Genomic DNA, 144,179 nt, shown 5'->3' on the forward strand with positions numbered 1-144,179 from the left:
AAACAGTTAAGGAAAAACTAATACGTCCACTTTCTTTTCATTAAAAATCTTCATTTTCTCACACAACTTCTTTTACATTAAATCAGACCTTGATTTGCAGTACTACTGTACCAGGATAAGTTTATAAGAGTATACTTTTCTTCCAAGATTATCACAAGTCAGGGTGCATGGGCAGTTTGACAACATTATTGCTACAAACGCATGAATGACTTATAAACATGACATACCTAGTAACTTATCACCCTGCCCTTGTCCTCGGCATTCTGGAGATACAGCGATGGCAGCAACTTCCCCACATTTATCTTCAAAGAATGGATATAAAGCAGAACAAGCAATAATCTGACCTTCTCTTTCCACAACAATGAAAGACTCAATTGCTGCAAGTAACTATATCCATAAAACAAGCAAAGATGTGCACATTAATCACAGATCAAAGGGTAGGAGGCCAAAGGAGCTCCATGTAAATCTGTAGTGAGAATGCCTGAGAAAAGAAAGAGCTAGAGCAATCAAAATTAATGCAGATAACAGACCTCTTCATCAGTCCGTCGGATTAAAGTGCCAGACTCCTCTAAAGGTCGGAGTATCTGTCTTATTCCAGCAAGGTCGGCCTCCCTAGCCATTCGGGTTCCCTCATACACGTCACTGCAAAGAGAAGATTTGATCATATTGAAAAAGATGTCCATGACTACATTTCACACTAGTTCATCTTAAGTTTCAGCAAAAAAAAAAAAAAAAAAAAAAAAATGAAAGGAGAGGGGTCAAAGAGGTGTGGATGACCTAGAGATAATGTCCAAACTTGAAGTGTCAAAATACCTGGCACTCACAGTGACCTAAATAAATGAGGCCTAGAGTTCTTTCCACCATCACAGTTAGGTTTCAGGCCCTTAGGATTTTGGGGAACAACTCAATAGGCTCAATTTCTTCGGAAAATAGCCAATGACTAAATAAAACGAACAAAACAAAAAGGTATTTTAATTCAAGAATCTGAATGTTAATAACCAAGAGAAGCTCTACTACATATCTCCTGTTACAAATTAGTATGCAAAGCTTTTCCCAAAAAGCATCAAAACCATGAGCAACTGTGTATTCTCCATGTATAATAGAAATGCGAGTCGATTGCCTTTTGTGATCCTCAATCATACTACTACTACACGTCTACACTTTTAATTATGCTTGCATTGCTTCTATATATTTTTCATCACATACTTAAATACAATAATAATTTAAAAAAAAAAAAATCAAAAATTATTCAGATATCAAAACCAAAAAGATAGATGTTGTCCTTTGATCCCAAAAATACATCTTATCATGATCTTAAGAAAAAATGTCACAGCAGACACCTGACATAGTTCTTTAGGTATGCTAACCTAAACAGGCAAACAACTATTTTCAACAAACAAAGGACGATATAGGAAAAAGCCTTTCTCAACAAAAAGAATGCAGCCCCAGAATAATTTAATTGACAACTAGTACAGCATTCAATGACGTTTATCAAACTCCCCCTCCCCACCCCCAAAATTAGAAAAAGAAAGATCCCTATTCCCTAACAAAGCAAAAAAAAACACTCACACTTCTCATATATGCACCTAACAAAAAGACAGCATATACCTTGCTACCATTGTCCCCACACCATCTCTCTGAAACAATTCTAACAAAAGGACTCCACCAATCGTCCCATCCAATAGATGAACTCTTTGGACACCACCCTGTAAGGAAAATGAGGAAGGGCAAGAAAAATACATATTATGATTGCCATGTGATGCACAGAACATACACAAATAAAGAAATCAATTGAAAGCTTCATAACTAAGACAATTACCACTTTCATTGGATATGTTAGAAAGTCAACCAAAGCCAAAAACAAAAATTAGAACAGGCATGATGTGCTGTCAGTCTATCACAGAAACCTCAGCATACAAGAGAAACACATGAACTCATATTAAACAGCGAATTAATGTATGCACCAAACTTTAAACAATACTCCACCACTTTTTTCTAGTCAGGTGGTTGGGGGCAGGGGAATCGGCATCTCGAAGTTACATACTACTCCATCTCCATCCCACTGAGATTGCTCCCATTTTCATAAATGGATGTGCCATTGAGTTTGCCACACTTTCTGTAAATGCCTAAATGGGTGTCCCATTAAGTTTGCTCCATACCATTTATGGAATGTTTTCCCTACTATTGCAATGTGAAACCACAAAAGGGCAAAAAAGAAAAAAGAACCTGCATGCGACCCAATTGAACCAACTCTTATGTGTGTGTGTGTGTGTTTGAGAGAGAGAGAGAGAAAGAGAGATGGGGCAATCTAAGTGGATGGATGGGGTATATTATTTAATGCAAAACCATGTCTGTGTAGTGTATCAATGAAACCATACTCCTAATAAATTTCTGAAACCATTAAACTGTACCTCTCATACTATATTGCCCTATAGTATGCAAAAGTCAACCACATATTAATTGTGTTCAATATTATAAAACTAACAAGTAACAACAAATGCCACGAAGTTGATTAATAAGAGCCTATTTCTCTAGATATTTAGATATTGTGTCTCTTCGGCTAGTCTTCAGCTCTTTCGATATTGAGGATACGCCAATAACAAAGTTCATCCTACTTATAATATTTGATTAGTTGTTAAGAGTAAATTGAGTATTGACTCTCCAACTTGTCAATATGGAGGATGCACTAATGACAGTCCACTATTCTTTCTGGAATTCGTTATACAATATACCTAAGCTTGACATGAGAATAATAATGAATCAACCAGACCTAACAAGTAACCACCAGAAAAATTCTTTCCAGAACCAAAATATCAACATACAAAAAAATTAACAAGAGAAAAAAAAAAAAAAAAAAGGATTAGAAGTGGCGCTGTGGCGTGGGTTAGCCTCGCTTAAAAATTAAAAAAAGTTAATGGAACCAGAAGAAATTTGCCCAATATTAACAGAACTTACTTTGCATACAAAAGCTGCAGCAGCCAATTCTGAAAGGTAACCATTAAGCCTACTTAGCCTCTCTTGACCACCAATAGCAAAACCCTGCTCGCCAAACCATAACCCATTTCCATTGTCAAAACCAAGACCATTTTGAAATGTTGCATTTCCATTTACATTCAACAGAGATGGGATGGTATCAGTGAGCTGATACTGCTCCTGAGTTTTGAGATCTTCCTGACTAACAGCTTCCACATAATTAGCAGCAACCTCACTTTGTTTAGCTCGTTGACGAATAAGCTTGTCTGCATCATGAAGGCTGAGGTAGCGGATAAGATGTCCAAAGTCATCCAAAATAGGCCCATCAATCACACAAATAAGTTTCTCGGCATTGAGAGCCAGGGCACAAGCAGTTGCGACCTCATATGTACTGTAAGAAAAGGAAAGGAAAATTAAACATCAATGATCAATTACTTGGTTACAACCCAAAAATACACAGAAACCAAAGTTCATCAACATACTTGCAATTTAGTACTTCTCCAGAGCTGGAATAACCCAAATTACTCAGTTGCACTATGCACCCTGCATCAAGCCTCTCACGAATACGAGCAACATCTACTTTCTTGACTTCTCCAGTTGCCTCATAATCAATACCCTTCACAACTCCTCTTCTCTGCAATAAGTTAACAAATTAAAATAAAATAATTGTGAAACTACTAAAACTTCAGTATTACAATATGCAACCACAACTTAAAATGTAATAATTTTAAGGCACGTTCGATAAGTAGTAATATATGATGGAGATGGTTATAAGTTTCATATAACATTACAAAGAAAGTCCCACAGCCAATGTTACCATTCAATACCAGATTACCAACTCTAAGGGGTGGAGTAGCATTACCATAGACACTGTCAAGGAACCTTCCTTTCAATATGATACAAACTTAAGCATGTCATGTCATTCTAAAATGAGAAAATACAAATTTATCTTCATAATAAACAAAAAAACGTTTATCTAGTGGCAATCTGTAAATAATTCAACAACGTTTTATAAAATTGTGCATTGCATGTATAAGTCAATATCTTACCTTAGCTGCCAAAAAGTTTCCACTTGCAACACTTACACCAACATCATGCCATCGGCTATTTTCCCCATGTCTGCGTATATTACATAAAGATGGTCCAGCAGCAAGTTTTGCTTCTATCATTATACGTATTCTTCCAGCTGCTTCCATAGCTGCTTCAAGGGAATCAGAATCTGTGATTCTATATGGCCCAACATACCGAGCCTTGCTTCCTACAAAAATACATTATAAGGATACCTTACAACCTGACACAATATAATATCTGAGAAAATGATAAGACACAGATAACACATTCAAAACATCCCATAAATAACAGATCAGCAATCATGACAACAGCTTCAAAATCATGCTTGATGCATGCAGTGAATATTGGTCCACAGTCATCTAACTTTCAATCCAGATTAATATTCACCACAGGACTGGTGAGATCACTATTTGCTTTCTAGTGAAAGGCAAAGAATCCGGAGAAGTTATCTGAGGTTTTAAAGTACTACAATGACATTTTGTTTCAAGCCTTGATAGACAGTAGGTAAATAACTACAGCTGAACATAAGTCGTTCTACACTTCTACCCTCCTCATAAAAACAATTGTTGGCAATAAATTAGTATATTATTAACCTAAACTAACAGTATATTCTCAAAATCAACACATATAATTAGTGCACAACAAGCAAAAATAAAGGGTAATATCAATAGCTTTTTTCACACAATTTGTGATAATTGAGAGGTACATCTTTTGGATTATGCAAAGGTAGTGTAGCACATGTATTTTGCAATGAAGTACATAATATTTTAACACAATGGAAATAAAAACTCAATAATACCTTAATAAAAGAAATTTCAATCATATGTTTTTCCTCCCATAAATATGAAGCAAATGTATGAAATGCTACTTCTGAGTATACACATGAGAAACTCATTAATTTTCACTAACCTCTCTCTGCTAAAAGCTTATCAATGTGCACATGGGTACCAGGAACAATCACAAATTTGATCCCTAATCCATGGAGTAACGAAATGTCCTGCAACAAAAGTACAAGTTTTATTAGCACCAAATGAACTAATCAAGTGAATAAGGCAAATCTCTCTTAGCACATGCACATACACATACACATACACATACACATACACATACGCATATGACACACATAGAAATGGAAATTTTAGCCCAAAATCTATAATAAAAGAAGCAATTCAGGAGTATTTCCAACTAATTAGTATGAAACGTTGATGAATTAATCAGTATGAAACATTAAAATATAACTTAGGTAAAAATGAATGTTTCGCTCTTAAATTTAAAGGCAAAAGCTAACAAACGGCTCGGGACGTTAGATAAAAAAACTAAAATAGAAATATTAACTCGAAATAAACATTATTTACACCAAACAACGCGTAATTTTGGCATTCATTCCCAAATTAATACCATGTTAGGAAGTATTTTAAAGGGACCATATAGATACAGAAATTATTAAACTCAGCAACAATTTCCTAAAATAGTAGTAATAAAATTGAAATAAGCAAAACAACAACAAAATCAAATGTAGAAAAAATTAGTAACAGCAAAATGAGTATATAATGAAATAAGGAAATATATAAGACATGCCTTTAAGAGGGGGTCTAAGAAATGACTAGCAACAATCTCACCGGAGATGATAATGACAAAAGTACCATCTCTATGAGCCCTAAAATACGGCCAAGCTTCTCGAAACCACCGTACAAATTGTACTTCCTTCATCATTGACGCCGACAACGACAAAAACCCATCTCTTTCTCTCTCCTCCTCTTCTTCTCCCCACTCTGTGTCATTGGACACTTTGCACTTCACTACTTTCTCGCCGCCATTGATAGATGCTGTGGAAAGAAGCTTAATCGTGTCGAATACGGAACCATTGTCGGAGTTGAAGGTCAAACGTCTCTTCTTAGTTAGGGTGGTGTAGTTTGGTGGTATTAATTTAGGATTGATTTTAGGGAAGAATATAAAGTTAGGGTTTATGTGAGAATTCGCCATTTTAATTGCAGAGTTTTAATGGTGGATTATCGTATATAGACGGAGAAGAAGAAAGGAACAAAAACAAGGAACGTGTTAAGCGCTGCTAAAAATGCCTAAACCTGGTTTTTTTTTTTTTGTTTTACCAACGGCGCCGCTTCTTTCGTAATTGTCGTTTTATTTGAAATTGTTGTTTAGGGAAAGATAAGTGGTTGAGCCGTGGGCAAACTGGGATGATATGTATAACGGGTGTAGACGTGTAGTATATAGCAGTCAATGTTAAAATGAGTCTAGCTGACTCAACAAGTTTTTATTTTTCTACGACACCTTTCATTGTTATTTCTATTTTTAAAAGACACATTAGCTTAAGTAGGAGACCCGATTCATCCCTGTACATGAAAAACGAGTTAGACAGGTGATAGGGCAGAGATGGGGATAAAATTATACTTGTCATGAGTGATGGGTGGGAGTGTATTTTAGGTTGTACTCTCCCGTACCCTACCCACCCCACTCATACCCACATTCAATATCTTATTAAAAAAAATATTACGCTTCTAAGGAATTCGTGACATGAGAGTTAAGAATTTTCAATGTGGTGTGATTATATAAGAGAAGAGAATATACTACCAATCCGAAAAGCATTCTAAAAATGTGAGCATATGAAAAAGTGTATGTTTTCTTCAGATTATTTTCAATTCAATAAGTTAAGTTCAGTTCATTTTTTAATTTCCTTTTCTCATAAAATATTGTTAAATTTCGAAATAATATGTAATGGGTCTGGGCAACCCGAACAAGGAGGAGGAGAGTTTGGTCCACAAACAAGGCTTTGGAGCTTCCATACTTAAACCAATTGGCAATAGTTAGAGTAACTCCTCTACCTTATAAAGTGGAACCGCCTCTCCTCTTTCTCCAATGTGGGACACTCACAAGTGGGATACAATGGGTTTCAACAAATATTCAGTTCAATTAAGTTCAGTTCGGCTCCAATAAATTCAGTTTAGTTTAGTTTAGTTTAGTTTAGTCATTTCAGTTCAATCAATCAGAACAAACCCTAAATCTATCATACAAGCTAGATTACAACCTGCGAATTTTCAAAGTTGCACCAGTGTGTCTATTTTGAATGTACTAATGATAATATTTCATCCTATTCGTTATGACATGGTCCATAAATTCACTCTCGTGAAAACTAGTACAAATCTAGATGAATAAACATGATTTCATATAATTATATTTTCTTTACGTATAAATCAAATTTTAAATCAAGAAGATTATAATAAGAATAAAACAATTAAGTACTAAAGATGTTCAGAGAGAAATGCATAAATAGTTTTAAAGTCCAAATAGTACAATTAAAAACTGGACAAATTATAACCACAATAATAACAAAGCATAAACTAAAGGGAAGACAAAGAGAGAAACCTGGAGGATAGAGTGGAGGAGATTTGGGGAACTAACAATGAAGGCAGAGACGACAACAACAAAGGTAGAACCCCTATGTACTTCCAAGTATGGCCAAGCTTCCCTCATCATCTTCACAAACCGCTTATTCTGCCCACCTTCCTCATTAATAACTCCTTTCTCTGAACTCATATTAGTTAAATGGGGTTGATGATGATTGATAGTATTGCTCCTGCTAGTAATTTTGAGAAGAGCATTACCACAGCAACAACAACAACGACGCCGGCCTGGTGAGGGGAAGCCCATTTTAAGTAGTGTAGGCATGATTGAAGTGTTCTTCTCCACCTTCAACTTAACTACTCCTGCTGAAGCTTTTACCTGGTTCTTAATCATAGTTGTTGTTACACTTAAATTATGGTGAGAGTTTTGAGTGATAAAAAGACTTGGTAACATTTGTGAATTTGTAGTGTTTGAGGTTATGTAAGGGGAGGAAAATTATAGAATGTTGGAGTTTTAGGAGGGGGGTAAGGGATTTTGGCTAGGGGATGAAAGTCTTAAGTCAATCTCTTAAGAAAAAGTCGATTTTTATTTAAAGAAAATAACGTCTAAAAATAGGGTAATTATTTAAGAATAGAAGAAGTAATAGGTTGATATCCTAGTGGATAAATATACAACCAAGTTATTTTGTGTTTATTAAATTTATCTAAGAAATTAATTACAGGTTTACAACTTTGCGAGAGGAATGAATGGGAATGGGTGGTGTATATCTCTGACTTGACATAAAACGTGAAAGTGCTGAAAATGCGTCTTCTAAATAAACAACTTAAATGTCTAAAGTTACTCAAGGGAGAGTGATGTGTATGATGAAGGTTCGAGTGAGTGACGATGACATAGATATTTGTCAAAAACATACGATGGTCCCATGCCATGCATATGCAGCGACACGACGCTGTTGCTATTTGGTTGCTACCGTAATTCAGATAACTATGCTTTCCTTTGCTGACTCCAACTTAGCACTTGATTGCTGACTCAAATCATGCTTCACCCAGAATCCAAACAGACTTAATAAAGTATGGTTTTTTTTTTTTACAACTCATTCAAGCTGTCACCCGTAAAATAACCTTGTAAACACCCATTTATGCATTTGAAATTTGAAAGAGGTCAAATATTTAAGTTGGAAAAAATCTTAAATAGTCACAACATAACATGTCATTGTCTTAATTACTTGTATGATAATATAAAAGTTTTATAAACAAATGACTCATCATAATTATATGAGATACACTTTTACTTTGACTAGCTTAAATGATTTATAACTAAACAAAAATATAGTCATATAAAATCTTATTAAATTCATATCAATTTATACTATTTTACATCATGTTTATAATTTTTACATATCAGTGTTGAAGATATCAAGGATTCAAATAATGCAAAAAAAAGAGGAAGTACTCATGACCTAGTAAAATGTTGTATTCAATTACCCTACACCAATAGCAAACAAAAAAGAGAGAAAGAAACGTATGGAGTTAAAGGATTTGTCATGTCCTCGTTTGTTTGATCGATTATGTGATTAAAAGTGATATAAATCCAAATTAATAAAAAAATATGTTCAGAAAATAGGAGTATATTTCACTTTCCAGACAAGTTTTTAAGGTTATGTTTGGATAACAAAAAATGGAAGGAAAGGAAGGGACGGGAAAGGGAGGGAGACAAACTTCCTTGTTTGGATAATACGTTGGGGGAAGGGGAGGGGGAGGGAGGGATCCATTTTCCCTCCTTTACTAAATACCATCTGATGTGTCCATTTTATATCGTATTTTACTCCCGTCCCTTGGTCATAATTAGTAGTATTTTTGGCTCTTTAGAGACACTTCTATTACTAATATGTGTTTTTTAGTGTTTTCGTAGTTTTGGTTGAGTTTTGCAGGGAATTGCACCTTTGGAGCATTTTCCCGGGATTTTTATGAAGCAACTACGAGCATTGGAGGAGCACGACCGTCGTTGAAGCCCAAGGCCGGCTAGAGCCATCGAGCCAGTGATTAAGGGCTCGGTATTTGGAATACCGAGGTTTGGACCGAGTATTCAAGACCCGAAGAGGAGATCCGGATTGGGCCGAGGAGTCGAGCCCAATCGGAAGTCCAAAGCCTCGAGGAGCCACAAGGGCCCGATCGGGCAAGCTTAGCTCGATCGGGCAAGATGCGCAGCAAGCCAAGGATGTGTGGCCCAAGGCGCGCCCGATCGTGCGAGGCTTAGCATGATCGGGCGGTGCTGCTGAGAAGAGTGTGCTAGCAAAAAGGCGGGCCCGATCGGGCGGCCCTTCGCCCGATCGGGCGCGTGTTTTTCCTAGGGTCTGATTAGTTTAGTTTTAATTCGTGTTTTAGGAAAGGTTTAAATACAATTTGTACGGAACCGTTGGAATTAAAATTGGATACAACATCCCGTGTCAACTACGGTTTGTTGGTCTTACCATTTTTGGTAGGCATGAACCCGCCAATGTCAGGCGGGATGAGCTTGAATTACTAGGGTCATACATGGTCCCTAGGAGTGAAAAGCTCAATATAGTCCACAAAATGGCCACCCACTTCCAACGGGTGGCCAATGCGGCCGAGGCGGGTAGGTCTAGGGTACCCATTTACTTTGGTGGCCTAGTTACACATATAGCGGTCAAACACCTTAGCTTTGTCCCTAACGATGATGGTAAGGTAGCCGGCCCAACTCTTATGGACCTACCCTATCTAGGTAGCCTTAACTGGGTTAATGTCATAGGAGGGGATACTTGGTGGGTGATTCAACAGGAATCGGGTAGGAGGGTGTAGACACCCATTTGTGTCTCCCCAAAACCAAACCCGTTGATGAGTACCTTTCGCGTCGAATCATAATCGAATGAAACGAAAGTGTGGAAAGGTCTGGTGTTGCGGAAAGTTTTAATTCTTTTCTCTTCTCTCTGTTTTTGAAAACTTTATTTTAAGAAAACAGCCAATCCAGTTTGGTTGGTCCATGATATGGGTCCAATAGTGGTGTAGTTGGATGGGGCTTGCAAAGACCTTTCCAACAATATATTATAAGCCCAATTCCGATGAATATTGAGGAAGTTATGGTCAATTTACTAAACTGGGCCCGGTTTGAGTTTTAAGTACGACCCAATGATCTAGGGAAGGGCCTAATATGATTTATCATTCCTATTGTAATTAGGAATGGTTTTAGTCTTCTAGAACATTCTAGAAGGTTTTATCATTCTTAATTCAATTAGGGTTCTTTAGAGTTTTAATTAGATCAAATAGCATTTTCAACTGAAATTATATTATTTTATCTTCCAGTACGGGAAATTTATCAGATTTTCGAAAACGTGTTGAAATCTAATTTGGCGTCCAACCCCAGGCCTTGGCGCCTGGAATCAGGATTGGCGCCAGACGCCAGCCATTAGCGCCTGGCGCTAGCCACTGGTCCTGGCGCCAATGAGCCAGGGCAGGCGCCAAGGTGATTTTGTGGTCTTCAGACTCTGTTTTGATAAATTATCTTTTTTGGCTGATTTTCTCTATAAATATCGTATTTAAAACTCCGTTTTCATGACCAATTACCATTCATTAATTCAACTATTATCATCATCTACATCTATCAATTACCAATAATCAACTCTCTTCATTCACAAAATTATTCATCAATTATTCATCAACTCTCTTCATTCATCATCTACATCATTCATTCATTCTTTCTTTAATATTTTACTTTTTAATACAAAATTCCGCATTCACAAGATCTTGATACACCTAGCCATATTCGAAGTTGCCTTCGCCCTAGACGTGAAAGGTTTTAATTTCTGAGGGTTTGGTCCCAAATCTCTATTTAAATTATTTAATTTAACTGTTTTGATTATTATTTTCCTTGAAGTTACTAGCGCGTGTATTTTGTTATTAGAAAGAGGTACGAGGCATCCAAGTAAGTACTTTAATTAATTTATGATGTAGATATCATGCTTAGATTGTTATTTTGATTCCTAGTATCATGTCTAGGGTATCTTTAATATTAAGTATGATTAAAAGTATGATGCTTCCTATATTCTCCCTAATATTTATGATTATTATGATTATGATTGATATTATTATTAATGATGTTGATTATTTATTATGTTGCTTGATATATATTATGCATATTATTGCTTGATCACCTTTTATTGCATGTTTAAAGGGAATTGGTACTTGCAACCACGCTTAATAAGATAATTAATAATCTTGTTAGGTTAATTGTGATTATAATTCAAGTGATCGCCGATAATAGTTTACTTGTGCATTAAATTCAACCAACATAGATTAAACAGGTTTAGGGTTAATCTTATTGATTGTATGTTAGTCAGAAAGCGCACATAAATACGATCAGACAAGGAGAAAACCTCTACCTGGGAATCGATAGCAAACGCTTTCATTGATAGGTACAAGTGCAATATCCAAGTTGAAACCGATCATAGACAACTCGAGATGCTAAGACAAAAAGAACATGAAGGCTTTACTTCTTTCTTTAATAAGTGGAGGGAAACTTCCGCTAAGATGATTGAAGTCCCCACCGAAAAGGAGTCTGTGAGGATGTTATCGACTCCATGCCAAAGGACTCATTACTCCCATTGGACCTATTCAAGATCCTGCACCTGAAAAGAGATTGCCTAGTTGGAATCCAGACGAACACTGCAAGTATCATCAAGGTAGGGGTCATACTACCGAGAGCTGTTGGAAGCTAAAGGAGGATATTCAACATTTGATTGATAATAACAAGCTTCTCATGCCTCCAGTTAACAAGAAGACTGGGTAATGATGAAGCAAATGACACAAGACAAGAGGCGAGCTGCAACGACAAGATTTCGTGACCTCTTTTTCTATTTCTTCTTCATTTTTTCCTTTCCCCAATAAGTCTAGCATAGGCACCTTTTCTTTTCTTGTAGATTAATAGGATTTTTTCCTTTTTCCCTTTTTAATAAAATGAGCATTTATTTCCTTGCATATGATCATTGCATTAATATTGCGTTTCAAAAAAAAAAAATTGTCAAATTAAGCACAAGGTATACCAATGATTTGAGGCACCCCTTGTAGCCACATCATATTTCCTTTCGCCCTTTAATTATACAATCCTTTCTTCATAAACCACTTTGAGCCTCGTCTAACGATAGACCCTTGTTTTTTCAACCTACATCTACCTAACCTTGGGATGGGATGGTGTTCAACTTATGCAATTCTAAAGAAAGCTTGAGTAATTCAAAAAAAAGCAAAAATAAGCAAAAACAAAAATAAATAAAAGTGTACAAAAGGGAAAGTGTTCCAATGTCTTTGATATGAAAATATCTTCGATAAGAACACATCTTAGATTGTGTCTCTTATCGAGTGCTCGGTACCGTGCCTGAGAAACATGAATGCCAAGTGAGTGATAGACCGCATGATCGAGATTGCTCACACTTATTAAAATAAAATAAATGCTAAAGCAAAAGAAAGAGCTAAAAAAAAAAAGGAGTAGAAAACCTCAAGCATGAAAATACAAAGATTCAAAAGCAAGGTTGCACACCTTGGGGGCTTATCTAGGGTCTTGAGCCTTTATCCCCTTCTTCTATAACCTTTAGCCTAACCACGTTACAACCCTTAAAAAGACCTTTTTGAGGTATACACACTTGTGCGAGGTTTGGCTAGAGCTACGTTCGGCCTGATTCCTAACAGATACGTAGGCAACCTCACATCGAGGTGCGGCCGTAATAAACATGCATTCATATTCACATTCACACACTTACACCATGATCATATCAAGGGATCTCCAATGCTCATCCCTATTCACTTAGAGCTAGACTTGGGGGCTTGATCCCTACATCATTAGCTTACCTAGCCTAAGAGTCACCACCATTTTGACTCTTTTCAATAATATCTTTTCACACACTTAGCTCTTGCGGCCTAGCTTTAGTGTCACTATCACACACTGCACAGATACATGACCAAATACTTCCCCTAGGAACCCTTTGTCATGAAATCTTAACACAATATTGAAGCATGCCTTGTCATATCATATCAACATCACTCATAATCATCATTGCATCACGAAGCATGAAATTCTTAGCCTCCGTGCCTAAGTTACCCAAATACTTTCATCATTGAGTCAACCATTGAGATAGCCTAGGATGAATTAATCCTTGCATCTTGAGAGATAGTATTAAATGACATTTGACTAAGCTCATTCAACATGCATCTTCAAACTTTCGATTCTTTTTCGCGTCTTTCCTTTTCAGGAAAAAGTCGGTACCCTCCATAAAAATGACGGAAATTTTTTCATTTTCCATTTTCGAGTCGCACAAGTCATGTACACACTGAGTCATGTCGTTTCATATCACTTTGATTTGAGTCTAACACATATGTCAAACACTTTGAGTTGAGTCAACCTCGAGTCAATCACAGCGAGTCAAGTTTTTTCCTTGAGTCGTGTCGAGTCGATGAGTCAAGCAACGTTAAGCCTTAGGTCAACCCTAAGATGATTAAAGAGATTGGCAAAGTTCTATAGTCAAAATAAATACAGGTGCAACAGAACAGGGAAGACCCTATCGCAGCGTTCGCGATGAACAGAGCAAGAAATAAAACGGAAAATTAAATTTAAAGAAGAATCCGTGCTGGCGCCAGTCCCTAGGCATTGGCGTCACTTTTTGTGCTTGGCGCCAGACGCCAATTCCAGCGCCTGGCGCTAATGCCATATTTTTGGCGCTGATCGATTTTCAGCGACGCCAATGCAGCCAGCCACCTTCTAGGGTTGTGCTAGCCTTCTGCAATATATTTTGGGTTCCTTGGTAGCCAGTTAGCCCCTCTGAGCAATTTGACATGATTAGGTAATCGGTTTGATTACATGAAGTGATCGACTTGATGAAAAGATCGTCTCACTTAGCTTAAAGCGCCTAAGCATTGGCTCACTAGCAAAAAGCACCGACATACAGGTTCAAGAGCATAGGGCACCGACATACAGGTTCAAGATCATAGGGCACCGACATACAGGTTTAAGAGCAAAGGGCGCCGACATACAGGTTCAAGAGCAAAGAGCGCCGACATACAGGCATAGCACAAGCAAAGTTCAGGCGAACTTTTAAGGATCGACAGGCATGGATCTTCGGTATTTTCCTTTGGGAAATTATCGCATCAAATGAGGATGACTTCAAGTAAAGTTATTTTCGACGACGTTTGCTAAGATTGTGGAGGTTGTCACCAAAGATTTGAGAAGATAGCACGAGATGGGCGATCTTCGACGGCGTACGCTAAGATTGTGGAAGTTGTCACCAAAGATTTGAGAAGATAGCACGATATGGGCGATCTTCGACGACATTCGCTAAGATTGTGGAGGTTGTCACCAATGATTTGAGAAGATAGCACGAGATGGGCGGTCTTCGACGGCATTCGCTAAGATTGTGGAGGTTGTCACCCGAGATTTGAAGAGATAGCACGAGATGGGCAGTCTTCGACGACTTTTGCTATGATTGGGAAGGTTGTCACTATGATTCAAGAAAAGGCTCAAGATGTAGCAACATTGATCGACGGCGTTCCCTAGATTGTGGAAGATCGTCAAAACAAGCAGCAAGATGGCGTTCCCTAGATTGTGGAGGGTCGTCACAAAAACTAAGGAGTGTTTCAAGAGAAATGATCTTTGATGGTATTCCCTTGGATGTGGAATATTATCAATGCGAATGAGGATTGTTTCAAGAGAAATAATCTTCGATGATGTTCCCTAGGATGTGGAATATTATCATTGCGGAGGAGGATAGTTTCAGGCGAAGCAATCTTCTAATTTGGAAGCAGTTACAAGGCGTAGCGGTTTTCAAGCGGGATGGCATTCTCTAGCTTGCAGGAGGTCATCAAAGCAATCGGTTACTTTCAGAGACGTGTGCTCGACGGTGCAAGATATGCGTTTCTTAACTCTTCTATCTGTTTAACTAATGCTAGTTTTGCAGGTATCGGCGTTATAAGATTGATTTAGGATCGCAGAACGTTCTGAATCATTCTCCGTCCCTATCGATACTTTGACTTTTGTTTTCGAAACTTGCGTTTCTCCAAACTCAGTCAAAGTGGGGGCTTCTGTAGACACCCATTTGTGTCTCCCCAAAACCAAACCCAGTGATGAGTGTCTTTCACGTCGAATCATAATCGAATGAAACGAAAGTGTGGAAAGGTCTAGTGTTGCGGAAAGTTTTATTTCTTTTCTCTTCTCTTCTCTCTGTTTTTGAAAACTTTATTTTAAGGAAAACAGCCGATCCAGTTTAATTGGTCCATGATATGGGTCCAATAGTGGTGTAGTTGGATGGGGCTTGCAAAGACCTTTCCAACGATATATTATAAGCCCAATTCCGATGAGTATTGAGGAATTTATGGCCAATTTACTAAACTGGGCCCGGTTTGAGTTTTAAGTACGACCCAATGATCTAGGGGAGGGCCTAATATGATTTATCATTCCTAATGTAATTAGGAATGGTTTTGGTCTTCTAGAACATTCTAGAAGGTTTTATCATTCTTAATTCAATTAGGATTCTTTAGAGTTCTAATTAGATCAAATAGCATTTTCGACTGAAATAATATTATTTTATCTTCCAGTACGGTAAAATTATCAGAATTTCGAAAACTCGTTAAAAGCCAGTTTGGCGTCCAACCCCAGGCCTTGGCGCCAGACGCCAGCCATTGGCGCCTAGCGCTAGCCACTGGTCCTGGCGCCAATGAGCCAGGGCTGGCGCCAAGGTGGTTTTGCGATCTTCAGGCTCTGTTTTGATAAATTATCTTTTTTGGATGATTTTCTCTATAAATATCGTATCAAAAACTCCGTTTTCGTCATCAATTATCATTCATCATCTACCAACATTCACCAATTCTCCTTATTCTTAAGTCTTCATCATTCACCAATTATCATTCATCCAATTCTCTTCACTCATCATCTTTCTTTCATCAATTCTCAATAACATTAATCTTTTAGCATTCTTTCTTTCTTGCTTTTTCATACAAAATTCCGCATTCATAAGATCTTGATACACCTAGCCATATTCGAAGTTGTCTTCGCCCTAACGTGAAAGGTTTTAATTTCTGAGGGTTTGGTCCCAAATCTCTATTTCAATTATTTAATTTAATTGCTTTGATTATTATTTTCCTTGAAGTTACTAACGTGTGTATTTTGTAATTAGAAAGAGGTACGAAGCATCCAAGTAAGTACTTTATTGATTAATTGATTTTATGATGTAGACATCATGTTTATATTATTATGATTCCTAGTATCATGTCTAGGGTGTTTCTAATATTAAGCATGATTAATAATATGATGCTTCCTATGTTCTTTCTAACATTTATGATTATGATTGATGATGATTATTTATCATGTTGCTTGATATGCATATTATTATATATTGTTATTGCTTGATCACCTTTTATGCAGGTTAAAGGGAATTGGTATTTGCAATCACGCTTAATAAGATAATTAATAATCTTGTTAGGTTAATTGTGATTATAATTCAAGTGATCGCCAATAATAGTTTATTTGTGCATTAAATTCAACCAACATAGATTAAACAGGTTTAGGGTTAAATCTTTTGATTGTATGTTAGTCAGAAAGCGCACATGAATACGAGCAGAATAAAGTAGAGGCCTATTATTAGGGCAGGTTCAATCTCTTTTAGGTTGGATTTGTACCTTCATCCCCGAACCCTTATTTAGTTCATGACCTTATGGAGTTGACGATCTCTTGGATCGTTAAGGGCTGTAACCTTCACCTCGTGATGGTTTACAAGTTCCTTAAAAACTTGTTGGCGACTCTTTTGCTCTATCTTCTTCCTTTTTGGACGCCACCGTACTTTAGTGTATGATCACAGTGGGGTTCAAGCTAGTGGGATTTTGAAGGCTTGAAACTATTCCCTACAGTACCCCCTTACGCTTAATGGTCAGTTTATAAAAGAAGGAGAGGACTATCCATGCCATGAATTTCCCGAACCATTTGTTGTAAATGGCATACGACAACCAGGATTCGAGATTTTCTTGGATTGCTACTTCACTGAAGAAATCCCAACTCCCGTCCATAAGGAAAAAGCACCTCCATGCTTTGACTTTAACGTCATGGGATTACTGTTTGGGCGAGAAAAGAATGATCCAGTTTATGAGGAAGATAACTCCTCACTCATTCAAACGGTCCTACAAAGCGAAAACTTCGACCCTTCAAAGCTAATTACTCCGGCCGAAGGATCACTGCAAGGGTGGCACAAGACTATCAAGGTGACCACTCCGAGTGGGAGGAAGATATCAATCACGACAAGACAAGGGCCAATGTTTGAAGAATCGTCAGAGTCAGAGTCTGAGTCTGAGTCAGAGTCTTTCCCCATAGAATCTTCTAAGTCTTTAGCTATAACGCCTCCCCTTCCTATTTCTTCTCCTAGGATAGTTAGTGATCCAGTCACTGAGGACATATCACTCTTTGATGTAATGATCTCAGAGTATAATAATATCGCTCTTTCTCCTTACTTCTCGTGTTCTTCCCTAACCCAAGATGACGAACATTGCTTAGCTAACGATGAAAAAGATAAAGAATTTATTAAAGCAATGGAAACACTTGAAAAGAAAACGCCAGTAATTGAAGAGACTGAAACAGTTGACATCTTAAATGATTCAACTCATAAAAGAGAAGTTAAAATCGGACTAACATTGAATAAACAAGAAAGAACCGATTTAATTAACTTGCTTAAAGAATTTATCGATGTATTTGCTTGGTCATATGAAGATATGCCCGACATTAACAGAGAAATAGCTCAACACACTATACCATTAATTCCAGGAATGAAACCTGTAAAACAAAAGTTGCGTCGAATGAAACCCAACGTAGCACTTAAAATAAAAGAAGAAGTTCAAAAACAATTAACTGCAGGTTTCATCAAGGTATCCAAATACCCCGAATGGGTCGCCAACGTCGTCCCAGTTCCAAAGAAAGACGGAAGGGTAAGGATGTGTGTCGACTATCGAGATCTAAATAAGGCAAGTCCAAAGGACGACTTCCCTTTGCCACACATCAATATTCTGGTAGACAACACAGCAAATCACGCGCTTCTCTCATTTATGGACGGATACGCATGGTACAATCAGATTCTCATGGCGGAAGAAGACATGGAGAAGACAACTTTTATCACACCATGGGGCACTTACTGTTACACGATAATTCCATTTGGGTTGAAAAACGCCGGTGCTACCTACCAACGTGCATCAACTGCCTTGCTCCATGATATGATGCACAAAGAAGTTGAAGTATATGTCGACGACATGATTGTGAAATCAAAGGACCGTCCAGGCCATCAAGTAGCCTTAAGGAAATTTTTCGAAAGGCTAAGAAAATACAATATGAGGTTGAGTCCATCAAAATGTGCTTTTGGAGTCACCTCAGGCAAGCTCTTGGGGTACGTCATAAGCTCTAGAGGAATAGAGATAGATCCAACCAAGATTAAAGCAATCATGTCAATGCCACCGCCCAAGACTGAGAAACAGATTCGAGGATTCATTGGTCGGTTGCAATACATAAGTAGGTTCATATCAAAACTAACAACGATATGCGAACCAATCTTCAAGAAGCTCAAGAAGAATGTACCAGTAATATGGGATGACGAATGTAAAGAAGCCTTTGACCGGATCAAAGCCTATCTCGCAAATCCTCCCGTATTAGCGCCAGCACTTCCCGGAATACCTCTTAGGTTATATCTGACGGTTACCAAAGAGACAATGGGAGCCATGCTAGCACAAGAGGTAGAAAACAAAGAGAATGCAATCTATTACTTAAGTAAGAAGATGCTCGAATACGAAACACGCTATACACCACTCGAGAAATTGTGCCTCGCTTTGGTGTGGGCCACGACTAAGTTGAGACATTACATGTTGGTGCATACCGTTTTCGTAGTATCTCGATTGGATCCACTCAAATACTTGTTCGAGAAATCAACACTCAATGGACGTATTTCAAGATGGATAGTCAACTTAGCCCAGTTCGATGTGCGGTTTATGCCACAAAAAGCTATTAAAGGATCTGTGGTGTCAGACTTTCTGGCAGATTTTCCAATTGAAGACTCACCAATACAGGACAATGAATTTCCAGATGAAGATTTGATGGTCACCGAAGATGATACTTGGACCTTGTATTTCGACGGAGCCTCAAACCAAAAGGGATGTGGTGTCGGAGTGCTATTAGTATCACCTAAAGAAGAACATGTCCCAATCTCAATAAAGCTTGATTTCGATGTTACCAACAATGCTGCTGAATATGAAGCATGTGTGGTAGGCCTTGAAACAGCTCTGGCATTGGGAGTAAAGAAGTTAAGGATATTCGGAGATTCCTCTCTAATCATCAATCAAATATCTAAAAGGTGGAAGGTAAGGAGCGAAAGCCTAGCCCCTTACCAAACTGATCTGGAAACTCTTACCGATCAGTTAGAGAAGGTGGAATACACATATCTACCTAGAGAAGAAAATCAATTTGCTGATGCCTTGGCAATATTAGCCTCAATGGTTAGGATTCCCACGGATATCGAGCAAATGCCTCTAACTATCGAAAAAAGGCACAAACCGGCATAAATACATGCTATAGAAGACGACGACCTAGTCCAAGACGAAGATAAAGAACAAGAAGAAGAACCATGGTACACAGACATTCTCAACTATGTCACCAGTGGAGAATACCCTCCTTATGCTGACAAAAGAGCAAAACGAGCCTTGAGACTTTTGGCTTCTCAATATGTACTCATAGACAACGAGCTACATAAAAGGGTACCTAAAGGTCGAGCCCTCCTATGTGTAGGGAAGGTGGATGCACAAAGAATAATGAGAATGGTCCACGAAGGAATCTGTGGAACTCATATAAATGGCAAAATGTTAGTCCTGAAAATAATGCGACAAGGGTATTATTGGACTACCATGAATAGGGACTGCCATCAATATGTGAAAAGATGCCCTAAGTGTCAAATTTACGCCAATTTACAGCACGTTCCTCCATCTTTGCTCTACACCTACACATCACCATGGCCATTCTCTACATGGGGAATTGACATAATTGGCAAGATCGCTCCTACAGGGACAGGAGGCCATGAATTTGTTCTAGTAGCAATTGATTACTTTACGAAGTGGGTTGAAGCACAATCATATGCTAAACTCACCGCAAAACATGTAGCACTTTTTATCGAGAGAAATATCATTTGTCGATATGGAGTCCCACATGAAATGATAAGTGACAATGGAACTCACTTTCAAGCCGAATGTGAAGAATTGTTACATAAATATGGTGTCTAACATCATCATTCGTCCCCTTATAGACCTCAAGCAAACGGAGCAGTCGAGGCAGCTAATAAGAATTTAAAGACTATCATCGAGAAGATGACAGAAAATTATAAGGATTGGCCTGACAAACTTCACTTTGCATTGTGGGGTTATCGCACGTCAATCCGTACGTCAACAGGAAATACACCATTTTCTTTGGTATATGGAATGGATGTCGTACAACCTGTCGAACTAGAAATACCATCTCTACGTATTGCGCTAGAGAGTAAACTCGATGAAGTCGAATGGACTAGGGCACGATATGAAGAATTGATCCTACTCGACGAAAAACGACTAGAAGCTCTACATCACACTCAGTGCTATCAAACTCGTATGACTAGACATTTTAATAAGAAGGTCAAGACAAGAAATATCAAATTAGGAGATTTGGTATTAAAAGCGTTAAGGAAAAATGTTTTAGATCCAAGGGGAAAGTTTAGACCTAATTGGTCTGGCCCCTACATTGTCAAAACAATCCTGTCAGGTGGTGCAGCAAAATTAACTGACATGGATGGCAATGAATTCTCAAACATGACCAATCTTGACCAACTTAAAAAATACTACCCATAATTACTTGAGTAGGACACTTAAGAGAGCTACGTTCGGCCTGATTCCTTAGGAAAGGATACGTAGGCAACCCATTACGGGTGCGGCCACTTCATTTTTCGACATCTCCGCGTTTCAGAATCAACAAAAAGTCAACAAAAGTCGGAAAAGCAACTGGCGTCACAGAACAGAGTCTGGTGCCAGCCAAAAACCATTAGCGCCAGACGATGGAATTGGCGCCTGGCGCCAGACCTCAATAGCTGGCGCCAATCTGCAATTACGGACGCCAATTCAGTCATAAAATCTGGGCGAATTTCGGTGTTTTTCGGGAAATTTTCGACTTCCGTACTTGAAAAATTTCCGAAAATTAATTTTTTCGGTTTTTCATTGCTTCAATAAAATAAATTTAAAGTAACAATTTAATTGAAAGCTGAAATTTCGTTAATGAAATAAAATTTCATTGTTAATGGAATTTAAATAAGGCTGAAATAAATTAACTTTAAATAAAAATTAAGAATCTAATAAATCTAAAGCTAAGCAATGTTCTAGTCTTTCTTCTCCTTCTTTGCTCTTTTCCAATTCTTTTCCGCCTCCTCCTCTTCATCCATTACTTTAGCTAGTAGGCATCCTTTAGAGGACCTACATTCAATTTTAGAATAGATTGTTTCTCCTTCAGCTAGCACCCTATGCTTCTTTTCCACCCAAGCCTTCTTGTCTGTAGCTTTCCTTTTCCCCTTGTCTTTAGTAGTATTCTTCTTCTTAGGCATTGTAGGTGTCTTGAACTCAATTCTTGCACCTAAGCATTCCTTGGCCGGCGTCACCCTGTCACCAAGACGATTCTTCACATCGGTTCTACCCTGATCAATTGAAGACTTTTTCAGCAACCACTTCTTTACATCATTAGGTAAAGAAGGGGGAACCTTTTGGGTAATCACTTCCCATAAAGGTCTAGCGCTCCAGTAAGTGTCAAATTTATCTACTTCTTGAGATATGGGATACTCATAGGGAGGACGAAGATCCCCGGAAGGAATATTTTGAAGCAAGCCATATTGTCTCTTTACTCTGCAGGGGTAATAATATGTCATGCGAGACAAGCTTGGAAGACGGCAGAAAGGTTGCTTGTTAACACCAACCATCCTTTTTATTTTCCACCATGGGATGACCCACTTGATAGCGAAATCACGTGATTCAAAGACTTTCTTCCACCCATGGCGCCCAATTTTAGGGATGCGTTTCTTTTCTTCTCACAAAGCAAGTGGGCGTATAACTTTCAATGTCGTCCGGAGGGCTAATTAATCCTAGCCTCTCCATTAGACACATCTGTAAAAAATTCCAATGCAAATAAATTAATATTACAATACAAAAATATATATTTTTGGATTTCTGTAATCAAAAATATTATTTTTCTACCTGTAATAAAATTGGAGAACCGCGAAGAGTTGCTTTTGGGTCCCTTTTCAACTCATCTAGACCAATCATAGTCTCTCCAACTATCAATGGCATTGGATTTCTCCCTGATTCAATTTGTTCTAGCACAGTGGTTATAATAGATTGACCCTCGTTAATTTTACCACTACTAAGACAATATTGATTAAGCATGCAGAATAAAAACGCCCTTCTTCTATATATGTGAAAAGATTCAGAAAGCGGTTTATCAAAATAATAGCGTGCGAATTCTTTTAAGTTCACTACATTGCCATCTACTATTTTTGATAAATCCCTTTCCTTCAAGTTAAAGAAGCGCTTAAAATCCTTATAGTAATATGCATCTACTCTAGGGATTACTACCAAGTCTATTGCATGGAAGTCTAAAATAGCACCAATTTCCTCTTGCAAAGGGCTAATTTCATCATACCCTATTCTAAAACAATGTGTATCAATGTTCCAATATTCTAAAGCGGTATGTATAAAATTTATGTCTAGATCTACCCCTTTAACACCATAAATTCCCCCCAAGTGAAATAAATCCAATTCTTTTCTTTCTCTAGCATTAAGAGATCGACACCATTCATGAGAATATTGGGTGAAGGTTTTAGTGGCTAAAGACATGATTATTATTTTTTCTAAAGAGAAGAATAATTTTTTCGCTGGAATTATGTGAAGAATCGGCTGAGCAGGGGGCTATTTATGCACAAATTGCGAGGAATTTCAATCTGATTGGAATACGAAGTCAGCGTCAATTGGCGTCACACCGAAAATTGGCGTCACCCATCTGTTTTTGGCGCCACACGCTAGAAATAGCGCCTGGCGCCACGCGCCACAGGCTGGCGCCAAGTCAGCAGGACAGCCGCGCGTGCTCACTTGCGTTTTGATATTAAATTGGAGTCGGTTAATGACTTTATGGCCCCGTTTTAATTTCTTCTAAATATCTTTCTATCCTTTTCTTAATTAATTAAATATAGAAATTATTTTTAGTTAATTTTTATTTCCTTTTTTGGATTTTATATTAAAATTCAAAAATCAGCCTTTCTCTCCGTTTTATTTTTTCCTTTTTATTTTTCCTTTTGGGGGAGAGAGTCGGATAATACCCTCCATCAATAATAAAAATGACGGAATTTTTGCGCAAAATTGTTATCACATTTGCACACACTAACATACACTAACATAATAATAGATAATAATGAATTCACAATAACATAAAGTACAAAGTGTCTAAATAACAAGTCAAAGGCAAAGTTCTATAAAAAGTCAAAATAAAATGCATATACAGAAATAAACTACGGCGCCGGAGGACGTAGGCCCATCATGCCATAAAACTGCGCCGTCCGAGGAGTCACCATCTCCGCCAACTCCGGCCTCAGCACCAGTTCCAGTCTCCGTAGGAGGAGGGAAACTCAAAATAGGACCACTCCAGCCAAGGCCAACCTGAGGCTGAGATCGCGGAGGCTGCTGCGATGACGAGCCAACCTCGTATATCCCACCACCTCTGAAAGCCGAGGTAGCCTCTCTTACCGGTGCAGCAGGAGCACCCTCAGAAGAAGACCCTGAGCCCTCAGCAACGTTGGCTCGAGCAGCCTCGGAACGACCACCTCTACCTCCAGACGAAGTGCGACGACGTCTCGAGCTAGACCTCGCCGGCTCTCTCCACCCCTCAGGCCTCGTACGGGTGTGAGAAGCAATCGTCAGACCCTGCAAAAAGAATTAAATCAGAAACAAGGTAAAAACTGAAGCATAGTGCAGAAATAATAAGTAAAGAAGAGTTACCTCTCGGACAGTGTCGTCTCGACGACAGGTAGCCGCATTCCTCATCCGAACAAGTTGGCTCCGGAAGGCATCTATGCATCGTGCCATAGCCGAAACCACCTCGCGTGAGAATTGTCAAGGAAAGTTAAGTCAGTAAAAATGCATGATAACTGAATACAAGATTCTGAATTAGAACTAGGCTTACCCTAGTTTGGTGACGAGGAATCGACCTCTCCACGAAGCGCTCGCCCTCAGGAGACGGAGAAATCATCTCCTCGATCGGCCCGTACATCCCCTGGTAGTGGATGGACATACGGGGTGGCACAAACTCAGTGGGACCATCCTGATGAAGAAACAAAAAGAAATCAGCAAGGTATTACTTGGGGACTACTCAGCGAAAAACAAAAAGTTAAGGATCTTACCCTCACATCCTCGGCCGGTACAGGGGCTGGAGCCAACAAAGGAAGTAGCTCCTCAGCATAACTCAGCCCAAGGATTACATGGGACCGCCAGAGGGAACAAGACTCCTCAGCCATGCTCGACAACTCTCTCTCGTCGAACATATGACGTGGTGGAGGAGCAGGAACGACAAAAGCATCGGAAGAGTGTTGTCTAGCAACTCTCTCTCCTAAGTATACAACCGCTCCATAGGTCCCCAGAAAGTAGCGACGCTTAGCAGAGTACTGTACAACTAATCCAGGGACTGTCCAACCACCTCATGGTCGGTATACTACCTAAGGTCCCTATAAGAATACCGATCAGGTAAGAACATGTCTAAAACGTCACAGAAGCGCAAGATAAACACTAAAAGTCGTACCGAGATGATCCGACTCCGGACACGTGCAGTAGACAGGTCCGCATGGTGGCCGCCCCAGGAGGCGCTCACCGGATACCCCCTCGGCGATGGTCTCGCCGGCGCAATGGAAGGAAAATACTCATAGAACCAGATCTACAAAAAAGCTAAAGCATGAGTAAATGCTAACTAACATATAGGGCTAAACTTTATAGGGAATAATGTTTACCTCTACGACTTTCCAGAAAGCAGACAGAGCAACGTTCGTCCTAAAAGGACCGATGGCGACACGAGTCCCTCAGTGCGCGAACGAAGTCGGTATAGGCCAAGCTGGCCCAATCATAAGTCCTGATCCGCTGGAGATCGCGAACAGCAGGGAGGTAGTAAAGCAATGCCCTACTACCCCTGTCAGGGGAGAGTGTCCCTGACAACAACATCAGCACAAAGATGCGCACCCGCTGCTCTCGGGTGGTCGCATCGTCATCAAGAGCCGCTTCCAGCGTCAAGCGGCGAATCCCTCTAGCACTGAACTGAGTCGTCTCGACCTCGGCTCGGGCCCGAACAACAATCGGCCCCAACAGCTCCTCGTCCTCTGGAGAAAAGACGTCGATACCGCCGTCGAATGGCAACGGCATAGAAGAGAACTCCAATCTTGTGATGAGACTGAAGTCTGTAGGAGTAACCATCATCTCACCCCAAGGAAAATGAAAAGTGTTGGTGGTGTCCCAGAAGAACTCCACCAGAGCGCGTACTACGTGGTGACCCCCGCTGGAGGCAACCATAGCCTCGGAGGTCTCGAACAGGGCAACCAGTCCGCAAGACTCCCATAGGAGTCTCGTTTCTCGATCTCTGGCGATGTGTATCCTATACAAATCGCCTAGACCATCACAGCCAGAGCCGTGATGCTGTGTCCTCCCAGGCTCGGTTCCCCGTCTTACCCTCTTGGAAATGTGGTGGACAGGGGCAAAGAACAAGGTCTGCTCATCCCACTATGGGAACTGACCAAGCGAAGTGGACGGTGTAGTGTCGTCCTCCACGGGCTCATGCTCCCGTCTAGTGTTTCGGGACCGTGAACCTGAGCCTCGTTGTCTAGCCATGCTACATTGTGCATAATCATCATAAATTAAGGTTCTATAGTATCTAAAGGTTTGCCTAGCCGCATGATACTATGTTCGCAAAAACAAAATACGTAGTACTAAAACAGAGCACAAATTCAAATTGAGCATGACATCATTTTTTCAAGCAATCAAACAATTTCTTGCAACACTATAGTGATTATTGTGACAAATTGAACAAGAATTGCTAGCAAAAACAACAAGAACGGGCCACATTGTTCTTCACGACCTTAGGAGGTCCAACAATGGCAGATTGCTTATTTCTTCGCCAAATTGAGTCAAACAAGTCTCAAATTACTCCCAAGGCAATATACAAACATAAACAAGCAATTTCGTGGCATAAAACTTGATAAACAAAGCAAATTGAGCATTATAAGTTTCGAATTTTCATGAAATTCGTGAATGAACATGCCAATAATTCATAAAAACCGGTGTGAGTTGGAGGAAAACTTAGATAGATCCGGAATATGGATGAGAAGAGCTTTGATTTGCAACAAATTTGAGCGAATTCGGTTGAGAAATGAGTGAGCAACGATTAATTGAAGTTTTCGGACTTCTCTCGGGCTGTTTCGCGAATTCGGTTAAGAAATGAGTGAGCAACCAGGATTGGCGCCAGACGCCAGCCAGTAGCGCCTGGCGCTAGCCACTGGTCATGGCGCCAATGAGCCAGGGCAGGCGCCAAGGTGATTTTGTGGTCTTCAGACTCTGTTTTGATAAATTATCTTTTTTGGCTGATTTTCTCTATAAATATCGTATTTAAAACTCCGTTTTCATGACCAATTACCATTCATTAATTCAACTATCATCATCATCTACATCTATCAATTACCAATAATCAACTCTCTTCATTCACAAAATTATTCATCAATTATTCATCAACTCTCTTCATTCATCATCTACATCATTCATTCATTCTTTCTTTAATACTTTACTTTTTAATACAAAATTCCGCATTCACAAGATCTTGATACACCTAGCCATATTCGAAGTTGCCTTCGCCCTAGACGTGAAAGGTTTTAATTTCTGAGGGTTTGGTCCCAAATCTCTATTTAAATTATTTAATTTAACTGTTTTGATTATTATTTTCCTTGAAGTTACTAGCGCGTGTATTTTGTTATTAGAAAGAGGTACGAGGCATCCAAGTAAGTACTTTAATTGATTTATGATGTAGATATCATGCTTAGATTGTTATTTTGATTCCTAGTATCATGTCTAGGGTATCTTTAATATTAAGTATGATTAAAAGTATGATGCTTCCTATATTCTCCCTAATATTTATGATTATTATGATCATGATTGATATTATTATTAATGATGTTGATTATTTATTATGTTGCTTGATATATATTATGCATATTATTGCTTGATCACCTTTTATTGCATGTTTAAAGGGAATTGGTACTTGCAACCACGCTTAATAAGATAATTAATAATCTTGTTAGGTTAATTGTGATTATAATTCAAGTGATCGCCGATAATAGTTTACTTGTGCATTAAATTCAACCAACATAGATTAAACAGGTTTAGGGTTAATCCTATTGATTGTATGTTAGTCAGAAAGCGCACATAAATACGATCAGAATAAAGTAGAGGCCTATTATTATGGCAGGTTCAATCTCTTTTAGGTTGGATTTGTACCATCATCCCCGGACCCTTATTTTGTTCATGACCTTATGGAGTTGGCGATCTCTTGGATCGTTAAGGGGTGTAACCTTCATCCTATGGATGGTTTACAAGTTCCTTAAAAACTTGTTGGCAACTCTTTTGCTCTATCTTCTTCCCTTTTAGACGCCACCGTACTTTAGTGTATGATCACAGTGGGGTTCAAGCTAGTGGGATTTTTAAAGGCTTGAAATTATTCCCTACAGAGGGATAATACTTTCACTTTACCCCACCCCACCTTGACCAAATTTGAGAAGAGGATGCCTTCTTACACATTTGCACTTGACGGTCAAGGTGAGGTGCAACCACCTTACCCTTCACCCCAACCCCATCAATCACCAATTGACCACTCACCTCCTCACCATTCACCACACTATCCACCACCTCCACCCTTTACATACAATATCCCCACTTCCTCTACCAACTACAACATAGACCCTAACGCCCCTTATGACTTCTCGGCTTTTAGGAGCCAATTGGATAGGATTGAGACGGGGCAAGGAAGAGTTATGTGGACTATTCATCGGTACTTATGTGGACTATTCATCGATCCATGGCTATGGGAACGATGCTCCTTTTGGTGGGCTTGGGGGGAATGTAGACCCTAACTATTTTGCAGGTGGTTCGGGTTATGGAGGTGGTGGTTCGAGCCATGGAGGGGCCGGTCCCAGCCATGGTGGTGGCGGCTATTCGAGGATGGATGAGGATGAGGAGTAGGTTACACTCCCAAGTCAATGAGGGCATTGCTTGATTTGGCTTGGGGGGTAATCTTTCGCTTGGTAACTCTCTTTCCTTTCTCTCTATTTACTTACTTTCTAGTGTAGTTTTTATTGCTTTCTTTATATATAAAAATACAAAAAAAAAAAATTGAAAAATAAAAAAAATCCAAAAATACGTTCCAATGAATTATAAATTATGCTTCCCTGTGCCCCATACTTGAGAAAAATTGTTTTGATTCTTGGTATTTGATGATAGGCATTGTGGATTAGTTGATCATGATTTGATGTTTGATTGCTTTGAAACTTTAACATGCGTCAATCTTGCCCAACTACTTGAGAATATAGTGCTTGACTAGTTGATTTGGTAAGGAATGTGTGATAGTTCCATAGTTCCTGGTATGTCAATGAATTTGAGTATTGGTTTGCAACTACTAGTAATATTTATATGATTCATTATTATGCACATTGTGGAGGACGGAGGCATTTGTTCTTTTAGGTAGCCTTCAGACATTGTAGAATACATTTGTTCCCTTCTTGCTACCCATGTTGTTGCCTTGGCCTTTTGTTGTTTATTAGCCGCATTACAAGCCTATTTTGCCCCATTGGTTACTAGTCCCAAGCTTGGCTTGGGGGAGCTATTAGTGAGTGAGGTGAGGGAGTTTGTAGTGTGCTTATTATTTGCACAATTAGGGTTCATTGTTTAAGAAGTTGTTTTGTTGTTATTCATGTTTATTTTTGATGAGTTTGAGAGTTATATTTTCTTGAAAAAATAAAGCATGATATTATAAAAAAAAAAAGAGAAGTTCAAAGAAAAAAATGTGAAAAAAATAAGTGAACTTCGAAGGAAAAAAAATGTTCAAATGTTCTAGTTGGAGGGTGATCAAAAGAAAAATAATTCAGAGCTTCATTGAAAAAAATCAAGTTTGGAAATAAAGTTTGTTTATTCACTCTATTTCTTCATTATTATATTCTTATGAGTGAAATTGTAAGAGTTGGGATTATTTATTATGATTGGAGTATATTTGGTTGATGTTAGAGTTGGTTATGTAGGAGATGTATGATCACTATTTATTTTGATCATGGGTTTTATTATGATATGACTCCTTTAAGCATAGCTTTACTCTCACTTATTTCCAAATTTATCATACCCTTTACCCTAGCCTTACATTACAAGTTTTAAAGACCTTCCGACCTTTGTGCATAGAATTGTAAATGTGAAAGTGTTGTTTATCAATACAAGTTATGACTTGGCATATTTCGAGTCGACTAGTAGAATGAGCGTTCAATGTTTTTATACACACGAGAGTGTGAGTTGGGAAGGCATTGTTCACATTAAAGGGGTTGGTTGGAGAGAGATCGAGTACATTCTTTACTCGCCACATAAATGAGAGTTGAGTGTGTGAGCACTAGTCTTAAATTCTATATGCTCTTGTGGTTTGCTCTACTTGACAATTGTTGGGGAGGAAGGGTGATTAGATGAATAAGATTGATTGATGTTGAAGCATGTTCATTAATTTTACCTTGAATCGTTGGTTCTTGATTTGATTATTGGGGTGAAGTATGTTTTATATGTTCATTGATGAGCTCTTTGCTTAGGGACAAGCAAAGGTTTGGCTTAGGGGAGTTTGATGTGTCCATTTTATATAGTATTTTACCCCCGTCCCTTGGTCATAATTAGTAGTGTTTTTGGCTCTTTAGAGCCACTTCTATTACTAATATGTGTTTTCTAGTGTTTTCGTAGTTTTGGTTGAGTTTTGCAGGGAATTGCACCTTTGGAGCATTTTCCCGGGATTTTTATGAAGCAACTACGAGCATTGGAGGAGCACGACCGTCGTTGAAGCCCAAGGCCGGCTAGAGCTATCGAGCCAGTGATTAAGGGCTCGGTATTTGGAATACCGAGGTTTGGACCGAGTATTCAAGACCCGAAGAGGAGATCCGGATTGGGCCAAGGAGTCGAGCCCAATCGGAAGTCCAAAGCCTCGAGGAGCCACAAGGGCCCGATCGGGCAAGCTTAGCTCGATCGGGCAAGATGCGCAGCAAGCCAAGAATGTGTGGCCCAAGGCGCGCCCGATCGTGCGAGGCTTAGCACAATCGGGCGGTACTGCTGAGAAGAGTGTGCTAGCAAAAACGTGGGCCCGATCGGGCGACCCTTCGCCCGATCGGGCGCGTGTTTTTCCTAGGGTCTGATTAGTTTAGTTTTAATTCGTGTTTTAGGAAAGGTTTAAATACAATTTGTACGGAATTATTAGTTACTCCTTCTCTTATACCTTCTCGCTTAGACTTTCTCTGACTACTGAGTTTTCTCTCTCTTAACTTCTCTAAACCTTTGTTCTTAATTCATTCATTAATTCCAGATTTATTTTGGTAACGATTTCTCTTCCTTTAATCTTAGTTATTTATTTTATTCCTTTCATCATGATTTATTTTATTACTTTGATTAGTTTAGTCTTTAATATGGGTGAGTAGTTTAATTTCTAGGGTTTATGGGGATCTAATAAATAATATGAAAAGGTAAATTATTGTTGTTGATTATCAATGCTAGATTAATTTCCTATTGATTGATTTAATGCTCTGTGACTAGATTAGGCCTATCTTTTATGCATGAGTTTGACAATATTGATTCAAGAATCGAGAGATGAGAATTAATGTTTAGGTCTAGTTTCAATAGACAAGTTAATTTATAAATGGTTAAGTCAAGAATCGAGAGATGAGATTTAATACCGGTAAATTAATTGTGTGATTGTAATACGTAGAGAAAGCCCTTTACAATCTGGTTAATTGATGCATTGATGATTGACTATTATTGATTGTTGGTATTGCATGATAATTTCTTATTGGATTGTTTTAATGTTTTACAATTGCGGCTTGTAAAAGTATAGCAATATTAAATTGATGAATCGAGCAGATGTTAATTTGATATTAAAGGCTATTTTCAATAAGAACTTAGATCTAGTAAATTGCGAGAGCCTGTTAGATCTATGTTGATTAATAAATTGCGAGAGCCTGTTAATCATGTTATTTATGCAATGTCAATGATTGATTACTATGTTTTACCCTGGAGTATTATTTATTGGTGAACCTATGCCCTAGATCCCTTTATATATCGTTTTCTCCCTACTCTTATTCTTTATAGTTTAGGTTCATACTTAATTATAAATATTGGTTACTTAAATAATTTAGATTATAATATTTAATTAGGAGTAAAAAGACTAGTTTCCCTGTGGAGACCGACCCTACTTCCCTATCTACCTTAGTTAGTGATTTAGGTAATTATTTTTTATTAGGGGATACAACTTTACCCTGTCACCATCCCTTCAAAATTGGAGAGATTTGGAGGGAAAATGGAGTTCTATCATTTCCTCCACTTTCCCTTCCTTCCCCTTCCTCCTATTTCCCTCCCTTCCATTTCCCTTCTAATTTGTTATCCAAACATAGCATAAAGACATTTTTCTGTAGAATAACAATTAAATCCGGAGACGCAAGTAACTTTCTAGCATAGTCTGAAAGAATAAAGGGATTAAATGAACTTAACATGTGGTACTCTTAAAGGACGCATTTTACTAACCTCAGAAAATCAAGAGTTGTGAGGAAATTACTGAGGTAGAAATATGGCAATCTTACCACCTGCGCGTGGAAAAAGAAGTAGTTACACTGTCATAGACATAGAATTACAGATAATGCCTAAACCTTTCTGCTATACATTACACACTCCAAACATCCAATGAGGTCAATTAGCAAATCAGCCTAGGAGCTAAGAGCATACTAGTGCATACATGATTATGTGCAGTACTACATCGTGGAGTTCAAGAAGATATTTCAGAATCCATAACTTCCAAAGCCTACCACTGACCGTACTAACAAAAACCACATCTCAGTAAGCTGGTCCTGAATTCGACGGAAAAAATCCTGAATCTTCAAGTTAATCTGAATCCTCCAATCTACCCAAATCAATAAAACCATCTATACCACCTACTATTTGAACTGCGTTCCTTCTCAGTTGGAGCTAATGTGATTCTTTCAGCATGAGCCACAGCCCATCTGCTAAATTCAGGAGAAGAAACCAACTCTTCCAATCCTTTTTTTGTGCATTCTTTGGTCACTGATTTCAGCTCATCAGCAGAAAATTTCCTCCTCTGCGGGGTGTTATGATAAGTAGAATAGAAGGTGTCAGATTCTGTAGGAGGGGGAGGAGTTTTCTTTGACGGCCCTGAAGAAAAAACAGGAAAATGTGCGCTGAATACAGACACTACACACTAGTACAGGTTTCAAGGTTCCACATGCCAAAAAAATTTATTGGTGCAAACCTTTGACATTAGGATATGAGGCAGCCTGCATGGTGCATTTGGATGGAGGGCTGAGGAACATATCTTGAGAATTTTGGAAATTGCCAACATGCTCTGCATGTTTATCAACAATCGGGGATGAATCATGATCCCTTGATTTCTGATGACTTCTTGCAACAGATTTCTGAAATTTCCTGCATATATTAACACAGTAAACCAAATTATATATCTACGTAGTATATGAAGTTGAATAATATAATCCATTTATGCTTTAAGCACTACCAGTTTGCCACCGCCCACCCTCAGAAAGGAATGGCAGAGAAGAGTCAGAAGACAACAATACAACATGTCTACTCTGGAAATTCCAGAGTCAAAATATCAATGCTATAGATGGTAGAGCTTAAATTACATGATTATTTTGATTAGAAACAAGTTTCACTGAAGCCGAAAACAGCTGAAAACATAAAAACCTCTTGGTCTTACCTGTAAAGTCTACGTAGCAATCTAGGTCTGGCAAATTTGCGCAAAATTGATGATATGAAAATAGCAGATACCAATGCTTCTGCTGCCAGCAGAGGATCCAAAGAGCACTGGAAGTTGACATAAGCTCATCAAAATCTATGAATTTTTTCTGGCTCAAAGGTGAATCATAAAAGAAGAAATAAAAAGCAAAACATCATCATTTCAGAACTCTGGATAGTACCTGCAAGATCATAACAGCACCCAGTATCCGGATTGACCAGGCCACAAACTGAGATACATTAGTATCGATCAAGCCTTCTTCAGTAAGAACCAACTTGCGGATTACCCAAAAGCCCAACCATGCTCCAGCAAGTGAAATAAAAACCAACAAGAATATTGCCAGCTGCAGGCCATTTGTAGAAGCATTAGCATATTAATGTTTCTTTTATTTTGATAGAGAAGAATATCCTTTGACCTATCATTATAAAACAGATAAGGCAAGCGAATGACCTTTATGTGTGTGCACGCGCATGTGTGCGTCACAGGGGGGTTTGGGGGGGGGGGGTGGGGGAGGGCTGGCAAAAACTATTTGCATTGATGTCTTGTAAGGTTTAAGGTCATAATTTGAGGACACAGCAAAAAGATGGTAACATGAAATATACCTATTTTAGAGAAAAAGTCAACCAAATACCTAACATGCATTCATTAAATTCATTATCATTCATATTTCATATTCATGTCTCTACATCATAAACAGTACTCAAGGTCATCAAAGATATCAAAGATGATACACGTGTTTATTGGAGGATTGTTGCCATAAAAATTCACAAGTGCCATCCCATGCCCATTTACACACTAGCTTCATTTTCATTCTAAACCAAAAAAGTCATCAAGTATGAACACTAGCCAATGAAAGGTCTATAAGGTATACTTTGAAAAGAAGGAAATATTGTGAAGAACCCCAAAAAAGTTGGGGATCTTTAAAATATACCCCCATTAACTTATTTTTTTTAATTAAACCTCCAAGGTTTCTTAAATAGTTCAACTAGCACCACCAAACTAACAGACTAGTTAAAATTTAAGTCTTCTAGACCCAACTTATACTTCAATTTAATTGACATCACTTCCTTCTTTGCAATCTTCTATCTCTTCTACAATTGTCATCTTTAGAGCTGTCAAAAGTTGACCCGACCCGAGATACCGACTCAAACCCGATTATTAACCTAACCATCTGAACTCGAAAAAAATGGTATCCCAAACCCGACCTGAAACCAACTCTATACCCGAGTTGACCCGAGTATATGAGACCCGAACCCGAACAGAACTCACCTGGAGATGACCCGACCCAAATGTAACCCGTAAATTATTGACCTGAACTGAACTCGACTTGAACCGAAATTGACCCAAACCCGTCAAAAAAAGAATTTAACCCGACTTGTCACTAACCTGAATTCAACCCGACCCGACCCGACCCGTTCCTAACCCAACCTGTTACAAACCCGACCCGGAATCAACCCGACTTGTTATTAGACAAAAAATTCAACCCAATTTGTTACTAACCCGACTCGAAATCAACACAACTTGTTATTGACCCGACCTAAATTCAACCCAAATTGTTCCTGACCCGATTTCAACTCCCCTTAAATGCAATTTGGACCACCTTATTATTGTTGATCAACGGAGACCGAGTCAGTCCACGTCAGCAAAAGAAAGAAGCATCATCCTCAAATTTAAGAGTTAAATATAGTATATATTTGTTGTATGGTCAAAGGAGAAAATTATCTTCCTAAATTATAGACTATAATTCCCTAATATGTTGCCATATAAATTATAGTCAAAGGAAATAATTAGCTTGACAAAAATAATAATTATCTATACATAGTTAGTTGGACCCGAAAATGACCCGACCAGATTGTAACATGAAAATTATTGACTTGAACAAAACCCGACTTGAATCCGAGTACGACCCGACTTGAAATGACCCAACCGAATTATAACCCGCAAATAATTGACTTGAACCGAACCCGAATTGAACCCGAGAATGACCCGACCTGATTATAACCCGCAAATTATCGACTTAAACCAAACCCGACTCAAACCCAAAAATGACTCGACCAAATTCTAACCTGCAAATTATTGACTTGAATTGAACCCGACTTGAAACTGAGAATTACCCTAACCCGTTTTAACCCGACCTATTGTTCAACTGAATGTAACCCGACCTAAACCCAACCCAAACCTGATAATAAGTATGACCCGACGTGACCCGATTCAAGCATGATCCAACCAAAACACGACCCGCATAGGTTATGGAATTAATTCGAATTAACCCGAACCGAGTTGACCCAACCCACTCTTACCGACCCAAAACCAACCCATTTACCCGAATTGACAGCACTACTAGAAACCTCCAAAATTTCTAAAAAAGCGTGGATATTAGTCTTCAATTTTGAAATTTTTTGAATGTTTTAACCCGGAAATAAAAATTGTCGAAATGTTTACCATGGTCCCTAATACCATTCGGGAGTCCAATTGACTGGGTGGAACCATCCAAATTTGCCTTGAAACGACTAATTTACCGGTTTACAACTTGCACCAACTTCATTAACTCAAGCCTACCACGAACATTTATGACAACATATAATGATCATATATTGATCCAAAAAGCATTATATGACCCCGAGATGTATCCCCTAAAATCTCAATGCTTTTCGACACCAGGCCCCAAAACATTCGAAATTTCTCAAAAACCGTGGATATTAGCCTTCAATTTTGGAATTTTTTGACTTTTTTCGACCGGATAAAAAAATTGCCGAAATGTTTACCATGGTCCCTAATACCCTCCAGGAGTCCAACTGGGTAGGTGCAACCATCCAATTTGCCTTTAAACGACCAATTTATCGGTTTACAACTTGCACCATTTAATTAATTCAAGCCTACCACGAACACTTATGACTACAAATAATGATCATATATAGTTCCAAACTTCTTTATATGACCCCGAGATGTATCCCCTAAAATCTAAAGGCTATTCGACACCTGCTGGCTCTGAAACCTCCAAAATATTTCAAAAAGCGTGGATATAGCTTTTAATTTTGAAATTTTTTACTTTTTTTAGCCCGAAAATAAAAATTTACGAAATGTTTACCATGGTCCCTAATACCCTATGGGAGTCCAATTGAATGGGTGAAATCATCAAATAAGTCTTTAAACGACCAATTTACTGGTTAACAACTTGCACCGATTTAATTAATTGAAGCCTACCGCGAACATTCATGACAACATATAATGATCATATATAGTTCTAAACGGCATTATATGACCCCGAGATGTATTACCTAAAACCTCATTGCTTTTCGACACTAGACCTCGTAACCTTCGAAATGTCTAAAAAAAACGTGAATATTAGCCTTCAATTTTGAAAAATTTTGACTTTTTTTTTTACCGTAATTAAAAATAACCGAAATGCTTATCATGGTCCCTAATACTCTTTGGGAGTCCAATTGGGTAGATAGAACCATCCAATTCGTCTTTAAACAGCCAATTTACCGTACAACTTGCACTGATTTTATTAACTCAAACCTACCACGAAGATTTATGACAACATATAATGAACATATATGGTTCCATACATCATTATATGAACCCGAGATGTATACCCAAAAATCTAAATGCTTTTCGACACAGGGGCTCCGAGACCTCCAAAATTTTTCAAAAAGCGTGGTTATAGTCTTTAATTTTGAAATTTTTTTACTTTTTTCGCCAGAGAATTTTCCAAAATATTTACCATGGTCCCTATTATCCTTCAGGGTTCTAATTCGATGGGTGGAACCATAAAATTTGCCTTTAAACGGCCAATTTACCGACCGATTTCATTAATTGAAGCCTACCACGAACATTTATGACAACATATAATGATCATATATGGTTTTAAACGACATTATATGACCCCGAGAAGTATTCCTTAAAATCTCATTAATTTTTTACACAAGGCCCTGAAACCTTCGAAATGTTTAAAAAAATGTGGATATTAGACTTCGATTTTGAAAAATTTTGACTTTTTCACCCGGACATAAAAATTGCCGAAATATTTACCATGGTCCCTAATACCCTCCGGGAGTTCAATTGGATGTGTGGAACTATCAAATTCGTCTTTAAACGGCCAATTTACCGATTTACAACTTGTACCGATTTCATTAACTCAAGCCTACCACGAATATTTATGACAACATTAATTGAACATATATAGTTCCAAACTGCATTATAGGAACCCGAAATATATCCCCTAAAATCTAAAGGCTTTTCAACTCCAGGATCCGAAACCTCCAAAAAATTTCAAAAAGCGTGGATATAGACTGTATTGTTGGAATTTTTTTTATTTTTTTCGCCCGAAAATAAAAATTTCTGAAATATCATGAACCCTATTATCCTCCAGACTCCAATTGGGTGGGTTGAACCATCAAATTTACCTTTAAACGGCAAATTAACGGTTTACAACCCGCACCGATTTCAATAATTGAAGCCAACCACGAACATTTATGACAACATATAATGATCATAAATGGTTTTAAACGTCATTACATGACCCCGAGATGTATTCCCTAAAATCTCATTGCTTTTCAACACTAGACCACGAAACCTTCGAAATGTCTAAAAAACGTGGATATTAGTCTTCAATTTTTAAAATTTTAGACTTTTTTGCCCGGAAATAAAAATTGCCGAAAATTTTACCCTGGTCCCTAATACCCTTCCGGAGTCCAATTGAGTAGGTGGAACCATCCAATTCGTCTTTAAACAGCCATTTTACCGATCCACAACTTGCACCGATTTCATTAACTCAAGCCTATCACGAAGATTTATGACAACATATAATGATAATGTATGTATCTAAACGGCATTACATGACCCTGAGATGTCTTCTCTAAAATCACATTGCTTTTCGACACAGGGCCCCGAAACCTTCGACATGTCTAAAAAAACGTGGATGCCTTCGATTTTGGAAATTTTTTACTTTTTTTGGCCCGGTAATAAAAATTGCCCAAATGTTTACCATGGTCCCTAATACCATGCGGATGTCCAATTAAGTGGGTGAAACTATAAAATTTGCCTTTAAACGGCCAATTTACCGGTTCAGAACTTGTACCGATTTCATTAATTGATGCGTACCACGAACATTTATGAAAACATATTATAATCATATATGGTTCTAAACGGCATTATATGACCCTGAGAAACATACTCTAAAATCTCATTGATTTTAGACAAAGGCCCCAAAACCTTTAAAAAGTCTTAAAAAAACGTGGATATTAGCCTTCAATTTTGAATATTTTTAACATTTTTTCGCCCCGAAAATAAAAATTGCCGAAATGTTTACCATGGTCCCTAATACCCTCCGGGAGTCCAATTGGGTGGGTGGAACCATCCAATTCGTCTTTAAACGGCCAATTTACCGATTTACAACTTGCACCGATTTCATTAACTCAAGCCTACCACGAAGATTTATGACAACATATATTAAATATATATAGTTTCAAACTGCATTATATGAACCCGAGATTTATCCCCTTAAATCTAAAGGCTTTTCGACACTGGCATATGAAACCTCCAAAATTTATCAAAAAGTGTGGATATAGCCTTTATTGTTGGAATTTTTTTATTTATTTTCGCCCGAAAATAAATATTTCCGAAATGTTTACCATGGTCCCTAATATCCTCCGAGAGTCCAATTGGGTGGGTGGAACCATCAAACTTGCCTTTAGACGGCCAATTAACTCGTTTACAACTTGCACCGATTTCATTAATTGAAGCCTACAACGAACATTTATGACAACATATAATGATCATAAATGGTTCTAAACGGCATTACATGACCCCGAGATGTATGCCCTAAAATCTCATTGCTTTTCGACACCAGGCCCCAAAACCTTCGAAATGTCTAAAAAAACGTGGATATTAACCTTCAATTTTGAAAATTTATGACTTTTTTTTCCCGGAAATAAAAATTGCCGAAAAGTTTATCATGGTCCTTAATACCCTCCGAGAGTCCAATTAGGTAAGTTGAACCCTCCAATTCGTCTTTAAACGGCCAATTTACCGATTCACAACTTGCACCGATTTCATTAACTCAAGCCTATCACGAAGATTTATGACAGCATATAATGATCATATATGTATCTAAACGGCATTATATGACCCCGAGATGTATTCTCTAAAATCACATTGCTTTTCGACACAGGGCCCCGAAACCTTCGACATGTATAAAAAAACGTGGATATTAGCTTTCAATTTTGGAATTTTTTTACTTTTTTTTGGCCCGGTAATAAAAATTGCCCAAACGTTTATCATGGTCCCTAATACCATGCGGGTGTCTAATTAAGTGGGTGGAAGTGTGGAACCATCAAATTTGCCTTTAAACGGTCAATTTACCGGTTTACAACTTGCACTGATTTCATTAATTGAAGCCTACCACGAACATACATGACAACATATAATGATCATATATGGTTCTAAATAGGGCTAGCAAAACATGACCCGGCCGAAAACCCGACCCGAACCCGACCTGAAAATAGCGGGTTAGGGTTGAGGTTTTCGACCCGAAAACTTAAATGGGTCGACACGAACCCGACCTGAAATTTAAATGGGTTAGGTTAAGGTTGAAAATCTCAACCCGAAAATGACCTATATAACCCGAAAAAAAGTTCAGATCATTATAAAAAAAGCATACAAAAAACATTTAGCCCAGCCAAAAATGAAATGAGCCCACCTAAATACCTAATAATAACAAAAACCCTAAACTACTCACTTTCTTTTCACTTTCATCCGCCGTTTCTCCTCCATTCTCTCTCTTCTCTAGAGTATTCTCTTTCTTAAATCCCTAAAATCCTCTCCAACCTTTTTCAAACCCTAAATTCCTCTTCCATCCTTGAATCTTTTCATCTATCTACGCTTCTTGCTAAATGTACGCCTTCTTCTCGGTCTCCTTCATAAATTCAAGGTATTTTTTTGTTTTATTTATTTGTTTCTAATTAATACGTTTTAATCTTGCTAAAATAAAGCATTTCATGCTAATTATGGTTGTTGATTTATGTTGAATTTTTATTCCGTTATTCGGCTGTAGATTTGTTGTTGCTATTTGTGTTAATTTTTGTTTTACATGTTTATATACGAATTTATTATGCTAATTTGTGGTAATTTGGTGTATTTATACGATTTTACATGTTTAACGCGGTTTAATTCTCTAAGAATGTTGTTTTTTGTGCGAAGTTGTCTACTTTGATAATTAATGATCTGCATGTTTGTGTTGATAATTACATCAGTTTTGGTGTTAAATAATGGTGGTGTTATATTTTAATTGCAGCAAGTTGCAGCCACTCAGAAGATTCATTTCACTACAGAGGATGGGCAAATTAAAGAGGATTAAAGATTGCACTTAAAATAACTATAGTTTGAAATCCATTTTGTAATTCGTTAAGTAGACTTGGTTTGTAAATTGTAATCCATTAAATACTTTAGTTAGGCTATTTTGTTTGGGATTTAATAGTTGTTTTGCTATAGAATTTAAAAATGCAATTGAATGAACACAACAATATAATGTTAATCAAGTTGGTTCGAATAAATTAAATTGATTTAAACCTAAAAAAAACTTTTGGGTCAAATCAGGTCATTTTCAGGTTGACCCGAACCCGAAAATATCAGGTTCAGGTTGTGTTTTTCAACCCGAAAACTTAAATGGATCAGGTTCGGGTTGGGGGTCAGCTGCCCCGAAAGTAGCTGACCCGAACACGAACCCGACCCGACCTGATTTGTTTGACACCCCTAGTTCTAAACGGCATTATATGACCCCGAGAAGTATTCCCTAAAATCTCATTGATTTTCGACACAAGGCCCTGAAACCTTCAAAATGTCTAAAAAAATGTGGATATTAGCCTTCAATTTTGAAAAATTTTGACTTTTTCGCCCGGATATAAAAATTGCCGAAATGTTTACCAAGGTCCCTAATACCCTCCGGAAGTTCAATTGGGTGTGTGGAACCATCAAATTCGTCTTTAAACGACCAATTTACCGATTTATAACTTGCACCGATTTCATTAACTTAAGCCTACCACGAAGATTTATGACAACATATATTGAACATATATAGTTCCAAACTGCATTATATGAACCCATGATGTATCCCCTAAAATCTAAAGGCTTTTCGACACTGGGATCCGAAACCTCCAAAAAATTTCAAAAAGTGTAGATAATAGCCTTTTATTGTTGGATTTTTTTTTTACTTTTTTTTTGCCTGAAAATAAAAATTTCCGAAATGTTTACCATGAACCCTATTATCCTCTAGGAGTCCAATTGGGTGGGTGGAACCATCAAATTTGCCTTTAAACGGCCAGTTAACGGTTTACAACTTACACTGATTTCATTAATCGAAGCCAACCACGAACATTTATGACAACATATAATGATCATAAATGGTTCTAAACGTCATTACATGACCCCGAGATGTATTCCCGAAAATCTCATTGCTTTTCGATACCAAGCCCCGAAACCTTCGGAATGTCTAACAAAAACATGGATATTAGCCTTCAATTTTAAAAAATTTTGACTTTTTTTTCTCCCGGATAAGCTCCCTACCCCGTTGTTATTGCTTTAAGACTTGTGTGTTGTTTAAGCCATTATAGATATTGTGTTTACCTTGTTTTAAAGCATCCCCACCAAACCAAGAGACCCTCAAAAGACGCCTTCATCTAGTCGGTTCCGCTTCCGCTTGTGCCTGCTTCGAAGTATTAGCCGTCACAAGTCTTAAAGCAATAACCTCTCAAGTTTTACAGCAATAACCTCTACTGCCGTTGGAGTAAAAGAGAGAAAGAGAGTGAGACGCAGAAGAGGAGGAGAGAGAAACTAAACAACTCATCAATGGCGAAGCGTCTCACTTACCGTAAACGCCATAGCTATGCCACCAAATCCAACCAACATCACATCGTCAAAACCCTTGTTTACCGGACTACAAAGAAGAGAGCTAGTGGTCCAAAGTGCCCTATTACTGGAAAGAGAATTCAAGGAATTCCTCATTTGAGGCCTACTGAGTATAAGAGAAGCCGATTGCCCAAAACAGGCGTACTGTCAACCGTCCATATGGAGGTGTTCTATCATGCGTGAAAGAATCATCCGAAGAGAAGAAGATCGTGAAGAAGGTATTGAAGATTCAGTAGACTAAAGAAAAGGCTTCCAAGAACTGCTGTGAAGAAGGTATTGAAGATTCAGTAGACTTAAGAGGGTGAATGATTAATGAAATCTTAAGCCTTCTACCAAGTGTTGCTTTGCTCTTATGCTTGTTTGTTGTTAGACCTCTATAGATATTGTGTCTTACTTGCATAATAGCTTCCTCAAAACCAACTTGATGCACTAAGAACTCATGGTTCGGACCTGCTTGTGCCCGCCTTCAATTATCGGCCGTCACAAGTCCCGACCACCCGCACTCCGTCACCCAAATTGACGCGAGTGCTCCTTTGATTTAATTGCCCGCTTGTGTTGCTTCGTGCTCACAAGCCCCTCTTCCGCTCAAGGCTAGCGTTCTTGCCGCCAGAAGGCTAGAGCGCGCCGCACGTTCGGGGTCCAAACTCCCGGAGCGCGACAGTTGAATAAAAATTGTCGAAATGTTTACCATGGTCCCTAATACCCTCCAGGAGTCCAATTGGTTAGGTGGAACCATCCAATTAGTCTTTAAATGGCCAATTTACCGATTTACAATTTGCACCGATTTCAATCACTCAAGCCTACCACGAAGATTTAACATATAATGATCATATATGTATCTAAACGGCATTATATGGCCCCGAGATGTATTCTCTAAAGTCTCATTTCTTTTTTACAGCAGACCTCGAAACCTATGAAATGTCTAAAAAAAACGTGGATATTAGCCTTCAATTTTTGGAAATTTTTAACTTTTTTTCGCCAGAAAATAAAATTTGCTGAAATGTTTACCATGGTCCCTAATACCCTCTAGGTGTCTAATTTGGTTAATGGAACCATCCAATTCATCTATTAACGGCCAATTTTCCGATTTACAACTTGCACCGATTTCTTCAACTCAAGCCTATCACGAAGATTTATAACAACTTATAATGAACATATATGTTTCCAAACGGCATTATATGAATCCGAGATGTATCCCCCAAAATCTAAAGGATTTTCGACACCGGGATTCGAAACCTCCAAAAATTTTCAAAAAAGCGTGGATATAGCTTTTAAGTGTGGATATAAAAATTTTCAAAATGTTTAACATGGTCCCTAATATCCTCCGGGAGTCTAATTGGGGTGGGTGAAACCATCCAATTTGCCTTTAAACGGCCAATTTATTAGTTTACAACTTGCACCGATTTCAATAACTTAATCCTACCACGAACATTTATGGCAACATATAATGATTATATATGATTCCAAATGGCATTATATGCACCCGAGATAAATCTCTTAAATTGTCAAGACTTTTCGACACCGGGCCTCGAAATCTCCATAATTTCTCAAAAAGCATGGACCTTAGCCTTCAATTTTGGAATATTTTGACTTTTTTTCGCCCTTAATTATAAATTGCCGAAATGTTTACCGTGGTCCCTAATATCTTCCGGGAGTTCAATTGTCTGGGTGGAACCTCCAATTTGCCTTTAAACGGCCAATTTACCGGTTTACAACTTACACCAATTTCATTAATTGAAACCTACCACGAACATTTATGACAACATATAATGATCATATATGGTTCCAAACGGTATTATATGACCACCAAGATGTATTCCCTAAAATCTCAAGACTTTGTGACACCGGGCTCCGAAACTTCCAAAATTTCTCAAAAAGCGTGGACTAAAGCCTTCAATTTTGGAAATTTTTGACTTTTTTTATCGCCCGGGATAAAAATTGGCGAAATGTTTATCATGGTCCCTAATATCCTTCGGGAGTCCAATAAGGTGGGTGGAACCATCCTATTAGCCTTTAAACGGCCTATAACCCGGTTTACAACTTGCACCGATTTACCGGTTTATAATGGTCAATAATATTAACTTGCACTGAACCCGACTTGAACTGAAATTGACCCAAACCCGTTTTAACCCGTCAAAACCCGAATATAACCCGACCTGTTACTAACCTGACCTGAATTCAACCCGACCCGTTCCTAACCTGACCTAAATTCAACCCGACCCGTTCCCAACCTGTAACAAACCCGACCCGAAATCAACCCAACTTGTTATTGACTTGACCCAAATTAAACCCGACTTGTGATTGACCCGACCCGTATTTTACCGGACCTATTAATTACACGACCCAAAAATTCAATCCGATCTATTACTAACTCGACTCGAAATTAATACTACTTGTTATTGACCCGACTTATTCCTTACCCAAATTATTCCTTACCCGATTTCAAATCACCTTCAATGCAATTTAGACCACCTTATTATTGTTGATCAAAGCATTTTGTCTAGGGAGCATCATCCTCAAATTTAAGAGTTAAATATAGTATACATTTGTTGTATGGTCAAAGGAGATAATTATCTTCCTAAATTATACACTATAGTTCCCTAGTATATTGTCATATATATTATAGTCTAAAAAAAAATAATTAACTTGATAAAAATGATAATTATCTATTTATAGTTAGTTGAACCCGAATATGACCTAACTTGGAAATGACCCGACCTAATTGTAACCTGCAAATTATTGACTTGAACATAACCCGACTTGAGTTCGAGAATGACCTGACTTTGAAATGACCCATCCTGATTATAACCCGCAAATTATTGACTTGAACCGAACCCGACTTGAACCTGAGAATGACCCGACTTGAAAATGACCCGACCTTATTATAATCCGCAAAATATTGACTTGAATCGAATCCGACTCAAACCCGAGAATGACCTGATTCTAACCCGCAAATTATTGACTTGAACCGAACCCAACTCGAACCCAAGAATTACCCTAACCCGTGAAAACCCGAATTAAACCCGACTTATTGTTCACCCGACATGTTATTAACCCGACCTAAACCCGACCCAAACCCGATAAGAAGTATGAACCGACGTGACCCGACTCAAGCATGACTCAACCCAAACCCGACCCGCATAGGTTATGGAATTAATCCGAATTGACCCAACCCGAGTTGACCCGACCCACTCTTACTCGACCCAAACCCAACTTGTTTACCCGAATTGACAGCTCTAGTCATATTTCATTCTTCAAGAATCAGAGAAAAGAAAGCAAATTTCCCGAGCAATCAGGCGATGTTGAAAGCTTTTTTTTTTTAAAGCCGATTAAATCTAGTAGGTTGTTGCAACAGAAATTACTCAAATTAGTTTTAATAAATTCAATACACGACTATAATAAGAGTAATTTTAGTTTAAAAGACATAAAATGTGATTTTAAGGAACTAGAACACCATAGCCAGCTTAAAAGGCAGACATAAATCACATAATGTCATATTCAGTCTAAGACTGTAAGATAGAGAAAATATTACCATGATGATACTAGTGTGAAACAAATAAAAACAACCACAAAGATATGATGCAAATCCAAATTTCTTACAAGCTGTACTCTTCAAAATAAATTACATAGGACTTACATACAGGATTGTACATGTCCTCGCTGATACCCATCTCCACAAGCATTGAACGCAGCAAACGTGGCACATAGCTTAGGAGAAAAGATCCAACGCCAATCTAGATATAAAAAAGTATATACAATCTGAGAGAGGATTACTATGAGACAATTATCACAGCAAACAATAAGTATGATACTCACGAAAGACGAGTATATAAAAATAGCAATAGAATTTCCACAACCAGTAGGAAGAAGCTTCATTCCCTGCCAAAATTCATAACAATAAACACACAAAGAATCAGTAGCTAATAAAGGACCTTACAAAATAATTATGGTAATAAGGCTTCTTAAGGAAACCACAAAGGGGTTTGCGCAATATAAGGAATTGAACTAAATATATGCCACAAGAACTTTCAGTAAAACAGACACTGGAAATCAGCAAGAAATTTTACAAACTACAGGTTACATGCAAGAAAATCAATAATTACCTGGAAAAGAACAAGTAGTACCACAAGGATGATCCCAACAGCCATAGCACTGCTATAGTAAAATATCAAAGAGTCACTGAATGTGGGAGCCAGTGTAAGCAATAACGTACCCAGGACTAGAAACACAACGCGATATGCAGAGAAATCTGAAAAACAGATATAAAACAAGATTAACTATTGTCTAACTCTAACATAGTAAATCTTCAAAAATATTTGACAAAGTTGGATATTCTCAAACAAAAGTGCATTTTACCCTAGTACACAAAAACTTCTGAAAATGACCCAGCTTCATCGTTATTGAACAATTCACTTACGAAACCATCATTAATTGATTATTAATATTATCAGTATTGACACATAAATGAGTGCCAGTAAATGGATGAAAAGTTGAAAATCTGTCAATAAATGGACCCAAGCGTCGATTTTTTTATTTTTCTTGGGGGGGAGGGGGTAGGGGGTGACAGGCCGGCGACAACATGGGAGTATTAAATTGGGATAAAGTCGGTATTTCTTGTGTAGCCGTGGGTGGCTTATTAACAGGATGTTCAAATAATAATAATAAATCATCAAAAAAGAGTAGGATAAACAAAGATATAGTGAAATACCACCATCCAGGCTCCAGTAAATGCAGCTCTGTGCTAGGAGATATTGGAGGTTAAAAGAAAAGTTTTCATACTACCCACAAAACATCTGAAGGTTAGATTTTCGTATCCATATATTGTCACCTACTAAGGAAAGAGCATAAGGAAGACAACATGTCGAGTAATCTGACATGGGCGAAATCAAAGTCAGGAATTGTAACTGAAACTAACTAAAGGTAGCAAAAGGCAAACTTTCAAACCCGAAAGGTAACATACAACATAGCATGCCCCAAAGCCCCTCCCTCCCCCCCCCCCCCCCCAACCACCACCAAAACCAATTATGATAATATAAGCCATCCGCGATTGGTATCAATAAATTAGCAAGAATGACCTGCTATGCAAGGATCAACAACACAGTTTACCTTCTTGTAGGGTCAACTCCAATGTTCCCAAAGATGAATTAGCCATCCTTATATCTATGAGTTTGTTGTCAAAGGGTGACATCCGTTGAGCCCATGAACCCTTTGAAACCTTTTGCCACTGACTCGGGGAACACATTCCTACCCCAAGAGACAAATTTCTGCAAAAGAAATATAATTTTTACTTTAGTTGTAAGAGCCACAAATTCATCGATTCCATACAGGTTATTTGCTTAAGTATGACTACTATCAAATTTTAATTCAAATCAGGCAAAAAGATTGTCCTATCAAAATGTCTGATGCAATTTTCACATAATTTAAAAGGTTACTTATATTACTATTATAAACTAATATGTGGGGTTAGTCATTAGTGTAGAATACAATGTTCTTACACATATGACAAATGCGTCTCTTATAAAGCTGGTTTTTCCAAATAAGAAGATTGGTGCAGAGAAACCGTCTATCTTAAGATTTGTCCCTGCAAACATATAATGGTCAATTTGGCAAGACAGTGTTGCTAGTTTACTTTGCTCAAATTCTTTGGCTTAACTGAAATAAACCATCCTGGATGAATACCTTTACTTCTGCCGAAGGCTATACAATGTATATGTCTGAGTAGTTAATCTATTCAACTTTTTTGCACCTATAGCTTATCCCCTTCAACCAAAAATTTCTTTGAATTTTGTCTCCATACAATAACTAAAGCCACATTTTTCTTGAAAATTTTAACTCAAAACCTAAAGTCAAATGGCTCATACTTCTCAAGGATCAAGAGGAAGATTCCACACAACTTAAATGTAAACAGTTTGCAACTTCTTTATCCCAATCAATTTAAATGTCCTATCACATGCAACAGGGATGCAATTTCAGCTAAGAAAAAAATATTCATAACTTCATAAGTGGAAGCTCTTTTATTCAGTTATTGGCAGTACCAACTCAGGAGTCAGGAAGTTGCCATAACCATATTCAGAGACAGAGACCACATGATTGCTTACCTGTGGAAACAGATCTCAAAATTTGGTCGGCGAAGACTAAAATTTAGGTGCAAAACTTTCACTGTCACAGAATGGGAAAATTGTTTGAGATTCTTCATCCTTGACAAGCCATATACATGCACCCTTTCAGCAACGTTGACATGGAGTTTAGAGCCAGGTGAATTTTTCACAAGCAAACTTGGGATTATCTGCAATGCAGTAGATTGACCAACAACTGCATATTTAAAGGTAGACTAAACAGTCAATACATGAGTTGAATACATTTCCATGGTCATGAGATTACTTCCCAAATTCAAATACATATAAAAAAGCAACTATGCAACTGGGGCAATTAATTTCATGAACATGCTCCACAGTTGTCGGTCCAAAAAATTGAAGAATATAAGCATGTTATACATAGTTGAGACGTGTATAACAGAAATTTATTACTACCTCCGTTTTTTTTAGATGTATTACTTTTAATGTCACGGACTCCTAGGCAATTTTTAGAAATGAAAGAGAAAAAAAGTGGACTCATGTGATATGAGAGAGATGAAGAGAATGTATTAACTAAAAAGGAAAGTAAAGCATCTAAATTGAAACTTTCAAATATAGAGAGTGATGCATCTAAAAAAAGAGAGGAAGTAGTGGATATATAATTAACTAAAGTGGTAATTGGACCAGGCCATCAGTGACATAAGAATTAGGCCACATATTAAGGGGTTTTACCCTTTAATTCTTTATTAGACAGGGGCATTATAGGGTCAAGTAATAATGGTCACTATAGGGTTTTTAATGACAACCAATTGATATTGCTTTTTTTGTGGTAAATAGCCCAATGACAGAAACTTGGAAGTTTCAGGACACCCTTTACCCCTCTCTCTCTCTCTCTTCCCCCTCTTTCCTCTCTTCTCTTTCTCTTGTATGGTAGCAATTTCTCTCTCTCCGTTGTACTCTAATTACCTTAGGCCATGCATTTAAAAGATACGGAGTATATAATATTGGTTTCCCATCTTTTAATTTGATTATTATATGACCTAATTACTAGTTAAGCTCCCCAATATTTTGCCAGCAGCTCCTTTGCTTAGTCAACCTTTGGTTTCTCACTGCTCCTCTCTTCATCTTCCTTTTGGTTCTAGTAAAACGAAACCTAAAGCAATTAAAAGTTACTAAACAATACTTTTATTTAAATTGCTCTGACCCACTACCGACCCTTATTCGACTGACATAAGCCCTGATCCGGCCCTGATCAGCATGATCCTGACCCTATCTTAACCCACTAACAATTTTGAATAGCCTCTATTGACCCATCTAGCCCTCTATTGACCCGCCTCTGTAGCAACCTGCATAAAGCTGCCCCGACCTGTCCAGACCCACCTAGAACGAGCAAAGGTTCAATTATAATGACAGGTGAAGCTTTAAAATTGCACAAGACCTAGATATTAGGGAGGATATCTTAGATTCATAAGCCCCTTCACCCTCATCTCAATTCAATGTATCTAACTTCTTCCCACTTCAATTCGCATGATAAAGTAAACCCTTAATATAATTAACCGCCCAATTTCCCCCAAAATTATCTTAATTTCAAAAAAAAAAAAAAAAACTCATCGATATAAGAACCCCGAATTACATAAATAAGGAATTAGGGTTTTCTACGACGAAAAATCCACCACGAAAAGTAGAAAATTATACAAAAAGAAGAAGAAATGATTAAATGAGAAGAAAACCCTAGAATTTGGTGAAAAAAAATTGAGGGGTGAATAAAAAGAGAGAAAGTACCTAAAGCAAGTTCGTCGGCGGAGACAAAGGAAGATGAAGTAATTGCGATGAAGAGAAGGAGGACGACGCCGGTAGCCATGATTACAGATGGGCAGCTTCAGTGTCGGAAGTTCTCTCTCGAGACTGAAGGCGGGACTTTTGTAACTTGAAAATTGTGGGAATTTTGGAAGATCATTCCTCTTATATGTTGGGTGGAAATTTCGGAAAAATCCACTAGTCTTGAACTCTTGTAGTAGTTGTAAATTTTATTGAAGCATTGGTTAATTTATAACCCTTCTAAAAGCCCCAAGCCCCAAGACTGTAGCAATTTTACTGTTCCTTATGAACAGAAAATTGACGGTTTTGCCCTCCCTGCCCCTTAGCACCCTTCTCTGGTTGACCAAGTCGACTGGGCTATTTCGGTCTTTTTGCTTTTACATTGCATGTGCTCTCAGCGGGCTGACGCGTGGCTATTTCTCTTTCTTTGTCGGTGTTCTGCAACTTACTCTCTTTCTTTCTTTCTTGCTTTCTTTTCTGATTAGCTATGTCTTCTTTCCTTTCCTTTGTTTTTATATAGCTAAAGTATTTCCTTTTCGTTTTTCCCTTTTTCTTTCTTAGTAGATTAATTGTTGTTTTTTTATTGTGTATGGGTGTTGCAGCGGCTGTGTCGATGGCGCAATTTCAAGGAGCTGGTGGTGGTGTAGTTGCGCGATTTCGAGGAGCTGATGGTGGTGTAGTTGCGTACTTAGTATTTAAATACCTATTTTAGGATTATATTTGACGCCCTTGCCCTTAGCCCATGAACTTGATCGGAAAAGAATACAGCAGCTTCTGAGGTAAGATTTTTCTTTTTCAAATACCTATTTTAGGGTTCATCATTAATTTTATTGTCAATTTAGTGTTCTTCTAAGCTTGATCATTTCTGATTTTATTTTTGGGGGGGATTTTGTAGGAAACCCATATGTTCAAGATTGAATTAAAGAAGATATTCTTGATTGAGTTGTCAATGTATGTGCCAAGGTGAGTTCATTCGAATCTAATTTAAATGTTATATTATTTGCTTTTGTCATGTAAATATGCGATCTTAAAGTGTTCGATGAATTGCTTAAATGGACATAGATTGTGGGTATTTTCTCATTTAATCTAGGGGTTTTAGTGTTTTCTTATGACCCTTTATTATGAATTGCAGGTGATTGATGATATAAATCTAGGGCTCATCGCCAATTTACTTGGTGTTTGAGCTCTCCATTAAATTCTAGCTTCTCCTCCATCGAAGGGTAGTTTTGAGGTAATAACTAGCTTTTTGGTCTAATTATCAGTTCTTTTTAATCACTGAATATGAATTTCACATTTTAGGTTTATTTTGTTTTTGGGAAAAATTCATTTCTGACTTGCTTCTTTTTGCTGCTGCTTTCAACATTGTGCACCAATGTACTAGGTTTGGTACGAAAAAGATTATTTAGTTTTGCTATTTGGTTAATTTAAAGTGATTGTTTTCAGAAGTTTTTACATATCTCAAGAGTAGTAATATTATTTATAGCATCTTCTTTGCCAAGATTTTATAGACTTGAATCCTTTTTGGATTGTACAAGTGTAGGATTTGTTATGATGTTCATAAACATTTCTTATATGAGTTTGTTTATTGAATTTTGTATCTGGTATGCAGCATGTCAGGACACGAGAGATTTATGAACACTTGAAAGTAATCAGAGTAGATAAAGATTGGGGCCTTTTGCTTGAAATCCCATCGTCTCCGGCTCCTACACCTCCATATGTGACGGTATGTATTTCTTTTTTCTTATATTTCTAAAAGCTATCTATGTATACATTGGATGCCAAGGGTGATTCATTTCTACAGATTTCTGACGTGGCTGATAAAGACGTCCATAAGCTTGAGTAGTCTTATAGAGAAGGGATTGATGTCTGAGTAAGAATACTTGGATTCAGGCACTTAGAAGGGCTTGAGATGGGTGTCTTGAAGGTTCGATTTTATCTTTTTGGCTTACATGCTCTTATCCAAATCAAGAAGAATTCTGGTTGCTTTAATTGATTTTGCTTGTACATTTTTGTTTTTGGGATTTGACCTTGACCGAGATTTAGTTTATGCATACAATTATTTTGGCATCCTTTTGTTTAGTTGGACTTTTTATTCCATTGCTGACCCCTTCATCCCCACCATACACCCCCTCAAAAAAGAAATTAGTAGTGTGAGTGTGTGAGTCATCAAGTAATGATGTTGTCACAATGATATGAAGGGGTTCTCCTCCTTTAATTGTTCTTTTTGTGAAATCTAAGTGAAATCATTCACACTTGTCTTTGGATGTTGTAGTAGCAAAGTTGGTATATGTAGCCAAGCATTAACCTATTAATGTTCTGATAATTGTGCAGGTTAACTGGTGGAAATTATAATGGTAGAATCCCTTGCTCTTCAACTTTCTGTTAATATTACTGTTCTTTCTTCAAATTTAAAGCACCCATTGGTCTGGAATTTTGCGGCAATTATTAGATTTAAATTTACTACTCTTAGTGATTATTAGATGCTTTTAGCTTTACATTATCATATTTATCTATTAACTCCCTCTTTTTTTTACTCCTAAGGTTTGGTCTTATGTTTTTGGGTTTGGTTTATAGCTCTAGCAGTTTGGGATTGATTAGGTTTGGTCTATAGCTCCTAGATATGGGCAAAATTTGCTGATTTTTTAATACTCGTACGATTTCAGTGACAACAGTTGCCCCCATTGACCCTGGTTCGTATTCTCTTCCCGTCTTCCTTCCTCTCCATATCTCTCTTTCTCCCTTTCTCACTTTCTCTCTGTCCTTTTCTCTATATTCTAAGTTTGCACAAACCAAAATATATCATAACTAATTAACCATATACTTCACCTATGGTAGTCGCTTTGAACTGGTGAGCTAATGAGACGAAATCAGGGTCCTGCTCTACTTTGTCCATTTCTGAACCACATTGAAACCGTATAATTCAACATCCATCATAGACAAGATACGAAAACTATACCTCGACATATAATATTAAATTAGAATCATACATACACATGTGTTATGTAAAATCATGGTTAATAAGTCAGTAAAAATCTATTATGGAGATAGAATCTGTTTTTTTTTCCCTTTTAAATTTTTCTTTTTGTTCAAAAAGTATGCAGTTAGGTGCTAAACTTATGCTTTCATGTCTTCAGAAACAAAAGACTGGTGGGAAGACAAAAAGTTCTTCAAGAATCTGTCACTGAACACAAACTGGCAGATATATTTGTTGCAAAGTTTTGAAATAAGCTTCGAGGAGCGGCTACGTATGTTGGATTCCATTGATCTTAAAGTTAGGCTATCAAAAGCCATTAAATTGGTTGACAGGCATTTGCAGCCTTGCAGGTATGTCCTATGGTGGTCCGTATAATCAAGTCATATATATTTTTTAATATTCATGTGCTTATCACCTTATCCTTTGAATGACATTGTCCGATCAAAATTGGATTGAAGTAGGCATCTCATATACAAGATTGGGACTAAGTTTCATGAGAATGTTGTGTGGTTATATAAACTACCACCTTGTGTATGAAGCTTGACATGTTTGTAACACTTTGCAGCAACCAGTCTAGATTTATCGGTTGGAAAGAAAATCTTCTTAACTTAAAATGATGTTATTAGTTGGTTATATCTAATGCATGATTTTGAGTTAGTTTGAGAGAAGATGGAGACACTATTCATATTATTACTATCATATGTATTCAATTTTTAGGGAGGAGTTGGAAAAATAGAGAGGGCTCATGAAAGATATAGGAAGCTGCAAGAAGAAGGGAAAACTAAACAAGTAGAGAAAGACTTAAGTTTTAGGATTATATTCTCACCTTTGATGTCAAATACTTATATTGTTTGTGTGTTTTGAACTGTCTGCACTTCTTATAGAAGCAGGAACCTGATGAGTTTTAAATCTCATGATGATTTGATGACATCCTTTATCCTTTTGACTGTTCCTGCTTAATTATTGAATTACCTTTTTTTTAGCTGAAATAATAGAGATATAAGATTATCATAACAAGTTGGGTTAATAATAATATGTTTGTGCAGGAAATCAAGATAGTCCCATTTGCTTTTTTCAAGTACCATTAATATCATTTTTTTATGAAAATTCCCTCCAATTAAACAATATTTGTGCAAATTTAACTTTCCCATGTAAATTTTGTTTTTCAATATACTTTTATTACTTTCTCTCTCTACTATTTTACATACTATATTTATCTTTTCAATGTAATTTTACTACTTTTATTTAAGTTTCTTAATTCCCGTGATTTTTGCCCATAAGAGACTATCATTTGGGGATGGAGGGAGTATTTGATTATACAAAGGTCACTTATTTTGAGCGGGATTTATTTTCATGTAAAAATCCAATTATGATTGTTTTTTTCAGATGATTTTTGCTTTGTTTGTGAAAAGAATAACCAGGGAAGATGGGAAGTAAATGGAAACTGAGGTGAAAAGGTTCAGAGCTGAAATGAAAAGGCTAACAGCCAGAGAAAGAGCAGCATTAGGCGAGTTTCTTGTTCTTCAGGCCTTCAGTTTTCGGTATCCTTGAATACTTTGAGAGGTATCTTACTTTGTTTATTTATGTTTAGTCCATTAATCTTGTTTTTTTTTGGTATTTATTTTGGTGACTTTGCATTTTGGGATTTGGGTATTGTTAATATATGCACTTAGACCGATGCATTTAATATTTAATGTGAATTCAGCTTAATTTCCATTCAAGGGGTTTCCATTTCATTGTGAGGCGAGGGACGATGTCACGATGGACTACGATTACTAAAAATGTTAAAACCATTAAATAGTACGAGTATTGTTTATTTATGCACTTAGACTGAAATTTTCTGTGCATTTAGCTCAATTTCCATGCCATACAAGGGGTTTTCATTTCATTAAGCAAGTAAATTTTGGTGATTTACTCACCTTGTTTAATTTTGGCCCAGGTCATATTCGTTTTTCTAAGTAGATTCTTATGATTGTTTATCAATGATATACTTACTAACTTTTAGCTCAAAGTTGGGTCATTTTTTGTTCGAGCCATGTAATTTTGGATATTGTTTGAGATTGGTTCAAATAATTCAGTAGGGGTCATTGTTTGGAGCTATTAAAAATTGATCTTTGACAACCAATTCATCGTGTTGTATTTGTTTGTGGTTGCAGTATCATGAGGAGCAGAATTTACAGGCAGTACTGAGTAGGGCATAGGAAGAAGATAAGCTATGAACAACGAGGAGTCATTATAGCTGCACCCTTTAGATTAGTATTTAGTAGTAATTATGTAATGTGATTCTCATAGATCAATAATTAAGTAATTATAAAGCAATTACAACATTGTAAATATATTAATAGCTAATAGACAAAGTTTGTACTAGAGATTGTGCTGCACCTAATTTTCCTACTGTTGGGAGTCGAATATCTATTCTTTTAGTTTGCTTTTGGAGCCAACTCAATGCTTCATGATTAACCAATGCACATAAACTTACTAACATGTGCATATGCCTTATGCAAGCCTTCTAATAATCCCCACTCTAACTTCTATACCTACGCATTATATACTATAAGCAAATTCACTTACATTAATAAATACACTACGACTAATTATACACTAATTACCTAAACAAAATCACATTGGGGGACCGCGCGCGTAGCGCGAGGGCCAACAACTAGTAAGTGTTAAAAAAAGCCAGATTTACGTTAATTTTTATTGTAAAATATTTAAATTAACGGTCTATTCATATTCACTGAACTGAACCGATTAGAGCTGAACTGAATTGAATTGATTGGAACTGAGCTGAACCAAACTAACCTGAAATGAATATTTTATGAGAGAGGGATATTAGGAGCTGAAATGAACAACACTGAATTGAATTGATTGGAGCTGAACTGAATTGAATTGAACTAACTTATTGGAGCTGAACAAAATTGAACTCAAATTAAGGGTCTGTTCTCATGAACTGATGTAACACCCCAATAATTCTCTCTTTAAACCTGTGAGGACCCTGAACAATATTCAAGAGAATTACTGGCGTGCTACCGCCACGTGTTCAAACGTTAAGGCTTTATCAAAGTATCGCAGTAGAAAATCAAACTTAAGTCTTTAAAATAACATAATTTAGAAAATCAATAAGTCAAAGCTTACAAATTGGAACCATATAAGGCCCTTATTTAAAACCAAACCAATATTCAAAATCCCAAAACATAATTAAAATAGTAAAATATAAATAAGTTCAACACAAAAAACGAATACTCTCAATCACACCAATCCCTTGACAATGCGTATGTCAAATCACCGAACTTCACATCATCAAGCTAACCTGTGCAATACTGCTCCCCAATAATACAAGTGTAATAATTGGATCATCACAGGGTCATTGAAAGGCGAAGGCCATGACCAAAAGAAAACACACAAAAGCACGCAATCAGCAAAGCTGAGTACATACAAGATACAACGCACAAAACCTGACATGCTCAACTAATTAAAGTAAATAAACATACAACTTGAATTCATTAATCAAGACTCCACACTTGAACAATTCAATTGAATCAACATACTTTCTAATCAATTCCAAACACTCGACTCTTTATATTTAATTTAATTAATTTAGTTTGGAGTAAGCAATAGACGAGGTTTTCCAATCCACCAAATCATTTTGGTCCCAAATGACCATTTAAAATAAAAGTTTAGCGCGATGCAAGAATGGGCGCGACTCCATTCTCACAAAGTTAGTCTAGGATCCCATCTAAATTTCATTATAAAATAAAAATGTAAATACCAAAAGAGAAGAGGACATGTTGATCAAACAAGCTTCGGAAAGCCACGGGCTACCACCGTGTACCCCAACCCATAATTGTCAATACTCTAGAAGTGCACGCTTTCCAGAGTTTTATTGCTCATCCATGTTTCACTTTACGTGATTACGAATTTAATTAATAGCCGACTCAATCAAGTAGAACATACATAAAAATCATACATCAATTTATTTTTAATCTTATTTAGGACAATGGTGATCACATCACAAATTGACCTTTAATTTCATTAAACTTCCAAATTATCCAAATTGTTGAACATAGTCAACCCACCTAGCTATTCGGCTTAATCAACCTTTACTCAACATACTAACAATTCATGATTGAGTAATAAAATAAATAACAACCTTGTGGAATAATTAATAAATTCATTCCAATTAAACCATTCAATTCCAATCCTTTAGTAATCCAAATGTGGTTAACAAACCAATCCAATAAAATTATGCTTGTATCAACATTCCATACAAACAATTAATCCAATATAATTCAACATACTTGCATCCATAATTCCATACAAGCATAATTAATTCACCAAAACATGCCTCATAAATATAAATACATGAATTAATTAAATGTATAACCAAACAATTTCCATCCAAGTGTTCTCTAATCATGAAACTAAGTTCTTTTCTTTGGTACCTAAACATGATACTACTTACAACGAAGTAGACATGTACGTACCTCGTGTAAACAATTCGGTTGGCCACTTAAAAACTAGAAATCACCTTCAATAAACTCCTCTCCTAAACCAAACAATAAGATCTCAGTCAATACCCAACCAATCAAATTTACAGCAACACTAACTTACTTTAAAACCTTCAAAATCCAAATCAAACAACACTTTAAAACCCTCCATTTAGTTAAAATTAAAGGCTTATATATAGTTCTTTAAATTTTCTTCATAAAAACCTTAAACTACACTCTTATACATGAAATTACAACAAGTTTAAAGTTTAATAAAAATATTAAAATTATTTAAAAACCTCTAATAATCTCCCTTTTTAATGGGTGATTAAATCCTTTTTATAAAACATCAAAAGTAGTACTTAGGAACTATTTCCAGCACTTAAAACTTCAATAAAAAAAATATATTTATGCTTAATTAACTTTAAACATAACTTATTTTATTAATCAAACTCAAGGATAATATTTTAAGTATAAAAAAAACTTCGTTAAAATCAAAAACTGCCCGAAAATCATATTTAGAGGCTGAATTTAGCCGCGAAAGGGTGGTGCATACTACCAAAGGTAATGATTCTTTCTTAAAACGTTGTTTTCACATGAAAAACACTACTTTTTTGTCAAAATCAGATGAGTTCAGAACCTGATCGAGATTAAAACGGGATTAATATTAATGAACAGAAATCTTAAAATTAAAACACGAATTTAAGTGTTCAAAACAATCTGGAATTAAGTTAAACTAATTAGTACTTATAATCACCAAAATTTCAAAACATCATTACTATAAAAGCCCTAAATCAATTGTTCATAAAAACCCTAAAATCATGATTTTCAATAATTTAAAACCCTAGGTTATAAAATTTACAAAATCTGAAAATTATGACACTTATAAAATCTGAAATTATAAAGTTTAATCATCAAAATACAACTTGATACTAATTAAATTACTTTCAAACAATAAAATCAAAATCCATAAATCAATAATTATAATTACACAAATTAACAAAACTAAGGAGAAAGAAAATAAGACTAACCGGAAATTTTTTGGGGATTCATGGGGTATTTATAGTAGAGAATTGTAGGGTAAATAAGAAGATTGGGCCTCATAAAAATAATGGGTCGACTAAGTAAACAAATGGGTTAGGCTTGTGTGATTGGACATAAATTGTAGAATAAAGGTGCATAAAATAATTTGTTCAAATAAATTTCGACCCAGATTAATAATTTGAAACTTTTGAAATTAAATTATGAAAAATAACAAATAAATATTATAAATAAAATAAATTTTCATTTATAAAATATTTAAAAATACGGGGGATTACAACTGAACTCAGTTGAACTGAACTGAACACTATTTTTTTTAATATTTGTATCAGTTTAACCGGCACATTTACTAAAACGTAACTTTGACCATTAATATCTTTAATCCTATATTAGAAAAATTATAACTAAATTAAATTATGAAACTAGACTTTATGACTGTCTAATGATATTTATATAATACTCCGTACTTCATAACATTATACATTTATACTTGTATAATACTTCATAACATTAATTGTATATAATACTCTTCTAAATTGAGGATCTGGTGTGACAGAGCCCTTCTTCTTCCCCGCCAAAAAAATAATTGAACAATAATTGTATATAACCTCATATTTAGCGGTGAGAACCAATGGCCAAAATAATTGACAAAACAAGACTATTTAGTCGAATAGTAGTATCTCAAAATGCAACCTTTTTGATTTACTAGTGCTTTACATTTCACAATCAATTTGTAATTTGGTTGTTCAAAGATAAACACATTGAAGTAGAGTTTGTAATTGAAGGGAAAGATATGATTTTGATTAATGGTTTTCTGAAAGAACTATTAAAGGTCATGATCCTGATTATTGGTTATCTGCTACTGCAACCTCCTTCAACTGTAAAGGGTTACAGTTACAGCAGAACTGATTTCCCCTCTCATTTCATTTTTGGCTCCGGCTCTTCTGCTTATCAAGTTACCCCCTTATTCTCTCTCTCTCTCTTTCATACAATTACCATTACTAATACAGTTTTAATGGAGTTTTATGCAGGTTGAAGGCGCAGCTTTTGAAGATGGCAGGACCCTCAGTATTTGGGACACCTATGCTCATGCTGGTCAGTGTTCATTTTTGGGTTTTCTTGAAAACTTAAATTCTGGGTTTTTTGTGATTTTATTGTCCTGTAAGTGTAAGTTATTCTTTATTGTCTGATTGAAGGGTTTAATTTACACCAGTAGCAATTGCTTACGGTTGAATAAGTATTTAGGGATGTTAGGCAAGCTATTATAGATTTATAGTAAAATGAGACAATTATTTTCGAGCATTTCAAACTAGTATATGCAAAACTAGTATATGCAACTATTATTTCCGTATATTGGGAGTTTTAAATACTACATAGTACGGACTACGGAGTAGTAGTTTTAGTTCCCCGGACTCATAATAGCAAAATGCTCAAGTTGTGCCATAATTTTAATCATTTTACCGTGGGGTCATACATACTTGCAGCTAAGGCTTGGATTAGTGACCGTGTTTATAAGACGCTATCGATGTCGCATTAGTGCATTCCATTGTTTCAGGTTATGTGGATGGATATACTGGGGATATAGCATGCGATCAATATCACATGTACAAGGTCATTTACCTAAATTTTGTAGTGTTGATTCTACTTTTTTTTTTCTTTTCCTTAGTGGCTGCAATGTTTATAATTTTCTGTTTCATTATCTACTCACCATTTGTTTCAGAAAATTTTATCTCAAACAAGAGCTTACTTTCTAGTATGTAAATCACTAAAGTTGCATGATGATTTTCTCACGTTTATGTCATTTATTCTGACTTAAAATGACTGTCATAGCCATGCTATGAAAGTTTCCATATAATGTGCTTCATTTTCACTTGAGGCATGCTCTATGATTGTTCATTTGACAAGATATAATCCCTTTGGCTAATATATGATCAGCATCATCTTCCTTCTGCATTGTATATAGTAAACTACTAGTATATATCTTCTATTTTTATTTTTTTATAAAATATTGATGTTATTTCCCAGGAAGATGTCCAGCTAATGGTAGATACGGGTTTAGATGCATATAGGTTCTCCATCTCTTGGTCAAGACTGATCCCAAGTACAATATGTCCTTTTGTAGCTATCCAATATGTTAATGCAGTGTTTCTTTGTTCTAGCACAAATCCTTTCTTCCTGATTTTTAAATCCCAGATGGAAAAGGACCTGTCAATCTAAAAGCTGTAGAATATTACAACAATCTTCTCAACGAACTCATTTTTCACGGTAATTATCAAAATTTCTTCAGAATTTGGGTCCACCAATATATATGAAAACTTTACTAGTCCATAAATATTTAGGAATTCAACCACACATGGTTTTGCAGCATATGGACATACCTCAAGCACTTGAAGACAATTATGGAGGATGGGTTAACCAACAGATTGTGTATTGATCTAAAACTTTATCTCCTTTGTTTGCTATGCATATAACAAAAGCTCATGGTTTAACACTCTTTGTGAAATGCGGATGCAGGGAAGACTTCACAGCATATGCTAATGTGTGCTTCAGAGAGTTTGGTGATAGAGTTTTGTATCGGACAACATACAATGAACCCAATATGTTTGCTGAATATGGTTATGATCATGGATTAATTCCGCCTCAGATATGTTCTGAGCCATTTGGGTCTTGTACAAAAGGAAATTCTACTACTGAGCCATATCTGGTTGCTCACAACTTGTTGCTAGCACATGCATCAGTTGTGAGGCTGTATAGGAAAACATACCAGGTTCTTCTCACCGAAGTCTGAAAGTGGTGCTACCATGTTACCTATTGAGATATTTGTCTTTCTTAGAACTTACCTATAGAATGACATGCATGCAGGGAAAACAACATGGCTTTATAGGTCTGAATCTCTATGCGGAGTCAAGTGTTCCTGAAACAAATATAGAAGAAGATTTACTTGCGGTTCAAAGAGCTCGCGATTTCAGGATTGGTTGGTGCGTGATGTTGTAACTTTGTCCAATATGCCATAATTTTTTTCTTCAGATCATCATGGCTTATTTAGTGTCTGCTACCACCTTATGCTCGTTTCCCAGTGCTATACATCTCTATTTTGAAAATGTGGTGGTACTTATTGCGACATCTTCAATGTTGTATCAGGTTTATGGATCCCCTGGTGTTTGGTGATTATCCAGACGTGATGAAGAAGTCAGTGGGTGGGAACTTCCATCCTTCTCAGATCATGAATCTGAACTAGTGAAGAGCTCCTTCGATTTTATTGGAGTGAATGTCTACACAACTATAGGTGTCAAAGACAACACAAGCAACCTCACAGCGGACCTTAGAGATTTTGATGCAGACAGGGGAGTCGAACTTATCTGTATGTTTTAGTACTCGTTGACTCAATTTCTAATATTCTCTGTCAAAAGTATTTTTTGCCTGGTTTTGGGAATTTGTAATCTTATCTCTAAGATAAGTGCTAAAATGCTAGGTTGCTCAACTTAGTGCTAATCAAATGTTTACTTTCTGCAGATAGAAATGATGGTGAAAGGGTGAGAACTGACCTTGGTCTAGAGCAGGTCCAATTGTATCCAAGTTTGTTCATTAATTTCTGACTGGTTATTGTTGCACATCAGGGTGTACAAGGTGTTTTGGAATATTTTAAACAACAATATGGAAATCCTCCTCTCTATATACATGAAAATGGTTCTTCTATCTCCTCTCAAAATTTATACAACAAATTGAACCTATTGCCTTTTATACTTGACCACTATTTGCTAATACTGCACCTGTAATTTTTAGGTTACCGAACAGAGCGTAGTGCATCATTGCAAGACACATCAAGGGTTGAATATCTTAATGCTTCTATAGGATACTTGCTTGATGCATTGAGGTATGATGTCTGACTATTAAGAATTGGCTAACAATTTAGCTGCTAGTAGGTGTGTGACTTGCAATAACTTTTTATGCTCTTTATGTCTAATTTTTTCTTAACCCGGAACTGAAGGAATGGATCAAACACAAGAGGGTATTTCTTATGGTCATTTTTGGATATGTTCGAGCTAGGAGGAGGATATAAATGGGGTTTTGGCATTTATTATGTGGATTTGGATGATCCAGATCTAAAAAGATATCCTAAGTTATCTGCACATTGGTATTCTGCACTTTTGAAGGGAAAAAATTTCAACTCCAGTGGGATTATCCAACAAGCGAGCAACTTCACTATTATGTCCAAAGCCCTTTCTGACAAATAGATTTGAGCACGGCATGAAATGATTTCTTCTAAGTTGAACATTTTACTGTTTTTGTAGCTTCCGAGGTATGCAATTTTTTCTTCAGCGACCACACCTGATTTCGTACCTCCAGATGAGTAGTGTAATAAAGAAGAGCGAGACAGTTAATTTGTAGCCGTACTTTATCTATCCAAGCATTTGATATGTACTAATTGATCATACTATCTGTGAATTTACCAATTTATATGCTACACCTTTACATTTCGGTTTTTCTACATTGAATTTGTGCCTTTTGTGGTGATTTTCATGCTGCCATTGGTGGTTCAGATGTATCACAGAGAACGGCAAATTTTATCAGTTTTTCTGTAGAAGTCTAGACATCTACTTAGGATTGTGTGTTTTTATAAGTTGTAGAAACTGCCTTCCCTGGTGATAAATCAGCAATGCCATTCCAAGAAATGTTCTTAGGTGTTTAGTTTTCTTGAAGTTCTTGAAGGATAACGAATGGTTTCAACTCTGTACTCGAGGCGTTCAGGGGAATTACTGCAAGGAAAATTTTCAAGAGATCAAATGGAAGCACTCTTTCCCAGTTTTCCTAGTTTATGAGGCCATAGGTCAGGGCTTCGAACTCAGGGAAGTTGAACTTTGCTTTTTTATAAACTTGTTGGTGGATGTTGTTTACAGAAATCTAAAACTTTGTTATCTTTTAAGATATTTGGTAGAGCTGCCACTGATGTTCTAAGTTGAAGAAAATCATTTGCAATAGTAATAAACTGGGAGTAATTTTCACAAGAAAACCTTTAAGGGCTTTATTTCACACATTCACTTCTTTTTCTTACTAAGAGAATAAGATATATTTCCTTCAAGTCTCCCTATAGACTATGCTGTCAGTCCAACATTTTGGTCTGTTATCATTCATATTGAATGTCTTACTTAGTCGCTGATAAGCCTATTGCATTTGTTGTCAGACCAAATCCGAAGGGATAAAGAGGATCATAGTGTGGATCTCCAACATTCATGGGGAGCTGATCAACAGTTTTGAACCATGTCCTTGGCAGCTTTCCAGTGAACTCATAGTCACCAAACAGCAGATCAGCAACTCCTTGGCCTTCTGTACCAGGCAACCATGCTGCAACCAAGGCATCGATGGGGGCAATGTAAGGCTCGATGGAAAGGGGGCGGCCAGAGATAACAACAACAACACTTTTAACGGACCCACTGACATTGCTGATCACAGTGGGTCCAGGTTCTATCATCTTGAGCGTCTGGCTATCACCATGCATCTCTGCGTAGGGAAGTTCACCTACAACAATGATGGCATGAGTGAAGTTGTTGGACTTGATGAAATCTTCGTCTGGGTTCTCCTTGTATACAACTTCTGTACTTGGGTAGACAGCAGATTTCACAGCATCCAGAATTGTTGCTCCTGCTCAATGTAGAAAAAAAAGGTATGTTTCATAGAAACATTCTATATGGCATTTTTAGAAAATAATCAAAAGATTTAAACTCAATTCATCATTTAAGCTAACCTCTGGTACCATCATTTCCTGAAAATCCCTGCCAAGTAGTTGTCCATCCACCACATTGGTAACCCAAATTATGAGCATGAGTACCAGCTACAAGTATTTTTGACTCACTTTTAGGAAGGGGCAATAATGGACTTTCTCCTTCTTTACCATTCTTTAGGAGTACAAGAGATTTTCTTACCGCCTCTCTTGCCAAGTCTCTGTGAGCCTGCATAGTAAAATATGAAACATCAGTCTAAAAGGAATCTTAGACTAAAGCCTGCAAATGACACCCAATGATGTGAACCTTATGCTTCATTTTCCCTTGAAACTCTTTTAAAACGTACTTCTTAACATAATTAACGGACTGTATTCACTGTAATATACAAATACAAGCATGTTTGTCAAATGTCGCTGTTACCTGTTTTCCAAGCTCATTAACCAGACTAAAATCGGCCATAGGATTTTCAAATAGACCCATTATGAACTTGACATGCAGAATCCTCTTCACAGCATCATCAATACGCTCCATACTAATAGATTTGTTCTTCACCAGATTGGTAAGAGTGTCTATAAATTCAGTAAAATTAAAAGGAACCATTACCTGTAAATGTAACATTATACCATTATGCAATGTCAAAACGGGCATCTTTGAGGTGCAAATTATTACTAGTGCCATAAATGTTAGCCAGAGACTAGATAGAGGATAATGATAAAGTTTGCTTGGAAAACACTAACCATGTCTATTCCAGCTTGAATCCCAGCCAAAACAGAGTATGTATAGTCTGCATGATAAGGAGTAGTCATCCTATCAAGTCCCTCCCAATCAGAGATAGTAAACCCCTACTTGTTCAATATAATTCCGATTAATGAGAGAATTAAATTGATGGAGTTTTGGGAAATAAGTATTGTGCATAGCGCGAATTAACTATGGAAGTGTTACTTTACCTTGAATTGGAGAGTGTTCTTGAGATAGTCTGTGACAAGGGTACGATTGGCATGCATCTTTTCTCCATTTAAGCTAGAATAGGAGATCATAATTGTTGACACCCCTTTGCTGATACAGTCGAGATAGGCAGGCATGTGGATTTTATACAACTCAGCAGTGTCCACAACTGTGTTACTTGCATCAAGGCCTTCTGTTGTCCCCCCATCACCCACGAAATGCTTAGCACAAGCTACAACTTTGTCCCTGTATCAACATATATAATTCGAGTTAAAATACTGATTGTTCTGATAGGTGAAAGATGAGAGTGGAAAAATGTCATTTATTCATGTAATATGGTGCATAGTCTGCATACTTTCCCCCAACATAAGGAATGCCATTCTGAGATCCTTTAGGATTTACTCCTTGTAAACCATAGATTATCTCAGTCATCTCCTGCACAATCTGGGGATCCTCACTATAACTCTCGTAGCAGCGGCCCCATCTTGGATCTCTACTGACCTGTGAATCATAATCTACCATTTGTCAGACAAATTTTCTTCCATCTGGAAAGATACTTATACAAATAAATGAACTTTCTGCAGTGATACTCACGGCAACACAAGGAGAAAAGACGTATGGAATCCCTGTAGCTCTAACTTCCAGTGCAGTTGCAGCACCAATCCTCCTAATAAGGTCTGGATCTCTACACTCAGCATAAGCAATTAACATTTTTGTCTATCAGCATCATTAAGATAGTGTTTTGTTGTGGAGAGGTACATTAATAAAGATATATAGCTGTTTTATCATTCCATTTTGAATGTTTGCATTAGCAATGATGTCCCAGGGGCTTTATTGTGTAATACTAGGGTGGAGGGGTGCCCTGAACATAGGTGTACATGATTTAATACAAGTATTGAAAATAAAATCTGTCAATTCCTAACCCGACTTACTGAGAGAGAACCCGAACCCTGATCCGACTCAACCCAAATGACCCAAAATCGATCCGATTTGACCCATTTATCATATTTTGTAATGAACCAAACAACCCGAAATTTGACCCAAATTGACATGTCTAATTGAAATAATAGTTTTAAGATAAATGTAATTAAAAACATAGTTTTACGTAATTAATGTAAACAATCTTTATTTGAAAAATCACGGTTTTATATTTCAGATTTTTTAGATCCTAACAAGGCCATTTCAATCCAAACCGAAAATCCGAAGTTTCAAAAAAATATCAATCCGATACGATCCAATCCTATTTAAAGTTCGAATCCAATTTAAATTAATAATTTGGTTCGGATTGAATTGAATTGAATTGGATTGGAATATTAGATTGAATTTTGGTTTTAATCCAATAATGGATACCCCTATTAACTCTTAAATCTACATTCAGAATATAAATAAATCAAGGCTAACTAAAAACATGAAAAGTGAACACGGAAAAAAAAAAAAAACTAGGATAACAACTTGCCTAGCAGCTCCAAGGCCAATGTTATGGGGGAATACAGTGGCATTGTAGACGATGGCATTGCCATGAATAGCATCAATTCCGTAAATCATCGGTATCCCCAAACGAGTAGCCAAGGCACCTTCCTGAAATTTGTTAACTGTGTTGATCCAATCTTCAGCCGTGGCTTTCGGAAAAGGCGGACTGTCTCCCCCACTCAGCACACTTCCTGCGTAATTTTTCATATATCGCCTCCAGTAAGCTTTAACTCACATAACCAGGTGAAAACAATAAAACTTATTTAACATGATAAAAGTTACCAATAGAGTAAGTCTTCATGACATCAAAGGAGGCGACAGCACGATCGATTTGAGTCATCTGACCTATCTTTTCCTCCAAACTCATTCTACTAAGAAGGTCTTCAACTCTAACTTCAATTGCTTCATGCTGATCTTTGTATTTCATGTATGTTTCAGCCATTGATCAGGTTGACTTTTGATTTTGGATCACTCCCTAAATACAAAAACTAAAACTCTACAGTAATGGAGGATTTACAAATTACAAATTTGCAAGGGAAAACAGAAATTTGAATACAGTGAAATACCATTCTTAGTCTAATATAGGCGTTCACATTCCCAATAATTGGCAGAACTTCAAGCATTTAAAAATGACTCTTACAATGAACTAAGTCCTCTTATAATAAAATAATAATACAATAAACTAAGTCCTATTATTGATTGGGCTCACACGCTAACAAAAGTGATCTGAAAATTTTTAAACTGTACAGATTGTCTCTATGTGAATGTTAGCTATTTTTGTTGGTTAAAGTCTTGGGCAGTAATACACTAATACCCAAGGCAATTCCAATTAGCCGGACTACTTGGATGTATTAGCTAAATTAACTCCTAAGGTTAGTCCCGGATCGGAGTCTCAATAATATGCAGGATAGCTCTCCATATTTTGGAACATCATGGCTGTGCTATGCAATGTCAGAAAATTGCATATCAACAACAATTTTTGAAGCAATATTGACGAGTATAGTATAGTCATTAACTAGTGTATCCTTAGCTTACAAAAAATAAAGGAATTGCATAATCCATGCCGAGCTCATACAGAGTACTTCTAGCACTGAAGTGAAATTCAGTTGACACTGATCATGGTTTTTGAACCCCAAAAGAAGATAATGTGCATGTTCTTCTTTATTTTTTTAAAATGCAATCTTCAGCATTACACAATACACATGTGAAATTAGATATGCAGAAAGAATTTATTTTTTTCGTCTCTGTATGTCTGTATAGCCTGTCATTGACTTTGTATTCTTGGCCAATTAGCCTAAGTGTAACCAAACCAGTACAGAGTATAGACTGTATAGTAATGCTTCTCTTCTTCGAGATAGTAGATTTTTTTGCCAAGTATTCAGGATTCTTATCATTCATATTGAATCTCAGACTTAGTAACTGATAAGCGTATATTGTTAGTTGTTAGGCCATATCCAAAAGGGAAAAGAGGATCATAGTGCAGATCTCCAACATTCATGGGCAGTTGATCGACTGTTCTGAACCACGTCCGTGGTAGTTTTCCTGTGAACTCATAGTCACCAAATAGCATATCAGTAACTCCTTGACCTTCTGTACCAGGCAACCAGGCAGCAACTAAGGCATCGATGGAGTCCATGTAAGGCTCAATGACAATGGGGCGGCCAGAGATAACAACGACAACACACTTGATGGACTTGCAGACATTGCTGATAATTGCAGGGCCTGGTTCAGTCATCGTGAGTGTCTGGCTATCTCCATGCCATTCTGCATAGGAGGGCTCACCAGCTACAATGATGGCATAAGTGAAATTGTTGGAGTTCACGAATTCTTTATCCGGCTCCTCCTTGTATACAACTTCTGTACTTGGGTGGACAGCTGATCTTACAGCATTCAGAATAGTAGTTCCTGCTCAATGTTTAAAAAAAAAGGTATGTTTCAGTTTATTTTCATCTTTTGAAGATAGAATCATTCTTTAAGTTATTAGAAAATATCAGATTGTCATCATAAAATCACTATTAAATCAACAATTCTGTTTACCTCTATTTTCATTATTATCCAGAAATCCTTGCCAACTAATTGTCCATCCACCACATTGATAACCTAAATTATGAGCATGGGTACCAGCTACTAGTATCTTTGATGTTCTTTTAGGAAGGGGTAGTAATGGGCTATCTCCTTCTTTACCATTCTTTAGCAGTACAAGAGATTTTCTTACTGCCTCTCTTGCCAAGTTTCTGTGAGCCTGAAAAATTGAAATTGAAATGTCAATCTGAAAGGAAGCTCAGAATGAAGCAGCAGATGACATAACATGATTAGGGGACTGATATGCAGTTTGGCAAATGTGGCTGTTACCTGGCTTCCTAGCTCATTAATAAGACTAAAATCAGCCATAGGGTTTTCGAATAGACCCATAATAAACTTGACACGCAAAATTCTCCTCACAGCATCATCAATGCGTTCCATAGGAACATAGTCATTCTTAACCAGGTTGGTAAGTATGTCCATGAATTCAGTATAATTGTAGGGGAGCATAACCTGTGCATTTAACAAACATCATCATCAATTTGGAAGGTGCTTTGAGGTGCAAGGAGCAAAAACTAAGTGCTAAAATAATGAAATGATGAAGTATGCTTAAAAAGACACTAACCATGTCTAATCCAGCTCGAATTCCAGCCAAGACAGAGTTTGTAAAGTTGGCATTATTTGGAGTAGTCATCCTATCAAGTCCCTCCCAATCTGAGATAACAATCCCCTGTTTGTTTAAAAGAATACTAATGAGAAATCACATTGGTAGATATTTGAGGGAAAAAACAGTGCATTAGTGTGATTCAGCTATGTAAGTGATTTGTCACCTTGAATTGGAGTGTGTTCTTGAGATAACCAGTGATTAAATCCCGATTAGCATGCATCTTTTTTCCATTCAAACTAGAAAAAGAGACCATGATCGTCGATACACCTTTGTTAATTGCATCAAGGTAGGCAGGCATGTGAATTTTAAACAACCCAGCTGCATCTATAACTGTGTTACTCTCATCAATGCCATTAGTTGTCCCTCCATCACCCACATAATGCTTAGCACAAGCTATTACTTTGTCCCTGCATCAAATACATTTTTCTGTTTCAACATTCTGATGCAGAAGTTCTGATCAAGGAGAAACAGTGTTTCTGAAAATGATATCTTCATGTAACATAATGCATACCTTCCTCCAACATAAGGTATGCCCTTTATAGGATTTTCGCCCTGTAAACCATAGATTATATCTGTCATCTCCTGCACAATCTGAGGATCCTCACTGTAACTTTCGTAGCAACGGCCCCATCTTGGATCTCTACAGACCTGAGAATTATTGTCAGACACCATTCAATTTCAAATATATTGATGCAGATATATAAGCAATTGTGCAGATTCTTACGGCTATACAAGGAGCAAACGCGTATGAAATCCCTGTAGCTCTGACTTCCAAAGCAGTCGCGGCACCAATTTTCCTGATAAGTTCTGCATCTCTACACTCAGCATAAGTAACTAACATTATATTCAACGATCAAGATCAATAACAATTCGTGTCATATTGGTAACAAGTTACCTAGCAGCTCCAAGACCAATGTTATGGGGGAATACAGTGGCATTGTAGACAATGGCATTGCCATGAATAGCATCTATTCCATAAAACATTGGTATCCCCAGACGACTAGCCAAGGCACCTTCCTGGAATTCATTGATTATGTTTATCCAATCTCGAGCTGTTGCTCCTCGAAAAGGCACACTTTCTCCCCCACTCAACGTACTCCCTGCTTATAATTAAATGATGGTTCGTAAATAAAACCCAAATATAGACATTGACCGACCCAAACTTGACTAGACTTGTAATAAGCTGTAAAAACCCGACTTAACCCAATATAACATGACCAAAATGCGATTTTTTTTTATAAAAAATGACCGACCCATTTGACATGTCTAATTGAGAAGTAATAACATAAACGGGGTTACAAAATTTAAAAAGTTACCTATAGAGTAATTCTTCATGACTTCAAAAGAAGCAACAGAACGATCGATTTGAGTCATCTGACCAATCTTCTCTTGCAAAGTCATTCTACTAAGAAGGTCTTGAACTCGAACCTCAACTGCTTGATTTTTATCTTTGTATTTCATAAATGATTCGGCCATTGCCGTTGACCTCGCTCTCGAGGTATAACTCCAGATAAACAACACATTGATCAAACACCAACCAAACAGTATCTTTCGATAATCCACCATTATTGAAGAAAGATTAAACTTTCTGCAGCTTTTCTTCTTCAATTTTGTAGCTAAAATTCTGAATCTGGAAATCCCAGAAACAGATTTAACAATGATTATTACACTATAGTACAATATAATATAATATAAATTGTTGGTATTTCTATGATTAATAATGTGGCAACAACTATTACTATCCTGGGAAAGGGAAAGGATAATAATAATGCCAGCTATGTCCAATGCAATTTTATTTCAATAAAAATATGCAACTATTATTGGAGAGTTTAAGCAGACACGATTTTATTTATACAATTAGACCCAACTACTTAAAAAAAAAAAAAAAAAAAAAAAAAAAACCATTCAATTGTACTTAAGAACTTAACTGCTAAATTTGAAAAGTAAAGAGATTTGTAAGATTGCCCTTTCATTCTTCAACTACCAAAATCTTCGCTGAGCAGTATCTACAAACTTATCTAATTTTCCACGTCAGCTTTAGTAGATATACGGAAGTTGTTTTTACAAAAAAAAATGGATTTATTACGAGAAGCTACATTTGGTCTAGTGATAAGGAGAACACCATCCAAATTTGCAAATCTCTAACAATCTAAGACTGAATAGGACTAGAATAAAGATCAAAATTTTAGATTTCAATAAGACAAGACTAGTTATGCTTGGACCGAACTTAAACCAAACCAATAAAATCCATCTAAACCCCAAATTGGATCAATTGCAGGGCACTTTGTAGATGAATTCTCTTATCCTTCCCTCACTCCAAAATGTCAACTTGTAAGGTTTTCAAAAATAGAAAACTTGTAAAGTCAACAATTTTTACACAAATGGAATACATGGCTTCAATTTTTTTTTAAAGACCAAGTGACCAACTCTAGTAGATAGTGATTTATGTTGCGTGGTCAGCTAGCCAGATCAAGACGAGTAATTGGTCTTGTATGGACCCGGTCTACAATAAATTATTGTAAACCCAAAATTTGACACTTTCAAATAATATAATCACATTCTGGATGATATAATCACTTTTTTAGATGATATAATTATCTTTTTGTGAGTTATATTTTGATCTCATATTAAACCATTTAATGAGATTATATAATTATCTTTAGGATGATAAAATTTAAAAATCATCTTTTGAATGATGTAATTTACTATTTGATACTTTTTATAATGATAAATTTACTTTTTGAGCGATATATTTACTTAACAGTTTCAAGATGATATAATCACAACATTTTCGTATGATAAAATCACATTCGTATGGTATACTAGAAGGTAGGGTTTACAATAATTTATTGTAGACCGGGTCTATTCTAGTTTTTATACAAGATGAGAGGAGAGGGAAAATAAATACCATTTTGACTAGGATAATTTAGGTGGTGTCTCTACCTATTTTTGGATAAAATCGTAGATCATACGTAACAAAAACAATGTACGGGAGTATCATTTTCAGTGTTGTTTTTCTCTTTCTTTACTCCAGTTATCTTTAATTCCGTAAACAAGTGCTGGTCGTCTAAATTAATCGACTACCTAAAACTACAAAGCTGGGTCCTGGCTTAGAAAGCTTCAGTAATCAGTACGCAACGCCTTTGCGCTTGTTACCACTCTTGCCAGAACATTGACAAACGCAATTTCAATTGGAAAATTATTTTGGCAAGCTCAAATATTATACGGACTACAAAGTAAGAGTTAAAGCTTTCGCGGAATTATAAATAAATTTCAGTTGTTAACAAAGGCCTTGAAACCCTTGATTGATACTCCTTACAATACTTTGTAAGTTCGTATTTTGTTGTTAGGAGGTATGGAGTAACATATAAATAAGGTTTCATATTAGTTTATCCTTTATGTGTGTTCAATTTATGCATAAATGTCTAACATTTTAACCACCTAGGTGGCCTAGGACTCAATAACATAAGCAAAAGGTTTTTCTTACTGGCCTAGCACTCAACAACATAATCAAAAGGTTAATTTTCTTACTCATATCATATATTCAAATGTTTTAAATCTAGAGGTGATCATCAAAGGCCCAACCCATTAGCCTAATCCAACTTGGTTTAGAAAAAATACGAGTTTAGACAAGCCTAAACACATATTTTTAGTTCAAAATCGAATTCCAGATTGAAAAGCCCAAAAAACCCAACATTATTTTACGGGTTGGGCACAGGATTTTATACAAAAGCTTAGCCTAATCCATTTTTTTCTATATATAAACTCCACAAGCTAAATCCAATTGAAATCATCACGCACCCTGACGAATTCCCTTTTTTATTTTTTGGTATTTAGAGAGCTTCAAGGGCGGGGATGAGAATCGATGATCGGGAAGGAAACTTTAACCACTTGAGCTATCCCTTACCCTCACCCTGACAAATTTCCTAAGACAAATAATTGAAGAAAACAATAGCATAGCAGCATAAGACATCTTGATTTTGGCCAGCAAAAGTAGCACATACCACATAGTATATCTTCCAAGATACAGAACAACTAACAGGTTTAATATTAATATAGTATACAACTAGTATACTACTTGCATGATACAAGTACAAAATAACTGGAACACCCAATTACTTTAGTCCTGTAGACTGTAGTTCAAATATAAAGCCAAACTGATTGTAATTAAATGTGTAGTTGTCAAGCAGAGAAGAAAAGGGTGATTAATTCTCAACTTCAGACTTCAGAGATGGTCTGCAATGCAGGCTTCCAATGCCCCCCGCCACCATGATGCCTACCTCCTCGCCTGCTGCTACCGCTCCTCCTGCTGCTGCTACTGCTGCTGCTGCTGCTGCTGCTCCCAGCCTCGTTACCATCTTTCTCTGTCTGCAAAGCATATAGATAGAGGTGATCACCACTAGACTATGTACTGTGTTACATTTGGGCACATTTTAAGGGAAATTGCATGACATGATGGAAAATCTATATGCTTTTCAATCAGCTTAACATGTTCTATTGATAACCAAGTTAAAGTTTAAAACAGAACGTTTGAGATTGAAGAACAGATATTACAATTAAATACTAGATTGTAGGAAGCATTCTGTTGCTCAAGGAGCAGAAATATCGTTGAGAGATTGCCAATTGAAAAATCTAATTGCTTAACAAGTTTCGTCTATACCACATCTACCTTTGGCTAAGTAAAGAGAGTGAGCAAGACGACACACATAACAGATCGACTTTTGCCTCTACTAATTAGTTGCTTAACTGTTCGGCGATTAGGTGAATTTGGCAAGCTCATTCGAAAATAGTTGTCACAAGAAACACCAAAATTTTACTTAGCCCGTAATTTCATTAAACATAGATATGTAATCGCTTTCTTTCAACACTATGTGCTACCTTCACCTATGCATAATAGGACCTTGCAAATTGCTATTGCTCAAAACAATAGGAATATATAATTAAGAGTCAATTAAATTTGATTTTTGTCTAACTATAACCCGTCACACTGCTCACATGGCCTTCGTGAAATTTTTTTTATGGTTTAAAGCTACGATATGGATCATGTACATTAAGTATTTGTCAATTATTCATTTTGGAATACAATGAGTACAATTAAAGTTAAATATGACGACCTATGGTCCTACAGAGTATTTCATATTACTTCGTAATATATATAACTCGATAGTATTTCATATTACTCCGTAATATATATAACTCGATATAAATATTATTTTAAAACCCTGACATGTAATGAAATGAAGAACACTGGCCAAGAGCAATAAACAATTTAGATTGGTCCCTAGAATCCCTAAACATCCAATGATTTCACAAATATCAAGGTATGCAGACAAAATCATGGTTAACATGCTTTTTCATAAAGGTATAAATCAGTTATTCTCTCGACTATGATTCTGTTCAAAAAATTATTCAATGTGGACCAGCATGTAAAAATGTAAATCAACATAAATTATTCACTAATCATAATTAATTATTAACCATGAATTTATTGAATTAAATAAAAAATAATTACCTGGGTTTGATCGAGTTTATTACTAGATCCCTTGTCAGCAGGCAAAACACCACTTTCCTTGAGCAATTTCCCTAGTTTCACAGATTTCTTCGTTGTAAACTCTTTGATAACGTCTACAAATTAAAAACAATAAAATATAATACTCGTACAATTTAATATAATAAAACTAAAATTAAGGGATTTGAACGATTTGATATGATATGATATGATATACAAAGTAGCTTTGAATAAATTAAAAACCTTCAAAGGTGATGAGACGATAGACGTGACCAATGTGCAACATGTCAGTAGGCTTAAGAAGTTTAAGTTGTTTCACAACAACGTTACCACTGACATTAGGTGACTCTACGACAAGTGCGACGTAGTGGCCAGGGTTTGATCTCATGACTTCATTAGCCTGGACCGGCAAGTACATTTTATCAACCTTGCCGTCTTTTCTTGGATGTTGAACCACCACGGCCGCCGTGACTTGGGTTGCTTGGCAATTCCCCATTTTATTTAATTTGTTTTAATGACAGGTAATTACTGTATTAGACTAATTAAAGAGAGATGAATGAGTGAGTGAGTGAGTGTATTATATATTGACTTGAGAGGAGATGGATTGGATCAAATAATGAAAAAACCTTTTATTTATTTACTAGAGTTAGGACATTGGTTAATCCCGGTCCGTTACGATTTGGTTTATTGAAATGATATCTTTTATTTCCAAATAAAATTGATTATTGGATAGGAACGGATTAAAGACGATTAATGAGAAGATACGTTATACATGATGTCAGCGTAAGTACTAAGGTAAAATAGCAGTGAACTGGTAGGGAGAGGAAGGTGTGGCGCTTGTTTGACATTAAATAAATAAAGGAGAATAGGAGAAGGGTTTAGTGATTGTTAGGGAGTTTCAGATTTTTATACCTTCGTGTCGTGAATCAAATTAATTTCTTATACGAAATATAATTTGACTAAAATTGAGTATTGTCCGCCAAAAATAGTTGTAAGGTATATAACATCATCATTTAGAGCAACCCAAATGTGTTGATATAATATGTTGTGTGGGTTGCCACTTAGATTTTTAAGTCACAAACTTTTGGCTATAACAATTGTAACAATTGTATGTGTAACGTCTTCCTTCAATGCAAGAATATTAGGATAATGTTATTTTTTTTTCTTTTTCCAATGATAAACTTAGCTTGTAGGTTCACAGTAAATCTTAGAGTTTTGCTATAAAATCACCAATGATTTAATCCTATTGTTACAAATTAATTAATACATTAATATATTTTTTTCTACCTAATTGGCTATACTCACCAAAAATGATTTTGTTGGAAACTTTTAGGCTGAATTGTTGCATTGATATTAAATTTTGGGCCTAATTATGTGAAGTATTTAAGTATGAGAGTTTGTAACATTTTATGGGAAGTTTTGGTACAGGGTTAAAATATGGCATAGTATGTAGTTGGTATATTGGTTGGTATTTGTATGAATATTTGTGATTCATTTATAATATTTGGTCACTCATAGTCTCATACTCCCTCAATCTTGATTCCCCAATTTCATGATGAAATTTGTTAGGGTTGGTGAGTGGACAGCGGAAGTGAAGATGTGTTTGATTGAAAAGTATAATTTGAATTGATAATTGGCAAGATAATTAATATAAATGAATACACGATTTTATGTAACAACGATCACTTTTATTCCACTATTTGAAAATAGGATAGTACAAGTATCCCTTTAAGGGTTTATATTGTGAAACGCTAAACATCGCCCGCAAATTACCATATAAAGCCCACAAATATGATTTGGTGTGACCATTATGCCCATTTTCTAAAATTGAAATAATCTCGGTTTAAAAAATGTGGAGCCGTACTGGCTCGCCGGGGGAGACCGGAGGGCAGGCCGGAGATGCGGGGGACGCCGGAGGTACGTCGTCGTCGACGGAAAACGAGGTAAGTCACCGTTAAAATTCACGGTTTACCGTCGGAGTGGCTCCGGCGCCTAGGATGGACGCCCAAACCGTAGCCTGGACGTCCAAGCCAGACGCCAGAACCACCAGAGTGGCGTCCAGCCCAGACGCCCAGACCACCAGACTGGCGTCCTGGCCAGGCGCCACTCTACTGGCTGAGGCGGCCCTGCCAGGCGCCAGTCCAGTGGCTGTGGCAGCCCTGGCAGACGCCACCCTTATAAATTAATTTTTTTTTTTCTTTTTTGATTTTGTTGTTGTTTTTTATTTATTTTTTTTTTGAAAAAAAAAATCGAAAATGATTTTTTAAAAAAATTCGAAATGGGTTTTTTTTAAATTAATTTTGAAAATTCGAAATAGGTTTTTTTAAAATTAAGTTTGAAAATTCGAAATGGTATATTTTTAAATTTAGTTTGAAAATTCGAATTGGGTTTTTATAAAAATTAAGTTTGATTATATATAATTATGTTTTTTTTTTTTTGTGTTAATTCTGTGTAAATATAGAAATTAAATGTATTATCTGTTAAATGTATTTATTGTAATATATAATTGATGCAGGAATATGGTGGAGACGGAAATGATTACAGTGGGATATTTGGACATGATGGTCCATTCGAAGAAGCTCAACAGGCGATTGATTGGGCAAAACAGGTTGCAATTGCAGCTGGATTTTGCTTGGTAGTAGTAACTCATAAATCTCAACGGGATGGTAGAATGGATCGCATTTTGAGATGTGACCGTTATCGCAAAAGAGAAGAAAGAGGTTTTCGTACAACCACTCGGTTTGATACAAAGCGGAAAGGTTGTGGGTGTGAGTTCAGAGTAAAGGTTCGACAACTACGGAGTCGTGACGGTTGGGAAGTGATTGGTTACTCTAAATGGGGGTATCACAACCATGAGATGATAGTATATGAAGAGGGTCATCGACAGCTGAGCGGCTTAAGTCCTGCTGCGAAACTAGTTGTGAAAGAAATGAGTGATGCTCAAGTCAAGCCTGCTAAAATATTAGCATCTGTGTTAGAGAAATTTCCAGAAGACCATCCAAACCGAAGACACATCTACAACGTCAGACAACAACTCAGGTTTGAACGGTCAGAGGGAAGGAACCCTATACAGCAGCTGCTACACCAGGCACAATCACGTGGTTACCTGTTCTGGTTTGATTCTGATGAAGATACAGCGGAGGTGACTCATCTTTTCCTTGTGCATCCTGATTGTGCTGATATGATCAAGTCTTGGCCATTTGTGATTTTGATCGACTCAACGTACAAGACAAACAAGTACAAGTTCCCACTGGTTGAGATCATGGGGATGACTCCAACGAACCAGAACTTTCTGATTGGTCATGCAATCATCAAGGATGAGACGGCTCCAAGTTATTATTGGGTGTTGGAGAAGCTGAGAAACTACATCGGGCCTAATGTTCATCCAGCAGCCATCGTCAGCGACTGTGAGGGAGGTCTCTTTGCCCCCATAGCAGAGCTGTTTCCAGAATCGAACCACTTATTGTGCACATGGCACATCAACAACTGCGTGAAAGTGAAAGCCTACAACCTTTTCAACAAGAATTTGGAAATGGCAGAGAGATTGGTGAATGGTAAGTGGCGGAAGATCCTACAGGCTACCACAGAGGAAGCGTATGAGCGAGCATTGGCTAACTTCAGGGATTCGTACCAGTGGTGTCCGGCACTGGTGGACTATGTGATGCAGCAATGGGTCCCTCACAGGGAAAAGTTTGTCAAATATTGGACAAACCAGGTACTTCATTTTGGGAACACTACAACATGTAGAGTTGAGAGCGCTCATAGAGCTACCAAGGACTGGATTGATTCATCGACCGCTGCTTTGGATACACTGTTCGATAGACTTAACAAGTCAATTGAAACTCAGAAGAACGACATCAGGAACTCTCTAGAGGACTCTAGACGACGACATGGTACGATGTATAGCCATTTTATATTTAAGATTCTCCATAGTCGTGTGTCGCACTACTGCTTGGGGTTGATTCTCACTGAGCTGAATAGGATGAGGGACTTGGCTGACGAAGTGTATGCTCGGTGTGGGTGTGCTATTTCAGTAACTCATGGATTACCTTGCGCATGCACCATTCACCGCGTTATACAGAAGAAAGGGCGTCGTTACATGTTGATCAGGTCCATTCATTCTGGAGGACGCTTGTTATTGGTGAGCATGCAGACACTCAAACGGCCGACCGTGAACAGGAGGAGTTGGAGCAGTTTCGTTCGATGTACGACCGAGTGTCCTCCAGCCATCCTTCTATTATTCGTGACGCTACTCATGTACTTCATGACATGTTCCACACGTCTACCTTAGATTATGAGGAACCCGAAGGAGTTGACCGTCCTCGAGGTCGACAACGGCGGAACAGGAGTGCGTTTGAGTATATCCGTGGTCTTGGTCGTGGTCGTGCTCGTGGTCGGACATCGTCATCTAGTCGTAGTCAATCTTCATCGTCTGTGAATATGCCCCTGAGAACTGGTATGTTTTGGTTGTTTACATTGCACATAGTTTTAAAGTGTTACTCCTGCCTTCTTAACTGTCTATAATTATATGGTGAATAGGAAGAAACGATGTTGATCAGTTTCCGTACAAGGAAAGGATACCTGCGATCATCATGTCGTACTTGGAAGGGTGGAATGATGTAGTCGGAGATGGTAACTGCGGATTCCGGGTCGTGGCTGATGTTTTTCAAATGGGCGAAGACAACTACGGTTTGGTGCGTCAGTTGATGTACAGCGAAATTGCCTCTAACCGAAATGTTTATCGTCATGTGTACCAGGATGACTTGGATGGCGCTCTGCGGCGTATCCGGTGGGGAGGTGGACCTTGCGGCCAAAATCATTATTTTGACGCGCCCCTAGATCTGTTTGCCGTTGCAAACATTTACAAATGCGCAGTCATGCATTTCGGCCTGGGAGTGCATAGTCAAGCTTATTATCCTTGTACCACGGTTCTCCCTTGGCGGTCGCGTGAGACTGTCACCACACCGGTCAGAGAGCTAGCTATTGCGTTTCTTGGGTCGTCATACAGACATTTCATCCGACTAGACATGTCATCCGATTTTCCAGTGCCACCGATTATACCTCGGTGGTACAACATTCGCACAACGAGCGTAGAGGGTTGGGATGCGCTATATCATGACCGGATCCACGAATGGAACACCCTAGCTGCATTTTAGTTTTTCATGTTTACATTCTTTATTTGTAATCTTATTTGTACGTTGCTCTTTTAATGAGAACATTAATCTTTTATACTGTATTGCTTACTGCATTCTATATGTTGCATGGGTAAGTTGCGCGGATCCACGAACGGTTATATCAAAATTTAAAAACAGCAATGATAATATGTTTAAGTTGGAAGCTAAAAGAACAATCTAAAATGTTACAAACTTACAACTAATTAATATTTTATCTAATAATTACTTATATATACTCTGCTGGAGTTTTGACTATAATCTTGATACATGTTAATCTTGTTGGACATTTCATACTGTATTGTTTTTTTTTAGTTGGAAATTGAGAAAAAAATATTTCTTGTTTTTTTTAATATTTTGTTTTTTTTTTTGGTAACTGAGAAAATTTTTTATTTTGAATTTTAAGCAAGTTAAATGTAAAAAAAAAAAAAAAATAAATAAATAAAAAATGGCCGGACCACCACCCTGGAACCGGCGCCTGGCCGGGACGCCGCCACCATGGTGGTGGCGCTTAGCCGGGACGCCAATACCATGGTTATGGCGCCTGGCCTGGAAGCCTCAACCATGGTACAGGCGTCCTGGCTAGGCGCCACCGCCATGGTGGCGGCGTCCCGGCCAGGCGCCGGTGCCACGGTGATGGCGGCTCCTCCGGACGCCAGCCATCTTTTCCGATGACATTCGTCGTCCCCCGGATCTCCGGCCTCCCCCGGCGTCCCCGTACGACTCCACATTTTTCGGTGAGTGAAATTTTCGGTTTCAGAGAAAATTGACAAAGGGGCAAAACTGTCAAATCATATTAATTTTGTGGGCTTTATGTAGTAATTTGTGGGCGATGTTTAACAAATCCCTTTATATTACGATATGACTCTCTCTATATTACTCTATAAGGAGTATTACAAAGTAGGAATAGTGGATTTGTAAAGAAGGTAAATGGTACAAGGAGGTGTAGTATGTAGGAAGGCTTGTGTATGACATGATTTCTTGTGTTGTGTTATATATCATGATTGAATGCCCATGACCTATATTTATAGGTGTAGATGGAGCTTGAAGGAAATGGCCGGAATATTCTTGAAATTCCTCCATCATTCTTGTATCCATAACGTTCTACAAAATTCCCGAACCATGTATTATATTCTAGCTAATAGCTTTCAATGTCAATAATGCTCTCAAGTAGGATATTATTCTAGAGATTTCGGAGGCCTCTTCTAGAATATGCACAATACTCCACCAAAATAATGGGCTTATAAATTTGGGCCATACCCAACAATATTAATTTTTGCTAGCTATGATGCAAGCAAACATGAGTCATGTTACATGAGTTACATGACCACCATGTAGCATGACCCGACCATGACTACCGCCATCCGGACTCCACTCTAGTACTAGCCCCGGCGACATCTTACCCCATAACAAGTCTCCAACAATAATCATAACAAACAATATTTTCTGTGATGAATGGTAACCCAAAATTTCTCCAAAAATTAGGCAAAGAAACGAACCATTACATCAGAAAATAGCAAGCAAGTAGGAAAATACCTAAACTAGCTATTCTTTAGTGGTTCCACAATGTTGAGCTTCATTGAATTTTCTACCTGAACAAGCTTCAAATATGCATTTAACCAAATATTCCAACCACTTTGACGGCCTCAAGTGAGACGAAATAATTTGACATCAAATCATGTTACAACAATATTTGGCAGCTTCAATGCATACAAGGCCAATTTTCTCCCTTACATAATGAGTTGCTTACTTAGCTTGTATCATGTGCATGATGAAAGTCACTTATGTTTTCCATTTATTCTCTATCAATTATTTTCGGAGTTACATATGTTATTCACTCTAAATTATATTCATGAACTTTATTCAACAAATTTTGAAGTATCTTGTGATCAATTTATTAACCCCTATAAAGTGATAAAATTTTTATTTCGACAATCATACACAAGTATTAAGAATTGAACTAACTATGGCTACTCATATTTGAAGGTAGAGGTGTTACCATCTCAACCATGTGTAATTTGCATTTAATTTTGATATAACATTGATGAATGATGATAAAGTCTTTAGTCGAAATTACTTTACAATGTCCCAATAAACATGCTTAGGACCAATATATAATTTATCTTCACATGTGTCACCCTTCAAATACACTCCATTCCAACTAAAAGACTGTATTAAAAGTCAAGCCAATTATTTATTATAGTTATTAAACATTCTTATAAACTAGTAGTGCTAATTGATCCAATATTAACTGTGATTAAGATTACTAAGTAGTCAAGCAAAACAAGTGAATCAACTAACAACCTTCCGAACAAAACCATGGTCCATATTTATGGCCAAATTGACGAGCAAAATTTGTGAGATGAAAATTTAATTTCAATCCTAAACAAATTGAAACAAGCATTTAAAATTGATCATACATTTACAGATATACCTTACGTATTCTAATGCAATGTCGTTTAATAACTTGGTCAGTTATACTAGTAACTAGAAATGTGGATGAATAATTATCTAACCAATTTGAAATTGGTAAAATAGAAGCACAACTATGGTTAGTTTGATGTAGACTAGTTAAGATGACCCACTCTTTGAGGTGGAATTATATGCTCACGACTTCACGAGTAATGAGCCTCATGACCTTTTACTCAATCACCAAACAAAGAGAAGAAAAAAGGTGCATGGTCCTTTTTTTTTTTTTTTTCTCCTTTTGGTATAAATCTTTTTCCTCTGTTGTTAAATTAGGGGGGGGGGTGTTTGGAGACTCTAGAGTCCCTAATTGAATAAGTTTAGACTTTTATGGGGTACATAATACAGAGAATGAAAATATTAGACTCCTTAATAGATAGTATAGTTCAAAAAGCAAAAAAATAATAACGATATGACTAAATACCATAATTAAAAGCACGAGCACCTATACAAATCGCTCAATCCAAATATGTTGCATTTCTATTTTTAATCAATCTCAATTATTGTATTTTATTTTTTTAATATAGGTTTGAATTAAAATTATATCAACTATGTCACTAAATCAGGCAAAGAATTAAACACAAAAGCTAGTAGAACTAATAGTACAAATCAAAAATCAACAAAATCCAAATCCCACAAATCATAAATCATTTTCTTGTTATTTTCATCTTTTTCAAGTTAGAGCTTATTTTCCTGTGATAATAAAGGTCTCGAAAAGTACAAATATTTTTTGACACTTTTAAAAAAAAAAATAAAAAAAAAAATGACACGGTCAATAATAACATTTGTAGAACTACTAAGCCATTACTCGTAAATATTATAATTAATAAAAATTCATAAAAAAAGGGAGGCAATATTATTGGAAGGCATCTTCGCATCTGTAACGAGTATAACTAACATTTGTAAACCCAGATTCCCCCCTTCACTCACTTTCTCTCTCATCTTCTTCTCTTTTTATTAATAGCGCTTTCAAATACAGATTTACAACTTTAATTACGCCGTTTCTTTCATCACCTAACTCTCTCAATCAACTTAAATCCTCTGCTTTCTCTTACTTCATTCTCTGCATTTCTTCCCAGATTTTCTCTCTCTTAAATCCCATTTCAATTTCTGGGTTTCACTCCAAATCCTCTGATTCAAACTGGGTTTTTTTTTAAATCATTCTTTTCCTCTTTTTTTCTATGAGAAAATCAGGGGAAATGAGTAATCATAATCAGATTAATGTTCAATGTATGAAACAGAGGAAAGGGAAAGGGAAACGGAAAGGTCAAGGGAATGGGAATGGGAATGAGAAAGGGAAAAGATTATGGAAGAAAGTCAAGTATCAATTAGTGGAATATCATTCATTACCAGGTTATTTGAGAGATAATGAGTATATTAAGGGACATTACAGAGCTAATTGGCCATTAAAACAGGCTTTTTTCAGCATCTTTACTCTTCATAATGAGACCCTTAATGTCTGGACGTAAGATTCCTGCAACCTTCTTGTTTCAATTATTCTTCTTTACTTTTGTCTGTTTTTAGCTGTTTGATCTATTTTTATTATTTTATTAATATTATATAACACGATCTTGATTTGCTATTTCTATTTTAATATTGTTTTCTTGGTGGGTTTCGGAATTAGTCTTCGTCTTAAATCTTGTTCACGGGGTAAAGTTGCGTGCATCTGAACCTCTCGAGTCTTGAATTAGTGAGTCTTAATAACTGTAAAAGCAAATCTTGGATTTCTGTTTCTGGTGAGGAATTGCCCGATTAGATCATTTTTTCCTTTGTCAAAGGATTAATGTGAAGGTTATATAACTAATATGAAAGGCCCATTAATATGAAACTAACTAGTAAATGATGCAATTGTAAATGATTCTATTTTTGCAAAATGGATTGTCCTGACATTCTGCAGACACTTTTAGGGTAGGAACGAATGTGGGCAGGTGGTCCAAGCTGCATAAAATGTGTTCAATTTCTTTTACTGTAGTTTAATTCTATAACCAAAATGTCAACAAATTTATGTACTTGCTACTTTAAAGATGGGTTATTTTTAGAAGTAATTAGTTGGTGTTGAAAATTTAGGTGTAATTATTACCACATTTGCACACTTGGGTGCTGCTTTCCGTTACTCCCTTCGTCCATTGGATTTGCCTCGTTTGACTATTTTTGATGGACTAATTTCTGTTACTGGTACCATAATCATGACGCAGGCATTTGATCGGATTCTTCTTTTTCCTTTGCTTGACAATATACACTGCCAAGAAGGTTCCTGAGGTTGTGGATCTCCATTCTATTCAACATCTTCCTGATGTAATCAGAAGAGCAGATCTGCACAAAATGCATGCTGATTTATTGACATGCCTGCCTTCATTGCCTGACATGTCTGATCTCCATAAGCTTCGCAAAGAGCTGAAAACATCGCTGCCATCAATGGATATGCTTCAGACATTGTCTGGTTGGCACATAATAGAGCTCCTCTCAAAATGTTTGCCAGAGCGCGTTTTAAGTGGAAACCACACGGATGTAAAGGTTCTGGTAGGTTCCTGATTTTTAACCCTTTATGATGATGAATTTTCTCTGTAGGAGTAATACCAGATAGTTTGTGTTGGTTATTCATTGAAAGGCTTTAAGTAGCAGAAAAAGGAGGGTTTAAATGCAATGAACCTGTTTCTAATTTTATAAATGTTAATTGTATTTAGGAAAACACATGACACATGTTTCTTATTAGTCTTTTCATTCATAGGTATATTAAAAGGAATTTATGTTGATTGCCAAGATAATTTTTTCTAGACATCTCTCCTGTAATCAAGCATCCTGTAATTAGTGTGTTCTGTTGCTGCAGCATAGCATGACAGATGAGTTGGCAAATGTAATACCCTTAATAAGGCAACCAATAACTCGTTGGCCATTCTACGCCTACTTAGGAGGAGCCATGTTCTGTTTGCTAGCTAGCAGCGTTTGTCACCTCTTAACCTGCCACTCAGAACGCTTAGCATACATCATGCTCAGGGTGGACTATGCTGGGATCGCATCCCTAATATCAACATCCTTCTACCCTCTGGTCTACTACTCCTTCATGTGCTACCCCTTCTTTCGCAACCTTTACATGGGCTTCATCACTGTTTTGGCAATCGCGACAGTTCTGCTTTCTCTCCTCCCAGCCTTTCAGAATCCAGAGTTCCGAACAATACGAGCTATTCTATTTTCTGGGATGGGACTGTCTGGCTTACTGCCGATTCTGCACAAAAATATCATATATTGGCAACAGCCTGCAGCACTTTACAGTACTGGGTATGAGCTTTTGATGGGATTGTTTTACTTCCTCGGAGCCCTGGTTTATGCGACCAGAATTCCTGAGCGATGGATGCCTGGGAAATTCGACCTTGCAGGACATAGCCATCAATTGTTTCATGTACTAGTTGTTGCTGGGGCGTACAGTCATTATCGTGCAGGGTTGGTATATCTCCAGTGGAGAGACATGGAAGGTTGTTAGGCAAAGTTTCAGGAAAAATCTAGGTCAGTATCATTATCTGTAAACATTCTTCATTCTCAATTGTAATTAGTGGATTAAGGCATATGATGTTCAATGCATCAACCTTTCTGTAGCTATTGAATAGGTGACACAGATTAAAGTGTTCCACTTTGAATGTTGTACTAAGGGCAAAAAATTTGTTAATGTGCTTGTTAGAGTTTGCAAAAAATTTCATGTAGATCATACATTTTCAAATCTCTTTTGATCTTATTTATGTTTATGTGTTCATAATCTTCATGTTGTCAAGCAAATATATACGCTATGCAACTCAATTCTTCATTTCTTTTCATGTACTCATGCTAAATCTATCCCATACATTGTAAAACCATCTCCAATGGTGAGACTTGAAAGAGTTTTTTTTAGGAAAGAGAGACTATTTTTTGCAAAGGATACCAATAAGTTGGTATCTAAACTTAGCAATTCTAAAAGAAAGTTGCTAAGTTTAGATACTCAACTTTGAGTCTCATTTGACAAAAAGTGTGACCCCTTTATTAATATTATAATATATTTTGTAATTTATATAAGTTTTATTTTTTTTTTGAAAAACTTACAATATGGAATTAATGGGTCATAAATTAAAAGTGATATTAGTATATTTTAGAGAGTCTCACAATTGGGAAATAGAGAAGTGGGTTGGGTATAACCATTGAAGAGGTAAAAAACAACTCATTTTATATTTTAATACTCAAAGTTGAGTCTCACCAATGAAAATGGTCTAATATAATTATAAACACTTAAAAAAAAAAGGAACAAATTTTCTATATTAAGCCTAGTCTGACAGTTGGAACCCACATCTGACGTGAGTTTCCGATATAGATCAATAAATCCCACTTTGAATAGGAAAAGTAAAATCGATGTGCTCTAATGTACGAAGTATAAACTTAATGAGTTACTCTTACTCCTACCTTTGTCAAATTGATTTGAAATAGAAACTCATTTAAGGGTTATGTACTTGTGCAGTTGAGCATTTATCAATGTCTAGAGAAAATTATTTACTGAAGACGAGTAATTGTATCATTGTATCAATTATTTACTGGGCTATGGAATTCTGAGTTGGCAGTAAAGAAGCTATGTTGTATTTACATAGCAGTAAGGCTAATAACTTGGTTTAAAGTATGGAAATGGGTTGAGATACTGGTGAAAAAATGCAGAAGAGCAGAAGCTCATAATGTCATACAGCAGCTGAGACAGTGAGCAGGACAGAAAAAACTTGCCCCTTGCACCTTTTAGCAATTTCCTTATGTTTACTCTGTCAAAGTACTTGGAACTTTGGAAGTAAAAAAAATAAATAAAAGAAAATTTATACACTTTCATTGAGATCATTTGGATGATTACATGATTCAATATATTTCATATATGAGAATCACAGTATGGTGTACTGATATTTATACTCCTATAATGTTATTGAGCTAATGTCTATGATTAATTGATTTTGGGATGAAACCTTGTTTTTTCATTGAGTCATAAACATCCCCTCAAGCCCTAGACCATACAATATTTTTATTACTGCGAAAAAAAATATATCTGAGGAGGAATTCATAGATAAATTATTGAGATGTAGAAATTCATAATGAGCTATTAGAGGTTGATATGATAAATTGATCCCAAAGGTCGAAAATATTACTGATTGTTTATTTCACCCACCCACTATCATTTTCTAAAATACAACCAAGTGACTACACTATTTTATTGATTTCCGAGATCAACTAGGAGTTCCTTGATAGTACTGAAATACCTTATAATGTACTAAGACTAAGCTTTTGGTATTTTTGGTAGTTGACCTATAACTCTTTAAGGATGTTTAGAGGGATGCAAGTATGAGCTCACATATGAAGAGCAAGTTTATGAAGATAATTCTGTCGGTTAATTTGGACGTGATGATTAGTGGTATATAATTATAATGGACTATAGAATTGGGCCAGATCTCATTACATTAATGAGCAGTCCCACAACTCTGGGCATCTGGGTAGGAAAGGCAGGCCCATGATTCATTCTGATGAGAAGAAATAATTAGGCAATGATGGTATTGTAAGTTTGTAACCACTACTATTGTATGCACACTATGCAGTACATTGAAGTATCAAGTAGTAGTAACTCGGCCTACCGCATTGCCCACCTCACCACTCTCTCCATGTGAACAAGTTCCCTCTTTTGTTAAGGAATTAACTTGCTTGCTTTACATTACTGGCACCAATATTATTATTATTATTATTGAAGTTCCCCTGCTTCCACTAGCCTGTTCTGCCGTATCTCATTCATTGATTTATGAAAGCAACCAACATACTATGGCGCTCAGACACGTTGAAACCATTAACTGGCTTGATTCACTACATAGCCAACCCGTACAAGTTTAATAACGCTTCATCCATCTTCTAATCCGTCCTTAAATAATATAGTACAGTTAATCGTTAATCATTAATCATTTGTCACAAAGATAAATTACCTTAGAAATAAATAAAAAATGTACAATCTCAATTCTCATTTTTTTTCTTTGTTTGTTCCATATTTAGTTTGAATCAAGCGCACCTATCTTATGTATAAGAAATAAATTCATATATGGCCTCAATTACTAAGAATATTAAATTTTAAGACCATGCAGCATGCACTCAAGTTTACATTATAATTTATGGAGACTAATTAATCATTCAAATGTGTGCACATCATACATCAACATATGTGATGCGTACACTAATATTGCAACAAACTCACACACAAAACAAATGATAACTACTTACTAGTTCAAGTTGCGGATGTGACAATGAATATATATTTATGTAAATTACGGTGTGCATTGAGTTTACCATATGTATGAGATCTACACATAAGAAGTTGAGAATGGATCTCAACTTAACTGACACTTCATTCCTACACTCGCTATTAGTAGCAAGATCAGGTAGGGTCTTTATAATCTTTCCACAATAAGACTTGTAAAAAAAGCCAAAATTGTTTCACAGGCTATCCCCTTTCTAACAGGCAATTTATCGTGAAAAGCGACTTATTTGTCCCAAAAATTTGGCATGGACTGTGTCGGTTACCAAAGCACCAAATAAAAGCACAGTGAAATTCTAACATTCATTTCCACGTGTCCTCATTTTACCAGTTTCTACTTTATTTTCCAGCATGTACCACAACCGACTTAACCAACCTCTCTCACTCTTCACTCAAGAGTCAAGACTCATCAGTCGATCACTCATCAGTTATCAACATTCAACAAATGTAAATTTCATAGGACCACTACAACTACAACTACAACTACGATTATGATTTTGGAATAGAATCTCCTATAATTTTAGGACGACGGGTGTAGCCTGGGTTCATATTTAGCATAGGTGACGTCTACGAGTATAACTTTAGTGGGACCAAACTTTAATTTCCTCTGTTAATGCAGTTTTCCTCGTTCCTCAATTTACTACTCCACTCCTTTTAAGAGAAAAGGCAAACCCCCATTCTTTCCTTTGCCTCACTCCTAATCTCTCTTTCTCTTTCCTAAATTCTCTCTCTTTTTTTCAAACACACACACACACAACTATGGTAAACCCAGAAACACCATATGAAACGCCACTTAAATCCAAAATCTCCGTCTTCCGCCAAAAAACGACGTCGTATTTCTCCGACGTCGTAATGTTTTTAGGTGGCTCACTTGTTGCTTTCCTTCTTCTGTGGTCTCTCTGGTGCTTCACAGCCCCTCTTTCTTCTTCCTCACCCTCCACCTTCTCTTCCCCATCTCAACCCACCGAAACCCGACCCGACCCGACAACATTCTACGACGACCCGGAATTATCCTACACTCTCCAAACCCAAGTTCAAAATTGGGACGAAAAGCGAAAACAGTGGCTAAACCGGAACCCAGAATTCACGGGTCAAAACCGGGTTGTCATGATAACCGGGTCTCAACCCGGCCCGTGTAAAAACCCAGTTGGGGACCATTACCTGCTGAGATTCTTCAAGAATAAAGTGGACTACTGTCGGATTCACGGCTACGATATATTCTACAACAACGTGTTATTGGATCCAAGAATGTTCACATTTTGGGCCAAGTATCCGGTTATAAAGGCCGCAATGTTGGCCCACCCGGAAGCCGAATGGATCTGGTGGGTTGACTCAGACGCAGCCATTACTGACATGGACTTCACTCTCCCACTCGAAAAGTACCAGGCCCATAATTTAGTGATCCATGGTTGGCCCAAATTAGTGTTTGAGAAGAAGAGCTGGACTGGGCTCAATGCTGGTGTTTTTCTAATCAGAAACTGTCAATGGTCCATGGATTTGATAGAGAAATGGGCCAGATTTGGCCCAATAAGCCCAGACTACGAGAAATGGGGGGCAATCATGAAGTCAGTGTTTACTGATAAGTTATACCCGGAATCAGATGATCAAACAGGGATAGCTTATCTAATGGTGAAAGAAGGGCAAAAATGGAAAGATAAAATATATTTGGAAGAAAAGTATTATTTTGAAGGGTATTGGGTGGAAATTGTAGATAATTTGGACAACATTACGGCGTATTATAGCAAGGTTGAGGCGAAAGAGCGCAGGTTAAGGAGGAAACACGCGGAGAAAGCAGGGGAAGACTATCGTGTGCAGTGGGAGTATAGCATGGAGAAAGAAAAAGGGGTGAAATTGATGAAGAGACCATTTATAACACATTTTACAGGGTGTGAGCCATGCAGTGGGAAACATAATGAGATGTATAGTTGGGAATCTTGTTTAAAAGGGATGAATAAAGCATTGAATTTTGCTGATAATCAGGTGCTTAAGACTTTTGGGTATTTTCGTCCTGATTTAGATAATTCTTCTTGGGTCCAATCTCTTCCTTCTTAATTATTAGCTGCATTTTTGTGTTACATTGTTACTGCATAAAGTAGTATATTTTTCATCCCTTATTTTTTGTTAGTTTGCTTTATAGTTTTGAGTACTAGTATTAGTTGATGTACTAAGGTTTAAGAGGATATGTACATAATATATGAGCATCTGAACAATTGGATTGGTGTGTAATTTGAGCTAGTAATACAACGGAGGTAGTAATATGAATTTGCTCTAGCTTTAAGTCTACATTAGATGTAAGTGTAATGCAGTAGTTATTTTAAGGGTAGCGGAGTATTATTACTTGGGCAGATATGTACAGTTATTTGCGAGTATGGGACGATTTTAAAACGAAATAATATGAGCAAGGAGACTTAAGTTACTGACACTGAGCTAACTGGCTGCTCTGTATTTGTAATTTTACACATGCTATTAATTTTCAAAAAGGGGAAAATAAAAACACAAAAAGAACCCCATAACTTTATGAATTTTGCCAAAAAAAATAGAGTTAATACGAAGCATGAACATAGCTAGCTATATAGATATGAAATACGTAGTATAATGATTAACATGTCAATCACCAAATCAATCATATATACAAAGTATACACGAGTACTCCACATTTATTTAATTAATCATTGATATATTTATTCTTGAGTTGATTGATATTTTCATTGGAGTGTCATTACACATTTACAAAAGAGTGGAAATTAACTTTTTGAACATATAATCGAGTGTTAAGAGTTTTAACATATTAGCCAAGTAACCTGATCGATGGATAGCGTTGCATAATTATAGTCCTAGAAAGGTTAAATATATACGTAGTATTTACGAACAAAACACTAATTTAATTCGCAGCTCTAACCTGTCCTTCTGAACAGCGCTAGCTGAAACATGAGTTGCAACCACGAATCATAATTCAGTGTCATTTCAATTGGATGTCTCTGCAACATAACCTGCATAAGTGAGTACCAAAATTTAGCTCTCAAGTCAGGTAGAAATTGAAACACCATTCAAAGTGAAGCTGCGTAATTTAAGGACAATGCACTACTTTATCCCAGACAAATGTACATAATGTAGGATCTTTTACAATTTAAAGGTGTTGTGGCCCAAGCTACTAATCCTACTACTGTGATTTGATTTTATTATGATTATCATTGAAATAATGTCATGCTTTATTGACGCTAATTGAGTTATGGTGCACTAAATTACTAATATTTTTATGATAAATTACTCGATAGGAATAATGACTAATGATTATCAACTCAAAAGGCATCCGTTTATTGTGGACTGCGCCTGATAGTTTATGTTCTGTAGTACAAGTCTGATTTTTGAATAGAAGAGCTAATTTGGGCTCAATACTAGGGTGCTATATTGGGCTTTTGGTTGCAATCCTTTAAGTTTCCTTCTCTCAAGGCCCATCAAAGGCACAACATCACAACTTCTCTCCCTCATCTCACAGTGTCGCCCCTGGTTGATACTGCAAGGTCTGCAACCTGCTTAGAGTCTAAGACAGGCTGGAAAGGAGCGCTAACCATCTGAGCTAAGGCTGCCTTTCAGATGGTCCTATTATAGTCGTCAGACCAGTACCAAGCTCGTCATGTCCGAGCATGATTTCTGTGTAAGATTATCCTTAATGGTTATGCATAATCATCTATCTCTCTAGAAGTCTTGCACTGAATTAACTTCTGATACCTCATGCAGAAGTGAAACTTACATACTTCTTTGTAGAGGGATAGAGTATAAACAGTCTCCTTTTACAGCAGTGTATGGGTTTTAGCTCTTTGATTGTCATCCAATGTAAAATCACAAATAGGTGCACTAAACATTTAACAATGAATTTTTAATTCATTATTAGTAATAAGATCAAACAAATTAGATTTATTCAAAAAAAAAAAAAAAAAAAAAATTAGTTTTAATGAGATCAAACAGACGCGGCATCTATGTTTCTAAACAAATTGACAGTACCAAATCACGGAGCTTCGTGGCGAAATAGTTTAGTACCTAGATCAATTAGGCTGGGGTATGCAGTTGATTCTATGGTTCTATTACCCAAGAAAAACCCTCTTTTGAACTACAATTAGGCTATTTCTAAGATGAAGGAACAATGGAAAACCTAAGAAGAATTTGCTATTTTCACCAAAGCTTGTAAATAAACCTGATGTCAGTAAAACTCTGGGTTCATACACCGTCAAATGCTTGATTATGACTTGAATTTAAAATACAGGTGAAACTTGGTATTAATTTATGTAGATACACTATTACCAAATTAAGGTCCACTGGTTTACTACCTCTCTACCTATCCCGCAGGCTGCAGCAACCCAGCAAAATTTTCTAGGTTGACAGATGAAATCATAAAGTACTCCACTATTATAAAACTCAAAAGATCTACCAGTGTCAAATTATAGTACTACATTATTATTGTTTCTTTCGAAATGTCCATCTTCCATGCTGAAACTAATTAGCCAGTTTAAGACGCATAAACAATAGACTAGTGAAGAATCTTACTGCAAGAAGAACAGATTTGAAATAGCCAATGTCATTATTAAGAACAAATGCAACCTAGGTTCATTTGCTAAACAAAAAAGATAACAGACAGCAGACTAGAAGGCATGACAGAGTAGTATAAAGCAGAATCTAGAAAAACTGCAAACAAGAACAAATTCAAAAATCAATTGGAATTCTACAATCTTATATAAAGAATAGATCTATAGGAACATGAGATCAAGTATGCTGACGCAAAATTTGCTAGGCACAGCACAGTAGTAGGTTGGTAGCACCTCAGCAACTTTAAAAAAAGAAATCATTTAGATAGTAAAATATAAGCTATATATAATAATAATCAATTAACCATGTCAAATAAAGGTGTGGTATAGACCTTAAATACTTAAATCAGCCATGAAATCAGGTATTTGCTAACAAAATATCGGATGCTAGCTAACTGATGGCTGACTCGGAAACAAACAGACTCTGGAGTGCCGGACCCCAGGGACCTTGAAGCAGTTAACATTGCATGATGCAGTATATTTAAGTGTTTTGCTAAATAATTAGCTATAAAACAATAACACCTAGGTCATCTCCCCGCCCCCAACCAATAATTAGCTACGTAATCAGATTTTATGAAGTACCACACCTTACAAACCAAATAATTGTGGGGAAAGGAGTCATTCGGAACCAAATAAGAACAGCACTTATCAGTTATTGCTTGCTTACTTCAGAGTTCTGAGCATCTGTACTGGTTTTAGTTAAAATACTACTGATATTATGTTACGGAAAGAAAAGCAAGGGAATTATAACATAATGGTTACATGTTCAGAAGTGGCAATATTAACAATCAATATAATTAATTGTAGGGAAAGAGGCATTCTGGATCTATGCAGAAAGCACTTATCAATTAATTGGTTGCTAACTTCATACTCTTCCTTTCATCCCTAACGGTTTTTTAACTTTTATGTTACCCACACAAATCATGGCAATTACATGTTGGTTTACATTATTCGAAATTTTTGAATGTTTGGAAATGTAACGCCTAATGGTCCCTATAACAAATAGGGTAGATACCAAACAGCTTAGTGAAGAGGGGTATCCAAGACCTAATATCAAAACTCGTTTACTCTATTACGGAGTACTTTGTATTTCTTTGGAAGAATACACAAACAATGAGCATATTGTTTCACCATTTACACTCTTTAATGAAATTACTAAAAAAAAATGAAAGAGAGAGATAGGCCATTCATAGCCCCATAGGTTTGTTTGACAACATAATCCAAATATGGAATATTTTAGTAGTGTATAATTTTTAAGGGTTATGTTAGATTCAATCAGTGGTTCAATAAGAATGAATTTTCCATCCTAATCCTCTAATAGGGACGTGATTTGCACTATACATTATACAAAGGATTACTGAGTATTTTATGTCAAAGATTTGATCCCGAACTTACAAAAAAAACACCATATTATGAAAGTCTACAAATTAAATTAAGATGCAAAGTCGTTGAAGAGTACTAATAAGTCAATAAGATAAGATTGTGGCTATGGAGTTGCCTCAAGTGTCTAGTCACAATATTTTGATTTTTTTTTTATGTCTATAGATGAATAGATGATTACGTTTTTCATTTTTTTTTTTAATAGGACATTAATGGAAATTTTATTACTATTATTATCATTATTATTTAAGTTGATGGGATGTTTACGGAATTAATTTCATTACAAATGGCAGACAACTTTCTATCAATGACATATTATTCGTCCTTAATAAAAGTAGTAGAATTTTTTTTTTTATAAAAAAATTAAAAAAATTAAATTGTTCATAGAAAAGTTGCTGATCTCATCATTTTAACCAAATTATCCACTAAAGTGTCTCCTTTTCCTTCAGCAGTCCATAATTCCATATGAGTCTATTGTCTAACCAATTCATCCACTAAAGTGTGATCAGTACTGTGTGTAAAGGTGAAAGAAAAAAAGTCCTTATAAATTTTTAATTTTAAACAAGTACTTATATTTCTGTAGTGTGTTTAAACCTAAGCAAGTTAAAAGTGCAGAAAATTCATTCCAAATGCTACAAAAAGTCACGGAGAAGTACAGAATCATACATACGTAAGAGACTAAAATGTGATTTTAAAAAAGGCAATCTCTTACTCCGTAGTAAACTACGGAGTACTAATTAAGCTCCCAATGTATAACAAACATAGGGTACATAGCATACCATCTTGGGTAATTTTTTTTTTTTTTTTTTTGTGGACAGGAACTTGGGGGTTGTTTGATTTCCCTAAACGGAGTAGAAAGTTCTTAAATTTTAATATTTAAAAAACTGATAACAAAAAATTATAAACCACTATAATTTAGTTGTATGGGTTTTTTGATTTAGTTTTCAAAAAAACATAAAACAAAAAAACCAAAATGAACAAACCCTTAACATAACTGTATCCTCAAGATTTATTGCATAATTTTAATTAATCTTTATTCTTATAAACATTGAACATTTAGATTTAAATTTTAGTAAAATAAAAATACAGTCAAATCAAGAGAGACGTAATTCACGTGAACATCTACCAAATTACGTATGAAAAATAAAAAGATGAATTCAGGAAAACACTAAAATGGACTTAGATAAGTGAGTGATATGAGCTTGGCACCTTCTAGAATAAATAGTTAGCCAAATGGTGTAAGAAGAATATAACATGTGTCAGTCTAAAATCAAGCTATCGAGTATCGAACAAATGATAAGACAGAGAGAGATGGAAGCACATTCATTTAAGTTGTATTATTGAATTATCAGATGGATAATGTTTTTGAACCTTGACTTGATTACCAACTATGTAGCTACACGTTTAAGCATTGTACAGTTGGCTCAATTATCATCAACGACAGGGAAGAGTACAGCTGAGATGCCAATTCTCACTTATCCCAAGTACATCACACTTTTTTAAGAAGAAAATATTTGTTGATACTCCGTCCACTTCTTAATGTTTGCTTCATACTTTGTATAATTTTTTTGCCGTCTTCAAATTTTGCAGTTGACAGTTAATATTTTAAATTATGTGTTAATAAAATTACAAAAAAAATTACAGAGTAGTTATTACTATGAAAAAATACATGGAGGGAGTATTTAACATATACGAGTATTTTTTTTTTACAAAATTGAAAATTAATAATCACCTAATTATTTATCTTTCTGGGGTGTTCTAGCATCTACCATCAAACAATTATATAAATGAGTTTAAAAACTTGGTAAAAAATTTAAAAATAAACTCACCTCATTATAATACGAAGTAGTTGAGATAGTCTTTATTCCCTCCTCTTGTTAGATCACCTTATTTTTCTGTTTTTTACAAACAAATCAATGAAATCCAATCATAAATTAATCAAAATAATAATGAACCGACTTTTTTCAAATATCGTAAAACAAATTATATAAAAATTGTAATATAATAAGTTGCCGGATATTAGGTAATAGGTATAACAACACGTAGTCAGAATTATCAACTACGGAGCTTTATAAGACAAATCACGATAATGCCAAGAATATTCGGTTAGTTTAGAATAGCATATTATTAGTTCACAAGTAGTGTAGATCTATTTAGACACAAAATTACCTCTTCTTTAATTCCAATAGCCCCTAATAGTTGACTAATATTTCGGTTAGATGCGCGAACTTGAAACCGCATTTTCTATCAAGAAAATAAAATATAGTTTGCGTAACGACTAATTCAATCTTATTACACCCTTCTAATTCAGCTCCAGCTCATTCTCACGTGGCTTCAAACTCTCTCCTGCGTATTTGTCTCACACCTTAGTCAGCATTCACCACCCACCTTACATTATTTATCACATTTTTTTATAAATATCACCTTACTATAATTTTATTATATGCTTTTTATCACCCCTTATATAAGACCATTTCGGCTTATCAATAGATACGGTCATACACTTCTCAGTTCTCACCCAACCTAAAAAAAAAAACTTTATTTTTTACTCTGAAGTCTTGACTGAAACCTAAAACAATGCCAGAAAGATACTTCTCTGGGAAATACAAGCTCACCAAGCTTCTAAGCAACGGTGCCTACGCTAAGGTCTACCAAGCCCGGGACACTCGTACCGGGGAGACCGTGGCGATTAAGTCGTTCGAATCGGCTGACAACCTTGACGTGGTCGAGATACAGGCTATGAGCCGGCTAAATCATCAACATGTCACCAAACTTGTCGAAGTCATAGCTGCAGCTGGAAGCGGCCAAGTCTTTGTCATAACAGAATTTGCGAAATGCGGCGACTTGTTTGAGATGATCGCAAAGCGAGGTCCTCTTGCGGAGGATCTCTCACGTCATTACTTCCAGCAGTTGATCTCCGCTGTCAAGCACTGCCACTCCCGAGGGGTTTACCACCGCGATATCAAACCCGAAAACCTCCTCCTAGACGACAAGTGGAGCCTCAAGCTATCAGATTTCGGCCTCTCAGCGATCATCGATGACCCGACCCAACCCGGACCGATGCTGACAGAACCATGTGGGACCGTCGAGTATGCGGCACCGGAGGTGATCATGGCTGGGAGAGGTGGAGGGTACGATGGGGCGAAGGCGGATGTGTGGTCATGTGGTGTTGTTTTGTATGTATTGAGTGCAGGGTTTTTACCCTTTGATGGAGAAGGTGATCTAGAGGAGATGGTGGAGAAGATGAAGAGAGGGGAGTTCAGATTGCTTAAGAAAATGTCCACTGGTTTAAAGTGGTTGTTGTTAAGGTTATTGGATCCGAACCCAGAAACCCGGATTAGTATTGATGAAATTATACAAGACAAATGGTTTCGACAGGGGTATGAAGAACTAAGTGAGGAAGAATGATCAGATAATAACTGGAGTAAATGTGTATAAATTTTCTTTTGTTTTGGGGGATTTATTGCTGAAAGGTTGTAAATTTTGGGGATTTAAAGGTTTTTTTTTTTATATAATTTAGGATTTTGGGTTGCTCCTCCGTTTTAAGAGGATGAGATAATTAATTAAAGCAAATGTATCTAATTTTGTGTTTATAAATAATTAACAGTTAAGATACACTTCTTAAGTTCTGATTTCTTAAATCATATTAAGTGCACATGATGTGTTCGTCTATTTTGATCTCCATTAACGAATTTAACATTAGTATAGTGAAAAAATGAAAATGACAAAAAGATTATACTAGTAGAAACCCTACATAAAGTACTACTCTTTGTTTTATCTTCATAGCCTGTCAATCTGTAACTTCATGTTTATTTTTTCAAAGGATCCAATCAAACATTACTTATCCAATTGAAATCATCAGAGAGCATCATTCAATATTATGGATCAGAATGTTACTCCCTCCATTCTACTGTAATTCTTAGCCCCACTTTCTTTTTTAGAGTAAATAAATGTTGTCAATTTTTATCATGAATTTCATATAAGAAAAAATACACAGCACTCAAGAAATCTTCACAAATTCATTTGGTCATATATTTTCAAATTACAACTTCGACCAAATAAATTGTTAATGGTTGAGTATGTATTAAAAACCGCAAAAATGCAAATGGTGTAAACTATTGCTCCGTATAAGGAAAATGATATTCATAACCCCTAAAACTATGTATAAGAAGCTAAAAGAGGAAAGTATTAATAAAATATAATCATTAATTACACTGATTTGCGCTTGATTTTGTCATGTAATTCTAAACTAATACCATTTAAGAAAAGATATTTAATGCTTTTTTTTTTTTTTGCATCTATATTTAATGCTTATTTATAACCCTTAACATTACCCAAAAAACAATAAGGAATGAAATGAATATGATAGAACTCATAGAAGTCACACTGTGACCAACTGTATTGTCTTGAAATCAACACACACTAGTTTGTTCACATGGTTATGAAGATCACACATGATCATAGGAGATTCCATAATCAAAAAGATTCAGTAGGATATTCACAAGATTATTGGAGAGATACTAGGAGCTATTCAAGGGGAATATATACACAATATAAACGAAAATAATTTACTATATTCTACCATGTCATGTGCTCATGTTACTTAGATATCTAATTGAATAAGCCTAAAGAGAAGAAATCATATCTGGAAAACTAGCCAAATTATGGTGGGAAGAAGTAATCGAACAGAGGTGAACTAACACAGAAGCTGTGTTTCGTTAATATACACCTTACTAACATGTCAAGCCAATTCGATTAGCAAAGCCTTCAATTCAATTACTTAACTCAAATTATTACTTAACTCAAATTATATGTTCATCTTTAGCCCTCACAAACTATATTTAGCAACTGAAATTAAAATAAATAAATAAATAAATAAAAGTACTTTGGTGAACCATTTAGCCGGGACTCCGGGAGGGAATAATACTTTGGTGAACTTAGTCAACAAAGTGATAAGAATTCCAAATATGCCTAAGACTAAAATGTAAAATGAACCTGTCCAAAAAAATTGTATACGTTCTGTTTGGGTCCAATTTAGTCAAAATTGGGCCTGAGCACTAAATGATCCAATTAAAAGCCCAAGGTCAAGGTTCAACTCTCCAATTGCTCAAAAGTCAAAAGTCAGCCCACAAAGTAAGCCAATTGGGCTAAAGCCCAACCTCTCCAAGTATGATGAGGTATAAAAGCCCTCATATTAACACATTCAAGGGAGATCACATACGAGATCACATACATTATCTCATACACTGATTATTCCAACTCATATGCTCATCCTTGCATTGAGAAATACTCCACAAAAGCCTCAAGCTACAAACTCTCTTGCATAGTGTCTTCCTTTTTACACATTGTACTGACTTTAGCATCGGAGGGGCCTTCCTCGGAAACACCCCCGAGGCTAGTTTACGTGTGTTCACTGTGCAGGAAACCTTCGGCCCAACACAGCTTGGATCGAATCCAGTCTTCTCCATTTCAGTGGACCTTCGGCAAGGTCCCATTGTTTTCAACCGAAACAATTTGGCGCCGTCTGTGGGGAAGACTTTCAAAAATCTTTAAGCCAAATTCCTAACCAAGATCATCTTGCAATTATCTTAGCAGCCATGGCTAAGAACCGCAAGAGCAAAAGCCTCCGTCAAGGAGCGGGCGAAAAGCCTAAAACCCCTACGCCATCGCCCACGCCGGACCGGAACTCTCCCAAGGGCGCCGGCTCGGGGGGAGGATCACACAAGGAGGATTCCCTATCTCCTATAATGCATGACTCTCAATATAGGCCGGACCACTCTCGGTCTAGCAGGGGTCAGTCTGATCATAGGACATATTCAGTGTCCCAAAGCCAACCATCGGCTGCGCGGCCTCATTACCACACTCGGCCGGGGACCCCTTTGACGGGGCCCAGTTCGGAAGAGGTGGCAAGAGCGCTGGCAGTACTCATGGAGGCAATGAGGGCACAGAATATGCCACCGCCTCGTGATCGAACTCCTCCGCATACCCGGCATCAGCGGAGGAAGTTAGACCATGACGGTGGGAAGCTTCCTTCCTTCCGGGAACTGGAAGAGTGGGAGGAGGATTCTTGGAAAAATGAAAAACAGAGGAAAAAGAACTCTCAATTATTTAAAGGATCCTCATCCTCAAGACCAGCAGCGCATAAGAGCGGCAGCTCAGCTTCTCGGCCAGAATCTACTCGCCGGGAACCCGAGACTGCTCGCAGAAGCGTCCTTGACCGACTCGGCGGCCAGGAACCGAGCGTGCGTAGTCGCCTCTCGTTCCCTGCAGCCGAGGCCCAGACTTCCCAGCCAGGGACGAAAACCACTCCTACCTCTCTAAGAGGGCGGAGCGCGGTCCCTTCGGCCAGGAACAAGGGCAAGGCCATTATGCTTCCCGCTAGTTCACCATTCGAGCAATGGATACTGGAAGAGCGCGTACCCACGGTTAAAATACCGTCGCATATCACATATGACGGGACCACGGATCCGAAGGACCACGTGGCCTCGTATGAGACTCATATGCATCTTTGCCCCAGATCCGAGGCGACTTGGTGCAAATATTTCCCAACCACTCTCAAGGGGGTCGCGCAAGCGTGGATCTCCAAGGGAGTAAGGCAAGGCTCCATAACAGGTTGGGATGATCTGTCCTCCAAGTTCAGGAGCAAGTTTTCCACGGCAAACCGCCGAGAGAAGACTACCGCAGAGCTCATGGGCCTGCAACAGGGGGAAACTGAAAGCCTCCGAGACTACCTGACCCGTTTCAGTAACGAGTCATCAAGCGTCTCCCAGCTGGACCAGGGGCTAGCTGTTTTTGCAATGCAGAATGGCCTTCAGCCAGGAAAATTCCTAGACTTCATGGTCATGCATACCCCGCAGACCTTGGAGGAAGCTCTTAGTGCTTCGGATAAGTTCATCCGAGCCGAAGAATGGAATAAAGCAAAAACCCAACCTCAATCCGGGGGAGGGAAACAGAGGCAAATACCCTTGTCTGAAGGCCAAGGCCATAAGGCAAAGGGAAAATCAAAGGCCTCGGAGCCATCTTCGGCCAGCGACCTAAAGAAGGACAGGTTTGCCTCATACACAGGCAGATACGAGTCCTACACTCCGCTCTCTCTTCCACGCGCCAAAATTTACAGTGTGACGAAGGAGGAGCAGAGTTACCGAAAGCCGAGACCACTCCCAGAGTGGTATCAGCGAAAAAATAAAAATCAGTGGTGTGAGTTCCACGATTCTTCGGGCCACAACACTGAGGAGTGTATCCAGCTGAAGGACCAGATAGAAGACATGGTCCGGAAGGGATACTTGAAAAAATACATAGCGGATCACCGCGAGAAAAAAGAATCCGAAAGGTTAGCAAAGGACCCTCGGCAGGACCTTGATTTCCCTCGGAAAAACAGTAAAAAACCGGAGGGGAAATTCCCTCCGATCAATGTTATCTCGGGAGGAATATACTCTCGGAGGGAGCACAAGCGTCACCTTAGAGCTTTGACTCACCAGGTGAACAACGCTGACATTCAATCTCCCCAGTCGCCGGTGCCGAACATGACGTTCACAGCCGCCGACTGCCGGGGGATTACGTTTCCTCACGAGGATCCGTTGGTGATCATCGCCACGGTGGCCAACCACGACGTCAGTAAGGTCCTTGTTGACGGTGGCAGCGGAGCAAACATTCTGTTCCGAAAGGCCTACAACCAAATTAAGCTGAAGCCCAAGCACCTTACGCCGGTACCCTATCCGGTATCCGGGTTCAATGGGGCTTCAACTTATCCAGATGGGAAGGTGACACTTCCTGTCACCATCGGTTGCGATGAGGCAGCCCGGAACGTCATGATTGAGTTTCTGGTCATCGACGCTCCTTCAGTGTACAACGTGATTTTGGGGAGACCCATAATTCACGAGATCCAAGGGGTCGTCTCAACTTATCATCAGCTGATGATTTATGTCTCAGACGCCGGCTTCCCCGAAAGGATACAGGGCAACCAGAAGGACGCCCGAAGGTGCAACTACCTCAAGCCATCCAGTAGTCGCCCAGATAACGACAAGGATGAGGAGGAGAAAGAAAAAGAAAGAGAGCCAAGCACAAAAAAGCCGAAAGGCCTAAGTGCTTCGGCCCAAGGATCCGTGCCCAGAGAAAAAGGTCCCGAAAGGGAAAAGGTTGACTCTTCATCTGAGCCGAAAGACTCAGAGAGCCAGCCGAAGAACACAAAGACTGGGACACCTGCTGACATTGGCAGCAGACCAGATTCTGAAGAGTCCAGTCCATCGGCAATGGACATGGACCAACAGACTGAAACAGCAGAGTTGGCCGAAGGAGATGCTGAGAAATGTGTAACAATCGGGATGGACCTTGATCCTAACACCCGTTGTGAACTTATTCAGCTCCTGCGGGATAACAGAGATGTGTTTGCTTTCTCGGCAGCTGATATGCCCGGGATAAGTTCAGACCTCATCTCCCATAACCGAAGGGTCCATGCAAGGCCTCTCAAAATTGGGGATCTTGTCCTTCGGAATGCTGCTGCAGTTCAGAAAGGCCGAATCCATGGGAAGCTCTCAGCTACATGGGAGGGACCTTATGAAATTTATGATGAGCTTCAGCCAGGGACATACCGACTTCGGCAGTTGGATGGAACTGAGTTGAAGAATCACTGGAATGCTGATGTACTGAAAAAATACCATGTGTAAACCCTTCGGGGCAGAACAATCTTTGTAAGTACATTTTGAACTAATGACAGGCCTTGGAGCCGCCATTTATATAAAATTTACAACTTTTTATCCTTTCAAAATTTTCTTTGTTCTATCCACTCTTTGAGGGTTTTTTATTCAGCCTCGTCTGAAGCCTTCGCCTTCGGGTAACTGGGTTTCAGATTGCTGACAAAACCTGTCTTTTTAAAGAACACCGGTCTTTCAGCTGAAGTCAAACTTCAGTAAGACTTGTTCTCCAAAGACATGAGTCCATGGACAATTCTGGGATATTGCCTTAACTGAGCCTTGTATCCCAGAGAGCCATTATCCGAAACATTGCCTTAAGTTGGCCCTGTGTTTCGGGTATCCATTTTTCAAAGATAGACAGAAAATCAAGGATAACAGCAACAGTTGAAAATTTTTAAATCAGCCTCGTCTGAAACCTTCGCCTTCGGGTAACTGGGTTTCAGATGGCTTACAAAACTCAGTCTTTTTAAAGAACACTGGTCTTTCAGCTGAAGTCAAACTTCAGTAAGACTTGTTCTCCAAAGACATGAGTCCATGGACAATTCTGGGATATTGCCTTAACTGAGCCTTGTATCCCAGAGAGCCATTATCCGAAACATTGCCTTAAGTTGGCCCTGTGTTTCGGGTATCCATTTTTCAAAGATAGACAGAAAATCAAGGATAACAACCTTTTTAAATCAGCCTCGTCTGAAACCTTCGCCTTCGGGTAACTGGGTTTCAGATGGCTTACAAAACTCAGTCTTTTTAAAGAACACTGGTCTTTCAGCTGAAATCAAACATCAGTAAGACCTGTTCTCCAAAGACATGAGTCCATGGACAATCCTGGGATATTGCCTTAACTGAGCCTTGTATCCCAGAGAGCCATTATCCGAAACATTGCCTTAAGTTGGCCCTGTGTTTCGGATATGCGTCTTCTTTAAGAACGCTGGTCTTTCAGCTGAAGTCAAATTTCAGTAAGACTTGTTCTAAAGAGGTTAGTCCCAGAAAGCTAATATCCCAAGCATTGCCTTCAGTTGGCCCTGTGTTTCGGATATCCAACTTTCAGACAGTCAATCTTCAGTAAGACTTGTATCCCAGAAGCATTGCCTTCAGTTGGCCCTGTGTTTCGGATATCCATTTTGAAGAAGTTCAGAAATTGCTTATTCAACTAAAGTCATACTTCAATTTCTGTGGGGGCAAGAAGCACGCAGTGCAGCTATGTTCGGCAGAGTTGAAGAAAAGAAACAGTAAAGCATTCAAAAATAAAGCAACTGAAGAAAAAAAAAAAATTGAGCTACAAGTTCAATAATTCAGTATCGGCAGCCGCCCACAAGCGGAAAATAACAGCTGCCGAAATACGTACATAAGCAAAAAAATAAAACTGCTGTACGACAAGGCAAGCTGAAGCAAAAAAACAAGGCAAAAAACTCAGAAAGCGGCAAGTCTAAAGTTAAGCACATGATGAACCGCAAGATTCTGAAGACGACTGCCCGAGTTCCTATGCTTCAGCCGGGGGATCAGACTGATCAGCGTTGAGTCCCATGGTGGCCTCAGCCCCAGCAGCAGAAGAGGCGGGCTTTGCACTTTGCCGAGCCTCCCTTTCCCTCTGCTCAGCTTCCAACTCCAGTCTTTCAGCTTCCTCTTCGGCTTCCTCAGCCTTAAGAATTTCAGCTTCAGCTGGAGTTGCATACTTCATGTGAGGGTCTTCGGGATTCTGGACCCACTCAGCACATTTAGACCAGTCCAGTTTCGGCTCAGCATGAAGGCAAACTCTTCGGCATACTCGGAATCCGTTTCTGAAACCCATCTCATATTCCTCTTTGGTATATACACGGACATTGAGTAAAGCCTCAGCATCAGCCAGCTTCTTCTGGGTCTCCTCCAAGTCTTCCTTGGATTTCTTCAGCTCATCAGCGACTTGGGAGGAGGAACCTCTCAGCTCATTCAGCTCTTGCTGAATTTGGAAAGCCTTTGTCTGGGCCTGGGCCACTTCAACTTTCTGGATCAGCAATTGATCCTCAGCCTTTTGGAATTTAGCTCTTTGAGCTTCAGCAGCAGCAGCAGCCTCTGAGAGTTGGACGTCTTTGGCCAGGAGCAATTCTTCAGCAGCCATTCGGCTGGCTTCAAGAGCCTCTAGACGCCGCTGCACTTCAGCTTGTGCAGCAGTTCCTTCTTGAATTCGGCTCTCAATAGCAGCCTTGAATTTGGAGACGTCCACTCCCATATGCTCCTGGAGGAATTTTTCCCCTTCCATCAGTGGGGGAAAAACCTCCATCTCCATAGCATCGCAGAAGGTTTTCAGAGCTTCGGCAGCTTTTTTACCGTACTCCTCAACCTCCTGCTGCTTCTCTTCAGCTGCTGCTTGCTTCAGCTTAGCAAGCTTAACTTCCTCTTCAGCCACCTTCCTTTCGTGCACAGCAGCGTCTACCCTATCTTGTAGGGTATCAATCAGCTCTACAGTGAGAGTCTGATTGTGCACGAACTGAAAACAGGAAGACAAAAAAAAAAAAATAAGTAATAAGAAAAAAATAGAGCTGAATTTCGGAGGAAATGAAGGAAAATTACCTGCATCATCAGCAGTTGGTTAGACCTGGCTGGGTCAGGAACTGATCTACTGGATTCGCCCATCCCAGCAGTGGCCTTCAGCGACCAGATCCTTGCCCTGTCTACTTCGGACATGCCAGCAAAATTGCCGAAGTAGGCTGCAGCTCCTTCTCGGTTTTGACCCCATATGAGGTCCCAGATGTGATCTGGGATTGGAATTCGGGGGGCCGAGAAACCCATTTCTCCAGAATGCAGAGTCTGGAAAGAAGGGAAGGACGACGATGGAGCTTGATTAGCCTTGGTTGTCTCAGCATCGTCCTTCTCAGAGGAGTCAAGTACTATGACCTCCTCTTCTTCAGGGGTGAGGACGAAAGCCTCAACCTCTCTTGCGATATCTGCCGTGAAGCCTTCAGCACTTGACATCACGGCATCTTTATTTTCGTGCTCAGCAGCACTCTCCTTGATTTCTTCTTGGACCCCTCCCTTAGGTTCGGGAGTTCTCTGATCCACCTCCATCTCAGGAGGTGGCGGAGGGGTCTTTTGAGGAGATTGGGGTGTTGGCTGGGGAACCCTCGGCGATCCATTGCCTTCCTCAGGTTCCCTTAGTGCGACGCCGATGGTCATCGGCCTCTGCTGAAAATCATGAGGGCCGATGATGGCCATCCTTCGGCGCCTTTTCAGAAGGGGCTGCTCGTCCATATCTGAGTCTGAAGACTCTTGTATTTGATCTTCGGGACGAACAGGAGCTTTGCCTTCTCTGTGTCTGTTACTCTCTTCAGACTGTAACAGACAGGGGGGAAGAAGAGTGTGAGTAAAAAAAAAAAAAAAAAAAAAAAAAAAAAAAAGAAGAAAAGAAAAAAGTTGTCTGAAAACTCACCGAGGTTTTCAGCAAAGCCTCGTCTTCTTCAGCTGCTCTAGCTGCAGCTTCGGCTTCAGCAGCTCTGGAGGACCCTTCTCCTCCTTCACAAGCCTCAAGTACCCGTGCAACCTCTTCGGCTGTGCGGGCAGCTTCAGCTTCTTCGTTCAGCAGCTGAAACCAAGGGTCTCTCTTCTTCCACCAAGGCTTCTGCCTCTGATACAGAGCAACAGCCTCAATTTGGAAGTGGGAAGAATCCAGATGAACTTCCCTATGCCTCGGCTCAGTGATAGACGGGGCCCGTTCAGTTACAACTCGCTCTCGGTTAACACCAAGACGAGCGTAGTTAATACCAACGTTGGTCTCGTCCCGCTCTGAAAAAAGGAAAAGGGAAAAAGTTTAGCTCAGATATGTTGGCACAGCATAAAAAAGCAAAGCGAGAGAAGAAAAAGAGGTAGTTAAAAGCCTCGGCCCCAGCCGAAGAAGCTTACCATCCTTAAACTTTCGGCTGAGGCCAACAGCTGCTAGCATATTCTCTTGGAAAACGTAATGCGTATCGGGGAGCCAAGTCTCCGGGATATGCTGCATTCGACCACTCCCCCCCGGGTTCGGCAGCTTGCCGAAGATATGTTGCTGATCCAGGTTCGGATCCGCCCCGTTATCTGCGGGGGGACCTAGACTTCCCATTTCGGGATCAGGCTCAGCTAAGTACCGGGGAGCGCTGAAGACGCAAGGGTGGCCCGGATCTATGGGTGCCCTAACCCAAATCCATTGACCTCTCCAGTCCTTGTCTGAAGAGTCATTTGGCCACATGGTCAAGTATTGGGGCCGGGACTCAATCCGATACCACCCAGAACCATGGCTTCCGTGCCCACTCTGAATATTTGGCACTAGCCGATGGAGCTTTCTGAAGCAGTGCAGGTTCGGCACGTATTTGAAGAACTTGCAGACCCATAAGTATGTCATCACCCTTCGGATGCTGGTGGGGGTTAGCTGACATAGGGAAATGTTGTAATGGATCAGCAAGTCTCGGACGAAAACGTCCAAAGGGAACCTCAGCCCATACTGAAGCTGTCTCGTGTACACCCCCACATACCCCGGGGGTGGACGATGGATTCTATCGGATGCTGAGGGCATTCGGCACCAATATCCATCAGCTTCAAAAATGCCGTAGTGCAACTCAATTTGCTCAGCAAATCGATATTGATCGGCGTTCTCTACCCACCATGAGTAGGGGCGGTTCTTTATCATGGCCGAAGCGACTTCGGCATTCTCCCACTCTGAAAACCCAGGGAGGATATCCCAAAGGACAGCGGGAATTTCATCGTCCCGTCCAGAAGCACTCGGCTCATCCGTTCTTTGAGGAGGAGCCGAGGAAAGGGGAGTCGCCCTAATCCCTTCAGCAGGGTCAGACTCCGGCCTTTGACCATTCCAGGTCCCAATCCTATTCCTAGGATCGGGAATCGGCCTTGCTCTTCTTGGAGCACGGGCTCTACCTCTAACTCCTCTTGCCATGGATTATTTCGAAGAGAAAAGTCGAAAGAAAAGGGGAAGGAGTTCGAATTCGAAGAAAAATAAACTGAAATCAAAGGAATTTACCTTAATCTGAAGCGAAAGTTGCCGATTTACGAGTTCGTAGTGGCAAGTCTCAGTTTCTAAGCTCAATGCTCGGGGGAATTTGCGAAGTTTTGATGCGGGTTCTTGGTTTCTCTCTCGAAGAATTCTGGGTTTGTGTTGGTGAATAAGTGAGGAGAATGACGCGCCTCTGTTTATATCTCCAGGTACGGGATACGAAGAGTCTGTGCTTTAATTTCTCTTAAGTACCCACTAAGTAACCATTAAACACATGTCTTGTGATTAAACCGCCCATTATCCGTCCAACTTCCGCAAATCATTAACCGTTGTTATCTCATTAATTACGGTTTAAATTCAAATTTTTGGATCAATTAAATCATTTACTTCCCTCCTTTTCTGAGTTAAATCAAACCCGACCCGTCATTCTTCCAAATCGGGTCTGGGGGGCAAGTTGTTTGGGTCCAATTTAGTCAAAATTGGGCCTGAGCACTAAATGATCCAATTAAAAGCCCAAGGTCAAGGTTCAACTCTCCAATTGCTCAAAAGTCAAAAGTCAGCCCACAAAGTAAGCCAATTGGGCTAAAGCCCAACCTCTCCAAGTATGATGAGGTATAAAAGCCCTCATATTAACACATTCAAGGGAGATCACATACGAGATCACATACATTATCTCATACACTGATTATTCCAACTCATATGCTCATCCTTGCATTGAGAAATACTCCACAAAAGCCTCAAGCTACAAACTCTCTTGCATAGTGTCTTCCTTTTTACACATTGTACTGACTTTAGCATCGGAGGGGCCTTCCTCGGAAACACCCCCGAGGCTAGTTTACGTGTGTTCACTGTGCAGGAAACCTTCGGCCCAACACAGCTTGGATCGAATCCAGTCTTCTCCATTTCAGTGGACCTTCGGCAAGGTCCCATTGTTTTCAACCGAAACACGTTCATCGTACATATATAAAGACAAAAACATGTAAGAGAGTACTTGGTACGGGGTATGATAGAAAGTTCCATGTTATTTTACAACTATTCCGTATGACTGTATGAGTTAATGACCTTATTAATGAAATTTGGGTTTACAATATAAATGAGCGATGTTGGACTTTTCTATTGGGCCAATAAGGGTTATCCAACTTTCTTGGGCCAAATCCAAAACAGAAATTTCAACAGAAAACGCCGCGAATAAAGGATAACCAGAGAGGATGATGGCTAAGTCGGGGTTCTATCAAATTAATACAACCAGGACCAGCAAAATTCTCAAACCAAAACTTCAAGGACCAACTGTCCAACCCCTCATAAATATTTATACGAGTAATTGATTAATTTTGTTCTATCTTCGTTACTTAATTTCATTGATGATATATTATGATACTCAATCATGAATAATTACATTTTGCTAGTCTTTCAAGTTATATTATACAGAAGGTAAGTCATTTGACATTAAAGTGATATGTATCCCATAATCAGTCTGAATTGCAGAATTCTTACCCAAATTGTAATTGATATAACATCGACACTTACATAGTTATACATCCAAATTCCAACCACAATTTTATTTTTTTTATTTTTTTGAATTTTTTCTCGAATAAAACCAATAAAACGTGAACAGCATAACTCATCTCCTATCGATAAAAACATGTTGAATTGGCCTAAAATGAAATCCATCCAAATTTCCTATATGCTACCTCTACAACTCTTCTTTAGAAGTTGAGGTGTTTCCAATGAAAATATCAATCCACAAAATCTTACATTCAAAACACAGCAATATTATACTATAGATTCAACGATGCTAATATAGCACATGTATATAGCAAATAGCTATCATCAATTCATCACCCAACTGGAAGCTTTAACTAGTTAAACTACATCATCAATGTCACATTCTGAGAGTGAGGGATAGCTCAAGTGGTTAGTGTTCCCCTTTCGGTTTCAAGTGATTCTGGAATCGATTCTCATCACTCACCTTTGTGGCTCTCTAAAACACCAAAAAAAAAAAAAAAAAATCAATGTCACATTCTCACATTAACAGTTCTACTCTATAGTCCATATTTATACAACTATAAAAGTACTCAATCCCCGTCTCTTAAATAATGTCTCCCTTTTAAATTTGTCCCCATTAATTTTAGTTCAGAAGATTTATATACCTATAATACTCTTTTCTTTATACAATCTAATATTTCATACTTCCTTCATTTTAGTAATATTGCAACAACTGGACTTTTACATTATTTATTATGCTTGTTTAACCACAAATTATGATTTATATGTAAAGTAAAATATAGTCATGTGGGGTCTTGTTAGATTCGTCTCGTAAATACTTTCACAATATCGACTTTTTATAATTTTTACTCTTATATAATTATAGATATTTAACATATAAAATGTATTTTGGGATGCATAATTTCATCCTTGTTGTAATATTTGTGGATCCGAGAAAGTACAATTCTTCCAAAAAAAAAATACAGGGTATAAATATAAAGCAAACATTAAGAGAAGAATTAAGTACAAAGTAGAGTATATGATTAGGCGATACAAAAAAATGATACGAGTAGCTTTTAAATTGTGCACGAGTATTACGCAAAAGAGCTCATCAACTGCATCACCACCTAGATAGCCGCCAACTAGAAGGCGGCTAGTCAAAGACTCAACTCTAATGGCCCACCGACAACACATGAAGCCAAAAAAGCCACGTGTTAAACAACTATACAATACATATAATAATATTTCACGCCTTTTATGAAATGAAATAGTAAATTATAAAAATAAAAATATGGAATAATATATTGTACAGTCCTATAATAAGGTCAAGCACTATGATATTGACCGCTCACCTTCTCAAACACGTTCCATTAATAATAGCAGCTGCCCGCCTTTATAATAGAAGTATAAGTCATAATTCATAAAAACCTTGAATTTTGTTCAGACTTCAAAATCCCATATATTTACTCCTGTCTTCTCTTGTTCGTCAACTTTTACCAATCATATACTACTCTTAGACTAGCAATATAGAAGAAGAAGGTATGAAACATCAAGAGCACAAATCAGAAGATCACTGTGATCTTCACTCAGTCCACAAATCCTCCGCGAAAATCATGAAGGTGAAACCATTATCAGCATTAGGACCCTCAGGTCCTCCACAACCAAAGGTTTATAAGGTTAAGCCTATCCATTTCCGAGAACTTGTTCAGAAGCTCACTGGAGCACAACCTGAACTGCTACAACAGCCTACGTCTTACTCTCGGCCTCAAGCTCGTCCTAGGCGTAGTAACCTACAGGTTGTTGCTCCACCTCCTCTGCCACTTCATCCTCATCAACTTCAACTTAACAGCCAAACTGATCTAACGAGCTTTTCAGAGAAGCAAGTGCCATGCAAAGTAGAGCAAGACCAGAAACCTTTCTCAGAAAAGACGATGCAAAATGGTGTGGGTACAACTGAACTCATCCTATCCCCGAATTTTCAGGCTTGGTTTTCTTTTGCTATGTTAAGTCCTGGGTCAGCTGCTCTATCTCAGATATAGCAATGATCATTCATTGAAAAATATTAATGTATTTATATACTTTTAGGTTACGTTTTTGCAGCTATTTTCACTTTTCCAAGGGCCTGGTGTACTTTTAATCTTTTATTCAAGCCGGAAAGTTAACCCTACTGTTTTCGTAAAACCCTTCATTGTTTACTTGTCTAGTTAGCTTACATCAGAAAATCAATACAATTTCCTGTATCAAATTCAGCTGAATACAACTCAGAATTTGAAACGAAGACTAAACATTCATTGAATTCCTCTTATCTATACTTGATATTGACTAACACTTAATGTTTAACTTATCGGCCTGAACTAGTCTTTGTTCAGCTTGGATAGCCTGAATATGAGCTTACTGCTCCTCATTTTTCTGAATTATTTTTTTTTATAATGTGAAAAGAACAAAAGCCAAATGTAGACAAGATGTATGATTCACACCTTTAATAATGACTTTTAAAACGGCAAAAAATAATTGGTCAACTAATAGTTACTTAAGATAGCAATTTTGCCTGTTCTGTTATAATATAGTGCTAATAATACGGTACTTATTAAGTCTCTGACCAAGAATAAACAGTTAGTAAACGTAAAGAAAGAGTTTACTTTAATTAACAGGAAACCTAGTAAGAAATAAAATGAGAGGTCTGAATCTCCAAGTTAGGTCCCATTTAGACTTGCAACCATAACGAGAAATTTGGGTATTGGTCAACTACCTAAATATCTCTCGCAATTGGAACACGCAAGCTACCAAGATATGAAGACATTTCCACATTTCACACCTTATATTTGAAAATAGTTTTTTTGGTTTAAAGCAAACAGGGAGGGCATTTTTCAATTAATTCACTTGATCGCTTTTTCAACAAGTTTACTAGCAAAGTGAAAAAGCTATATTAAACAACTACGCATTTTATTTTATCTACAGATAAAGAGGGCATCATCAAATTCATCTAGTGGAAATCAGTATAATATCATGTACCATTCAGCTCTACAGATAATTTTCAAAGGAAGAAAATACCAGACCTTGTTTAGAGCTTCAGTCTCCGATGTCTGCATGCTGATAAGTGATAATCACTCTCCTTAGTTGTGATGTCATGTAATATGATATGCAAAGGAAAAGACACCCTCCAAGAATCCAAGTCTTAGCAAATATATGTTCCAAAACCAGTTCTGCCATACCAATGCAACACAAAAAGTCACTGTCAGAAACAAAGCTTTAGATTTTTATTCTTATTAGTGAAACCATCCTGACAAGATAAAGCACATACGAGTGCCACATACCTTATTATCCCAATAGTTTCTTAGTTTTGAGCCCATTACACTGTGGAATATATTGGTGATAGATGTTGCTAGTGAGTAGTGACAGGCCATTGAGAGTGTTGCTTGTAGTTTTCTATGATCAACTAGAAACTTCATCATGTCTTATGCTTTTTTCTCCTTCTATGAGTTTTGTCTTACCACACGTGGTGAAGACAAAGGTTAAAGGTATCTGATAGACGCAAACAAAATAGCAAATAACGGATAATCAGTAACCCGTTAGTCTAAGTCTCAGTCAATTCTCATTATATTACATATGATTATCATGAAAATAGCAAACAAATGTTGCTCAGTTTGATACATTATTGTGTCCAAGGACAATCATCTTCCTGTGGGGGAAAACTTGCACTAACCACTTAACTAGTGTAGCAAATTAAAGATAAATCCATTCAAACAACTTCAGAGGCCCTATAAAAAACTACTCAATCACAATAACTTAATTCGTAAATGCAGTTTCATTGAATTTCACATAAATTAAGTGCTACGAAATAGATAACAAAGCGGCAACAAATTATGAAATCGCATCATAGATTACTCTCAATGTATAAGGGCAAAACCCTAGATTATAAATAAAATTACAGGAATGTAACCATATTTAGGCAATTCAATAACATACCAACCTAAATTCCCAGAAAAATGGATAGTAAACTGGTGGTTCTCACTGAGGAATTAGAACAAACAGCTGGTGTGCATGACCCGCATAAGATTTCAGATGAACAATGCGTATTAGTGGAGGGGGAGGTTTTAAGAGATCGAGAAAATGGGATTTGCAGAAGGAGGGAAAGGAAGAAGGAGAGGGATTTGAAAAATATAGGGTAAGCAAAAGAGATTTGAGAGATGAAGACGAATTCTAAGCGGCTTTTTCTTTAACCGCCATTTTTGGAAGGTTTTAATTTCTGTATCAGGTAATACAAGTTTATCCCGAGAGTCCCAATTTATCACTTTGATAAACAAGTTTGTTCTTCACCAACAAAAAAAAATTAAATAAATAAACAAAGTTCGTATCTTCCATAAATGAAAAAAAATGTTTAACCTACTTTTGTATCTTGTCAAAAATAAATAAACACTTCTCAAAAACGGTCGTTTTTTTAATGCTTGACAAATTTTTTAATTTTTTTTACACATCCATTGACAAATTTAGAAAACCCACACACATTAAATCTTTATTTCTTTCTTCTTCTTTTGACCCCACCATTATTTTATTTCTCTCTCTCACTTTATACATAGTGGTCCCTTATTTATATATCTCTTTCATACTTTTCCAAATTTTTTTATTCCTAACTATCATCCCAATGGGACACTACGGAGTACATCAGCAACCGTGGGCCTAATTTTAATTAAAATGTTGTTGATTTATTTACAATTTTGTCATTTATTAAGATAATAAACTTGTATTTTCTCGTTTATTTCTAATATTGAATGTAAAACAAGTAAACAACTATATAATGAAAATATGACATCTAAAGGGTGTGGGAATGGGAAGAGGAAAAAAAAAATACATTAAAAGAGGAATCAAAGGTGTACATTGTTTACATGTAATCAGGGGCTAGTTAGCTAATGTAACCTCATAAGTTAAATGAATTCTCACTTTTTCAACGCCAAATTATAAGAAAATATATAATGATATACGGAGTACTCCGTGATAGGTATTCAATATATACTCTCTCTATTTCATGATACAATATCTATGCATGGTCTACAAAACATAATTTTGACCATTGATATTCTTAATTGCGTATTGATAAAAATATATAAAAATAAAAAATTAATCTCATAAAATTACAAATTCAGATGAAACTATCAATATCTCTAGGGAAAAAAATCAATTTTTTTATAGTTTGACTATATGAAATGACCATTATATTACGAAATAAGGGGAGTAACAAATTACTTATGACAAATCTAACATTGTGACGTGTTACTGTCTTAGAAGCAAAATTCGCCCCTACTATGGTGCTATTAGAGATGTCGTTGCCCCCCAAAGAAAACTGAAAATAATAGAGGAAGAAGAAGAAAGAGTTATGTGCACACCACACCGCGCACGTGCCATGAACACGAACCGGCCAAACGGCGACGACGCGTGTGGGGATGCCCCCTTCTAGCCCACAACAATAGGGAAAGCACTTCAAATATGAAAGTATAAACACACATATTTAAACCAAGTAAAATTTACTTCTCCCGCCTATGTGGGACAAAACCCCTTTTCTTCCAATATATAAACCAAATAAAGTCTTCCTAATCCCACCAATGTGGGACAAAGAGTTTTCCTCCAAAACTAATAAAAACTTCCCAAAACTAATAAAAACTTCCTTAGCAGTATTTCCAACAATAAATGTGGAATTATGGTTGCATGATATATAATATAATGGTATCTATCATAGGTTTTCAAAATCAATTTGAGTAATACGTATAGTACAATTGTACCATTAATTTCTGATATGAAACGAAGTAGCAGTCAATTTTAAACAAATCTAAGAGAAATAATCAAAATGAAAGATATATTGAAGCAAACAAATCAAATTAAGAAAGCGATATACATACTTCAAATTGACATAAAACATTTTCTACATATCACTTTCAAAATATACGTCTTGTAATTACAGACATATAGTGTATTTTTTGGCAAAAATTAATCATTTATTGATATGAATATCACTTTTAAAAAAAAAAACACTATAAAAAAATCAACATAATAGCACTATGCGTTTGTCATACAATGCATCCTTCCTTGGTTCGAACATACTTTTCAATACTTCAAGTTGGTAGTCATAGTCTTATACTACGGTACTACTTATCAAAATATTGAATCTTGATCCACAAATTTTATTTCAGCTTCATAGTGTATTTAGTCTTCTTATATTGTCTTCTACTCCGTACTAGTATTAATGGAATGGATTTATATCATAAATTCATAACATGTGTATGAACAAATTAGACTTCTAATTTTTATCAAAACGCTGAATTTACAAATAAGCAAAATTTTCATGTTAATTACTTCAGTTGGACACATAATTTTACAATTAAGTTTAAAATTTACTTCGTATCTATCAATTATTTAGCTTTGAAAAATCACTCTATCGTGCAATTTGGGAAGTACTCGTCAATGAAAATGTATTTGGAATATGCATGAATATTTCTACTTCCTCTGAATATTTTACAAAGAAATAAAACAAAGAGGTGGTGGCCAATGAGAAAGCAGACTTTGATGTCATCATGTCGTGTTTTTATCACGAGGGGGGTTCTCTTAACAAGCTAGATTCAAGGTACCACGACTTAACAAGATTTTATGAACAATGAACATCTGCCAACTTGCGTCCAACCTCGTAACTATAAATCGAATTCCTAGTGGGTGATTTAGAAAATATTTAATATTAGAAAAATAAATTATCATAAATTTACACAATAAATAAGTGTTATTCTAGAAAATACATGCCATAATTTTTACAATTGTCTTGTCTTAAAATTATACATGATTACATGCTACGTAGTATGGAATACGAATTAAAATATACACACGTAATTTTTTACTTATATAACATCACAACGGTGAATTTTGCTACCATATGTTAGTTTAAATTATTACAGTTGTTCTTAGGGCTTCCATTCAAATCTTATATGTAGTATGAAGTAACAGTTTTCCTTTTGTACAATCCTTCCAGCATAGGGTGAGTAGTGTCAAGCCATATATTCAAGAGCTAAAACAAGCTTAATGACAAAGCTTACATCATCTAATCCATAATTTTTCCTTTTTTTTTTTTAAATATACATTAATAATTTAATTGACATTGCTAAGTGCTAACTGCCATATGTAGATTTCTTACTTTTTGCCATTTCAAAAACAAGATCTTGTTTTATTTAGTTATTTTGACTAACTGCGGACAAGCTACTGAGATAGTTCATGTAATTTCTTATATCAATAACACAATATTAAACAGACACCAGGAATGACACGTGTCACTTCCTGATGCTGTTTTTTCCTTCCAAAATTAACTTTTTTTTTTTATTCGTCAAATCTTTTTCAAATTATATTTAGAATATTAGTGTTATATAACCTTCCTGTTTGACATCATACTTTTTTCATACAAAAAAAAAAAATCACGTCATTTATATTATAGCAAATATCTTAATTTATCACCAAAATATTTTTTTTAGAACATATAATATACTCTTTCCAGTTTGACAATCATATTTTTTCCATACACTCAACTAGAATATTTTTGCATATCTTTAAAATATTTTCCATATACACTCAACAAGTATATCTTTTATTTTTCACACTTAAATTAACAGTAGTATTAATAATAGCACGGGTATTAAACTAGATTTTTATTTTGTTAAATATAAAATCCCAAAGACCTTATTTATTATTTTTAAAAATTAAATCTTATGCTTCAATAGCCTTGACATTGGTATAAGTAAAAATAATAGCGTACCATTATTGTTGAATTAGTATTGCAAGTTGGTACATTATACTCCGTAAAATTTAGTAAATGTGCGTTGTACGGGACTTAATCTACTTATGATTAATAATGAGCTCAAAAAGTTAAGTAAAAATAAATACTATGTAATTATTTGTCATAAGACATTCAAAATTTCAAACTGCCCATCTCCTCTCTCTTTTCCATCATCTATCATCTCACCTCTTCTACAGTTGTTTTTTTGGCTGTTTAAACTGGTTATAGTCTAATTTCTTCATAATTAGATTATTTTTAACCCTTTATCTGTAATTTAATTCAAGCTTGTTGACTCTTCTTTACTGTGCTCTCTTCATCTATGAGGTTCTTCTTCTCAATTTTTTGAGTTTTCAATTCTAATTCATGAATGAGATATACCAGATTTTTAATAATTTAGGAAGGTAATTCAGAATCATATAAATTTAAGTAATGTCATCAAATTTACGTTTAAAACATCAAAAACTAATTGTTTACTTCAGATGATCAATAACACAAATATATTTACATTCAAAACTTCAGAGTAGCACCAAAAAAAAATTCCAAAGTAACAATAAGTTTGGACAAAATATTACCTCAATTTCAAATTATTTACTACGTACAATGATTTGACATAAAACATAAATAGTAAAAAACATCTCATCGTTACAAATAATTTTAAACGGAGGTTTTACGGAGTATGCAGTAGTTAGAAGACAAAAATAAGACAAGGTACTGCATTCCGGTTAAACAAATGAGGTAACCCGAAGTTGTTGCGATAATCCATCCCTTTTCAGTTAATCATCAACTGACGGTGCTAATTCTATCTCATCCTTCCCTTCTCTTTCACACACACTCTCCTTCCTCCTTTTTCTCTCATCCTCTGTAAAGCCATGTCATGGCTAACCTCCATCGCCAACTCTCTCAAGCTCGACGACTACGAAGAAGAAGATGATGCAACCACCACAAATTCCAGAGAAAATCAACCATTTCGACCTCAAAACCCTAACAATGGCGACGATCAACAAATCAACACTCGTAATACAGACTCCGCCGATTCATCCTCGCCGTCCGATCATCAAACCACCACTCCTCGAGGCGTCAAAGACGATCTCTCCGAGTTTTCCAAAACCCTAACTCGTCAACTTTGGGGCGTCGCCTCATTTCTCGCTCCTCCTCCTCCTTCTCAGATCTCTGATCGCGATCCGCAAATTGATGATTACGATCCCGATACCGGTGATCTTGCTGGAATTACTGGGATTCGTAACGATTTGTCGGAGATTGGCGGGAGATTTCGGTCCGGAATTTCGAAGTTATCGACTAATAAGGCGGTTTCTGAGTTTTCGAAGATCGCTTCGAATATACTGCAGTTTGCTTCGGAGGAGGATTTGTCGATTGAGGATTATGCTAAGCGAGGCGTTGTTGGTGCGACTGAAGAGGTTGTTGCGTTTGCTAGGGATGTTGCTATGCATCCTGAGACTTGGATTGATTTTCCTTTGCCTGATGATGATGAAGATGAAGGTACATTGAGTTATGCTTTCGTTTTCATTACGATATTGCTTACAAATTGCGGAATTGACAAATGTCAATTGTGTTATATTTTGGTTATGAAATTGATTTTTTTCAATGATGAATTGTGGATATACTTGTTATCAGAATACTAGTGCTATAGATGATTGAACAACTTGCTGATTAATATTGAATGTCATTTCATTCAATGATAGGCCTTGTTGCGAAGGACTATACTTTAGATGATTTATTAAATCTGTCGAGAAGAAGGTGTTATGCTAAAATTTGGCTATTGTTTCTGATTTTCTGGAAGGAGTGTATTATTGTTCTATTGAGAGTGGTTATCTAGAAGAAGTTGTTTCTAATGTGTGGAAGAATCGATTGTTTGAAAGTAATGTACTCACATTTGTTGCTCTATACTATTTAGTCTCATGCTCTCATTCTATGAAAAGTCGCATCTCTATTTTTCCCCAAGAGATCACGCTATGAGGATGAAGTAACCTGAATTGTCGAGTTCTATATTCAGAGCAAAAGCAACATTTTATCCTTTTTTTTTTTAGTTTTTTCCGTTCAGTATTTTGCTGCCCTGTTTCTACCTTTGTTCTACGTAATTTGCTTTACGGAAGGTTTGGGGTTTAGATTTCTAATGTTTTTTCTTTCTAGTTTGGGGTTAATTTTAATGTTTATTCTTTCTAGTGTATCTTGCAATTCATGATGTTTCCTCCTATTTTCAGATTTTGACTTGTCAGATGCTCAGCAAGAACATGCATTGGCTGTTGAACGTCTTGCACCTGAACTGGCTGCCCTTAGAACCGAACTTTGCTTGGGCTACATGAATGAAGGCTCTTTTTGGAAAATCTATTTTGTGCTCGTGCACCCTAGACTAAGCCGACAAGATGCTGAAATCTTGGCTACACCACAGGTAGGTTGTTATTTTTGTCATCAAATTCTTTAATAAGCTGCTGAGCTATTTACAATTTAACTGCAAGTCTGTGCATTATATGATTGTGAGCAATGGTGTTGATTCTTGAAATCAAATGCATTGAAATAAGGGCTTTAGGAAGCCAATTAGCCAGTTTGGGTATCTGCAGTCTAATCTAGTTATCTCGTGTTTGGTATTTAGTGAAGCATAAGTAATAATAGAATATGTAGGAACCTTAGACATGCTGACAATTGTCGTTTTTGATAGTGGAACAAGTTATGTGAACTGAAGACAAAGAAAGGGGGTTTTTAATCTAACTGATATTGAAACAAGAATATCATCTTATTGTATGGATTTTATATGTCTTAATTCTTATGGATCTTGGCTATCTTGCCTATTAGTATTTACAGGATCAAAACCATTTGGCCATTTGTACATCAATTAGGCATTGAGGGAGAGCCTGAGATCATTAAGTAGGGACAGGGAGTATTGGAGAAGGAGTTTGAGATCGAAGCCATGGTGTTTGGAAGTCTTGGGGCCAAAATTGTTGGAATGACTTGAGAAAATGAAGTTATTCATTATAAAGTTGTTCAAGAGGTAGCAATAGTGATTTAAACTGTTTGAAAAGGTAGTAATCTTCAACAATTTTTATGCTATGTAGAAAAAATAGTGACAGCTTATTTTATTAATTAGGTAGTAATTCACACACTTTTAGATAAATAAAGACAGGGAGACCCATCTTGGAGAGTGGTGGAAAGTCCACAGCTCTGTGTTAAATAAGGACAAATTTCTTCCCTACTTATCATGCGACTTTGGTAACGGAAGTATGCTTCTTAAGCCATTTTGAAGGCCAAAATTGAACTATTGATTTGATTATTTAAAAAATATGGGCAATGACATGCAAGCTGCAAAGTGTTTACAGAGACTTTTCCGTACCTGCAGTGAAATGTCAACAAAAAAGGCATCCCATGCCCGTGATTGCCTTATGTTTATACAGATCAGTATGGTATTGTCCAGATGTATTCCCTCGATAAAAGCCATTTTTCATTCCCAGCAGACCAAATCTAGCAAAATTGTGAACATCTCTAGGGCTGAATTGGAGAGAACACTTGTCTTTGCAAAGGTTACAACTTACAAGGGATATAGGATATGTGACTAATTGCCTATGAGAGCCCTTAAATATTCCTTTGTGAACCACTTACCCCTAGGAGGAATTTATTGAATGTTTGAGATTTTTTCTAAGTGAGTCCTGCTGCTCTATGTGCTAGATTTTGTCTTAATTTACATTCTTTGTATTGTTTCAAGCTATGAAAGATTATCTCATATGGTACTTGCCGTTGGATTTAATTTTTTTAATTTTATTTGGCATATTCCAGATACATAGCACAATTTTATCTTATTGAGATATTAAGGCTTTGGTGGTAGTGATTATTGTTTGAATACTGTTTATCTGTTGCATGCGTTGGAATAGTTTGCTTTGTTTCATCCGCTTTTGGTTGTTGTCTCTTGATTGAAAGTTCTATCTTTCCTATTGATTTTTTTGGAACACCAAGTTGATTCCATTAGTTGAACTCTTCATTACACTTTCCTTCACAGACTACTGTGTGTTACTGTCATACTGATCTTCACCCTGTTTCTGCAGATTATGAGAGCCAGAGCAATGCTAACCCAAGAACTCCATACCCCTGGTAAATCAAGTTCATATGACTCCAAAAGTGGCAAGGAGTCTGTTAATGCCACTGAGCTGTCACATGAAGAGCATCTATCTGTTCCAGTTGCTGATACGACTGAGTACATCCCAGTTGAAATATCAGCTGTTGATCCAGCCTCATCTGCGGTAGAAGATGTTGAAATAGATAAACATCCGATTACTAGCACTGAAATTCCAGTTATAGACAAGGCAGTTGTTGGTGAAGTTAATAAAAAGACCATAGACAGTGAGGAACCAACATCCAACACCAACAAAAGTAATGTTGATGTTGCTGAGGAAGTTTCAAAGAAGCAAATGGACATCAATAAGCCTACACCAGCTATTTCCAAAAGCATAGATCAGAAAGATGAAGAGGACGTTGATGATTGGCTGAAAGAAGATAGTACTGAAGGAGGTTCATTCAAGGGAACATCCTATCAAGTCGGAAACGACGATGATGTATCATTTAGTGACCTTGAGGAAGATGATGATGTTCCCACAAGCTATAAGAAATCTGGGAATGAAAATTCTTTTGCTAAAGAATCTAGTGATTGGATTCAGCTAAGCAGCCGATCATCTGATTCTTCCAAGGATAGTAATGCAAAGAGTGTAAATCGTTCTGGATCAAACACCGCGAATGCTCATAAGAACAAGGAATCTAATGACTGGCTAGATGTTGAAGATATTGATGATGCTTGATGTCAGTTACAATTCCATATTTTTATGGGTACTGTACTAGTGTGTACTATCCCTCCTTTTTAGTTGTCTGGTTTACTTGGTTTCCATGACTGTCTTATGTAAATATAATGTATTCTTAATTCACGAATTAGTTCTAATGGAATAATTTTCAACAGCTGTAAGAAATTGTCAATATGAATGCCGCTTGTATATCATAGCTCTCTCAGCCTGTCTCATCTACAGTTATTATTATCGAATTTATGTACCCGTTGCTCAAGAAAAATTAGCTAATAGATACTTGATTCTCAGTCAGCTCACTCCCTGGTGTATCATAGTAGCACAGACTATACCTTAAGTACGAGGTAAGAATTCACGGAGAGAAACTAATGCCAGTCAGTCGGTCGCATATAGCTGTTAAAAACTTTATGATGTATAATCTATTTGCATTATGTACAGGTTAACCAGAGAGGAGAAAATCCTCATATACTACTGTTACACTTACACCTTCCTAATAAGCAGAACCTATACTTGTTTATTTACAATTTACATGAGACTCTGGCTTGAGAGAACTTTCTTTATGACCAGATGGGTCCAAAATTGCCTGATATCCTCTCTAGTCGAGACCATAGAAAGCTACCAAGAGATAGTAAACTTGGCTTATCGTCCTTTACATTCGTGTTATTGTAGTTTCTGTTTTTGTTGGGTGATTTATCATGCAGCACAATTGTTCCACCAATCTCTTTTTCCATTGCTTCCACCATTTCTTTGCTTATCTTGAGCCCAGAAGCATCTGTAACATAAAATGTCCCGGTCGCCTTTTCACCTCTGGTGCCAATCTCAGCTCTTGTTACGGATAGCCCATTCTCCCGGAAAACCCTTGTTACATCTGACAGAAGTCCTGTTCTATCCTTGGCAGTAATATCTAACTTCAAGCCCTACATAAGAGAATCACATTCAATGTTAGTTACGTTTTTTAGACCAGTAATCATGTTCATTTGAGAAAAATGGAGGGAACTGATAGTCAGTCATACCTGTGTGCCTCTCCTTTCCACTGCAGCAATCAAGCATTGACTTACTTTGCGCCTCTCTTTTTCAGTGTTCAGTGTACATCCATCTTTGCGGCGTACATAATATTCCTGAGATGAGCACGCATGCATAGGTTAACATTCTCTTAAGTCCTGTGCAAGTATTCAAAAAGAACAGATAATGGGTACGCATTCACACCAATTTTCCGAAAAACTCAACAAGTAGGTTTTAAACACAATTCTAAGAGCAGAAGCTAAAGTTGATCCGAAAAATGGGCCTCAAATTGGACAAGATACTAGAGGTGACCTAAAACTGATAGACCGATGCAAAAAAAAATGACCAAGTATGCAGGAGAAGAGATTCACCTGAACTGCAATGGAGGAGTTGGAAGAAATGGCAGCATGAAACACCATGTACTGCATGTCAGTTAGAGCACAGACTGTGTCGAATAGCAACTTGGGACGATCTCTACATCTTATATTTACCACAGAATACCCCTTCTCTTTACAAGTATCTATTGATACATGATTACATTCACAGCTCATCTCACGAAGCCTCTCATACTTCATGCCTTTACCATCACATACACTACCCCCACAATTACAGCAAGTCGTGTAGTCCTCGTCAGCCAACATGAGTTGGTGGAGTCTCCTTTCGGTGTGGGTCTGAGTGGCAGCAGGGATTGTCCATCTCACGGTCTGTTTTTCACCGTTCTTATGATGAGCCTCCACGACAGACTGCAATTGTTCTTGTATATGAGAAAGGCGTTTCTGATCAGTGATTGGTCTGCCCATCTCCTGGTCATCCACGTAGATGATGCAAGCACCCCGGTGTTTATGGGTCCATGCAACACCAGCGCTGACATGACACCCCAGCTCAGCGAGCACAGCTGACACTTCAGACAGTAAGCCAGGCTGATCTGTCATAGTCATCTCCAAGGCTGTGTGCTCCATTACCACATGTCGAGGTCTCACCTCCCTCCCAGGGCATACTTGCTCCTCTTCTGAATTTCTCTTGGTACATACAGCCTTCAAAATTTCAACCACAGTTTATGTTACTCAAACTCTTCATTTTCCCTCGAGTACTCGTGACATAAACGTTAGAAATAACAGTAATATGTGAAATGTTAAAGAATAGTGTTGAGGAAAAAGAAAGGACCTTCTGAATGTACTGAATAAGAGCTTCATCAGTAATCTTGTTGCCAAATTGATCCGTCACGTGGAAAACTGAAAATCATGCAATAAAATTAAACCCACATGGATTAGCTCCAGAATCAATTTTTATTTTTATTCAGCTAGTGATCTTGTCTGGTTATTTATGGTCATAAAGTAGAAAGAGATAACGAAATTGACGTGAAATATAATACTAACCGTCCATAAACCATCCACCATCAGAGCAAATGTATGATTTGGAGATATAAAGGTCAAGATCAGTTAAGATTTGAACAACTTCTAGCAGAATCCCATGCTTGTTTGCACTATCAACCTGTGTTTCACAAAAAGCAATTAACTAAACACAACCTTATTCATATGATTCCCATCACAAGTAAATTTATACAATTGCTTTCAACATCCAACAAATAGTGACTACTTAATTTCTTATCCACACGTCCCCGGCCCATTACCTAACTTATACCTGAAGTCACATAAATCAGTTCAATCCAAACTAAGACTGACCAAACTTGAAAATTAATGTAACCAATATTGATTGAATTAGTAAGATAATGAACCTGATTATTCCCAATTTGATTAGTACTGAACTAACCTGAAACCAAACTGAATAACTCGACATACACTCCAACACGATCTAGACCCATTTGCCACCACTATCTAATTCCTTCGTCTAGGAAAGATTCTCTACTTCAATAATTCTAAAATGCAATCTAGTTTTTAGGAAGTTGTCATTTACAATGGTTTACTCGATTGTAATCCGTACAATCTGGAACATTTAGTCGTATACTATTAGCTATCATTCAATGATGACAAGGATTCCTTGTTCTATCAGCTCATGGTATTAAGAATTAATTAATCATTGTGATAATAATGACAACCTTCTTGCCGTCGTGGACTTCACTATATTTCTATATCCCTATAAATAATACTTGCACTAAATTAATAATCCAAGTAAAAATGTATGATGTTCAAGAAATAAATCATCCAGCGTTAACAGAATTTGACCCCAATAATTAGGAACAGTCTATTATTTTAAATAACACAATCAACATTTTATTTGAATGATATCTTAGTGGAACGGAAGAGTATGATGTATAAATAAATCGGCTAATTAGTCAATCACAAAGTAGTTGAAAATTCCATAGTGGTCGTACAAACCTTCACGACTTTACCACATTTAAATTATCGATTTATCTAGCTAAGATACTCGAAAACTTCAGCCACCAATCCATTCTACTACTATACTATACCAAATTATCACAACTAGCGTTTGATAAAGTAACACCACAAAGCTAATATAATGTGGTGTTTATTATTACAACTATAACTTAGATGAGGATTTCATAATTAATAGTTGAATACATTCAATAATTTAAATGGAATCTGACGTATGGTATCTCTTTTTGGTGGTTTCCAACTCTATTAATGGATACTATATAGAATCCATAATCATAGACCCACCAATTGGAATTTAATCAAGAACCATAATTAGATTAACAAATGCATATATTTCTAAAAATAAAAATCAAATAAAAATAGGCGGTGGCTCAAGAATGTCCAACCTTGATAAGGGTGCAATTTTTACAAGCATCGTTGTCAATACAAACCCTACAAAATCAAACCCACAAATTAAAAAACAGAATTTAAGTTTGAAAATTTAGAAACTTTAATCACAATTAATCTGCTAATAAATTTAGAAGCTTTAAAAAAAAAGCAAAAAAAAAAAACCTTGGAGGGTTGATACGTTCGATCAAAGATTCGAACGCTGGATTGTAGTAAGGCCTGTAATAGCAATATTGTTCCATTGATTTCTGACGCTTTTTATATTTCCTCTGTTTTTTTTCTTTCTTTATATAGTTTAGTTAAAAATTTCCCAGTAAACTATTTACTTCCAATTCAATTAAATCAAAACCCAGGAATTAAAAATGAAAAAGATGAAATCTTTAATGGGTTTGAATGAAAATGCAATGAGTTTGAAAAGAAGGTTAATAATGGAAGAAAAACAGAGTTGTAGGAAAAGAGGTGATTGATGACATAAAATTGAGAAGAGAGAGAAAGAAAGGAGGATGGATTTGTTGTAGCAAAAGGTCTGATATTGTTGGGAGATGGGAAGAAGAAAACAGAGGTTGAGAGGAGAGAGAAAATAAAAGGCAGGTGGAAGGAGAGATGTGGTTTATATATAGGAGTATACCATTATTTTTTTCTTAAGATTTGGATTTCCGAGAGTGAAGGGGAATCCAGTCAACTATGAAACGGCAAGTTGACCAAATTGGTGTGAAAAAAAAAAACCTTGTGCAATAGTTTGGTAAAAAAAATCACAGTCCACATTTGAGTAAATAAAAATATCCCCGACGTCATTTAGGCCAATAAATTGACAAAAGTTGACGGAAGTCAACGCGTATAGTTCAAACCTCATTTTGAAATTTATCTTTTTTCATAATTTATTTTTCACCCCCATTAACTCTCAACTCATTTGTTAATCTTCTAAAATAATAATAATAAAAATAAAAAACCATTCTTTTCGTTAATGGCCTCCCTTTTCCCCTCAGTCTCGTAGAATACCAAGTGTGAGGAAAGCCTTTCCATCTACATTGAAGTGATGACAAAAAAAAAAAAAAAAAAATCAATTTAAAGCACAAAGTCACCAAATAGTTGAAAACCCACAAAATTACTTTTACAATGAAGAAAGGTGAGTCTTTCTGGATTATTGTTATTACTTGCATGTGCAATCTAATTGATAAGTTAATTTCATACTTCCAAGTTCCAACCATTATTTTCAATTTAATTGAATAATTAAAGTGCAAATGGCAGTTTAGGTTGTGTATTTAATTTGAAATATTATATGTTAAAATTGTTTTTTAGGATTTTAGTTTTTATATGTTGCTAAAGTTAAAGAATTATAAATATAAAATTACCAAAGTCTTAGTAAACATTGTATGTATTTTTCAAAAAAAAAAGAAAAGGTGTTGATTCTATTTTTATGTCATGACATGTTGATGAGTGGTGCTGATACTTGTTGATACTACTTGTCGTATTTTCTTATGTAGATGCATAATGATAGATATGAGGTTGCTAGTACAGATGAATTTTTGTCAAATCTTAATCAACCTCCAAAAACAGTAGCAAAATTGACTCCGAGAGAGGGTAAGAAGCAATCAACATCTCTACACTCTAATGAGATTAATCCAAAAAATGTTGCCCCTGTACGTCATTGTCTTGAGCTACAACATGTCCCACCTCCAGTTTCACCTATTTTTGAAGATGATATCACATCATCTTTTGATGATGACTCGGTTGAGGATGAAAATTATAAAATTGATCCTAGAGAACTGAAGGAGATTGTTGGAACAACAAGTGTGTAGTGTGTGAATTTTGTGAAAAAACTCAAAGTCCCACATTGGTGGGAAATGAGAGTTTTACTCTCTTTATAATATAGAGAGTGGGCTAAAGGGGTGTGGCCCTTGGGCTACCCACATTTTGTGGAGAGGGAGGACCTATATGGTAAACCATATATCACACACGCGCGCGCCGAACCGGGCCGGGCTAGGTCGGGTTTGGGTTATTAAACAAACTTAATTTTTGTTACCGGTTTGATTAATATTCAGTTACAAAACGTTTTACTGTTTTGGTTTACATTTTTTCCGTTACATTGCTTGATTCTCGTTGCTGTTTTACTGCTAAACGTTGCACCGTTACACTGATTTAACGCCTTGATTCTTGCTTAACGGATACACTAATTGCAGTAAACGTTGCTAATCTTTCTCCCGTTTTCATGCTTAAGCTGTTACGTATCTTTACCTATAAAAGAACGGTTCCAGCTTTGTTTTTAAATACACGAAAAAAATACAGAAAACCACTTTGCAAAATATATTTTCTCTTCCTCTCAAAACAGTCGAGCAGTTTCTTTCTGATTTTCTGGTGTTCCGTTGTCCAGTGGTTCGGTGCAAAACCGCCGGTATTTTATACTTGTGAAAGACTGTTTTATCCTGGGGGCATCTGGTTTGGTACGAGCTGCTTGCACAAGTTTGAGGCAGTGCCGCGAATGTTCTAAAGAGAGCGACATAGTCCGCGACTCAGTCTTATTCTCGGTAACATTATTCTTACTATTTTATTTGTGCAATTCCGTTTATAACAGAGACATATGTAAAGGAAGGACAATGTAGCAAAACTAGTAAGGCAAAAAAGGCTGGTGGAACACAACCAAGTGAACACTTGAACCAGGAAAATGAGGAGGGTGGAGAAGATGTAAATGAGGAATATCATTATGATTCTGAGGATTCAATTCTATGGGATGATATTCTAGGTAAGGAGTTAGTATATGATGATGATGAAATGATTGCAATTAGAGGAGAAGTGCTTGAAACGAGAAGGGTTCAATTAGCCTCTAAATGGCCTGATAATGATACCCCGATGATTTATAACTTTGAGGATATTAATCCACAAGTTGAAGGGGTTAATGAAACAATCGGTGATGAGAACATACAAGCTACAAATGAACGTGGACATTTGACAGGAGAAAATGGGAAGTGGCCAACCTACTGGACAACCTTTGAAGGGGATATGAATCAGATCAAAGAGATTCAGATTCACTATCATTTTCTGAAGACGAAGATAAGAATGATACTCATGTTCAAAAGAGAAGAAAGAAGGTTGTTTATCCAACATTCAATGAGAAGATAGACAAGAAAGAAGGTTGTTTGTTGGACTGAGATTCGCTTCAAGAGATATTTTTAACGAAGCTATTCTTACATAAATTCAACAACACAAAGACTTGGTTTACCTTAAAAATAATAAAAGGTTTATCAGTGTAGGTTGTACAAATTGTAGGTGGGAAATCACCTCCAGCCCTGACCTTGAAGACCATACAGGATGGCGAATCAAGTCAATGCAACCAGTTCATGAATGGTGCACAAGGACTTTTGAAAACAGGCTTATAACTATGGATTGGTTAGCTAAGGAATATTTAGACAAAATACTGAGAAATCCTCTTATTAAGGCTGACATGAGAGCAAGATATGACATTGTTGTTGGCATAAGACAATGTCAAAGAGCGAAAGGAATAGCTCTAAATGCTGTGCAAAGTTTAATGAATAAACAATATGGTATTTTAAAGCCATACCTGAATGAATTGGTGAAATCAAATCCACTTGCGTTTAGAAAACTATTGAAGGTGAACCTGGACAGCCAAAACAGTTTCTCAGGTTTTGTTTGTGTTTCGGTGCATTGAAGAAGAGCTTCATAGAGACTTGTAGACCTGTTATCGGAGTCGATGGATGTTTTCTAAAGCATGTTTGTGGGGGACAATTACTATGTGCAGTTGGGAGGGATGGAAATAACCATATGTTTCCCATTGGATGGGCGGTAGTTGAGAGGGAAACTACCAGCAGTTGGGACTGGTTCTTGAAGCTAATTTCTCAGGACTTAAAAATGGAAGAAGGTGACAGTTGGACGATAATTTCTGACCAACAAAAGGTATGTCAATTAAACCTTTTTCAGTTGCATTTTTTTTATGGAAACATAAGATTTATAACTTAAACTCATTTACAGGGGGGCTGGTGAATGCAATACACAACATTTGGCCGAATATCGAACATAGACAATGTGCGAGGCACATATACACTAATTGGAGGAAGAAGCATAAGGGGAAGCAACTGGAGAAACAATTTTGGAAATGTGTCAAATCAACAAGCTCTAGTGAGTACGAAACTCAGTTGGCTAAATTGAAGTTAATGTTAAAACAAGCACATTTGGATTTTGAAGCAAGAAATCCTGAAACGTTTTGCAAGTCCAAATTCAAAACTCATTCTTCTTGTGATGTAGCTGACAATAATATGGCAGGAACCTTTAATAGTTTAATTCTATTAGCTAGGTATAATAAACCCGTAGTAACTATGCTAGAGGATATTAGGCTTGCACTAAACGGCGTATAATAATTATTACATGATGGAAGGATGCAATGCACGGTTTTTTCGATTTTTAATTATTTGATTTATTATATTTAATAATTTCAGACAAAATTACATAAGTTTAATATATTTTTTTTACTATAATTTATAAAGAATTTATTAAATATAAATAAATTATAAATATGATATTTTTTCCGTTATATAAAATCTTTAGTGTGAAATGATAAATTTTTAATAATTTAAATCCTAAATCATTATTCATTGTTTTACCCTATCTTTTATTTCGGTACATCAATGGATAAATTGAACCGTGAAATGTTAGCCAAACTGAAATTGATATAAATTAATTATTTACATTTATATAAAATAAATCATTATATTTACCAATAAATGAAAATTTGTTGCGATATAAAATCAAATCTATGCATTGGAATTTTTTCATCACCTCCAACAATAACTAAACCCATCCATATATTAAGTATACAACATCTAATCATATGCCATTACATAAACAAATAACCGTTAAATATCTTAAATAAATACAAAGTAACTAATAATTACAAATATAAATTTAAACATAAGATTTTAAAAATTAACCGGACATTGATGACCAAAAACTAATACAAAATTACTAACACAAAATTCGCTTGATGGAGTTTTGTATTGATACGAAATTTTATTTAAGTCGTATGATGTGTTAGATATGCATGTAAAAAATATTTAGTAAATAAAACATAAACATATAATCGTTGAGTATCCCAAATTAATAAGTGTAAATAATAATTAGAAATACTAATTGAAACATAGGATTTTAAAAATTAAGTTAAAAATTACCCAGCCATTGATGACCAAAAATTAACACGAAATTACTGACACAAAATTCGCTTGATGGGGTTTTTTATTGATACGAAATTTTGTTTGTGTCGTATGATGTGTCAATGTATAATGGTAGGTATCACAAATTTTAATTTAATTATAATTAACGAACAATTTGTATTTCTTATCATAAATACTATCAAAATTTATCTTATAATGATAAATATCAAACTTTATTATAAACGTATATCATTTAAATATTTTTTTTGGATTTCTTATACCCGTAATATTGAATTAATAAATTTATCTTTTCCTATATTGTTACTTTATTTTTTTCATTAAAATAATTTAATTCGTGGATTATAATTTACGTGGCATTAAAATTTAGATATATCAAATCTAATTCCTTACTTATATCTAGGTGGCGACATAATTTTTTAATTCAAAAATAAAATACATATATTTCTTCTTATTGGTCGAAATAAGTATATTTCTTATATGGCGCGGCGAATGCTCTCCAAAAATGACTACTTTTTATATATATATATATATAAAGATTTTTTTTTTGTTTTTTTTTTGGGAAAGTCATCATCAGTTGTTTAATTATCACAATTTCCAGATTTTGGAGCACCGCAGAAAATATGTACAAGTACGGAGTAGAAATTATAGACATTCAAAAAAAAAAAAAAAAGATTTTGTTAAGAAATAAAACAGATCTTGTATCAGACATTCAGACGCAATCCACTAGCATCACTGCATCAAATACTATCCACCTACAAAAATATACAATATACAGTACAATGTATTTTGATATTTCAGTTTTTTAAAGTATAATACGAAGTATTTTTGTTTTTTGAAATAAAGTATAGTTAATATGAGATTGAAATAATAAAATGTAGTATAAGGGCGTATTTGACGGTAGCTTTTGAGTAGATTTTAGGTAGCCTTTAGTGGTGGAAGTAGCTTTTATCAAAAGTTAAAAATATTAGCTTTTGAAGTTAACGGTAGTTGTTGAAAATTTAATCTATAATTTTAGGAAAAAAATATATTGATTTTTATATATAACAACTAGTCAACCCGTACTTTAACGAACACTCGTATCTAAATTAACTATCTTCACATGTAATAGTTTGTTGATAGCGAACAGCTACCTTCACAGCTATATTTTGCCGAACACACCATAAGTGACTTGGTAAGAGAAAAATAATAAAATGTTTGTGAAAATGGGGTTAGTAAGAGAGATAATTAATAAAATAACAATAGGTGTTTAGAGCATCTACAATGGTTAGTGACAAGAGATGTAGCTTTGGCTTACCATTAGAGAGAGTTAATCAATTTTTAAAGCTAAGAGGCTACTTCTCCTATTGCTATATGATTTTGGGATGAAATCTCCTTTAAACTTGTGAAGTGGATGCTGTCTCACCAAATAAAAAAGGGATGAAATATTACTCCGTATTATTTTAACTCCTTATACGAGTATTATTATTTCCGTGTATTTGTCAGAGCTTAGAATTTAGGAAATTTGGTTTAGCTGAGAGAGGTTTCGCCTTCTTTTCCACACAACCCCAAGACGACTCTGCAAACTTTCCATTAATCCTGTACCGCATTTTCTGCTCATTTTCCCTCTTTCTTTCCAGGTTTTACCCCTTCTATCCCTTTTAGTTTGTTTAATTGTTGCAATTTGACAGTTTCAAGATTATGATGATTTCACTATTAACAATAATCCGCTAGAAATTATCAACAATAATCCCGAAACCCTGGTTTTATTTTTGATTTGTTTGAATGGATTTGCTATTGGTGAATAAGGGTTTTGAATTCACGCGTAAAAAGAAGAAATGGGTTCTTCTTTTAGCAGCTTTTGGGGTAACTGGGTATGGTGCTTATAGGGTTTATAATTCTCCATCTGTTGCTAGAAAAAGGAAGAAATTTGTGAAATTATGTAGTGCCCTTGTTTCTATCATTGTTGCTGTTTCTGATTCTGCTGAGACTATTGGGATTCTTTCTAAAGATTTAAGGGAATTTCTTCAGTCAGATTCTGATGATATTCCCAATAGTTTGAAGCAGATCTCAAAATTAGCCCAATCAGATGATTTCTCTGATTCTGTTGTTAGGATTACTGCTGCTTTGACAAGGGGGGTTTTTAGGGGTTATCAGGCAGAATATACCACTAATGATACTTCTAAGGGTGAATCAAATTCGGGTTTTTATGACCGATTTATGGATAAACTGTTATCGGAATCTGGCTCTGGGTTTGCTTCTGTGGTTATTGGTAGTTTTGCCAGAAATTTGGTGACTGCATTCTATTCAATTGATGAAGAGTCTGCTAGAGAATTGAATTCGGGTGTGAAGAAAAATGCTGATGGTTCGGTGTTAAATGAGGCACCGTTGCCTAGATGGGTCGATGCAATGTGTAGTGATCGTTGCAGGGATCTCTTTGGTGAATGCATAGAGAAGTTTGTTAGCACTGCTGTGGCGGTTTATCTTGACAAAACTATGAATGTTAACACCTATGATGAGTTGTTTGCTGGATTGACGAATCCAAAGCATAATAAACAAGTGAGAGATTTGTTGGTGACGGTATGCAATGGTTCGATTGAAACCTTGGTTAAGACATCTCACCAGGTTCTAACAAGTCCAGAATCTGGTGAAAAAGTGGGGTCTGATTCTTCTTCTTCTTCTGTATCTCGGTTTGTTGTGACACGCTCCAATTCAGATGTGGTGTCGAAGACTTTATGTTCTATGATTGATGATGCCCATAATGTGATCAGTGTTAAACAGAATGAACTTGGACGAGGAAAGTTTAATGATTCAAAGGAAAGTAGGAAGTCATCTAGTGGTAGTTGGATGTCAACAATGTCTTCAACCTTGGCTGAGCCGAGCAATAGAAAACTTGTCCTTGATGTTACTGGCAGAGTGACATTTGAGACTGTGAGATCATTCCTGGAGTTTTTGCTTGGGAGGTTGTTTTCCAGCGTGAAAAGAAGTGTCCGTGCTGTGAATAGTGCTATCATCGACACTGGTCATCATGTTGTGAGATATGTTACGGCAAAATCTTATATTGTTGCTACTATATGTATCTCACTGTGCTTACATATACTGGGCGGCCCTTGGCAATTGATGCCTGCTTGAGTTAGTAAGTCTCTTCCTTGTCAATTAAAATTCCTCGTAGCATATGCCTCTATTGTACTTTGTAACGTTTTTCATTTGATTATTTCCAAGTTCATGAATGTTTTATTCTACCTTGGTAACAAAACATTATTGTCAGTATTTTCCAGTGTGCTATATGTTTAACTGACCTTGATGTAAATCTTGATGTATATATGAGCTATAAATTCTGGAAATTTGTGTAGTACTTTTTGTAAAACTTTTTACTTTTGATTTGCAATTGATATAAGATTCTCATTTGTGCATTATATCTACAAGACTGTAATCTCGGTATCATTTTATTATGTTCAATATTATAGCATTCTATTGGTATAATGTATAAATAATTCTCTCTATATGGCGGGGTTTGAATTTTACTCCGAGGTATCGAATCCTAATGTCATTGGATTTCCAGGTTGGGTTATGAATATGCCTCCAAAGGTTGAACAGATATTTGTCCCCAAATGCCTAAATCTGACAATCCTACTTGAAGTTTGCGGTTGAATTGTGCAAGCAGTCTAGCTTGATCCACCTGAACTCACTCAATTTGTGTGATGCTCGCTCATTCAAGAATAAGCAGAAAATTGATGATGCTGAAGCCCCTGCTTTGAAATCCTACATTTTTTGGATTCTCCTAAGCTCTTTTGTGTCAAAACCAGCCTTCAGTCTTTGTGTATTGCTGTCTTAGTGCACTGCTTTAATTTTTTAGAAGTTTAGCATGAGTTATTAGAGTGGAATGTTTCAAATGGAGTACCACAACAAACACGGTAAGGCATATGTAAAAAACTACATAACATTAGGCTTACAAGGCACGAGTCAGCAGAGTATGGATGACATTGGTGGTTGACTAGGAATTTCTCAAAGAACACTGTCCCTGTAGTTTTAGAAATTGGGCTGATTCCCTCCACCACAGTATCAGCTTTTGACTCCAGAATGCTTTGGATTGCAGAATGTCTCCTTTTGAGGACCTGAGAAACTGAATATACGTTCACAATTCTTTCTCCTATCTCCATGACTGAGAAGCAAAATATGATCAAACTACGAACATAGCAAGGGGGGATTTGCTGATGACATTGACTTGCTGATAATGGTTGAGCATGGCAGATAGGTTACATGGTTTTCTATTGCTTGGCAAAAGCTGTGCAATGGAAGCAGGATTAAGCATTAGAATTACTTAAAAGTGTCACGGTTGCAGAAACTGAAGCAAAACTCCTAGCAAAGTTAGTGGACACTGGACAGCATCTTAGCATAGCTAAATTTTTAGCTAAAGTATGGCTGATAAGTGTTCAATGTATCACCACTCGAATTAATAGATGTGAGAAATGTGATCTGATTCATTGAAGTCTAACTGGTCAAATCTTTCTTTTTTGTCCACTAAGTTTTACATTACTTGTAACAGGCAGTAAATATATAGGCATATAAAACCTGTAGATGCCAGAATTATGTGCTTGTAGTTTCGAATATTTGGATAGAACTTCTGAATATCATCCTGTTGTTGAGATTTGAATCGAGATTGTCATTTGTCCATCTTATATGCAGTATTGGTAATTTGGTATAGCTGTTTTTATAGAGCATATTCAGCTCATTTCCGTTCATATGTTTGAGAGTTTGCCAGGGAAAAACCACCTTGGGAAGACTTCGTGGACGAGGCACGAATGTGTGCCTTGCAATCCGTTAATTCTATCATTATACTTCGTGGCATAACGTACAGCTCTAAAGATAGTGGTGCTTGAGCTTGACCATATGCAATTAGCCAATTATGCAGGGTTGTGGCCTTGTGGGTTCAACAAGTGAAAGTGGATTGGACTTCAGCAGTTCAATTGTGTTTATTTGCTTTTTTTTTTTGGTCTCATTCTGAAAGTGGGCTGGTGTTTTCTCATATTTCCTGGCCTTTAGCATGTTTACGTTATTGTTGTTATTTTGTTTAGTGTGCTAACCTAAAACCCATCCTACCGGCCCAAGTTTCAGATATTCCAACACATTCAACACAATGTATTTTCAAAGAGCATTATATCACCGGGTCAGCGGGTTGTGCATAAAACTGGACAAGTCGTATCGTACTGTGCTATGCCAATCTTCTATCATTAAGAATGTAAGATTCACAGTCTCTAACTTATACGTTATATTGTGTCGAATCATGTCTTGCTAGTGACCCCTTAAATAATTTTAAGAAATGTACCCCACAAAGCCATAAACAGTTGGGTAGTACATTGTATATGTTTTTTTTTTTTGTATGCTGAGACAGAATTAATAGCAAACGAGTGCGTCCATCATAAACACGTTTCAAATTTTGCTGATTATAAAAGAAAATTAGAAAAAGGAACTTTGAAAGTTTGAAACACTATTAATATCATGAAAAAGGCTCTTTTGTTATTGCACATCAATAGCCGCCGGAAAATTGGCCTCTAGCAACTTTATCTAGGAGAAACCGTTGCTTCCGTGACCAAAATCACCTCTTTAAAAGTGCAGCATACTATTTTGTGGATAAAGGTACAAGTTGTTGGTTGTTGAAAATTTTATCCATGATAGTTACTTTTTTTTTTTTTTTTTTTTTTTTTTGAAGGAATGATAGTTACTCTGGTTGATTGTTAATAGTATCCTATTTTTTCATTCAACTTATAATAAAGTGCTAGTGTGCTACAAATCATACGTGGGCAGAATACAAGGCTACCTAATTCAATTCATAAAGATTATACTTTTATTTGATTTTGAAATCAAATGACCCTTTTTGACGAAATTGATATTATATACGGAGTAGTAGATTTTCAAATAATTTATTCAACTGCATTTCTACATAACATTAGGTCTTCCATCTCCTTAGGACTAGGCCACTAATTAACAATGGGGCATGCATGATCCTCATCTACCTTGATGCAATGCTAATATTCGATACTCCATATACAAACTCAGATGTATTCCCTTCATTCTTTAAAGATTATTTATTTCTTTTATATCACTTTATAAAATTTGAATTAATACTGTCATTCTAAAAAATTGATTTGAATAATTGAGTGAATAGCAACGAATTCTTTTCAATTTATTTCAATTACTTACGGTGTATCATTTATACTTGTCTAAATTAAATAAAGTTGTGTCACATACAATGATATAAGTACACCATAACTTCTTATATTTGTCTTTAATAACAAAATGTATGGTAGGAAATATGGTATAGAGAAATTGTGGTGATCGACCATATGATTTATAATAAATAAATTAGGTAAACATAAGTAAACTAAAAATAAAATTAGGGCAATTTTCTTACACCACTTGATGCACCAAATTATTGTTACTTATGAAGTAAAAAAAAGGGGTAAACACAAAATTGGATGAATATCATGTAAGCAATAGTCTTTAATTATTAAATTGGGACAGTAGTCAACCAATCATTGGGCCTTAGATACTTTGCTTTCTGACCGACCATATCAATGGTGGGGGCCTAATCTTCATTTTACCACTTTATTGCATGGTGCATCACTTTTTTCTTATATGTCGTCTTTAAAAGTTTATAATATTAATTCAATGATCATTAAATTTCACATATTCAATTCCATCCCTCTTATATATAGCTCCTCACATATGTGAAGGAGTATAATGTCCTTTCCCCTCTTCAAAAGAGATGTTGGATTAATCCGATTATAAATAAACGAGCTATTTTTTCGGTTTACTTCTAATTAGTAAGTCGCATGTGATTGGTCATTTTTTACTCGAAAAGATATGTAACAAGTAGTTAAGTGGGTATAGTAATTGAATAAAGCTAAGCATATGAAGTAAAAAAGCATTAGCACGCGAGACCAAAAGTTTTTGCTAATTATAAACCAAACACCAACTTTAATTCATCTTTACAAGAGAACAATTCCATATTTGGAGTAACAAATAAAAAACCGCACCCCGCCCAATCAAATAATAATAATAATAATATAAGATCATCCGAAAAACTACACTAATCTCTTAAAATCTACATAGATTGAGAGAATATATAGATCGATCAAACATCTAATTCATAATATATAGCTGCCTCGTATAATTAATCACCCTTGTTTGTCCAATTTTATTTATTAGTACGGGCGTTCATCATATATCTATATATATATATATATATATATATATATATATTATTTATTAATTTATATATCGATATAGATGATTTGCGTAGCCTTAATAGTGGAGGATTTTTTTTTTGTATGTACTTAATTATAGTGAAGTAATATAATACGCTGATTAATTAATTATTTGATTCGATATATTTGCATGGTCGTGCATTAAGTTGCTGGCCGTTGAGAACGAACATTGTTGTTGTTGAAGTTGCTGAAGTTTCCAAATATTGCTGAGATGCATTAATTTCCTTTGGAGTATGAATGATTCGGCTTTGAGCCGTTCATTTTCTCTCCTTACAAGTTGAATTTGATGGGTCATTAACCGCAGATGGTTCGACCGCTCCCGAGTTTGGATTTTAAGTTCGTTCGCATTGTTCCTTAGATTTTCTAGGTGTTTTTGTTTCCGCATCCGGGACCGTCTTGCTGATTCCCGGTTCGATAGCATCCGCTTGCGCTTTCGTTCATCAATGTTGCTCTCAGCTTTGACCGGATCATCGAGACACGTACGTCGATTTGGGTTCTGGTTTGGATCATCGGAACCTGAACCTGAACTTGAGTTGACAGGGTTTGAGTTTTGGTTTGGTTGATCCTGATCAGGGCTCAATTCTTCATAACTAGGGGATCTTTGGTTTGGACGTTCTGAACCTAAATCGGTACCAACATGGTAAGGACCTAGGTCAAGTTCGTCAAAAGGAGGTGATTGTTGGGTTGGGCTTTCAAAATCGGCATGGTATTGACTTAAGTTAAGTTGGTCAAAACAAGTTGTATTTGTGCTTTGACTTTCTGAGCCTAAGTCTGAACTAATATGGCAACTACCTAGATTTGTATTATCAAAACTAGGCAATAAATTGTTTGAAAATTCCGAACCTAAGCCTGATCCAGTATGGTAACAACTTAGGTTTGGATGTTCCGAACCTAAGTCTGATCCGACATGGTAACAACTTAGGTTAGGACGTTCCGAAGTTAGACCAAAACCGGCATGGTAACAGCTTAGGTTGGACTTATTATTACTAGACTTGGGTTTATTTGAATCAGTAGGTTTATGAAGAGTGGAAGTAAAAAAAGATTCGAGATTATCCCACGGGGTGAAACCGCCGTTAAAGACAAACAAGGGGTTACTACTACTATTGCTAAAGACGGGTTCAGAGGGGAGAACGGTGGACATCATGGCTGAGAAATAGCTTATAGGTAGGGGGTAGAATGAAAGAAGAGGAAAAGGGGAGAAAGGAATTGTAAGGGAGGATTATTTATGGGCGAAGCCAAGCACCCAAAAAAGCTAAAGTTTTGATCGTGGGTTCCACAATGTGAGGAAAAATAAAGGGCAATTTGGTCATAAGATTACTTTTGAATCAAGTGGCACTTAGAGGCTAAAAGTGGGGCCGGTCATAAATCACAATTACCATCTGCTTTAATTAGCTTACTCATGAAGGAACGGGTAAAGTGGGCCATTAATTTTTCACGTGTCGGAAAATGATTGGTTACTCGTGTGAGAAGCCAAATAGCTTGGAAAATTGCTTACCAATTTACGATAAATATATTTCATTTGTATTAACTCGTCGGCTTGTTACGGCTAGCATTAGCCATTTTATGACTAACAATAAAAGCTTATGGCTCGGCTTGGCTCTGGCTCCTTAGCTTTTAGATAATTAGTTTTTATCATCAATCATTTGGCTTCTTAGCTTTTGCACTATTTTGTTTTTTAAAAAATGATGCCCTCATTTTGGGCTTTTTAAAAATTTTATTTTATTTTATTTATTTTTTTTTTTTTTTTTTGTAATGCTATATGTAGTTATAAGGGTTATAAATAAGCATACACTATCTTTTCTTTTTTGTATAAGTTTAGAAATGCATTTCAAAATTACGCGTAAATCAGTGTAATTAATGAATATATTTCATTAATATTTTCCTCTTTTAGCTCCTTATAGCATTTTCCTTGTTTTTTTTTATTACATGCTATAAAATTTTATACTAATGTCACGAATCACGATTGATTGATTGCTGAAATTTTTGATATAATGAATTTAACGTAAATGCTTACGTATTGCTATACCTCAAGCCCAATTATTAAATGAAAGGTAGACTTATAAATTATAATTGATCGAAGACAAAGTTTACTCAGATCAGCTATCTCGTCGTGTGCTCATATTGTCATGCATACGAGATGTCACTACTTATTTTTTTTATACTTCATGATATAGATTAATCCAACGGATAATTAGATAAGTAATCAATTAATCATCTAAATATAAAACTATATATGTATGTATGTCAAAGTTTTTTTGAGGAATAAGACATTGATCACCACATAGAATGTTTTCATTGAAAATAAGATTTTTTTGTTGATATTGTTTAATGGGATTCATGAAGTGTTTATCAATAGATAAAATAATTTTTTTAAAAACATTCATGCTTATTATTCAATATTACGGAGTATCATTAATTTAGTCTAGGCTAACTAATGCGGTTCGGATGAAGAAGGTATTTTATGAGGAGGTAATTATGTGTTAGTACATTAGTATATATCATAGATAAATCGTGTTCGTTTGTCAACAACATTTGTATTACTTTTATGATATACTTACTATATACTTGTATATTTGTATATAATAACTTTAAATCTTAAGTATAATCAAAGTATATTGGACTTTTATAGCATGCATCAAAAATATATATATGTGAGAAAGTGAAAGCAACTAAATTTTGAAAGAATTTCTCTAGGGATGTTAGTAAATATCTTGATTCCAAAGTATATTGAAGGCAAAGGGATAATAAAAGATTAAAAGTAGAAGAATCAAGCTAAGCTAGCTAAGATATATAATTCTTTGAGGAAGTTACACTTCAAACACTTTGCCCCTATCCTTGCCCCTATATATATTCCAAGAATAGTTTTATGTCGCTTCGCTTACTTTGCCTGGCATACTACATATTAGTACTTGTATATTGTAAGCTTTGTCAAAATTTTACGTCTAAACGCATGGTATCAAACATGTTGTTTTTCTTTATTTCTTAATGTTCTTCTTGAACCAGATCAGAGATGAAATCATGTATCTCTACTTACAAATATTGCTTAATGTATGTATAACGCTTTGTACAATAGAAGCTAAGTTTTTAAAGATGTCGATAACATTAGAAGCTAAGATGTCGATGGTGTATGGTGGAACTACTTTAATAAACAGAATATGCGGATCAACTGAGGAAAAAGATCAAAAGAACGAAACCCTTTATTATATTTTGGTATACCACTTCATAAACAATAGCCAGTAAAGTTAATGAATCATCATCGATCACAATCGCGAAAAATCGACTCACATCATACAACCCTGTAGAGGGTTAGAGGGTTGTATATATGCATGTTAGCTTCAATCTTAACACTGTATGTGAATATATAAAGTGATGAAGGAATCGACAGGCGAAGATGCACATATATATCAATAATGAAGAAATCAAGACTCAAGAGACATGTATAGTAGTAAAGAAGAGATGAATGAACCAAAAAAGAAAAGCAAAGGTAAGGTTGAAAAAGATGTGAAGAACGAGTTATAAACAAACACATAAACGATCGAAATGTAGGGAAGCTAGATAAATTGGTCAGCATGAGGCCGACATGCATATAAAAGAGCCAACTACCAAATATTATTTGAACTTTGTTTTTTTTTTTTTAAGTCTAAAGATAAAGTAAATAACACATTATGCTATATAAAGTAAAAATAACATATGCATGATCATGTATTCATGCATCTCCCCTAGCTTGTTTCTCTACATTTAGTAACTTAATTCATTATTTGTCATTCTTTTTCTTCATCGTCTTTGTAGATTATTGTAGGTATGGAGCTACATACTTGATCTATATCAATTCTAAAGCTTATGTTTAGTCAAATTGCTGACATAGTTGACTATAACTAGCTCAGTAATTCATTTAAGGTTTGAAATTTAGTGTGAAAGGCCCCTTAGATAGCCCACAAATTCATTAGATAATAACCTCCTTCAAACTGTTATTTATTTATTAAACACAAATTCTTATATGTGGCTGACCACGCGGTGTGGCCAGTCATTATAGGGGTTACTTCGTGAGTGTTATAGGGTTACCAGCCCCGATCAGTATTCAGCAGGGGTTACTTCATCAGTGTTATAGGGGTTACTCAATCAGTGTTAAAGGGCTTACTCGGCCAGTGTTTTAGGGGTTACTTTGTTATTTTACAAGCGGTCATACGATGCGATCAGCCGCACACAAGACATGCTGTTTATTAAACACTAACGATTTTATTTAAAACAAATTAAAATTTTAACATTGAAATTGAATATGTGTTCCAAAATGGTTAAGATCGGCTAAACACCGTACGTATGTGCAAAGTGAAGCAAGTTTAATTAGTGAAGAAATAAAATACTATGGGAAAGGATAGCGCCACTAGTCATCCATACTTCTACTCTAAGTTCCAACATAAATGGAGGGTGTTGAGTTGACTTCAATGGTTTACCAAATTAGCAAATAGGTCATCTTACTAGCAATTCTTCTAATAACATTTTTACAGTCGCAATTACAATACCTACTAGCTCGCTCTTTCTTAAAATGGTATTGCCTAAAGAAATTACTAGCGTCGTATACTTTAAATTTGAACACAAACTCTTAATTACGAAGAAATTACCAAATAGAGCGATGATCCAAGTGGCTAATAACATATGCAACGTGGAGCATAAGTATAAAATGTTAATGATTTGTGGAGGATTGCGTAGAATTAAATAGTGGTGGAAGACTCTCCCTTGTTGCTTTATAATTTCTGTCCTTTAAGAGCGCAATGTTCACACTTGATAGAGAATAGTTAGTTAGTTGTAGTAGAGTATAACTTTAAGAAACTGGTACAAACAATAATCTTAACAAGGCAAATACAAAAGCAAAACACTCCATGTGAAAGATGCCCTTGTTTCGTGATTGAGATTCAAAGTAGTTCTTTAAAGCTGTTACTAATACAGGTGTGTTCTTTCTGTTTAACCGTTACTTTTTCCTTAGTAGAGACCGCTAACAGTATTATTTTTTTTCCCCTTTTCTAATAAAATTTTCTAGACTCAAATCAAATTTTTACAAGTGTGGACCAACTCGAAATCTCGAATGCTCGATCTTTATATATTGGCATTCGGCAACCATTATTGCGTTATGTTTTATTTTCAGGTTTATCAATTTTAGTATTCCATATATATTTTATAGATGTCAACTATATTAGTTGGTTAAATTTGTTAAAAATGGTATTCTAACTA

The 144,179-nt window shown here is 36.7% G+C and overlaps 13 protein-coding genes, 1 long non-coding RNA gene and 2 pseudogenes across 16 annotated transcripts in view; 9 read left to right on the forward strand and 7 right to left on the reverse strand.

Moving 5' to 3' along the window:
- Positions 1-8,152, reverse strand: part of LOC110685743 (probable amino-acid acetyltransferase NAGS2, chloroplastic) — a 9,467-nt gene extending 1,315 nt beyond the window's left edge. Inside the window, exons 1-8 of one of the 2 annotated variants that reach the window (XM_021862263.1) lie at positions 7,426-8,152; positions 4,954-5,041; positions 4,023-4,231; positions 3,456-3,607; positions 2,956-3,364; positions 1,609-1,706; positions 531-642; positions 228-387 (exon numbers count right to left, since the gene is read on the reverse strand). In XM_021862263.1, coding sequence (XP_021717955.1) covers positions 228-387; positions 531-642; positions 1,609-1,706; positions 2,956-3,364; positions 3,456-3,607; positions 4,023-4,231; positions 4,954-5,041; positions 7,426-7,857 — 1,660 coding nt within the window. In that variant the 5' untranslated portion in view covers positions 7,858-8,152. Of the gene's footprint in view, positions 1-227; positions 388-530; positions 643-1,608; positions 1,707-2,955; positions 3,365-3,455; positions 3,608-4,022; positions 4,232-4,953; positions 5,042-5,622; positions 6,407-7,425 lie in introns of those variants that run through there. The other variant, XM_021862264.1, reaches the window with a different exon arrangement.
- A 24,090-nt stretch (positions 8,153-32,242) lies between these two features.
- LOC110685745 lies at positions 32,243-50,551 on the reverse strand. The gene is made up of 10 exons (XM_021862265.1): positions 50,310-50,551; positions 48,552-48,765; positions 47,560-47,717; positions 46,557-46,702; positions 46,270-46,332; positions 46,095-46,187; positions 33,728-33,889; positions 33,508-33,614; positions 33,046-33,218; positions 32,243-32,948 (listed from the first exon to the last, which is right to left on the reverse strand). Exons 1-10 carry the CDS (start codon positions 50,386-50,388, stop codon positions 32,689-32,691), a joined length of 1,455 nt encoding a protein of 484 aa, XP_021717957.1. The 5' UTR covers positions 50,389-50,551; the 3' UTR covers positions 32,243-32,688.
- On the forward strand, positions 41,925-42,758 carry LOC110685741 (annotated as a pseudogene).
- Positions 50,552-59,489: 8,938 nt separating the features above from the next.
- LOC110685746 lies at positions 59,490-63,338 on the forward strand (annotated as a pseudogene).
- Positions 63,339-63,844: 506 nt separating this feature from the next.
- Positions 63,845-67,634, reverse strand: LOC110685748 (beta-glucosidase BoGH3B-like). Its single transcript, XM_021862268.1, has 9 exons — positions 67,265-67,634; positions 66,969-67,173; positions 66,107-66,197; positions 65,868-66,013; positions 65,515-65,758; positions 65,305-65,409; positions 64,988-65,170; positions 64,591-64,795; positions 63,845-64,487 (listed from the first exon to the last, which is right to left on the reverse strand). The coding sequence occupies exons 1-9, from the start codon at positions 67,422-67,424 to the stop codon at positions 63,991-63,993; spliced, it is 1,836 nt and encodes a 611-aa protein (XP_021717960.1). The 5' UTR covers positions 67,425-67,634; the 3' UTR covers positions 63,845-63,990.
- Positions 64,446-68,694, forward strand: LOC110685749. The gene is made up of 3 exons (XR_002504103.1): positions 64,446-64,509; positions 66,097-66,187; positions 68,582-68,694. It is a non-coding gene; the product is annotated as an uncharacterized LOC110685749 (long non-coding RNA).
- Positions 68,121-71,797, reverse strand: LOC110685747 (beta-glucosidase BoGH3B-like). Its single transcript, XM_021862267.1, has 9 exons — positions 70,988-71,797; positions 70,567-70,771; positions 70,396-70,486; positions 70,183-70,319; positions 69,835-70,078; positions 69,630-69,734; positions 69,335-69,517; positions 69,020-69,224; positions 68,121-68,887 (listed from the first exon to the last, which is right to left on the reverse strand). Exons 1-9 carry the CDS (start codon positions 71,235-71,237, stop codon positions 68,373-68,375), a joined length of 1,935 nt encoding a protein of 644 aa, XP_021717959.1. The 5' UTR covers positions 71,238-71,797; the 3' UTR covers positions 68,121-68,372.
- A 1,638-nt stretch (positions 71,798-73,435) lies between these two features.
- Positions 73,436-97,082, reverse strand: LOC110685752. 2 transcript variants are annotated; one of them, XM_021862272.1, is made up of 4 exons: positions 96,893-97,082; positions 92,003-92,093; positions 75,184-75,296; positions 73,436-74,039 (listed from the first exon to the last, which is right to left on the reverse strand). In XM_021862272.1, the coding sequence occupies exons 2-4, from the start codon at positions 92,088-92,090 to the stop codon at positions 73,890-73,892; spliced, it is 351 nt and encodes a 116-aa protein (XP_021717964.1). In that variant the 5' UTR covers positions 92,091-92,093; positions 96,893-97,082; the 3' UTR covers positions 73,436-73,889. The 2 variants fall into 2 exon arrangements, with proteins under 2 accessions (XP_021717964.1, XP_021717963.1); XM_021862271.1 differs by lacking the exons at positions 92,003-92,093; positions 96,893-97,082 and adding an exon at positions 75,424-75,710.
- Positions 83,365-86,529, forward strand: LOC110685751 (heptahelical transmembrane protein 4-like). The gene is made up of 3 exons (XM_021862270.1): positions 83,365-84,282; positions 85,013-85,337; positions 85,645-86,529. Exons 1-3 carry the CDS (start codon positions 83,999-84,001, stop codon positions 86,293-86,295), a joined length of 1,260 nt encoding a protein of 419 aa, XP_021717962.1. The 5' UTR covers positions 83,365-83,998; the 3' UTR covers positions 86,296-86,529.
- Positions 89,320-91,374, forward strand: LOC110685750 (putative glycosyltransferase 7). The gene has a single exon (XM_021862269.1). The coding sequence runs from the start codon at positions 89,863-89,865 to the stop codon at positions 91,153-91,155; it is 1,293 nt and encodes a 430-aa protein (XP_021717961.1). The 5' UTR covers positions 89,320-89,862; the 3' UTR covers positions 91,156-91,374.
- Positions 97,083-97,473: 391 nt separating the features above from the next.
- On the forward strand, positions 97,474-98,704 carry LOC110685753 (CBL-interacting serine/threonine-protein kinase 11-like). Its single transcript, XM_021862273.1, has one exon. The coding sequence runs from the start codon at positions 97,641-97,643 to the stop codon at positions 98,469-98,471; it is 831 nt and encodes a 276-aa protein (XP_021717965.1). The 5' UTR covers positions 97,474-97,640; the 3' UTR covers positions 98,472-98,704.
- Positions 98,705-111,529: 12,825 nt separating this feature from the next.
- LOC110685754 lies at positions 111,530-112,498 on the forward strand. The gene has a single exon (XM_021862274.1). The coding sequence runs from the start codon at positions 111,731-111,733 to the stop codon at positions 112,226-112,228; it is 498 nt and encodes a 165-aa protein (XP_021717966.1). The 5' UTR covers positions 111,530-111,730; the 3' UTR covers positions 112,229-112,498.
- A 6,166-nt stretch (positions 112,499-118,664) lies between these two features.
- LOC110685755 lies at positions 118,665-123,025 on the forward strand. Its single transcript, XM_021862275.1, has 3 exons — positions 118,665-119,490; positions 120,213-120,400; positions 122,043-123,025. Exons 1-3 carry the CDS (start codon positions 118,863-118,865, stop codon positions 122,787-122,789), a joined length of 1,563 nt encoding a protein of 520 aa, XP_021717967.1. The 5' UTR covers positions 118,665-118,862; the 3' UTR covers positions 122,790-123,025.
- Positions 123,026-123,182: 157 nt separating this feature from the next.
- LOC110685756 (ACT domain-containing protein ACR1-like) lies at positions 123,183-127,728 on the reverse strand. Its single transcript, XM_021862276.1, has 7 exons — positions 126,695-127,728; positions 126,529-126,574; positions 125,165-125,279; positions 124,953-125,020; positions 124,160-124,822; positions 123,800-123,904; positions 123,183-123,703 (listed from the first exon to the last, which is right to left on the reverse strand). Exons 1-7 carry the CDS (start codon positions 126,769-126,771, stop codon positions 123,344-123,346), a joined length of 1,434 nt encoding a protein of 477 aa, XP_021717968.1. The 5' UTR covers positions 126,772-127,728; the 3' UTR covers positions 123,183-123,343.
- A 5,445-nt stretch (positions 127,729-133,173) lies between these two features.
- Positions 133,174-136,359, forward strand: LOC110685757 (protein PHLOEM PROTEIN 2-LIKE A10-like). The gene is made up of 2 exons (XM_021862277.1): positions 133,174-134,821; positions 135,248-136,359. The coding sequence occupies exon 1, from the start codon at positions 133,471-133,473 to the stop codon at positions 134,815-134,817; it is 1,347 nt and encodes a 448-aa protein (XP_021717969.1). The 5' UTR covers positions 133,174-133,470; the 3' UTR covers positions 134,818-134,821; positions 135,248-136,359.
- A 2,264-nt stretch (positions 136,360-138,623) lies between these two features.
- Positions 138,624-140,216, reverse strand: LOC110685758 (basic leucine zipper 34-like). The gene has a single exon (XM_021862278.1). It carries the CDS (start codon positions 140,095-140,097, stop codon positions 139,054-139,056), a length of 1,044 nt encoding a protein of 347 aa, XP_021717970.1. The 5' UTR covers positions 140,098-140,216; the 3' UTR covers positions 138,624-139,053.
- Between the last annotated feature and the right edge of the window lie 3,963 nt (positions 140,217-144,179).

The sequence above is a fragment of the Chenopodium quinoa genome, unplaced genomic scaffold (assembly GCF_001683475.1).
Source record: "Chenopodium quinoa cultivar QQ74 unplaced genomic scaffold, ASM168347v1, whole genome shotgun sequence".
Classification (NCBI taxonomy): domain Eukaryota; kingdom Viridiplantae; phylum Streptophyta; class Magnoliopsida; order Caryophyllales; family Amaranthaceae; genus Chenopodium; species Chenopodium quinoa.

What these genes read in the sequence shown, in the direction of transcription:
- LOC110685751 (XM_021862270.1), top strand. Translation starts at nt 83,999, where the DNA reads ATGAGAAAATCAGGGGAAATGAGTAATCATAATCAGATTAATGTTCAA. An exon ending in GAGACCCTTAATGTCTGGAC is followed by an intron (nt 84,283 to 85,012) that starts GTAAGATTCCTG and finishes ATCATGACGCAG; the next exon opens with GCATTTGATCGGATTCTTCT. An exon ending in ACACGGATGTAAAGGTTCTG is followed by an intron (nt 85,338 to 85,644) that starts GTAGGTTCCTGA and finishes CTGTTGCTGCAG; the next exon opens with CATAGCATGACAGATGAGTT.
- LOC110685758 (XM_021862278.1), bottom strand. Translation starts at nt 140,097, where the DNA reads ATGATGTCCACCGTTCTCCCCTCTGAACCCGTCTTTAGCAATAGTAGT.
- LOC110685755 (XM_021862275.1), top strand. Translation starts at nt 118,863, where the DNA reads ATGTCATGGCTAACCTCCATCGCCAACTCTCTCAAGCTCGACGACTAC. An exon ending in TGATGATGATGAAGATGAAG is followed by an intron (nt 119,491 to 120,212) that starts GTACATTGAGTT and finishes TCCTATTTTCAG; the next exon opens with ATTTTGACTTGTCAGATGCT. An exon ending in AAATCTTGGCTACACCACAG is followed by an intron (nt 120,401 to 122,042) that starts GTAGGTTGTTAT and finishes CTGTTTCTGCAG; the next exon opens with ATTATGAGAGCCAGAGCAAT.
- LOC110685753 (XM_021862273.1), top strand. Translation starts at nt 97,641, where the DNA reads ATGCCAGAAAGATACTTCTCTGGGAAATACAAGCTCACCAAGCTTCTA.
- LOC110685752 (XM_021862271.1), bottom strand. Translation starts at nt 75,676, where the DNA reads ATGGGGAATTGCCAAGCAACCCAAGTCACGGCGGCCGTGGTGGTTCAA. An exon ending in TCGTCTCATCACCTTTGAAG is followed by an intron (nt 75,297 to 75,423) that starts GTTTTTAATTTA and finishes TTTAATTTGTAG; the next exon opens with ACGTTATCAAAGAGTTTACA. An exon ending in ATAAACTCGATCAAACCCAG is followed by an intron (nt 74,040 to 75,183) that starts GTAATTATTTTT and finishes TATGCTTTGCAG; the next exon opens with ACAGAGAAAGATGGTAACGA.
- LOC110685747 (XM_021862267.1), bottom strand. Translation starts at nt 71,237, where the DNA reads ATGGTGGATTATCGAAAGATACTGTTTGGTTGGTGTTTGATCAATGTG. An exon ending in AGAACACACTCCAATTCAAG is followed by an intron (nt 69,735 to 69,834) that starts GTGACAAATCAC and finishes TTAAACAAACAG; the next exon opens with GGGATTGTTATCTCAGATTG. An exon ending in GGATAATAATGAAAATAGAG is followed by an intron (nt 68,888 to 69,019) that starts GTAAACAGAATT and finishes AACATTGAGCAG; the next exon opens with GAACTACTATTCTGAATGCT.
- LOC110685750 (XM_021862269.1), top strand. Translation starts at nt 89,863, where the DNA reads ATGGTAAACCCAGAAACACCATATGAAACGCCACTTAAATCCAAAATC.
- LOC110685748 (XM_021862268.1), bottom strand. Translation starts at nt 67,424, where the DNA reads ATGGCTGAAACATACATGAAATACAAAGATCAGCATGAAGCAATTGAA. An exon ending in AGAACACTCTCCAATTCAAG is followed by an intron (nt 65,410 to 65,514) that starts GTAAAGTAACAC and finishes TTGAACAAGTAG; the next exon opens with GGGTTTACTATCTCTGATTG. An exon ending in TTAATGAGCTTGGAAAACAG is followed by an intron (nt 64,796 to 64,987) that starts GTAACAGCGACA and finishes TTTACTATGCAG; the next exon opens with GCTCACAGAGACTTGGCAAG.
- LOC110685757 (XM_021862277.1), top strand. Translation starts at nt 133,471, where the DNA reads ATGGATTTGCTATTGGTGAATAAGGGTTTTGAATTCACGCGTAAAAAG.
- LOC110685745 (XM_021862265.1), bottom strand. Translation starts at nt 50,388, where the DNA reads ATGGCTACCGGCGTCGTCCTCCTTCTCTTCATCGCAATTACTTCATCT. An exon ending in GTGCTGTTATGATCTTGCAG is followed by an intron (nt 33,615 to 33,727) that starts GTACTATCCAGA and finishes GTCAACTTCCAG; the next exon opens with TGCTCTTTGGATCCTCTGCT. An exon ending in TTGCTACGTAGACTTTACAG is followed by an intron (nt 33,219 to 33,507) that starts GTAAGACCAAGA and finishes TAATATATGCAG; the next exon opens with GAAATTTCAGAAATCTGTTG.
- LOC110685754 (XM_021862274.1), top strand. Translation starts at nt 111,731, where the DNA reads ATGAAACATCAAGAGCACAAATCAGAAGATCACTGTGATCTTCACTCA.
- LOC110685756 (XM_021862276.1), bottom strand. Translation starts at nt 126,771, where the DNA reads ATGGAACAATATTGCTATTACAGGCCTTACTACAATCCAGCGTTCGAA. An exon ending in TTATTCAGTACATTCAGAAG is followed by an intron (nt 124,823 to 124,952) that starts GTCCTTTCTTTT and finishes GAAATTTTGAAG; the next exon opens with GCTGTATGTACCAAGAGAAA. An exon ending in ACTCCTCCATTGCAGTTCAG is followed by an intron (nt 123,905 to 124,159) that starts GTGAATCTCTTC and finishes TGCTCATCTCAG; the next exon opens with GAATATTATGTACGCCGCAA.